The 121,896-nt window shown below is 36.3% G+C and overlaps 3 protein-coding genes across 7 annotated transcripts; all 3 read left to right on the top strand.

The window, feature by feature from the left end:
- The first annotated feature begins 264 nt into the window (after positions 1-264).
- LOC306859743 (cap-specific mRNA (nucleoside-2'-O-)-methyltransferase 1) lies at positions 265-16,892 on the top strand. Of its 3 annotated transcripts, XM_079400972.1 has the most exons (25): positions 265-287; positions 404-490; positions 1,880-2,012; positions 2,118-2,269; positions 2,368-2,526; positions 2,614-2,706; positions 3,823-3,894; positions 4,006-4,100; positions 4,178-4,250; positions 4,324-4,522; positions 5,725-5,843; positions 5,932-6,028; positions 6,935-7,067; positions 9,215-9,394; positions 9,509-9,565; positions 9,689-9,746; positions 9,918-9,986; positions 10,820-10,951; positions 11,076-11,201; positions 11,282-11,373; positions 13,204-13,272; positions 13,499-13,546; positions 13,629-13,741; positions 13,832-13,940; positions 15,172-16,892. In XM_079400972.1, the coding sequence occupies exons 3-25, from the start codon at positions 1,904-1,906 to the stop codon at positions 15,305-15,307; spliced, it is 2,490 nt and encodes an 829-aa protein (XP_079257098.1). In that variant the 5' UTR covers positions 265-287; positions 404-490; positions 1,880-1,903; the 3' UTR covers positions 15,308-16,892. The 3 variants fall into 3 exon arrangements, with proteins under 3 accessions (XP_079257098.1, XP_079257097.1, XP_079257096.1); XM_079400971.1 differs by lacking the exon at positions 404-490 and having other exon boundaries at positions 271-287; XM_079400970.1 differs by lacking the exon at positions 404-490 and having other exon boundaries at positions 279-403.
- Positions 16,893-19,679: 2,787 nt separating this feature from the next.
- Positions 19,680-66,865, top strand: LOC306859741 (copine-9-like; the record flags this gene model as incomplete). Of its 2 annotated transcripts, none has more annotated exons than XM_079400968.1 (20): positions 19,680-19,756; positions 24,838-24,878; positions 27,382-27,428; positions 38,537-38,640; positions 38,749-38,788; positions 39,349-39,425; positions 50,939-51,002; positions 53,422-53,525; positions 54,873-54,977; positions 58,003-58,044; positions 58,238-58,313; positions 58,883-58,936; positions 59,037-59,098; positions 60,840-60,886; positions 61,038-61,219; positions 62,549-62,676; positions 64,772-64,874; positions 64,976-65,033; positions 65,118-65,191; positions 66,165-66,865. In XM_079400968.1, 20 exons carry the CDS (start codon positions 19,680-19,682, stop codon positions 66,345-66,347), a joined length of 1,668 nt encoding a protein of 555 aa, XP_079257094.1. In that variant the 3' UTR covers positions 66,348-66,865. The 2 variants fall into 2 exon arrangements, with proteins under 2 accessions (XP_079257094.1, XP_079257093.1); XM_079400967.1 differs by having other exon boundaries at positions 58,003-58,077.
- A 19,656-nt stretch (positions 66,866-86,521) lies between these two features.
- LOC306859695 (Krueppel-like factor 15) lies at positions 86,522-108,394 on the top strand. Of its 2 annotated transcripts, XM_079400878.1 has the most exons (4): positions 86,524-86,697; positions 88,841-90,092; positions 101,948-102,075; positions 108,362-108,394. In XM_079400878.1, exons 2-3 carry the CDS (start codon positions 88,915-88,917, stop codon positions 102,072-102,074), a joined length of 1,305 nt encoding a protein of 434 aa, XP_079257004.1. In that variant the 5' UTR covers positions 86,524-86,697; positions 88,841-88,914; the 3' UTR covers position 102,075; positions 108,362-108,394. The 2 variants fall into 2 exon arrangements, with proteins under 2 accessions (XP_079257003.1, XP_079257004.1); XM_079400877.1 differs by lacking the exons at positions 101,948-102,075; positions 108,362-108,394 and adding an exon at positions 95,829-98,127 and having other exon boundaries at positions 86,522-86,697.
- Positions 108,395-121,896: the final 13,502 nt, after the last annotated feature.

Genomic DNA, 121,896 nt, shown 5'->3' with positions numbered 1-121,896 from the left:
AATTTTGTTGGTCAATCTATATATATATATATATATATATATATGCTAATTTAGATAAAATACACATATTCTGAAATATATAAAAATAACATAAAGAAAATAGATCTTTCGCGGTAATAACCCAAGCCTTTACTACGTTATTAGAAGTTTACCAAGCGACGATTGAACTAAACTTTCGCCATAAGGACGTTTTTGTTGGCACGAACTAATTAATATTGATCATTTAGCTCTCAGGCATTTGTGGTCCAACCCCATTGGTGACGTAATTATCATGCGCCAGAAATACGGTAAGACCCACTGAAAGTGGAACGCGGGCCAGATTTGACATTTGAAGTAGAACCTAAAGCAGAATTTGTTTAGAAATTGTACAGATTGGATACAAATATGAGTTTACATTTTGCAGGTGACTCAGGATTGTAGCTGTGTTTTTCCTTTTGGGCATGTTTACGAGTGTCGCAGCATCATTTCTTGTGAAATCGAAACCTAAAAAGCTGAGTGTTTTTTTCGATGTGTGTTTATGTGTCCATTAACTTTGTTAAATCCCCAGTAAATTTGAACATTTATAGAAATTCGATAGCAAGAACGATAAACTTATTCATTTTCATTATGGCACATTTGGAACCGAAATGGTCAGTGTAGTTCAGGGCTGTCCAAACTCGGTCCTGGAGGGCCGGTGTCCTGCAGAGTTTAGCTCCAACCCCAATTAAACACACCTGAAGCAGCTAATCAAGCTCTCACTAGACACACTAGAAGCTTCCGTGCAGGTGTGTTGAGGCAAGATGGAGCTAAACTCTGCAGGACACCGGCCCTCCAGGACCGAGTTTGGACAGCCCTGGTGTAGTCATATTGCCAGAGCAGCTGAATAAAGCTAAATAATTAATTTTAGCTGAATTTTTATACAATGGAATAAATAAAGAATACATGTCCTGCTTGGCGGCTGTTCGGTGTTTCATTACTATTAATTCTACTTATAGTTTTGTCCTGAATATTAAAATCGAAATGTGAATCTTGGGAATTAAATGTATACATTATAATAAAGATTGCAACAGTATTATTTTATTAACATCACATTTAGCAGTTTTTAAATCTGTTTTTATACTGTTTTGAAAGTTTTAAAAGTAAAGAATAAATTGATGAAAATAATAAAAATTTAATATTTAATTTTGTTTTCATATGTTTTCTTCCAGACTAGTGGATCGAAAATATGCCACATTTGTTTTATTAGAGTTTATCTGGTACTGCTAATTATAATACATTTTTAGTTATAAATAAATAGTTTTATTCTGATGCACGATGTCTGAAATCTCTACTTCAGTTGCACTTACACCATACTTTCTATTTTATCTCTATTCTAAAGGTTTGTTCATTGAACATTTCTGCCTGATGGAGTGACGTATAGAGATATCCAAAACCCTCTCTGTTAAAACCTTTTATATGTAATATGTCAACAAAATGAAACAAGAATATTGAACATGGCTTTTATCCAATGTTTAGGTTTCAGTTCTGGAAATACATAATTTAATCTGATAATGTCTCTTTTTCATATTTGGATAAAACATTTCAGAAACAAGTAATACTTAATGATCTGTAATTAATCAACTGAGAAAGTATGATGATATATATATATATATATATATATATATATTAAATTTTTACTGTACCCAATTCACCTCTGCTGTCTTGTTTTAAAAAAACAAAACGACTAGAAAATGGAAATTTTGAAATAAATATAAAAGACTTTTAGCACCCAAAATATACACTCTTTTATATGTTAATAGAAATGACAATCTTGATGATTGTTGAATTTAAGAAAAGTTCATGATATGCATCTTTGTTTTGGGTTTTAATCCAGTGATTTCGTGTTTTTGAATGAATGCAGGCTCTTGGACCTTTTGAATTTAAGATGAAGAGAGGGGCACCAGCATCGGACGAGCCTCTGAAGAAGAGGAAGGTTCTCCGTGAGGACTCCTCTGATGAAGATGAGGAGTCTTCTCAAAGAACCACCAGTCAGGGTTAGAGAAGAGTTTCCTTATGATACTTTACACTGTTCACATGGCCTTATTCTTTTGGTGGTATAAGTTTTTGTAAGCGTGTTTATTTATTTTTTTGTCCTCCAGACTCAAGTCAGAGCGAGTCTCTCAGCGATGTTGAGGATCATAAACCCAGTTTCTCCAGACCTTCTAATTCCCAGAATGCAGAGGGCAATGATGCCTCTAATGAGGCCACTGAAAAATTTTCAATATATAACACAGTCTCTCAGAAACTCATGGTAAAATAAACACCTCCTGTCATTCTTTTACTGTCTTGTCAGCCTGTTAATCATGAGTTAACGCGTATTAAAATGGTCTCCTCCTCTGTTTCCTTCAGGCCAAAATGGGTTTCAGAGAAGGCGAAGGTTTGGGAAAGTACGGTCAAGGACGGAAAGAGATCGTAGAAGCGTCCACCCAACGTGGGAGGCGAGGTTTGGGTCTGACCCTGAAGGGCTTCCAGGGTGACCTGAACATAGACTGGCAAGATGAGCCGGAGGTACGGCAACATTTCCAGAATGTTTCTTTTATATTAAAACCAAAACAGTAGTAGTCCAGGAACTTTATTTCTCATTTTTACTCTCAGCCAAGTGCTATGGAATCAGTGATGTGGTTTCCAGAAAGTTCTCCAGAGATCCCAGATGCAGATGAACTGAGGGATTGGATGACTGTGGGCCAGGTATTGCAGCACATATTACCTGATGAACTGAAATGATTAGTTTAAGATCAAAAGCTCATTCTTTTACTTACTATGGTAAAAGTTATTTTGCTCAGCAATGCGTTTTCTCGTTCACATGGGTCTGCTGTGCAAACAGTGTATTATAATTATTAGCTTTACTAATAAACCTCTGTATCTCTTAATTGGCTAATATAATAATCTCACCAACTGTAAATGTTTCACCAATTTCAAATATTGTATCATTCTTGTACAGTTATTATATGCTGGGTTTCCTTCCAAATGCTTCCAATTTTTGAAGCACATTTCCATCTTGTTTATGTGCATTTTGACTCCAGAAAATTCACCTTAGCCTAATGCATAAACACTGATTTTATGTGCGATCAAATGCATATCAAGTGCTGCCATTCATGTTTTCTCAAGTGAAAATTCTAAATTTGCATAAAAATATTTGGATTGAAACCCACTTCTTCTTGCCGCGTTAATGACCTTCCACGAATTAAGAGATTAAATGATATATTTGTACTTTTTAAAATTCACATCTCATATTGTAGTACTTTTTTACCTTTTGCAAAGTTAAAATGGCAAAAAAAGAGAGAAATGTGACAAGTTATAGGCCTAGTATGTAACACGTATACTTTCCCTTAACACACTAATATAAATTCTCTTCTACTCTGTTCAAAATTTTGGGTTTAGTACGTTTTTTAAAAATGTTTTTAAAAGTAGTCTCACCAAGGCTGCATTTAAAAATAATATTGTGAATTTATTTTTAAATGTAATTTGTTCCTGTGATGACAAAGCTAAAGACTCTAGTTTTCAATGATCCTTCGGAAATCATTTTAATATGCTGATTTGTTGCTGAAGACACATTTTTTATTATTGTTGATGCGGAAATCAATTTGTGTTGCTTATAGACGGATACATTTATCATTCCTTGATGAATAAAAAGAACAGATCTCTTTACAGTCACTTTTGATCACTTAAATGTGTCTTTGCTAAATAAAAGTATTCATTTCTTTCAGATAAAAGTATTAATTTCTTAAAAATTTAAAATATAAAAATTATTTATCAGCTTCCAATATTTATATGTATGACTGTACCTTTGCGTTATATTTTTAGAAAAAATTAAAAATTGAAGATGAAACTGAATTTTGCTCAGAGGATCTACTGCATCTCCTTCTTCGCTGCAAAGTGAGTGTTAAAACACCTCTTATGTTTCTCCTGTCTTGCATAAGACCAAACATATGGTGCTCTGTGTCTTGTCATAATGTAACATGTCTTTTTATTTGTATTTCTTTTCAGAGTGTGTTTGATGACTTGGAGGGGGAGGAGATGAGACGAGCTCGTACTCGATCAAACCCTTATGAAACAATCCGAGGGGCTTTCTTTCTCAACAGGTGGGTGGCGTCTCCACATGCATGTAATAACAGAAGCATATCTTTTCTAAATTTCTTGCTCTCTGTTTTCTCCTCAGAGCTGCTATGAAAATGGCGAACATGGATCATGTTTTTGATTATATGTTCACTAACCCAAAGGATTCTCAAGGGGTGAGACCACAGTTACACAAGCTAGAAATATGTGCTGTGATTACATTTTTGAATTGGATGTCTGTGTGTGCAGAAGCCCCAGACACGTGATAAGGATGGTGAGTTGCTGTATTTTGGAGACGTGTGCGCAGGCCCGGGAGGATTCTCAGAGTATGTGTTGTGGCGGCGGCGCTGGCATGCCAAAGGTTTTGGCATGACACTCAAAGGATCCAACGATTTCAAACTGGAAGATTTCTATGCTGCTCCCAGCGAGCTCTTTGAGGCCTACTATGGTATGAGTTTCAAGCATTTAAACATGAAAAAAACAACAATCTAACATTTACTGTATTGATTCATATTGAAATATTAACATAATACCTACACTACTGTTCAGAAGTTTGGAATAATTAAGAAAGAAGTCTCTTATGCGTAACAATGCTGCAGTTATTTAATCAAAAATACAATAAAAACTAAATGACTATTTAAGATAAGTGTTTTCTTTTTAATCTATTTTAAAATGAAATTTATTACTGTGATGTAAAACTGAACTTTCAGCATCATTACTCCAGTCTTCAGTGTCACATGATCCTTCAAATCCTTCATGATCATTCTGATATGCTGATTTATTGGTGCTTAATTATTATTGTTACTTATTGGTTATTATTAATAATAATTTTGAAAACAGTTTTTTCTGCCTGATATTTAATATCAAATTTGGAAATCATGATAGAATAGAAAAAGTCCAGCATTTATTTGAAATAAAAAAAATATCTTTTGTTGCGTAATTAATGTCATATTTTAACATTTTCAGTATTTAATACAGTATTTGCACATACTTGACCTGTACATACATAGTCGCCTATATTATATATTATATATTGTGTATTTTTTTTTTGCTGCTTTGTACATTGGTTATTGGCTATTTCCTGTTATTTTGTTTCATTATCTGTGTCCTGTCCTGTTACTGTCCTTCTGTTGCACCGTGGAGCTTCTGTCACTATAACAAATTCCTTGTATGTGTAAACATACTTGGCCAATAAAGCTCATTCTGATTCTGATTCTGATTCTAATAAAAGTAACTTTAATGGTAGGGCATCGCCGTTTAAACAACAATATTAGGCAGCACAACTGTTTTCAACATTGATAATAATAGGAAATGTTTCTTGATCATCAAATCAGCATATTAGAATGATTTCTGATGGATCATGTGAAGAACTGAAGACTGGAGTAATGATGCTGAAAATTACCAGCTTTACCATCATAGGAATAAAAATATTCAAATAGAAAGCAGTTATATTATATAGTAATAATATTTTACAGTATTTACTGTATTTTTAATCATGTAAATGCAGTCTTGGTGACTCTTTAAACAACTTTAAAATTAGTTATTATTCCAATTGCAGTTACACCGGTAGTGTAAATATTTAATCTAGTAATAGAAAAATTAATCAAATGTTCTGAATTTCTTTCGAATGTCTCATTACCGGTGTTTCAGGCGAGGGTGGGATTGATGGCGATGGTGACATCACGCGGCCAGAAAACATCACTGCGTTTCGTAACTTTGTCCTAGACAGCACTGAAGGGCGGGGCCTGCATTTCTTAATGGCAGACGGGGTAAGACATGCTCTTCTGTGATTGGTTAAAAGTGAATATTGCTGTTGTGTGATTTGTTGATGTATTCTGATGGTCTGTTGCTCGTCAGGGTTTTTCTGTGGAGGGCCAAGAGAACATTCAGGAGATCCTGAGTAAACAGCTCCTTCTATGTCAGTTCCTCACTGCTATGTCTGCCGTCAGACCAGGTATTCTGTGTGATTTTGTTTGTATGCATATAAATAAAGTGGCAATGAAGAATATACACTTTCTTAGACTTTTTTGCAGATTTGTATTGAGGTACATTTTGCAATAATTGGTACAAAGAAAATCTCAACATGTCTGGTTTTCATGGGCCTCCATTTTTTGTGTATGATTTGGCCATTTTCTTATTGAAAGATGAGTTGCCTTTCTGGTTAAATCACTCAAAATCCTTATTTTCCTCAAGGATGTTTTTCGTTTTTTTTCTTCCTCTTCGTGAGTTTTCGTTTCCTTGATGTTGAAGAAGTGTCATTAAAGCTTGATCATCCTCCGCTCTAGGGACGATCAACTTCAATAGCGTGTCTTCTATCTGTGTCATGACACACTGTATCCTCTTTTGGGTTACCATAGGTCTCATGGCTTTTCTCAGTCCCAGACATTCAGCTTTGGAGGACAGCCAGTTCTTTAACAGCGGTTCCAAATGATTTCATCTCGTTAATGATGTCTCTCTCTAGGCTTTGAAGATTATTTAATGTTTTTTCTTGCCTTGGTATCATTGTGCAGCCTTGTCTCAGATCTGTTTGTATTTTATCTCGGGATGCGCCCAGACACGAGTCTATTCATTCTGAAATCCTGTAATTAGGAAGGTAATTATGTGACTGAGAGAAGACTTGGTTACTTGAGACTGAGAGCTAATTTTAGGTGTATCAAATAAATGCTAATACTTTTTACGGTTCTAGCATTGAAGAGCCATATTTTAAAACTTCTCTAGAGGACAGTTTAATAGGCTTTTTTTTGTTACTGTGCCTTTAAGATTATGTAAATGACTTATGTTGTGATTGGTTTATTTCATTATATGATCCATTAAAATTAATTTTTGCTTCCATTTCTCAACACAAAATCTTGTTTTACAGGTGGTCATTTTGTGTGTAAGACGTTTGACCTGTTCACACCGTTCAGCGTGGGCTTGATTTATTTGCTGTACCTCTGCTTTGAGAGGGTCTCGCTCTTCAAACCCATCACCAGCCGGCCTGCCAATTCAGAGAGGTGTGTGTTCACTGTCCATGACTTACTTTGAAAGAGTGAGAGACCTTTGGGGATGTGAGAGAGCTGCTGGCAGTGGACACTGAAACTTATATAACTTTAAAACGGGTTTCACGGGATGAATTTTAAGTGTTTAGGTATTCAAATTATATACCTATATAGTAATACCTATATACTTTATATAATTTTAATTTGTATACCTTATACCAGTATATGTTTTTTCCCCCTGAATGAATATGCAGAAATTGGCCTTAACTTCAATGCTACATTATATTTATGTTTGATTTACACTGCCAGTCATAAGTTTGGAATAATTTAGATTTTGCTCTCATGCTTTATATATTAATATAGTTTAAAATGTAATTTATTCTTGTGATGTGAAGGTAGAAATCTCTGAATTAATTCCATTAATTAATCCCCCCCAAACTTTTGAATTGTACCCCCGGTTTCACAGACAAGGCTTAAGCTAGTCCCAGACTAAAATGCATGTTGGAGCTGTCTCAACTGAAAATATCTTGCTCTGACATACACTATATTGCCAAAAGTATTGGGTCACCCCCTTCTAATGAACATGTTTGACTACTTTATTAATTTCTATGAATACAAATCTTAATGTTTAAGCAAATAATGATATTCTAGGGAATTGTGTGCATCTAATTTTATAGCAGCAGTTTGGACAGGACCCTTTTCTATTCTAACATGACAGTGCCTCTGTGTATAAGGCACGGTTCAAAAAGACATGATTGATTCAGTCAGTGTGGAAGAACTTGACTGGTCTACAGAAAGCCAAGTCCTGATCCCAGCTGAACACCTCTGGTGTGACTTTAAATGCAGACCTTGAGCCAAAAACTTGTCACCAAACACCAATGACTTGTATAGACACTATAAGGACAAAAGTGTTGGGACACCCCCTTCTTTAGAGCAGAAAAAGACACCAACAAAACTGTGGCAACAAGGATGGACACTTAATTCATGTATTTCAGAATTGTATTTCCATCTCTGTTGCAACAGTTTTGGAAGAGTCTAAAATGACAGTACCCATATGTACAAGTCATTGGTGTTTGGTGATGAGTTTTTGGCTCAAGGTCTGCATTTAAAGTCACACCAGAGGTGTTCAGCTGGGATTAGGACTTGGCTTTCTGCAGACCAGTCAAGTTCTTCCACACTGACTCAATCAATCATGTCTTTTTGAACCGTGCCTTATACACAGAGGCACTGTCAGGTTAGAATAGAAAAGGGTCCTGTCCAAACTGTTGATATAAAATTAGAAGCACACAATTCCCTAGAATATTATTGTATGCTTAAACATTAAGATTTTTGTAAATTACTAAAGTAGTCAAACCTGTTCATTAGAAGGGGGTGTCCCAATAGTTTTGGCAATATAGTGTATCTTAAAATATGTCAGTGTCATTGTTCTGTGTCAAGATGCACACCTTGATGTTTTCTTCTAAGGCATTTTTGTAAAAGTTGCTTAAATATCTTAATTTAACTTAGGCCTAGTCCTGGTTTAAGATAAGCCCCGTTTGTGAAACCGGGCCTTAGTGTATCACTGTTTTCAAAAAAATATTAACTGTTTTTAACATTGGTAATAAATCAAATGTTTCTTGAGCATCAAATCAGCATATTAGAATGATTTCTGAAGGAACATGTGACACTGAAGACAGGAGCAATGATGCTGAAAATTCAGCTTTACAAGACAGGAATAAATTACATTGTAAAATATATTAGAATATATATATATATATATATATATATACATATACATATAATCAGTTATTTTAAATTGTAATATTTCACAGTGTTACTGGTTTACACTATTACTATATTTTTAATTAAATAAATGCAGCCTTAGTGAACTCTTTTTAGTGAAGTCTTTTTCCACATAAAACCCCTAATTATTAAAATAATTTGTCTAGTTGTGTATGATTATTAGTATTTTTTTTTTTATGATCAATTCTGATATTTTTTACTGGGTATTTTTGTTTGAAATAAAACGGTAAATAATAAAAAAATACCCTATTTATTAATGCACATCGCTGATTTTACTATGCATGCTTTTATTATTAATATTAGAAACCAAAAATGTCCATTAATGTCACTATTGGTTAATGAGCACGTGGTACTTATTTTTAATGTCTGTCTGCATGCAGATATGTGGTGTGCAAGAGTTTAAAGCCAGGCACTGATGCTGTCAGAGAATATATGTTCACCATCAACCTTAAACTGAATCAGTTCCGACACTCAGACAGAGACGTTACCGAAGTCGTCCCTCTGGACATCATTAAAGGAGACACTGACTTCTTCCAGTTCATGATCAACTCCAATGAAAGGTATCGTCATCGCTTTCTGACTCTCTTTTGTCTGTCTCTCTCTGGCTCTCTCGATGCATTCATTCATGCTAAGGTTTGACTTTGTTTATTGAACTCTGATCCCTTGTCTTGCAGCCATTGTGCAGTACAGATCAAGGCGCTGGGTAAGATCCACGCGTACGTCAGAGATACGTGAGTCACACATTCTTCCTCTGGTGTGTTTCAGGGCATTCATTTCAAACTCTCTTTTATTTGTTTGTGCTCACGCGTCTGAGTCTGTATGAGCTTCACTGACAAGGCTATGTGTCTTTCTAGGACACTGTTTGAGGCCAGGCAAGCAGACATCCGCAAAGAATGTCTCAAACTGTGGGGGGTGAGTCCAAAAACTATAGCCACGAGCTTCATAGTGGACTGAGGTTTAGTTTAGTGCTTTGTGGCGCTGTCTGAAAGATTTCAAAGAACATCGTTTTGCGTAGGTATCTGTAAGGACAGACTGATGCTCATTTGAATGAATGAGACCTTCAACGTCTTTATCTTTGTGCAGATTCCTGATAAAGCCAGAGTCACTCCTTCATCATCAGATCCGAAAACAAAGTTCTATGAGCTTATGAAGGTAAGAGTGTGTGTGGGCTTTGAGAAGTTAGCTGGGAATGTGGGAATGCTCCTGTGGCCGTGATGTTCTACAATAGAAGAGCCAAGTGGTGTGAATCACATGAAGCCTATAACATCAGGGTCATAATTCACCTTAAAAAAAAAAAAAAGAAATGATATTTTTGGTTGAGAGGAATTAACAAAAACATTTTCCGATGAGATTATTGATACAATATTTAAATTTTAAAGTTTAAGTTTACTCAAAAGAAAATGTACTGTACTACATTTAATTTAAATTATTTATTTTTTAACATTTTATAATTTTATTTCAAATAAATGTTTGACAAAAAATGTTGGAATCTAAAATTGCTGTAAAATCAAAATGTCTAAGTGAGTTAAGTTCCAAATTTGAAGTTGATATCACAAAAGTGAAGATTCCTGAGAGTTTTTTTGCATTTTCCTGTCACAAATTTATACTGTCACAATATTACTTCTATCACAAAATAGTCACTAAATATGGAACCTTGTTCTGTAAAGATTAGAAAAAGTTTTGGTTATAAAATAATGTAGTAAATTTTGTAATATGACACGTGACATAGCCCACTAAGGGGAGGAGCCTGGTAAATTGATTTAAGTGCCATTTCTATGGTAAAATAATGTCCAACTTTAAAATGGGTTTCACAGGATGAATTTTGAGTGTTTAGGGTTTCAAATGATATATAATTTAGGATTATTACATAAATATGTGTTAAGAAAAAAGGTTATAAAAAAGAGTGCTAAGCTGACAATTAACAATTTAAAATAGTTTATATTACATATAACTTAATTTCTCTGCTTACTGTCTTTTTATCTTAGTGCTCAGATATGGACAGTTTTAATTCCAGACCAACTGCACTAAACTCAGGAAATCTGGATAAACTACAGCACGTACTGGACTACAGGTGCATTGTGGGAGGAGGAGAACAGGTCTTTCTCCTGGGACTTGGGGTAAGGAATAAGTTCATGAATGTGATATTTATATCATTTAGCCTATATTTATGTTGTGTTGTGTTCATGTATATCCTAATATACTGCTTAAAGAGTGAAAAACCTAAACTGTGGGTGTATGCAGAGATCTCAGATCTACACGTGGGACGGCAAAGCCCCGTTACGCTGGAAGAAGCTGGAGAACTTCAAGCTGGAGCTGCCCAGAGAGACACTACTGAGCGTAGAGATCGTCCAGGAGCTGAAGGGAGAGGTGAACAGAGAGAATTAGTGTTGAGAGAGAATTGAGACTAGTGAGAACTGTGTTTTGAGTCTTTTTATCTGTGCTTGTAGGGAAAAGCCCAGAGAAGAATCAACGGTGTGCACGTTCTCGATGCTCTTGTTCTCAACGGCACTGACGTCAGAGATCAGCATTTCAACCAGAGGTCTTTTGCAAAGCCTATTCCCAAATTAAATCATTTTTATGTATATATACACTGCCCTTCAAAAGTTTGGAAACGCCCTAGAAAAGTGGGGTTTTGGACAATATTGGCATGAATCCTTTTTAATTTGTGATCATTTTGCGCTGATAAGGGACAACACAAACTACGAAAACATATTTTATTACATAAACAGTTTATACATAGAATTTATTCATTTATACATTTTCAATTCCTCAAAATAGCCACCATTAGCAGCTATTACAGCTCTGCATAATCTGGGCATCCGAGCTGTCAGTTTATTCAAACATTGACTTCATACTGTATATTACTCCAAGCCTCCTGAAGGATTGCCCAAAGATGATTCCCACTGGTTGGACACTTCTTACAGACATCACGGTCCAGTTCCTCCCATAGTAGCTCAATTGGGTTGAGGTCGGGTGATTGGGGAGGCCATTCCATCACAGACATGATGCCAGCTGACTGTTTCCTCTCCAAAAAGGATATATATATCCTCTCCAAAAAGGATATATATATCCTTATTGGAGAGGAAACAGTCAGCTGGCAAGTTTAATTCTTTAAAAACATTGCTATAATTCATTATTATTTAAAAGACTTCAAAAAGTCTTAAATTGGAGTTGAAAGTCCTAAATTCAAATTTGTTTTGTTTTCCAACACAAATATCTGAACATCTTTAAATCAACATTTACTTCAGATGCAAAGCGATAAGATATGATGCCGTGTTTTCTGAGAAAATTGAGCTTAAAACAAGAACAAATATCTGTCAATGGGGAATAGGGCTGTGCATTTAATCAAAATAGCTCCAACGATTATGAAAATACAATAATCGAGATAAACATGATTATTGCGCCCCATTCCGCCCCCTTTCTAGTGGTGTGCTTTCGCACCTCCATAAAAGCCCAATTATGTGTGCAAATCAGTAAAATCGTGTAACGTGACTTTTGCAAGATGGAACGTGCTTGATTTAAGTTGATTAGATGTTTTCATGTATTTAAAAGCACGAAAAAGAACTTGCGCTGGTCCTCGGGAGGGGGCTCCTGCTGCCGACTGTGTGCTTAATATTAATAACACAACAAAAAATCACTCACTGCTGGACTTTTTGTAGCTTTAAGAAGTAACAAATGAAGTTTAATTCTTACAGTGAAGACTATGGGGTTTATTGGAAATTATATTATTCATATACAGTGGGTACGGAAAGTATTCAGACCCCCTTAAATTTTTCACTCTTTGTTATATTGCAGCCATTTGATAAAATCATTTAAGTTCTTAGAGCTGCAAAAATGTCAACAATTCTGTGTTTCTCTGTCAATATGGGGTGCTGTGTGTACATTAATGAGGAAAAAAAAAAAGAACTTAAATGATTTTAGCAAATGGCTGCAATATAACAAAAAGTGAAAAATTGAAGGGGGTCTGAATACTTTCCGTACCCACTGTATATCAATCACTATCTTTAAATCATTAATTTAAAGTTTTGGTCATATGGCCCACTCATAATTGTGTTAAATATTCGTGATTACAATATTGACCAAAATAAACGTGATTACATTTGTCATAACATTTGTCATAATCAAGCAGCCCTAATGGGGAGTGAAAACTTGTTTTCCCTTTAAATCTATTTTTAAGTTGTCGATTGACAGATATTGTTTTTGTTTTATTCATAAACTCGCTTCATCTTGATCAGTTTTTGTTTTTTAATAGGTATGATTGATATTTTGACCTCACAAATCACCTTTAGTTGCTGTTGATTAGGGTTTATTATCATCTACATGCAAACCTGAAATGTAAAAAAAAAAAAAAATCTTGTTCTTGGTGCAGAATCCAGATGGCCGAGAAGTTTGTGAAAGCTGTGTCCAAACCCAGCAGGCCAGACATGAACCCCATCCGGTAATGTTCCTTTCTCTTTGCGGTTGTGCTAATTGCCATGTCAGTGACAGCCCTGGGGGCCAGGAAGTCCTATGAACACCGGAGGGTGCAGTATGTAAAATTAATGAAGATAATGTGTTTTACTAGAGCCTAGACAGGATCTTTCATGTTTATGATGATACTGCAAATCAGTATGCTTGCTGTTTCAGCCACATTCATTCATTCATTCATTCTCTCTGTTTATTAGAGTGAAGGAAGTCTATAGGTTAGAGGAGATGGATAAGATCTTTGTGAGGTGCGTTTAACCACAGCAGTCACATACTTGTAGATTATTTACTTTTTTTAATTAGATATTTTAATGAACTTTTTTCCCTCAGGTTGGAAATGAAGGTAACTAAGAGCTCGGGTGGGATGCCAAGACTTTCGTACACAGGCAGAGATGACCGTCACTTCCTTCCTAGCGGCCTTTATATCATCAAAACTGTCAATGGTGAGAGAGAAGGACGAAGTAACAGGATTAATGTAGTGAAGTGGCTTGTTAAAGATGAATTTGTCATTATTTTTTTTCTCTTTTTGATAGACCCATGGACCATGGCGTTCAGCAAAAGTTCTAAAAGAAAGTTTTTCTACAATAAGCAGACCAAAGAATCAACTTATGCATTGCCGCCTGGTTCCGTGGCACCTTTCCAGTAAGTATTAAAGTGCCAATATGAAGTAATCCTGCATGACTGGCACTACACTGGCAACCGGTTTTGGATTGACGTCCTGAGCAGGAAAATTGCGTTATATAGCTAGAATTTTCAAGAAGATTTTGCACAAATATTTCTTGCCTTTATGTAGCACCTGACCTTTAAAGAAACAAATTTCTCTCTCTAAACCCCCAGCATCCTTTTTAATGTCTTTCATATTGCATTTTTTCTGTGAAAGTGGCATGCTGTGGCATGCTTTCGATTACAATGGAAAATAATTTTGACACTTCCTGTTTATAGTAATGCATTATAGAGCAAGGCATTCCAAAGCATAAATACTTTTTTAAAAACATTTAAAATAATTATTCTACACAAAAATGTATTTGTGAGTTTTAAATTCATTTGCGTTGTCCTTTTAAGCAGTGGGAATTCTGGTTATGTGTAATTAATATAATAATATTTGTCGTCATATTTATCAGAGGTTGTTGAGTTAACTGATTTACATGGACATGACAGACGGTTTGAAATTGAATATAACTTATAACTAGTCCGGTTACTTAAACTTAAACATGAGACTAGTTTGATAAAAATATGTATATACATTTTTTTATCATACTACAATGCCTTTCCTCATAGGTTTCTATTGCATTTATGTGCACACAATTTTTTCTTGTCAAGACTTTTGGTATTAATCTACAGACACCACAGATGCAGTCAGGAGAGCTTAACATTCATTATTAAAATTTAAACAAGTAATGTTTAATTGAATATATACACACTATTATTCAATAATTTGAGACTGGTTAAAATTGTAATGTTTTTGAAATAGGTCTCTTAAGTCTATTATGCATTTCTTTGGTCAAAATACAGTAAAATCAGTAATATTGTGAAATATATGTTGTCATATTATAAAATGTAATTTATTCCTGTAATATCATTTTTAAGTCTTCATTGTCACATGATTCTTCAGAAACCATTCTAATCTGATTTGGCGCTCAATAAATATTTCTTATTATTAATGCTGAAAATATTTGATATGTTGTTAACCGTTAATAACATTTCATATTTTTATGTAAAACATGATTCTTTAATTAATAATGAGTTCAAAAGTATCAATTTTTACTGACCCTAAACTTGTGTGTAATGTAATGCATTCTCATTCGTAAATCACCTGTATGCTTTCTTATTTCCTAACTTTTTTTTATTGTTTCTCTGTTCTTCTTTTTCTCAGTGCATGTCATAAAGACAGGCTGTTTTGGGCTTGGGAAGAGGGTGTCCGAGTTCACGACTCCCAGACGCGGGTCAACCCTGACAAACTGTCTAAAGACGACGTGCTTTCCTTCATCCATCAGCACTGTCAACAATAAAAACACATGTACACATCACAATCATGCTGCACTATAGAACATAGCATAGACTGTACGTTCTCCTCACCACCAGGGGGCACTGTAGCTTTCACCAGAGTCTGATGAGAAACATTCAAACTCGGTTTCTTCACACTTCAAGGCTCTCTCCAAAATAGCCCCTGTGAGTTATAGGACAGGGCGTCTTGGTGCTCGGTGGTGGAGTGCGTGTGTCCATTATCTTCAGAGGAGAAAGAAACTTAGATGACATTGCTTTTCCCTTGTTTTCTCCTGCACTTCAAAACCTGCTTCCTCACATGTATTATTCCTCCACTAATCGATCAGATGTATAGCTGCAGATTCTGTTCATCAGTGCAAACCATTAGATAACCATGTAAAACAGAATGACAGTGTGCATGTGTTGCCTTGTTTTACTCATTTAGTTTTTCCAGTGTTTAAAAACATTAGATCGGGTATGACTTGCCATTTCTGGTTGTTTTGGAAAAAGGATTTCAATTTTAAACCTGTTCGTGATGTTGATTATATTAAACCACTGAGGAAGTTTATTCCTTGAGTAATTGTGGTCTTCTTCATTATTCGTCTCTATTGGGTTTAAAGTCACAATGAAATGGAAGCAGCGACAGATGTAATGACTTACTGAAAAAGAAAAAAATGAAGGGCGGTGGGACTAGGTTCTATTCAACGGTTGTTGATTGGATTTTGAGATGTGGGTGTGACATTCAAAAGCTTTTTGTTTTTTTCAACAAAAGCTGGAAGACCAAGAAGAGCATAACCCTTGATTTTATTCTCCACTGTAGGAAAAGAAAACTGACTGAAGATTTGGAGCTGGGACCTCTGCTGATAAGACACTCCATTTGTTTCTGCTTGCATTGAGAATCCACACAATCTGGATGAACAGACTGTCTGAATGAAGTGTTTGAACAATGAAAGCTTACAATTGCCAGAGGAGAACCAGATTTTGACTAGAAGTCATTTTTTTTGTAAGCACTCTTCATGTTACACATCATTTCAAATCAGCTGTTAAAGGAATAGTTCACCCAAAAATGAGAATATGGTGAAATTTAGCATTACATCACCAATTTTGCTCAGCAATGGATCGTCTGCAGTGAATGGGTGCCGTCAGAATGAGAGTCCAAACAGCTGATAAACACGTCACAATAATTAACAAGTAATCCACACAACTACAGTCCATCAATTAATGTATTGTAAAGCAAAAAACTGTGTGTTTGTAAGAAATACAGATGTGAAAAAAATCTCATTTGAATCAGGAGAGAAATATGCACAGATCAAATAGTTTACAAGCAAAAACCGTTCAAAATAAAATAAATTTCTCCAAATCTGTTCAGATGAAGAAACATCATCTACATCTTGGATGGCCTGAGGGTGAGTAAATTCTTAACACGTTTCCATTTTTGGGTGAACTGTTCCATAAATGTTTATATTATCGTAAAATTTTCATGCTTTATAGTTGCATATTTACGTTTTGTGACAAGACATGCAGTCATACATTTGAGATTTGCTATATAGTATATGTCACTTTGCGTGAGTGTCTATGTATGCGTCTCAAATTGAACGTATTTATATATCCAACTTCATATATCTGTGCAATGATTTAGTTACATTTTGTGCTTTTGCAAAAGTCATCTCAGGAATGGTGTGGCTGCATGTTTGCTAAGGTGTTCTAATGGATTTTAATGCATTGCTTTATGGTGTTTGGGTGGTTGCTTGCAGATATTCTGGTCCCTAGATGTCCCTTCTTTAATAATAAGTCCATGGGATTTTTCCGCCTGTTTTATCGGCCACCGGTCTGATTGTTTTTTTTCATGTCAAACTTTAATACTTTAAGCTTAGGAATTTCTTCACATCTGAACCCCAGGTTTTATGATTCAGGATAGCGATGCCACCTTCGCAGGAGGAGGGAAAGATGGAGCATCCTTATGGCAGGTCCAATTTATTTTGTCATGTCTGATATTCAGTACGCTTTTATATCTGTATTTTGCTTCTCTAGAACAACAATACATGAACTGTCACCATGACTGACACATCACTAATGAGCATATTGTGTATCTTGCTGTGTATTTTAATTTCTTCTCCGAAGCTGTAGGTTTCTGGCATCTCAAGGACAGCGGGACACAGGCGGTCTTTTGTGTGCAGGTGTAATGAGAGTCTCCCATACCCTGTTTCCCTATCCATCTCTTGCTTTGAGTTTGTGACTGGAAAGCTAAGCAGAGATTCACCTCAAAGGACAATTAAATTTCCCTTTAGATGGCTTCCGTTAGAGATGTTCATCTCAGGCGAGGGCTCGCTTGCTCGCTGGCTGGGTAATCAAACGAGAACGTATACAAACTCTGTCCCCCCTCTCCCCTTCTCCATTCACACACTCTCTCTTTCTTTTCTGGCCAAGGGGTTCAATGTTCCATCTCCCGAAAGCAATTGAGCAGCGCCGCAGCAATACTGCCCATCACTAGCTGGTAAGGAAAGCATCCAGAAGATATAACAGTATTCTATCTTCTTGCTGGGCACCAGAGTTTTATTAAAATTAAGGTTAAAAGTCTGGTCATTTCGAAGATGGCTGGAAACTCAAATTAAATTGACCAAAGGGGATTCAATTACAAAAAAAGGACAAAAAAATACCATGGCACTTCTAAGTTTTTTATTCGAAAGTGGCACTATGGTAATATAAGGAAAGGGAAAGGATGTGACGTGTGGTCAGGTATGGTAACCCATACTCGGAATTTGTGCTCTGCATTTATCCCATCCAAGTGTACACACAGCAGTAAGTGGTGAACAAACAAACACACACCCCGAGCAGGTGTGCTGCAGAGCCCGTGGAGCTGTTGGGGGTTCGGGGCCGTTCTCAAGGGTCTCACCTCAGTTGGGTGGAGAGAGTGCTGGACATTCATCCTTTGGGTTCTCTATCCATTAGGCCACAACTGGATATACAATATATAATTTAATATACAATATATAGATATATTTAGAGATGTTATATAATATTACCATAGAAGTTGTGACATGGTATCATAGTAATGAAATGTTTTTATGTTTTATTTTTTTGTTTATTTATTTTAATAATAATGCATAGTTCACAGTTGGTTATTTGTAACTTTACCAATTTTTTGGGTAACCTAAGTGCATTTAGACATTTGAATCAAACATTTTGAAAGTTCAAATGTCTGGTAAATTTCACTTTACAAAAAGCACTGTATCATGCTATGGTAATGATAATATTTGGTAATATGATTGATGTATAATAAATTAAGCATCTAAGATTAGACTGTATTTTTGAGCAACTTAAGCACACATTCAATCATATGATGTCCAAAATTGCTAGGCAGATCACTAGAGGTAGTTTCTGATTTATTGTCAAAACAATAAATTTATTAGAATTAAAAAATGGCCATTGCATACATGCATAAAATGGTGCTTTTAGTGAATGATTACCAATTTAGTGTAGGCTGTGGTACTTAAAATATTTATATTCCCTTTTTTACATCAGCATTTTTTTTTAGTTCAGACGTTTAAACCGAACATTTGATGGCCAAAAATGTGCTATTTATGTTGGCAACTCACTACATTTTGACAACAAAACATTCTGACATATCACCAGAACAATAGCTAATGTATTATAGAATAGTGCTTTTTTAGTGAATGATTCGTGTAAAATGACTTTAAAGAACATTTGGTGCTTTTTTTGTTAATTACACAGCATTTATGAACATCATAGATGCGCTTAGATGCTTAAATCGAACATTTGATGGCCAAAAATGCAGTTTATGCAGACAGCTCACTAGATTTTGTGAGACAGCCATAGTGCTTTCCGATTTATCAGCAGATTCAGAACTCGTGTATTGATATGTGGTACTGAGGAGTAGGCTACTTGAGTATTTTTGCTATTTATATTGCGCAACATCGAGGTTTACCACAGCTCAGGCGGATTTTAAAAGCCGTGGGCGTTTGGAAAACTGCATATTTGAAAATCGTTTCCCCACATCAATAGATTAAACGTCCCCAAAGGTTTCAGATCCATATCTGACACCACATCTCATAAATACTGGATGGCTTCTGTAATATTAAAAATTGATGTTTTCAATTTAAGTTTTCAAAGCGGAGTCGGAGTGTCCTCGCTGAGGGAGGGCGAGAGGAGGTCCAGGCAGACTCCTACCTGCTGCCGATCAAACGCGCGCTCTCTCCTCAGGTGCGCGAGGGGGTCAGACTCAGAAGGACCGGTGATGTTCGCTCTGCACAAACTGTAAGGAAAGCCACATTTCTGCGCCGGTTTGCTGGGTTATATTACACGTGTGACGCCTGAGACGAGTGAGACCCAGATTTTGGAGTCATTTGAAGACTTATCTCAAACTCCCGAGGAGCTGCAATGGCATCGATCGGGGAGTTTGATCCCTTAAACACCAGCGTACCTGCTACCAAAATAGAGATCACCGTCTCGTGCAGGTAAGAGCGAATATCGCTTATTATAATACTGCTGATGTTCATAATTCGGTACGTCTTAAAAGCGGTGTCATTTCTCTCTTGGCTTTCGCTGTGTATGTTTTTTGTTCGTTGGAAAAATATTAGTAACTATTAAAATGCATTTATTTAGAAGATGCCATTAAACCAAACGTATTAAAAAATATATACAAAGCATCGACTGAGGAGTTCAGTAAAAAAATAAAATAAATAAAAACTATTGAGTTCAGTAGACTATGCATTTGCGAGACACGTATCACTCTTGCTTGAGGGGATTTTGAGTTTCGTATAAATACCATGGTACATGAATATGGTAATCTTTCAGCACCACGGTAGGCTATATATAGTGCAGCAACTACCATACCTTTACAAAACAGTACTGTGGCAGTACTATGATACAGTCAGTGATGGTAATACCATGGTACATGTCAAAAAACGTGTCAGTACTTCTTGCTGCTTTTACATAACCAATAAAATGGACATGCCTAATATTCAGAATAGTGATTAGTCTTTTTTTCTATTTTCCAGGTCATTTACTTTGGCATTAGGTCAATCTTGAATTTGTTGTTATATATATTGACAGCATTACTGTACCATGGCATTACCACATTCTTTTTTGTAAGGGCTTTAGGTGAATCTGTTTGTCTGAGTTGTCTGTTTGCATTCATGACTTGCAGATTGTGTCTCAAAATCTAACGAGTTCCCTACGTAGACCGCGTTTTTGGGCATTGTAGGTGCGTTCGACCCCTTTCTTGGTCATACATGATTTGTGGAGTTAGATATCATAATTATGTTGATCTTTGATACTTATTTTATTTTTGTTGTCTATTTGTGCTTAACTTTCATGTTGAAAATAGCTCGTAATTGTCTTCTGCTGCACCCTGAGTCTTTGCTGCCTGAAGAAATGATTGTTTAGCTGCGTGTTTTGAGTATTTTGCATATTATGATTAGTTGCTTTTCATAAAATGTAAATTAAACAAACGCTTATATAATCCAAATCACAGTTTAATCTGTGTTTATAAAGGGTGACCTTTTTTAATGCCTGGCTGACCTCTTCCCTTGCTGTGTCCCTCTGGACAGTTCTCTCCTTGTTGGACAGACACCACTGGCAACAAACAACAGCACAGACTCTTTCCTGAATAATGAATGTGTTGACTGCTGATGCTGTCTGTGTGTTTGCGTAAAGCCTTCACTTCAGACACTGCTTGCCCGGATATCCAAGGGAGGTCTCTTTATACATGAGACACATCTGCGGCCGCCAGGCTCTGCCCGCTGAGCCTTCTGCAATAATTTGGCTGAGGTGGAAGATGGGGGCAAGAAAATAGAGCAAGTGGTACCTCATGGTACATATTTCATAGTAGCCTGCTGGGATATGAATGCAACAGATCAGGATTTATGAAAAATGAAATACAGCAACGAAATACGCTCCGCTTCTAGATGCCCAATGGGTTTCTGCTTCACTTTGAGGCGGTGTCTGGTGGCATGACATCTCAGTGGTAAAAGAAAGTGTAGCAGGACAGGGTACAAATGGTTGAGTTTGTGGACTTAATACACTACATGGCTGAAAGTATATGGACATCCTGTTCAAATTCTACTGAAGGGAATTATTATATATCACTTGCTCACCAATGGATCCTCTGCAGTAAATGGGTGCCGTTAGAATGCTGTCCAAACACCTGATAAAAACATCACAATAATCTACAAGTAATCCAACTCCAGTCCACCAATTAATGTCTTGTGAAGCAAATAAGCATTTTTTTTATTATTTTTTTAATATAAGAAACAAATTCAACAAGATGTTTTTAACTTCAAACTTGCTTCTGGTTAAACCCATCTGAATTAGAAGACAAATATGCACTGTTGACAAGCAAAAAGAGTCCAAAACAGTTCTAAACAAGTATGTTGGTGGATTTTAATGTGAGAGGATAGCAGCAGACTTTTTCACTGGAGAAAGCGTTAATATGGATTATGGACTGCAGGAAAAAAGAAAGCCATACAGGTTTGTAATTAAATGAGGGTGAGTAACTGATGACAAAATTTTCATTTTTGGGTGAATTAATTAATTTTACAACCAAGGTTAAAAACTTGACTGCCTACATTTTTGTAGAACAACAAAAATGTACCTATTTGTAATTCACTGATAGTAGCAGTAAAACACAAACAACTTTTATTTCTTGTCACACTAATTATGATTATGGGGCAGATTATCAATCAATAAAGACTTACTTTTACATGTTCTCTTACTATGTTGTTATCTATGTTATGGTGCTTGATTTGTAAACTAATACATTTTGATGTATGCATCAAATAACCATCTCTTCTGATGTAGTAAACGTGCTGGGTAGGTCACCCGGTACAGCATTGCACTTGCAATGTGGAGCGTCCCATGAAACATAGGTCACAATAAAAGAGCTCAAAGACTTTTAGAATCAAGCTAAAATGTCATGGTTGTGTTTTTACATTACACTTGCTTTTGTTATCGTTAGATTTAGTGTTGGTGGTTCATTATTTTCAAAAGCAATTAACCTTTTAACCTGGACATTTCTGAACTGCTGAAATACGTACAACAACCAATGTAATAAAATATTCCTAGATTCTTGTTTATCTATCTCGGATAAAACCATTCAGTAAGTGGTGCCACTCACGGCACATTTCACTTTTGAAATGTGCAAATAGCAGTGTAATTTAATTTTGCTAAAATGTTGCCACAAGCATGTTGTTCCAATAAGCCTGGGTTCTCTAGTGACATTCTAGAGAATTCTATGCTTCTAACTTTGTTGCAACAGTTTGTTGCCCACCAAGGTCCTCAATAGTGTAGCCTACTCATACAACCTTGGAGAGAGGCAGCCCACTCATTAAAATAATGTCCCAGACCCTGTGAATTTTAGCGTCAGCTCTTTATACTTGGTGTCCACATACTTTTGGCCATTTTAATCAGTATTTTGCATGCTATCTGTGCTTTTCTCTAGGAATTAGCGATGAAAGCAACCAGCAATTACAGTTTTGATGGCTTTGAGTAGTCACCCATATTCAAAACTCCACAGAAAACTTTAATCTATTATGAAGTTGCATACAAGCATTCAAAACTGATACCGCTTTGCAAGGCAACAAGTTAGTGAAAGAGTGTCTTTCTGTCACTGCTTTATGTCGGCAAATTGTGGAAGCTGTTCACAGGGGAAGCCAATTCATCAAGGTTGTTTGTCACTGTCAACACAGATTGCAGCAGATGCCGTTGTGCCACTCGATAAGGGAGAGTCTGGAGGGAAACCAGAACGAGAGAAATGTGTTGAAGACTCTCAGACCCGGAGATCTTAAAGGATCTGTTGCGTTTGTCAGGGAAAGCTTGTAAATTCCTATCTTCCCAATCATATTTGCGAGAAGCAAAGGAAAACATTTTCTCTGTATATTTTTTTTGAACGTATGACTGAAGCCTGGCAGCATCTGAAAGGAATATGCTGTACTGTACTGTCAGTCTGTTTTCCTTTGAGTGAAGATTTCATGGTGTCTTGTTTAAAACGAAGACGGATATGTAGGTCTACTGGGCTGTTTTTGAGTGCGTCAAAGTTTGAATTATATATCAACTGATCTTCATAACCTGATTTGGAGGTTGCTAGGCGATTTGATTACATCCAGTAATAAAATTAAAATGTTTGACTAACGTGATGAATATGCCCAACCATAACGGAGGTGAATGCATAAGTGGGAAGTTTGTGGTTTGTTATTCCGGTGATCAAGGTCATCACCTACAACCCAACGACCGAAGCCTCACGGTATGTCAAGGGATCTCCCTCAGTAAGGTGCACGTGAAAGCGCTCCCTGTTGAGATGCCAGAGCTTCAGGACCCGTTTATTCAGGTTTAAAACGTCACAGCTGGCGTCACACCAGATGTCAGGCAATACCTCCTGTTGCTCAGAGCCGCATCCTGCAGACTAGAGATGGAATCGATTCTCTGCTCAGTCGGATGGATTAATGTGCTCTCTGCTGTACTTCCCTAGCCTTTCTTCTATTCCTCTATCTATTTATTCCACAAACACAATTCTCCTGTGAGAGAATATCTATGGGTTCCTGTTACTGGCCATCCATCATGTCCATTTTAACGCAGTCTGGTCTTTAAATTTAAATGCACCGTCAGAGACCAATAACAGACTGACGGATGGAAACTCAAAAGTTAAATAGATGTTGTTGCCGTTGGAGCAGTTATGAAACATTACTTTTGATCAACAGTCTTTGTTAAAATATATTTCTTTTGACAGAGTTGAGGTCAATTTGAAATGCTGTTCACAAGCCATTTCACTTCTGGAGCGTGATGCATTTTGAATTGAAACAAGATATGGAATGAGAAAAATGTGGGATGAGACTTGATTTTATCAAGTGGGAATTGATAGGATTGTGTAAATTGGCTGTTATGTGCCAGAATGTAGTCGAGTGATTGAAAAGGAAGAATTTATCTGCATTTTGCAAAGGAAAGCAATTTTGAAGAACTCCAAAATCATTACATTTTGATAAAAGATTATAAAGATTATAATTTTTCATGTCTAATGAATCATGCATAAGAGGACCAGGATTAAAAAGTAAATAGGGTAAGCCATATGCTGACAAAACATCCCAGTAAAGTTCATTATATATGCTGATCATTATTTAAAACAAATGTATTTTTAATTTCTCATAAATTATTTTCATTCTTACTTATTATCAAAGGAAACTACTGCTTTTAAGTCAGTATACCACTAAATTTTTCACTAAAAGAACACAAGACAACTGTATTATTAATACGAATGAAAACGTAAATGAGGTCAGTTTTGATTTCATGTGTGCTTGTAATGTTCATGACCTTCATTATTGATGTTTGGCAGGAGAAAACTCAAGCCTGCTCTGACCTGAGCATCAGTGAGTCTCTTTGTTCACACAGGACAAACATAGAAGCTGCTTTTGTTTCTGTGTAACCATCTGTTCTAAGCACAATAAAACAATCTCCTCTTGCTAGGTTTTGTTGGTTTATTATTGCCAGCAGTTATTTTGTTCTGTCTGCATTGTGCTTGAGCATCTCTGTGTTTCTGTTTCTCCAGGAATTTGCTGGATGTTGATACATTTTCAAGGTCAGCGCCAGGTAAGTCCTGGTCTTAGTGATTGCTCCTTGATGTGAGGCTTGACACAAGTAGTCTGTGGATATGTTTGAATAATACATTATCATAATACTCGTACTGTTTATGCATTAGATATGCACAGTATGCATATTTTCTGTATTATGCATGGAATGCCTGGAATAACCTATTATTTTTGCCAAAACATTGATATATACAACAAAGGTGCTGTGTACTGTATCCCACAATGCAATATGCTCAACAGTGTGATGGACTGAAACTAAATAATTTATTGCTTCCTTGACCTATTATTAAATAGGAGTTTACACAAAATTGGATTCAGCATTTTAAATAATTGGTTTAATTTTTTAGTATTTGATGTAATTTTTAAAAATACCTCTTTTGCTGAGCTAAAAATGGAAAGTGATTAGGTCATATGACAACATTGTCATTGTCATGTACTATGATTTTCTTATTGTTTTATATTCTAATTAAAGAATATTAGGCAGAGCCTATTGTGTACTGCACAATATTCAGAAAACAATAAAAAAAAAACTTGTCTGGCATCTCAAACGTCTGCATGCATAAACTTTAATATAACTAGCATTTAAAATTTAGTGTTTACATATTCATTTAGAGCTTTTTGATTTTCTTGATTGACCAATGAGCATATAATTCTGACTGAGTTGTGTTTAATATTCTTAAGGGTAATAAAATGGTCGTCTTGCATGGTAATATAAACGTGGCCATATTTTGTTACTGCATTATTCAAAGTTTTTTTTTTCTCTGTCTCTCAGAGGGTCAACCACTGAGCCAGAAACACAAAGCATTTTTCCTTCCCAAATGATGTCAATAGCCATGAATGCTATTCACATTAATTATTTTGCTGTTGCCTTGAAAACAAGTGGGAAGGTTTCGGATGAGTTATTCATGGTTATTTGGTATGTGAAGCTATTGCTGAAAGTGTTGTACCCTTAGGGCATATCTTTTTTTCCTACTGCTTTTTCTAGTTATATCGAAGGGACTACTTTTTTTAGTTGAAAAAAGCTTGCTTTTTTTAAACCTGCCTTAGTCAGAGAAGCCAAAATTATAACATTTATTAATCCTTCACCCTAATGCTCACAGCAATCAAACGCTTGACTGACATCTGAGTTGCCGTAATTTGCACTGAGATTTATTCTAAATCAGTTCCTCGGTTGATCTGGCAAAAGTCATACCTGAATAGGTGTCTCTACTCTTCCTGAAATGCTTTTTGTGCTCTGATGATTGCTCTATGTAATTTATGTGAAATCGTTAAACGTTAGCCGGCTCAGTGTAGTTACTGCAGATTTTTCAAGGAGTTGAAAATAATGAATGTGGTCAGTCTCATCTTGTTCAGAGATTATGTATTCGTAATGCCCTGCTTCGAGTAACATTTGCATCTTGAAAAACAAGAAATGCTATTTTGGAGTGATTTGGTTTTGCTAGTTATGTCTAAATTCCTGGGCCATGAATTCTCAGGGGGGGAAATGAGAATTGTGCATGGAGTGTTAACTGACATAATTAAAAGGATACTTATTTGCACACAGGATACTTATTTTGATCTTATTTATAATATATGACCCAATTTACTGTCTAATGCAAACTCATAAACATCCATTTTGTTTTTATAATTAAAAGTTTAGCCAATTTACATATCCCCATTCATAACCATTACGTTTTAAGAAAGATTACATATAATACAAAAATATATCATATTTATTATTGAATTCTAATAATATATATATATATATATATATATATATATATATATATATATATATATATATATACTGTATACACACACACACACACACACACACATATATATATATACTGTATACACACACACACATATATATATATATATATATATATATATATATATTATATTCTATAATATAAATTATGTAATTAAACGATATTGAATACATAAATATTCATTCAGACACAAATAGCAGTTTTTCTAAGAAGGAATCTAATGTTACAATTTTTGTATCACAGCCTGAGACTCACAACTGATTGCTCTTTCACAGATCTTTTGGTGATAGCATGAGGTCTGTGAGCAGATTGTTGAGCAAATGTTCATGTCCAAATTCTTTATGCTCGAATTTTCATATTTTCGCCAAAAGCTTGCTGGCCGGAGACATTTCTGACATTTTCTCAAACTACCACCCATAGAGCTGCAGTCCATTTGTTGGTCAGGGCACTTCCTGTTTGGACTCCTCTTGAACGATTCAGTGCAGTAATTGATGAGTTAGATTCTCACACCTGCTGCTCCACACTTAACAGGCCTGGAGTTTGGACTAATACTCCATACTGGTCACAAGTAGGCACTTCTCCAAGCCATTTTCTAATTTAGATGGTAAGAATCTGATGAAGCTCTCAGTGAAGCACCTCCATTAGCTTTATTTAAGGAAACTCACTGTGCACATGCTGCAAGTGTTTTTATCAATTTATTGATTGTTTCTCTTTGTGTTTGACCATTATTTTTCCATTTTCTCTTCACAGTGGTTGTGTTGTATGTTCAAGGAATCGGTACTAAGGAGTGGAGAGAGGTTAGTATGCTTTATATACAGTATGAGCAGAACATATAGTGCTCAGCATGTTTGTTTTTTAGCCTTTTGAAAAACTGTATTATCAATTAATATAGTTTTGACCACAACTATAGAAGCTGCAATCAGGACACAATTTGCAGTTATATTGATGTGATCCGTTGTTGTACTTTTAGATCCACCTTGAAGTTTGTTTTCAATTCTGCTTATTATCAGATTGTAGTGTCTATCAGTCGATATTCTCCTCCATCCTCCTCCTCTATCTTCTCTTGTGTGGATGTTCTGTTTTTCTTTTTCTTTTATGATGTGTGTTCTTTTATTTTCCTTCCAGATAAATCTCATGAGACTGTTTCTTTTAGAAACAGTATCCATAAACTTGCAGAAGCTTTTAATTACAAAACATGAATAAAACATTAAATATTACTATTCTGTTATCTTCTAAGTTGGATTTTTCTACATATAGACTATAGCTTAAAACTTTGTTCAGTACATTTTTTTAAAGACGTTAATACTTTTATTCAGCAAAGGAGACAATAAATTGATCAAATGTGACAGTAAAGACATTTATAATGTTACAGAAGGTCTCTATTTCAAATAAATGCTGTTCTTTTGACTTTCTATTATTCGAAGAATCCTGAAAAAAAAACACCACAAAAATGTTATGCTGCACAACTGTTGTCAAGATTAATAATTAGAAATGTTTCTTGAGCAGAAGGATCATGTGACACTGAAGACGGGAGTGATAATGCTGAAATTTCAGCTTTGCGTCAGAGGAATAAACTACCTTTTAAAATATATTACAATAGAAAGTAGTTATTTTGAATTTTAATAATATTCCACAATATTAACTGTAACTGTTTGAACTGTTTGATCAAATAAAGACAGCCTTGGTGAGCATAAGAGACTTCTTACCAAAAACAATCTACCAATGGTAAACTAATTCTGAATAGTAGAAAATTTAGAAAACAAATTATTTAAAACATATAAGTACATAAGTCTGATTTTATGAAAAATTAATTATCATAAAAAGTATTATTTAGATGTTCCATCCATCCATCCATCTTCTTCCGCTTATCCGGGGCCGGGTCGCGGGGGCAGCAGTCTAAGCAGAGATGCCCAGACTTCCCTCTCCCTAGACACTTCCTCCAGCTCTTCCGTGGGGACACCGAGGCGTTCCCAGGCCAGCCGGGAGACATAGTCTCTCCAGCGTGTCCTAGGTCTTCCCCGGGGTCTCCTCCCAGTGGGACGCGCCTGGAACACCTTCCCAGGAAGGCGTCCAGGAGGCATCCGGAACAGATGCCCGAGCCACCTCAGCTGACCCCTCTCAATGTGAAGGAGCAGCGGCTCTACTCTGAGCTCCTCCCGAGTGACCGAGCTTCTCACCCTATCTCTAAGGGATCGCCCAGCCACCCTGCGGAGAAAGCTCATTTCAGCCGCCTGTATCCGGGATTATTTAGATGTTGTTCTACTGAAATGCTTAATTTATTAATTGAAAATTATGAATTAAAAGCAAAACAAAACCACAGGGCAAAACATGCAAACTGAAACAGATATCACACAATAAGCACAGACTAGCTCTGACACTACCAAACTGAAAACACAGGGAAAGTAAGAAATTAAACAAGGTACAGGTGAACATAATCAACCAATGAGTAATTATTACAAACTGGCAAATTAAACAGGAAACAGAATCAAAATACAGGAAGAGAAATTAACACAGAATGTGACACTCATAAAATACAGAAATGGATAAAAGCAAAGAATTTGTTTCCAGTGCTGGACTGTCCAGTTCGCTGTGCTTTTGGGTGTTTTATTGCCTCCCATTGTTTGAAAATCATCTTAAGAACCTTTTGGCAGAATTGTAAATGCAGCTACTAATTGTATCCCACCACCTTGCCAGGATTTGAGGAAGCAGCAGTCTCGGTGTCAAATTGAGTGTCGAAAAAAAAAACAGTTTTCCATTGGAAATTGGAGGAATGCAGTGAGCGCTCTGGACTTCTCTAGAGATATCTCGCTCTCCGGATGGCATCATGAAATATTCACTGTACTTTTATATAGCTGCTGTGTACCTGGACCAGTGGCTTTCTCCACATGCATATCAACACTCAAGTGCCCACTCACATTACAAGTACTTCCAAAAGCAAGCATAGCAACTGCATTATAAACAGCCAGCTCCCCTAAACAGATAACGCAGCAACCAACGGTCAAGGACCGATCGGCTCCAGGAACTTCTCCTGGAGCAGATAATGGAAAGCGTGGATACTAAGTTGATAGGTGGGATTATGTGTCTGGGGTGTTGAGAACATGATCTTGGGTCTGAATCTGAGTTAGGAATCAATAGTTCATTACTCTGTGCTGTCGGTGAGCTCCAGCAAGGACTCCTGCCCAATGGGAATTACTGTCTGATTGCTTTAGGGGGTGTGTACGTTGGCAGGAAGCTGTACGAGCTCACACTGAGCTGCTATTCCTGCCCCACATTCATGCAGAGCTCAGGCTGCTGTTGAGTCTGCCGAGAGAAGGGAAGTCTGAGGGCTGATTTTACTTCTAATCATGAAAATATGATCATAGCAACTGTTATTATGCTTTGGCACATCGGTAGTTCCTTCTGTGCAGATTTTACATGCAGCTGAGTGAATAATATTAGCTTCTTTTATGCTTCTCTGTTCTATTCATCTCAAGCTCCATGTTTCATTGGAGGGTAGTGGCATCTATTATATTTGTCTTTACTGTATACAAGTTTTGGCAAGAAAAATAGTCAAGATAATGTTTTTTAATACATTAACTATAATTACATTATAATTTTCACTCCCTCCAGGAAATAAACGACACCGTGGTTCTGGTTACTGATGGATTTATTGCTCTTGTCATCCTTCACATCACGTTCACCATCAATGAATCCACCGTCAAACTACAGTATAACAATGTAAAGATTTGTTCACATACACTATAAAGAGGTAAATACAAATACACTCGGGAAACACAAACGTAATACACATACCTCGCTGGCTGCATATAACCAAGAGGGAAATGAGTTCACTTGAAAATATCCGGTTCAAAAAACAAAAATGAAAACCATCTTTTTTACTTCTTCACTCAAACACGAGTAACTTTGTAATACACACACAGAGAATAATTTCTGACCAAATATGTGTTTTTCCTGTTGCACCTTTTTTAAAATGTCCGAGTGCAACGCAAAATGTACTTTAGTTCCTAGTTAACATCGACACTCAATATTCATGATTGAATTAAACAAATATAACAAAAACATGTTAAATAACAGAAAAATAAGTATAGCAGTTATACTCCCACCAAATGACTATTTTGTCATTTGACTTCAGAATTGAAATCCTTTCACACCTTAATTTCAACCATAAGTATGCCTTAAACCTTACAGTAACAAAATACTGTATTTATGAAATAGCAACCATAACCTTTATTCTGCTTCAAGCAGTAAAACTGTCTTTTGTACAGGCCTATCAAGGTAGACTGGCTTGGAAATGCGTTTTCCTTGGCTATCTAAGGTCGAGTCACTAATTAACAGTTTCACCTTTCGAACCATTCCATCAGTGCTTGGATATACCTCTGTTACCCTGGCCAATCTCCATTGGTTACGTGGAGAACTGTCCTCCTGCAGGATGACAATGTCGTTAACCTTCGTATTTCTCTTCTCTTTCTGCCATATTTGTCTTTGCTGAAGATTAAGGAGATATTCCTTCTTCCACCTCGACCAAAACTCGTTTGCCAAAAATTGCACTTGGCGCCATCTCTTGCGCAAGTATAGATCCTGACTCACAAACTCACCTGGAGGTGGGAATATTATGTTAGACTTCATCATAAGAATATGATTGGGCGTGAGAGGTTCGAGGCTTGTTGGGTCATTTAAATGCTCGGTTGTTAGAGGTCTACTATTTATAATAGCCATCACTTCATACAGAAAGGTTCTGAGCGAGGCACTGTCGAGTCGTTTAGCAGACTGGTCAAGGATTGCGGTTAAAACACTTCTGATCGTCCTTATCTGTCTCTCCCAGACGCCTCCCATGTGGCTTGATGATGGGAAGTTCATTATGAACTCACATCCATGTTCCTTTAACTGTTCATGATCCAAATTCTTCATTGCATTCATGAACTCTCCTCTTGCACCTACGAAGTTAGTGCCTTGATCACATCTCAACTGTCTTACATGTCCGCGTATCGCGATGAATGCACGCAATGCGTTGATAAAAGCATCTGTAGTGAGGTCATCAAGCATTTCAATATGTACGGCTCTAGAGCACATACAGGTGAAAATAAGACCATATTTCTTTAGTTCCTTCCTTACGTCCTTCACATAGAACGGTCCAAAACAATCTATGCCACAATATGTGAAAGGAGGTGTCATTTCCATTCTTTCCTCTGGCAAATCTGCCATTTTTGGATCTTGTGTGTTCCTTCTGTATTTTCTGCATGTTGTGCACTTGTAAATGTGTGAGGCAACTGCACTACTGCATCCTATAATCCATACTCCATTGGATCGTAATTCGTTGGCAGTTATTCCTCTTCCTTGATGATGCATCCTTTCATGGTAGTGCTTAATAAGCAATGATGATACATGGCTCTTATTTGGCACTATAGCAGGATACTTGACATGCGGATGAAGAACAGATCTTGTCAAACGTCCTCCAACCCTAAGCACCCCATGCTCATCTACAAACGGACTCAGTTTGTGTAGTTTGTTTACTTTGTCTTTGGGTTTTATTTCCTTGCCTTGCTTTATATCTCTGATTTCACTGCTGAATGCTTTCCTCTGAGCCAACTTGATTATAAACAGTTCTGCTTCTTTTCTTTCTTCGATACTTGTAGCTCCACTTACTTTATCTTTGATGCCCTTGATCTGCTTAGCATGGCGCTTTAGAAGAGCGATAGCCTTGACAGCTCTTTTCCAGTCAGAGAACTTTGTTAGGCGGTCTAGCAATGACCTCTCCTTCCTCACCTTGTTGTTGAGCACCAGGGCCTTTCGAAGTTCCGGATCATCATCATAGACTTCTCCCACCCTAACATCTCCTCTGGGTAGCTCTCTTTCCCATAAAAAATCTGGGCCAGTGAACCAATTTGAAGCAACAAGCTGATCTGCGGAGAGACCTCTCGACGCATAATCCGCAGGATTATCTTCAGACCTTACAAAGTGCCATTGTTCAGGATCTGTAGTGGACTTGATTCTTTGGATTCTGTTCGCTACAAACACATGAAACCGTCTGGCATCATTGTTTATATAGCCGAGGACGACCTTTGAGTCAGTCCAAAAATGTTCTTGAAGACCCTCTATTTCCAGCTCATTTCTGAGCATAACACTTGTTCTTGCTGCAACAACTGCAGCTGACAACTCAAGCCGTGGAACTGTGGTTATCTTGGTAGGAGCAACTCGTGCTTTACCCATGACTAGAGTGCAATGAACATCTCCCTTGACGTCGACTGCTCTGAGGTAAGTACATTGCCCATAACCGATGACGCTTGCATCTGAGAAGTGGTGAAGTTCGTACTGCTTGACATCCTCGAAGTTATCTGGGATATAACACCTTCTGATCCTTACATTAGATAAGTTTCGAAGATCATGTAGCCAGATTTCCCACTGTGCTCGCAGCTCTTGTGGGAGTGGTTCATCCCAAGTTACTTTGTCTCGACACAGTTGTTGTAGAATCTGCTTTCCACGGAGAATAAAAGGCGCTACAAACCCCAATGGGTCGTAGATAGAAGCTACTGTAGCAAGTACTCCTCTTCTGGTATTTGGGTGTTCCTTGACAGTCACTCTGAACTGGAAGTCATCAGAGGATACACACCATAGAACGCCAAGAGCTCTTTCCATGAGTGGCTCTCCCAAAGCCATATCCATGGCTTTGACACTTTCAGCACACTCGTCCTTCGGTATTGATTTCAATACCTCCTTGCTATTGGAGATAAATTTGTGTAGTCTCAGCTTGCCTGTGCTGCAAAGCTCTCTCGCTTCCTTAATCATTTGGATTGCTTCAGCATCAGATGTTGTGCACACGAGTCCATCATCAACATAAAAATTCCTTTGGATAAACTTAACAGTGCTTGGGTTAAATTTATCCTGACCTTGAGCGGCTAGATGCTTAAGTCCAAAATTGGCACATCCAGGTGAGGAAGCTGCCCCAAATAGGTGGACCTTCATCCGAAAAATTGAGGGTGGAGACTCTAGATCACTGTTCTCCCACCATAAGAACCTTAGGTAGTCTTGGTGCTCAGGCCTTACATGGAACTGGTGAAACATTTTTTCCACGTCACACATAATGGCAATCGGGCCTTTGCGAAACCTACAAAGAACTCCCACCAAGGTGTTTGTGAGTTCCGGACCAGTAAGAAGTTGGTCATTCAGTGACGTTTCTTGGAACCTTGCTGAGCAATCAAAAACCACTCGTATCTTCCCAGGCTTTTGGGGGTGGTATACGCCATGATGGGGAATATACCAGACTGGTTGATTGTTCAGCTCTTCTTCAGGGACCTTTTCTGCGTCGCCACGAGCAATGATGTCTTTCATAAACCCCAAGTAGTCAGTGCAGTATTGCTGGTCTCTCCTGAGCTTTCGCTTCAAGGACATTAGACGTTGAACAGCACATGATTTATTATTTGGTAGATTTGGTCTTTCTTGTTTGAAAGGTAAGGGCATTTCAAAATGACCGTCTTGCTTCTGTCTGATTCCGTCTTTCAGTTTAGCCAAGAAGCGAAGATCTTCTTGAGAAAAGGTTACCTCTTCTCCACCTCTCTCACTGAAATCAGATTCCAACATCTTAATTATGTCATCTGGAGTGACCATTTCACTGACCTGGGTATTGCAAACATAGTGGACTTCTCTTTTAAGCTTGACCATTGCATTCAATTCAGGCATGACTTGTTTTACGATAATGCGATGACTTACTCCAATTGCATCACCGTAGTGTTCACCTGGGTCACCATAACTCACTATGCTCCAACCTAAGTCTGTCTTCTGAGCAAATGGCTGGCTTTCCTCTCCACAAACGACTTCTCGTGGCATTAGAGCTTGTGGGCAATTGTATCCAATCAACAGACCAATTTCACAATCCTTTTGAGGCGCGATGTGGTCAGCAAGATGCTCCAAATGCGGCCATGCCTTTGCTGTCTCAGGAACTGGGATGTGTGTGCGATTAGCAGGGATGAAGTCACGAGTGTAAACTGTTGGCACTGTTAACCTTTTAGAGGAAAATAGGCCCCTTATTTGTAGGCTATTAAGTCTTTTACAGTGAATGATTGTCCCCTTTGATGACATCGTAGATAGTTTTAACTTCACTTGTTCAGTGTTTGTATCAAGAACATCTGCCACTTCATCAAGAATGAATGAAGAGTCACTCTGTGTATCTAACAGAGCATAGACGAGAACTTCCTTGTCTGGATCACTTTGCGTTGACACATAGACAGGTACTATTGCCGACGTCTGTGTGCTATTAGTATCTTGCACAACTCTGTTAGAGGTTGTTTCCCTTGTAACGTCTTGTGGTTGAGTTCTCTCCTTAGATTGTTCTTTCTTTAGTTCATGGTCCCCTTTTGAGCGTTCTGCGTGCAGGCATGTGGGGTGCCTCTTTGAGCATGAATCGCAGACCATCCGGTTACTGCAGCTCTTAGACTGGTGGCCAGGGCTCAAACAGCCGAAGCACAGTTTTTCACTTTGTATAAATTTTACACGGTCAGCAACTGGCTTCTCTCTTAATTTGTAACACTTGTGTAAGCTGTGTCCTGGTTTTTTACAAAACACACACGTCACCATTTTTCTTTCACTGGTGTTTGTTGTGAAGATCTTGGCACCTACAGTTTGGTTCTTAGGGATCATAATGTTCTGGCTCCTGATCCTTGCTTTATCAGACTCAATTTGTCGTAAAGCATGGAAGGATGTAATGGGGTTGCAAACGATGCTAGCCTCCATTGAAAGGAACGTCACAAAATAACTGAAGCTTGGGAACCTTCCGTGTTCAAGTAGATATTGTGTGGCTGTTCGGTTCCATCCGGAGCTTAACCAGTCAGGTAACTTGGCAGCAAGTTTTTGATTCTCAATTCCATCATTAAGAATGTGGAGACTTTCATTATTAGCCATAGCACTTTCGCAACTGCGTAAAAGGTCCACAAATTTCCTCAACTCAGCACTCTCCTTTGAAGCTATTTTTGCCCATGCATGTAGTTTGTCTCGGAAAGCCTTGGCAATTACAAAGGGTTGGCCATACCTTTCATTGAGCAGATCCCATGCTGCATTGTATGAATCTTCTGAACCAGCCAAAAAATGACCTTCTAAGGCTTCTCTAGCAGCTCCTCCGACATATTTTTGAAGGAAGAAGACTTTCTCTGGAGTTGGAATATTCTTTTTCTCTATAAGTGTCTGAAAGGACGATTTCCAATGATTAAACTTGAGTGGATCTCCACTAAAGATTGAAGGCTCTGGAATGGGTAACCTGTTTGCTGTCATAGCTTCAGCTAAGACCTTCACCAGCTCTCGCATGTCATTTTGGAGTTCACTTCTTGGAGTCACATCTCTGAGTGGTGGTGGATGCTGATCAGCAAAACTCGCTTGATTGATTATCTGCATATCAGTAGGCATCTCAGCTTTAAAGTTTTGTGGTACAAAGTCTTGGGTTGGATAGAACTCATTTGCATTGTACACTTGAAGCTTTGCTTTGGCTGCATTAAGCCTCTTCAACTCTTCCAAACGCTCAAGCTCTCTTTTCAAATTTTCAACTGACCTTTTTCTTGCAGCATTCTCTTCATGCTGACTCTTTAATAGAGCAGCCTCTTGTCTTTCTCTTTCTATCTTGCGTTCGATTTCTTCCTTTTCTCTTTGAAGACGGCGAGTTAATGCAGCTGCTTCTTGGTCTTCAGCTATCAACCTATCCTCAGCTTCAAGTCTCTGCAATTCTGCTTGGTGGCTTTCTTGTTCACCCATAATCTTCAATACAGCCTGTGTATGCGCATACTCAGCAGCAGCTTCTTGTCTTTTGGATGAGGATACAGAAGAGTGAATGGAATTAGACTTAGAATTACTGCCCTGAAATGAAACACTGGAGGTTGAAGACGCAAATACAGATGAAGCATCAGGCCAAATAATCTCCTCCTCATTTCCTTGAATTTGAGACTGTGCATTCTGTATTACAATTCTGGTGACGGATGCACATCTGTCCAACTTGCGTCTCATGTCATGAGCTGGGCTGTCAATCTTTCGGTATTCATCATACACACTGTTCAGCTCAGATTCTTCTCTTTGAATACCTTTAATGTGTTCTTGAAGGATATCACTGGGATTTTGTTTGATTACAGATTTTTTAGCCACCTTAGTCAGAACCTTCCAGCGTTCATAAATACTGTCAAAGCGAAGTAATAATCCTTTCACCTTTTCCTTCTGAAATTCCTTACCCTTTTCTGTTAATGTTCGATCTCTTTCACTTCTACGAGGCCTTACAGGCTGTACTACTTGTTGTACAACGACAGACTTCTCTGACCCTTGTTCCTTTTCACTTGTTTGTGACATCTTACATTATCTGGGAAATTGCTGTACTCACGTAACATTAGCTGTGTAATTAACAGCAGAAAAGTTTTTTTTTTTTTTTTTTACAAAACTGAAGCGAACAATCAAATTAAATTAGGTCAATGTCCTTTAGATCAACCCTTCAATTAAAGCAAAACACTGTACAGGCTTAGTCAATTACACTTGACAAGATGCTTATGGCCACATTTAAGTGAACATACTTAGAAAATAATAAAAACTTCAAAAAACTGAAAGATATTGGCCAGCTTAAAATGTGCACAAAATAATTCTCCTTCAAATTGTCACTTACTTTCTTCAATAGACAATATCAATAAATTTCCCTTATACAATTTAAAACCACAGGCATTATTAAGGTTACAAAACAGTCCTTTGTAGTGTTCAAACTTATTGTCACCTTTCAGAACACAAGCGTAAGTGTCTGACTTATGGACGTCTTAATGAAACACTGATGAGCTGCAGGTCCTTAATGTTAAACATGGGCTTATCTGTATAACGTTAGTTCCCGTCTTGCCGAGTTGTAACACAGCAGGTCCGGGCCGAGCACGAGCAGGTTCGGGAACGTTGACGCAGTCGAGTTTGACTTTCACTCCCTCCAGGAAATAAACGACACCGTGGTTCTGGTTACTGATGGATTTATTGCTCTTGTCATCCTTCACATCACGTTCACCATCAATGAATCCACCGTCAAACTACAGTATAACAATGTAAAGATTTGTTCACATACACTATAAAGAGGTAAATACAAATACACTCGGGAAACACAAACGTAATACACATACCTCGCTGGCTGCATATAACCAAGAGGGAAATGAGTTCACTTGAAAATATCCGGTTCAAAAAACAAAAATGAAAACCATCTTTTTTACTTCTTCACTCAAACACGAGTAACTTTGTAATACACACACAGAGAATAATTTCTGACCAAATATGTGTTTTTCCTGTTGCACCTTTTTTAAAATGTCCGAGTGCAACGCAAAATGTACTTTAGTTCCTAGTTAACATCGACACTCAATATTCATGATTGAATTAAACAAATATAACAAAAACATGTTAAATAACAGAAAAATAAGTATAGCAGTTATAATAATTTTGAGTGTATGAAATCAGCGGGAGCCAGATTCCACCACGGAATACAAAAATAAAAGGAAATGTAGATTTTTTTTTTTTCTCAGAATGCTGAGTTCATATCACACAATTCTGACTTTGGTTCCTGCATTTTTGAAAAAGAGAAAAACAAACAAACAATTGCAAAATCTAAACTCAGAATTCAGAATAACATTACACTGAAAAAAAAAAAATAGGTAGGCTAATTGTGCCTTTTATCGCACAATTTTGACTTCTCAGAATTGGAAGTCTATATCTCGCAATTTTGAGTTTATGTCTCAATTCTGAAAAATTTTTAAACTCTGAAAAACTATCTAATTGTGATATCTCAGAATTGCAAAGTCAGTTTATTTTTTTTATTTTTTTTAAATGTTAGCCATATTGGTGTTTTTCAGTTTTAATAAAAAATATTTTATTATCTAGCCATGAAAACATGTAATATAACGATGCATCTTTCATTCTTTTTTAGTTTGGTCGAACAGAAGTGATTGACAACACTCTCAACCCGGACTTTGTGAGGAAGTTTGTCTTGGATTACTTCTTTGAAGAAAAGCAGAACCTTCGGTTTGACGTGTAAGTGGATGACAACACTTTTCTGCCCTTAGTTTCAAGAAAAAAACCATTAGACTGATAAAATGCATTTTAGACATTCACTTTCAATGTTTTGCTTATTTGACGCAGATACAATGTGGACTCCAGAAGCTCAAACATCTCAAAGCATGTAAGTAAACTTTAATGTCCCACATGTTGTGCTAATGGATAGACAAGTCACGATGCAATGCCTGCAAGTTTTACTCTGTTGATTTAATGTCTTTTCTGCTACAATGGACATGGATGACAGAAGGTACAAGCTGTAAATGAGTGTAATTTATCCACTGCTTGTTTTCTATGTCATGCCAAAAATAGTTACAAAGAGAATGCAATTTGTTTTTTGAGTTCTCATTGTTTGGAAAAAAAAAGTGTCACGTTCAAAGCCCAGACTCTCTGCGTCCTTTAAATCTGCATGAAAGAGTCTGTCGTAGTCCTCAAAGTCTCGTCTTGTTTTTCTCTTTTTTTTTGCTTGCTTTTTTGTATGCATTTCCATGTCATTGATTCACCCCTTCCATTGCTTAGAGTTTCATCAGCCAGGCCTCACCTGTCTTTATACTCAGTGACATACAGTATCCAAGGTGAGTCCTCATACCATCTTTCTGAGATTTTCCAGACAGGACTGTCACTGCTTATTTGTGTCTGTGGAGCAGGAACCCCACAGATTTACCTTCATTGTTTTGTCTCCCACAGTCCTTCCTCGGCCAGACTTTCTGCACTCTAGGAGAGATTATTGGATCCTCTGGGTCAAGACTGGAGCGGGTGCTTTCGTAAGTCTTTGATTATTTTCCACCCTTGATACGACGTTGAAGAAGAAACAGTACCATGGAAACAGTTTTTAAAAGTTCTCCAAATCCTATGGGGTCTCTAATCAGGCCACAGATTTAACCACATGGAAGACATAAGTTCATCTGGCCCGCATGGCCCAGCTGAGCTCATTTATATAGCAAGTGCTCTCACGACGATTATTAGACAAAAGGGTTGATAAATTGGTCTTTTGTGCAGCTTGCGGTTCGAAATGCTTTTATGCTCTCCAGCTCTTTGACGACGCTTCTAAAATCAGTGCTTTTAACTGCAGTCGAGGTGCTTGTTTTGGGTTTCTCAGTATATCAGACCTTCTGTGTCCATATCAATCCAGAGCAGGTCTGTGTACGAATATATCCCAAAGCTTTGGCGAGGGGTTAAAAAGGGAAACTAATTAAGCTTCTACTCAAGTAAGGATGGCACTCTGGTGACTGGGACATTTTAACATTAAGATACAGGCTGCCACCGTCCAGCATATCTGGGTCACATCAGTGATTTATTTCTTTTATAAATAAAAAAGAAATGATTTTATCATTTATTATAAAAAAAAACAAATTTATTCTATCTTCATGTGTTCATGTCTTATCACCACTTGAATGCACATAAGTTTCATATATGATCTACACATATGATCTACATGTTCTCTGATCCTCCCATTTTTGCTGATCGTCTTGTATTCGGACCGTAACTCATTCAGGACATGCGCTAGGGCTGTCCTTACCGTAATATACCTAGAACACGGATTGCCGTAAAAACTATGTCAATGGCGGGGAAGCGTTGTCTCTGAATTGACGAGATATCTCAATGGCGGGGAATGAGATAATTACAGTTAATAGTTAACAATAGTTAACAATAAAATTACTATATATGAAGCAAAACACGATTAATGCTTATACAAGTTAAATTTTAATATATAAAAGGTTTCAAGTCACTTTGTCAGTTGTAATTTCAGTTTTTTTAACTTAATATTTATATATATATTTTTTTACTTTACTGCTTTACATCAATTAACGAAAAGATTATCAGTAGTTTTAGTTAATAACAATTCTGGATATGAAATAAAATTAAATCTGAATATATATAAAAGGTTTTAAGTCACTTTATTTTAGTTGTTATTTCCATTAAGATTTTTTTGGTTTATATTTTTCTTTATTTTATATGATAGCTTTACATCAATTACTGAAAACGATATTTAATAGTCAACAGTAACGACAATGGATGACATATAAAGCAAAAATATGCAATTAATGTGTTGAAATGTGAAATTCACATGCTTTTCCATAATGGGGCTCAGTGACCGGAATATAAGCTGTTTTAAGTCACTTTAATAAGAAAGCAAAATGAAAAACATTGAAGATATGGCTAGACAGTGTGACTAAACCCCTTAAGAACATGAAAAATAGTTTGTAAGTCCCTTCCAACAGCTGGTTTTCTTTGCCGAAGAACATGACAGGCACTGTGCACGCGCTCTGTATCGCAGCATGGTCAACGGGAGCTTTTTGCGAATGCGTCTGATGGTGACACGGCATGGGGCAAAAAACACTAAATGGACCGTCTCCTTTTGGCCTTTGTGTCACGCTTTCTGCTGTGCTGTGCAAGCGGATTAGGAAAAAGGTTGGCGGCAATAGGCATATTTTAGTAGGTCAGCCCGTCTCTCTAAAGAGCTAGTGGGCAGATACTGTAACACACTGGGGTGGAAGTGTGGAGGAAGAGGTACTACTCTATTACCTGCTGGTTTCTATGGCAACCCACCAAGACTAGTGGCTTTTCAATTACATAGCACTGCATTTGGGCAAATACATCTAATTCCCTCTGTTTTTGCAAGTCCAGGGAGTCCTAAGGACAAGAGATGCCAAGGGAGGTTCGGATATGGGGATATGGGGATTTGAGGTTCCGCGCCACATTTGGGGACCCTTCGGGCTTGATTTTTCTCCAGCCTCATTTCCACATGTGAGCGTGGTGGATTTGTGGAGAAAATATGCGTGGATAGAAGAGAGCCATATACTGTCAGGCTGAGCAAAATATTTTTAGACAACCTGGTTTCGGTCCAGGAATGTTTGAGATGAGAGAATGTAAAATGCTGTACAATAACAAGACCGGGTGTCAATATTTCAGCTCGGGGTTTTAAATTGTCAAAGAATGCAATCTATTTGCCACGTATGAGTATTGAAAATATTTAAAATAAGCTCCAAAAATACATCTCGCTACGCAGGTAGGAAGAATTACTCTATCAGAAGGTGGGTAATTTGTCATTGGTCATTGTTGAAAAACAAATTACCTAATTTTACGGCCATGTGTTTTTCTACACACTCGATCAATCTATTTCATACATAATTCGTTATTTAACTCCCTACCCCCCACCACACACACACACACACACACACACACACACAAACTGAGCTTCTAATTAGCTAAAAAGAAAGCATGACATTTTCTGTGAAAATACCTCAGTGTTGGAGACATTCATCATAGTAGCGGCGCTGTCACAGGTTTATACTGAGATGTATGAGGGTGAAGTGTGTCCAGATAAACTGCCAAGCACACTGCTGTCCGTGTACTGGTGGCTATCACACTTAGACATCACTAGCTCAAATGGATTTTCACACTCCATTGCATGGAAAACAATTACATGTTCAATACAGTACAGATGTTTCATAGATTTTTGACACATTAGACATCTGTTGTGCATTAAAAATACATTATATAAATGAACATTAAATTAAAGAAATATATAGAATTTATATATTATGAATGTATTACCTACTGTAGTCAATGACCAGTATATTGGATAGGCCAACTATTGGCTCATATTTGGCTATTTTTAGATTATCTAACATGAGTGACATTCATGTGGCTCAGTATGATAAAAGTCACTGATGTTCAGTACATACAGTAATTAGTGGTATATACTCTGAACAAACCAATAACTAAGTTGTGCTGTACTGTGTGCACCATAAATGAGATGTTAGATAGTAAAGCTTGTTGAGGAAAGGTGTGCTATTACTTGTCTAAGTGACTTATTTTTGCCTCTCGGACAAAATAGAGAAAAATCCATTAGAGTTGCATTGAAGAATGGATCTGAGCCATTTTTAGAGACCAGAATATCATAGAATCTTGCTCTTTTGATTTAGACAACATATTAAAACCGTTTAGCAAAGACCATTCAAAGCACCGTGGAGTCACTTTTACATGAAATTTTGAAAAATTATTTAAATGTAAATAATAGAAAAATTATTTATTAGCAGTTATTAGTGATATTAGTCATACTAATTATAATTTTATTTCTTTATAATGGTAATTAATGATAACTTTAATACTTTTTTTATTATATTAAATGCATTAAAATGGTTCATTACAAGTAATAGAGTTCATTAACCTATCTGTAGACTATTTACACACTGCAAAAAAGGCTTATCTTACTTAGTATTTTTGTTTTGTTGCTAGTTGAAATATGTAAAGATTCTTAAATCAAGATGCTTTTACTAGATAAGCAAAATGACAAGATATTTAGTCAGGGAAAAATTTGCTTAAAGCCAGTAAAATTATCTGTCAGTGGTGGGGTAAGCAAAATGCACTTAATTAATTTTTTTCCCCCTAGGAAACAAGACTAAATATATTGTGTCATTTTGCTTATCTAGTAAATGCATCTTGATTTTAAGAATTTTTAGATATTTTGACAAAAATAGTAAGATTAAACAGGCAAAATAAGTCATTTAGAAAAGTAGCACAACTCTCCTCAACAAGCTTCACTATCTAAGGTCTCATTTATAAAACAAACAGTACAGCACAGAACAGCATGGCTTTTAATACTTCAGGTTACTGGCTTGTTCATAGAACACATACCACTAATTATTTACTGCACATCTGTGTTTTTTATCATATCGCTGTTGTTGTTTTGTATCATGCATAACAACAACTCTCAATGGTGATAAAACCAGTTCAATGCATAGCCTCTTGGGGCTTTAATTTGTAACACGGCTCTTCAACTGGCATGTAAATGTGGCAAGATCATGCAGCCAAGCATTGTTGTTCATGTAGATAAAATGCCGTCATCAATATAATGGTGCCTCATAAAGGTGAATTACATGAATTTAAATTACTCGAGCTCCTAAAAATACAGTTCTAGAGACCAGCACGTTGTGTTGCTGAAGTACACTGCAGGTTCAGCCGTGGGAACAGACTGCAGAGAATGAGTAAGCCGGCCAATTAGGCGATGATGGTGGGGATTTTAGTGAGCATGCATTAACTGATCTCACTGTTCGGTCAGGGCAGGTTAATAGCTGTCAAAAATGCCCTGCTCTCAACAGCACTCAAAACACAGATTGTAGAGGTGCATATCAGAGCAATTAAGCAGCCGATAAATGTCTGTCAGGGAGGAAGTATTGTAGAGAAATGCAAATAACATACTGTATCTGAAGTGTCTGATCCAGATAAGGATGGTGATCATGTGACAGTTAACTCAATTATGCATAATGAATTTTAAAGGCCACACTGTGTTTACAGGTCTGCTGGCTTACGCATTCGCTGAACACACATCTGGCGCAGGAATCAGGGACTGTGCTTAAGTTCTAAGCCTGTGGTTCCCTCTTAATAAGCCAGAGACTCATCTGAAGGTCAAACTCAACAGCTGTGTCCACAGATAAAAAGATCTTGAGATACGCTTAAGATATGAGATCGCGAGAGTCCACTAAAATAGCTTCTCCAGAATACAAAGTAAACACTCAGATTTTCTCATGATTTTGGATTTTAGAAATGAAATGGGTATTTCAGCAAGAAATGCACATTTTGTCATCAATTGCTCACCCTCATGTCGTTTCAAACTTGTATGCATTTGTTTCTTCTGCTAATTTTTTTTTTTTTTTAACCACACTGACATTCATTGTATGGAAAAAACTGATTTAAAAAAAAATATATATATCTTCTACATATACATATTCAAGAGCAATATTTTTTGAGAGTGAAGACTAAGGCTTTGCCATACAGCAGCACACAATTTGCATGGACTACTCTTAAACCATCTGGCATCAAGGTTCTTCAGAATATCTAATTTCATGTTCCAGAGAATACCATAAGAGGGAATAATTGATGAATTCTCCATTTAAAGTGAACTATTTATTTAAAACAAATAGCTATTTTACATATTTACCAGAAAAAAAATTCTAACCGAAAATTGTGTGTACATTATACACAAGAATGCACTTCCAAAAAAAATGGTTAACAATAAAATTAAAGGGATAGTTCACAAAAAATGAAAATTCATTATTTACTTACCCTCAAGTTGTTCCAAACCTCTATGAGTTTCTTTCTTCTGTTGAACACAAAAGAAGATATTCTGAAGAACGTGTGTAACCACACAGTTGCTGGTAGCTATTGACTTCTATATGATTTTACCAGCATCAGTTTGGTTACCAACAAAAATCTTCTTTTGTGTTCAACAGATGAAAAATATTTGTACAGATTTAGAACAACATAAGGGTGAGTAAATGATGACAAAATTAGATTCATTTTTGCGTGAATTATACCTTTAAAGTTGCCATATTTAGAGACCAGAATATAATAGAGACTTGCTTACGGAAGCGTCAAATGCTGTTTTCATATGATGACATCAGCATTATTTTAATATTATTTATATATTATAGAATTTATTAGTATTTTGAATTAGCTTTTAGTTTTGGATTTTCAGTTTTCATTTTATTTTGTATTTTTTAAGTTTTTAATATATTTCCAAATAGCTTTAATTTATTATTTCAGGTTTTTTTTTATTTTTATTTTTAGCTTGCTTTACTAATTTTTGAACTTGCTCTTCTGTCCTAAATATTTAAACTTTATTGCAAATTTATTTTGATTACCGAAAATGGTTTTTAATAGTTTTAGTTAATAATATAATAAACATTTAATAATTCACAGTGTAATGATGATTGCCTTCCTTGCCATTATTGATAATAACGCATTTTATTCTATATACACACACACACACACACACACACACACACACACGTATACGGTTGCCAAACAATGCCACTTTGTACGTTCATGCAAAATGTGAATACTCTACTAATTTGAATAACAAATTTGTGCTGGAATGGTATTTTTGTGCTTTTGAAGGATCTCTTGGTGCATTCGTGACATACATACAGCAGCGCTGGATGTCTGTGTCCTGTAAGAGGAACTCAGCGTCTCAGTTCTTATGCCGCCCAGATTTATCCAGGCTGCCGAGGACTCTGATTGAACATGCAGGGAGGATGTTTTTGGCACCGACACAGTAAAGCGGGGGTGGGGGTGGGGGGTTTGAAGCTCTCCAATAAAATCTTGAGATGCTTTTGTTCTGTCTGTCAGATATGCTGTGTTAGAGAGGTGACAGCCCAACTGGAAAAGAGTGTATTCTTCGCCTGTGACCATGAATAGTCTCATACCACAATGTGGTTTAACTGAAAGTGAGGTATTTGAGTGCAATAACTCTTAATCCAAAGACGTATCTTCTGGAAATGTTAAATGTCATTCATTAAATGTTATTATTTTTTTCCCTTATTCATTTCCTGCCTGTCAATCAGTGATTTTTTTTTTTCTTATTATAATTTTTTTTTTTTTTTTTTAGCTCTCTTTCTTTTTCTCTCTGTAGACTGCAGTATTACTTACACTGGTGGCACTTCCTGTCCTTTTGTGTGCGGTAGCAGTGATGGAGCCCTCATTCGCAGCAAAAGTTGAGATTGAAAACCTCCTCGGCTCACCTTTATAAGTTGTTTCCATAGCAGCAGGAAAGTGAATGCCGAGAGTTAGTGACACTGACAGCTTTTTTGAGTTATACATTCGCTGGTACTGAGTAATGAGAGAGTCTACGGTTATGATGAGCCATGTGTGACCTTGAGCATGATGAGTTGATGCCTGGGGCAAGACGTGAACTCTTCAGACAAGCTGAACTCTCTCCTACTTGGTCCTTGTGTTTGTACAGCAAACAAAATCCTCTAGTGGTGTCCTTGGACTCCCAAACTCCTTAAGTAGCTTGCTTTTTAGTCCGGTATTGTTTATTCTCTACTTTAGATGCTACATTTGTGATCTTAGGTCATTCTGATTTTCCATTTTAAAAATACTTTTGAAATAATTTCTACACAGTTAGACATTTCAAAGTTTTACAGTTTCCAGTAAGTTACTGTAATTAAGATTAGTTTAAATTACTGTAATTCACAGTAGGAAACTCAGAATAATTTGATTTACAGTTGCAAACAGTACTGTTTTACAGAAAATTACTGTAATTCATCAGTATACTACCGTAATTCATTCATTTTTATATAGAATTCATTTTTATTTTTACTCTACATAGGTACTACTGGCATTCAATTAAAGACACAATAATTACAAAATATCAAATTCTTTATTTAAAACATTGCATGTGCAACACTTAAAAATACAGTCTTCCAATGCTGAAACAGTGCATCTTCACCATTTCTCCTGTCTTAGGACATTTTGCAGTGCTTTATGTTGTATCCTCTGGATTTATACTCACAAAGAATCTTTAGGCAACAGAAACATAATTTGGAAAAAAGACAAGCAGCCAAATAATACATTACCATCTGCAAAACTCAGGTGCTGCTCCAAAACGTGGCCACCACCTTTGGTCACCATCCACTTTGTTAGTGACAAATGTCTTCTCTGAAAAACAAGAAGTAGAAATGACCCACTTTTAAAAGGCAAACCTCATATAGAATACACAAACCTCTCAAAACCATAGTTGTTCTCTTACCATGAATTATCAGTCTCAGGGTGGCTGGCATGCTCATGTCTTTCTTGATGCTTCATTGCAGTTGCCTTTAAAACACAAATACAAAAAACAAATGCAGTAAATCTTAAATTCCATTAAAAACTATAAAAAACTAATTCTAAAACTAGAAAGGCAGCTAGCCATAAAACTTGTTTAACCTAGCTAACATACGATTTTATTTTCTGAATAGGCTGCTGGCCAACATTACTAACACCTGAACAACAATTTTAATTTGTTAACTTAATTCAATAAGCTGACAAAAGTCGTTTGAAACGACAGTTGATGAGTAAATATTACTAGGTTAAACTGGTGTGCAAAAATCTGACAAAATCAGACAAACGTACATATATTTTTACCTTGCTTGCTGGTCTTATTCTCTCGTAAGGTGCATCTACGCACTCCCACTCTCGTGGGTTCATCCCTGGGCAAAACCCGCGCAGCGAGGCGCGACTCAAAAAAAGACAATATAGAACCCATTATATATAACGTTATTATCTACAGTGGATGCAGACAGTAAAGTGATTCCCCAGTATATTTTATTTCTGACATACAGTAGTACTCCAAGCACTCGCACTGTTTCTGACATGAAGGACAATTGGATTACAAGCGCTGTAACACATCCAGTGTAGTCAGTCCCAAGATGTTGTGATGTTGTAGACATGGTATAGGGCAAATCATGTCAATCCAAATGTAAGAAATTAGGAAAATAAAACAACCTCAATAGAATGGCATCACAGAAAATTCCCATGAAGCAAAGGGTATTACAGTTATTTACTGTAAAGGGAATTTGCAGTATTATACTGGGTGATATACAGTAAATAACTGTAGAAATGACAGAAATGTCTAACGGTGACACTTTGTTGTAATACTGTAATACTTTTCCAAAAGTAAAATGGTTGATCGTGATCGCTCTCTCTCTCTCTCTCTCTCTCTCTCTCTCTCTCTCTCTCTGTCTCTCTCTCTCTCTAAAATCTCGTATACTTCTTACCTTTTATCACCAAGGCTGCTTTTATTTGATCAAAAATAGAGTAAAACAGAAATACTGTGAAATATTATTACTATTTAAATGAACTGTTTTCTATGTAAATACATTTTAAGATGTAATTTATTCCTGTGATGCAAAGCCAAATTTTTATCAGCTATTACTCCAGTCAGTGTCTCATGATCCTTCAGAAATCATTTTTTATTTATTTGTCTGTGTTGAAAACAGTTGTGCTGCTTAGTATTTTTGTAGAAATCACAAAATTCTTTGATGAATTAAAAAAAGACAGAATTTTTGTAACAATATAAAAGTCTTTACCTTTGATCAATTTAATGCACCCTTGCTGAGAAAAAATATATATATACCAATCTTTTGAACCATAGTGTATATAAATACAGTATATGCATGTTTAAATATATTTCTTTACATATTTGCCACAAAAGTTTGATTTATTCAATGCTACATCATTTGAAAAGGTAGTTAATTAGATGGCATGTAATATATAAGACAATATATAGTATTTATTTTTATGTAGGTATAAAAAAAGAAACAAGAAAAGCAAAAAATAAAATAGTTACTAATTTTGTTGTTTGTTAATAAAAATGTGTAATAGCACAAAATCAAAGTTGGTATTAGCTAACTCATTATATTATGAACTATCATTAACTATTATTAATAATTATTTAAGCATTAATTATGAACACAAAAGGCATCAGTTTTGTAGAGTGATTCTCCTGGAGTTTATTTATTTATTTTCTTCAGATTGCAGGGTGAAATTTGCAAGAAAGTAATATGCAGAAATGTATTTTTAAAAACTATTATGTAATTGATTACAGCTCAGCCGACTGGAGATAAGTTGATAAAACACTTCCCACTGCAAGGAGTCATTTTCAGCCTCCATGCCACCTCTAGCCTTCTCCATGGCAGATCCGCCTCACTGAATCTTACCTGCATGTCTGGATCTGACATGTATCTCAGGAGGGGGGAGATGATAAGCGTGGTGGGACGCGTGCCTGTCTTAGATGTCCTTCAGTCTAAATTCCTATTTGGCATCATTGAGCTTTAACTGGATTTCTTCCCTGCAGGTGGTCAGGTGTGCATGTCATTGCGAGTTTATGCACGTATGTGTGTGTGAATAGATGGAGGGTCAAAGGCTGTACTAAAGTATCAAGCTAACCTGCCACTCAGCTGTTGCGGTGATATTTGTTCCCATGGGAATCTGATTTTAGCCAATCAAATGCAAAGATGCCATGAGACCACTTAGAATGGGGATTAAAAATGATGAACGAAAGTCTGTGGCCATGGAGACAGATCTTTGGAGCTGGAATCAATCATCTCATTTTATAATGTTATGACAAATATACTAGACTACCCAGACACCAGTATTTATTGGATATGTTTTGTGCATAAGCCTCATGTCCACTTAGAGTCAGCATGAAATCAAAATTGACTCTATTTGCCTTCTTGATGGATGTTCCTAGTGTTATTTTGAACGATTTATCGCTGCATGTTATAAAAAAGTTTTTCCTTTCCATCTGACATCACAAAGCTTTATTTTTCACCACTTGGAATATAGATAGACAAGTCAAAAGTTTGAAATAAATAATATATATATATAATTGGTTTTTAATGCTTTTGAAAGAAGCCTCTTATGCTCACCAAGGCTATAATTATTTGATCAAAAATACAGTAAAAACAATTATACTCTAAAATATTATTACAATGTAAAATATGATTTCTATTGTAATATATATAATATATTTTTGAGATTGCAAAGCTGAATTTTCAGCATCATTACTCCAGTCCTCAGTGTCACATGATCCTTCAGAAAGCATTCTAATTTGATGATTTGCTTCTCAGTTAATATCAATTATTGGTGCTCAGTTATCAGTGATGGTTCTTATTATCTATGTTGAAAATGCTACTTATTATTTTTTTGGATGAATAGAAAGTGCAAAATAACAGCATTTATTGAAATAGAAATTATAAATGTCTTACTGTCACTTGATTAATTTAATGCATCCTTGCTGAATAAATTAAATTGTTTAAATAGTAAATATAATATAGCACATTATTAGTGTTTCTAATATATTTTAGATCAAATAAATGCAGCCTTGGTGAGCATAAGAGACTTCTTTCAAAAAAAAAAAAAAAAGCATAATTATTTTAATCATTGAATATCCTCTTTCACTCAGAAATACGTCAGTTCATGAATGCAAAATGGTTTGTGAACTTCACTTATTAACTTCCAAAATCAAACTGTGTTCAGCGTCTATCGTTGCGTTTATGTTCCATCACTTAATTTTTGCTGCTTCCTCTCTTTCACTCAGAATCTCTCTCTTTTCCCTCACACAGTCTTTCAGTCCTCAGCCTTTAATCCTTTTTCTAGCTAACCCTCATCACCTTTTCCCCCTCATTCCCTACACTTTCCCTCTTTTCAGGTGAATCATGTTCTTTTCAGAGGCTCGATGTGGGCTATTCAGCGACTGAAGTGGTCCACCATTACCGGCAGTGCAATCGAATTGTTCCGCAGAAAGCTCTTAGCAGCAAAAAGCGCTCGAGCAATGCTTTAAAAAGCACACCAAAATGGAGTCGTCTTATTTGTCCTGATTTTGAGTGGGCTCGCAGTGCGCTTAGAACTGTGCCAGTCTTCACGAGGGGTTGACTTGAACTCTTGTCTTTAAAAACGTTACCCCACATTTTATTGAAAGTTTAAAAGCATTTATCTATCTTTTCTCTAGGGGCATTCCTGGGAAGAAATGCGGGAACATTATCTTCACAGCTGAGGAACTCAGCAATTGTCGGGTCAGTACAAAATATCCTCATACACACACACTTAGTCTGACTCTACAGTCTTTCATCAAGCTGAATGCCTGAGGCATTGTATTTAAATATCAGAGGTGAAGGGTTTTTTTTGCTTTTTTTGCTAAGATTAGGCACAGAGAGACAGAAAAAGGAATGAATATCTAGATTTACCAAGTTCATCCACCATGGATCTCTCTGTAGTCGCTCAAGAGTGAACGAGTGAATCTCATGAAAACTGTCAAGCACGTGTGATATTTTATCACGGGGCAAATTTACATAGCAAAATCGGAATAAAATGTATAAAATACATTTTGCTTAAGGTAAAGGAAGCTTGTAGGACTGTTAAGAATATTTTTATGGAAATTACCATATTTCCAGCTTCAATTCACATCACATCACTCCTATGCAAAATATGAATTAAAAAAATGGTGAAAATTTATTTAAAAGCTAAAAATATTTATGGATCATTGAAGTATTTGTTGCACTTTAATTTACTCTTTAAAAAAAAAAATAAAAAAAAAAAACATTACATTTTGTTTAAAGGAAAGGAAGTTTGTAGAACCATTAAGATTTATTTTGCATTACATTATTTTTAAGATAATTAGCACTTTTCCTGCCCAATTCACATTTCTGATGCAAACAAACGAATAAATAAATGATAATATATTTTATTTGATATATAAAAATATTTATCTATTATTAAAGTATTTTTGCACATTAATTTGCTGCTTGTTGATTAAAATAAAACATTACATTTTGTTTAAAGGAAAGGAAGCTTGTAGAGCATTATTTTATGATAATTAGCACATTTTCTGCCCCAATTCATATTATTGCTAAAATAAATTAATAAACAAATAAAATAAATAAAAAATAATGATATAATAATATATATGATTTGATGTATTAAAGTATTCATACATCATGTAAGTACTAATTTTGTAGGACTTATGCTGTATGTTGGTTTAAAATAATACCGTAAAAATATTTTTTTACAAAAATGAGAATTATGTATGTACAATATACACTGTACAAATGTTTGGGATCGGTAGGACTTTTTTTAGTTTTTGAACACATTTATTCAGCAAGGATGCATTAAATTGATCAAAAGAGACAATAAAAAACATTTACTGTATAATGATACAAAAGATTTCTATTTCATATAAATGCTGTTCTTTTGAACTTTCTGTTAATTAAAGAATCCTGAATAAACCGTATTATGATTTTTCAGAAATATTAAGCAATCAGAACTGTTTTCAAATTTGATAACAGTAAGAAATGTTTCTTGAGGTGCAAATCAGCATATTAGAATGATTTCTGAAGGATCATGTGACTCTGAAGACTGAAAATTCAGCTTTGTATCACAGGAATTTATTACATTTTAAAATAAATTTAAGTACCAAACAATGAATCTAAATGGAAATAATGTTTTACAATATTACTGTATTTGTTATTGAATAAAGGCAGCCTTGCTGAAACAATTAAATTGGACTGACCTCAAACATTTGAACAGTAGTACGTCTGTATTTATGCAGGTTGGTGGGGTAAATGTGCTTAATGGTCCTGAAAATGATGCTCAAGAAAACAAATTTGGGGTGAAATGTGACCCCGGATATAATTTTGTGAGATTCCTCACACATTCAATCCTAAACCCTTGTAGACTTGGTGATGCTCACTATTTTGACCTGTCCATGTTAATAGCTGTTTTAAACCGTCCATCTCTTTTCAGTCATTCCACTCACAATTTGACTGTTTCAGTGCCATGGGCCAGTTCATAAAACCACATAAATATAATGTCAGATGACACAAATTATGTATATATATTCAATTTCGTCCCTCTGTGTCTTTGTAATAGCATGTAGCTACAGCGAGTGTTTGGCAGAAAGCCGTGACAGTTCACCTCAAATACAGCTTTAGTCTCCCCAAGAGAGATGGGCGTTTTAAAAGGCAGATGAGCTATCTGTCCAGTGTGACTTCCGGACCGTAGTTCCTCGAGTGCTCCCTAGACATTCTCTCTCTATCAAGATCCAATTAAATGAAAACTTCCCTCCTGGTCTTGAGGGTCTCCCTAGAGATCTGGTATTCTGAAGAGAACGACACCAATAAATAGCTAAACACTGGAGACCTCTGCTCAACATTAATATGTATGAACCAATTGCTGTTCTCCTCTAACACGAGTGCGTCCTCTCTGTGGAATTGATTTCTTGTCCTAGTATTTTGCCTTTGTGTTGTCCTGAACTCCTGCTCTGGAGAGATGTTAACTGAGGCCAGCGATTAAAATGCATTGTTGGATGTAATAGTGCCGGTATTGAAGACTCTGTGTTAGGGGCGCATGTGTTTTGTTGGCTTGTTTGTGCACCTTGTTTGTTTTTGGTATATTCTATTCCCATCTATCCCAAAGTAATCAAGTGTTTTATAACAGGACATTGCAACCATGCAGCTCTGTGCTAACAAGTTGGATAAGAAGGATTTCTTCGGGAAGTCTGATCCCTTCCTGGTGTTTTACCGCAGCAATGAAGACGGCACGTGAGTATGAGCGGATAAAGGAGTAAATTTACTCACCCTCAGACCATTCAAGATATAGATGAGTTTGTTTCTTCTTCAGAAAAGATTTGGAGAAATTTAGCATTACGGATTCTCTGTAGTGAATGGGTGCCGTAAGAATGAGAGTCCAAACAGCTGATAAAAAAACATTACAGTAAGTAATCTTCATGACTCCAGTCCATCAATTAAAGTATTTTGAAGTGATCCATCATTAAGGAATTTTAATTTGAAACTGTCACTTATGGACAAAATATGGGTCCATAATCCATAATAACGCTTCCTCCAGCAAAAAAGGAACATCAAAACCCACCAACATGTTTGTTTAGAACTTTTTTGGTTGTTAGAACTTGTTTTCACTTGTAAACAGTGCTTGATCTGTGCATGTTTCTCTCATAATTCATATGAAACAACTTTTTAACTTTAGAAAGCAATATTATGAATGGAGGACTCATATGTAGCTGGAAGCAATGGTTTGAAGTTAAAAACATCTTGATGGAGTTGTGTATTACAAACATGCAGTTTTTCACTTCACAGATGGACTTGAGTTGTGTGAATTACTTATGAATTGTTTTTATCACGTTTTGACTCTCATTCTGATGGCACCTATTCACTGCAGAGGATCAATTGCTGATCAAGTAATGTAGTGCTAAATTTCTCCAAATCTGTTTTGATGAAGAAACAAACGCATCTACATCTTGAAAGGCACGAGGGTGAGTACATTTTAATTTTTTTGTGAACTATTACTTTAACAACATGCCCTAACCAGGCATGATGCAACATGGGCTTTTGTCAGGTAACCTAAATTAATAAATTATTTTTTCAAGGCAAAAAATATCAGCCTAACTACTACATTAAATCACACCAACAAAGGTCATTTTAAGGGTTAGATAAGGTACAAATAGCTCCTTAAATGCATAATTCAAACAATGTGATAACTTTCTTATGCGGCTCAAAACCTAAACCGAAATCTAACAACTGAAAGAAGAAACATGGTCGAGCAAGGATTTATTGCTTTTTTTATCATTTTGTGCCTGGTTGGGACATAGTATTAGATAAATGTTTCTAGACTGAACATAAAACCCCATAAAAGTCAAAATTATTCATAAGTGTTAGCTCACTTGACTGATAACAGAGGGCTATGGTAGTGTTGTGAAACCCAAGAGGCTCTTCATGCCCACCATGAGCTGCTCTTGATGATAACCACTTTTATTGATGTTTCGTTGTATTTGGTTGGTATTCATTTTCAAACATATTCCTTCAAAGAAAACCGTACAGGTGTCATAACAAGCCTTTAAGTAAGATTTCCTTTTTGATTTGGCTCTTTTGTAGGTTCACTATCTGTCACAAAACAGAGGTGATAAAGAATACTTTGAACCCTGTGTGGCAGCCCTTCACCATCCCGGTGCGAGCTCTGTGTAACGGAGACTATGACAGGTGAGGCGCTTAAAATCCTTACGAAGAGTATAACCCTGCTGCATGGCTACTTAATGTTGACATCAAGTCATTTTTCACTATATTACCTTTCTTAATACATATTCCAGGTCTTGCTGTGAATAATTAATTGACTCATGTTTTCCAGAGAAAATACCAGTTATTAAATATTCACTTGTTTCACTTAAAATAAAATGTGTAAGGGTTAATGTTTAAAAATATTAGGGCTATCAATCAATTATATGTTTTATTGTAATAAATCTATTCCTAGTTAGTGCATTCAGTTCATCTTTCAGGAAAGAAAACAAAATAATGTTTAATTATTGTTCTCTATACTTAAATACAAGTGCATCAAAACACAGGGGAATTTAAATTCTAAAACTTTATACCTTCTCTACTTTATAGACTTAATCTTTCATAACAGATGTTTTTGCTGCTACCCTGTGCATTAGTCGTCTTGAGGTTTGATGATAATTACATTTCACCACATAAAGAATGCAAATGACTTTTGTTAAACTTCCCATCTGGGTTTGGTTTATTAACAAGTTATCCATAACAGGGTTATTTTAGTATCATTAAGATCAAATATTTTTATTAATAGTTTGAATCAGTTTAACATTTTCATTTCTATTTAAAATTTTAGTAATTGTGTTGTGTTTTTGTCATTTTTAGTAGTTTTTTTTACATACATAAATGTCTATATAGTTTATATTAAATTTTATTTATAAATTTTAGATTTAGCACATCAAGTTAAACTAAATTAAAATGAAAAATTATGCCTTGGCAACTAGCTGAAATAAATTTTAGCTGGTTAATGTTTATTTTTATTTCAAGTAATGACATAACCCTGAAAAATAAGGAATGGCTTTATTTAATAAGAAATGCAGTTTGTTGAATCACATATAATTCATATAATATTGAATAAATGCATCAACAATGTAAAACAAAAAATAACTACAATTTTTAAAAATATGTGCATAATTCTGACAGCCCTAATACAATAAATATACAGGATATACAGTCCTCTCCATACGTATTGGAACAGTCAAGACAAAATTGCTCTGTTGACTGTGGAGTCAAGACATTTACAAATATGATTAAAAGATGAATATGAGACAAAACTACAGAATGTCACGTTTTATTATTGGGTGATTCAACACATAGATGTTTTACCAGCTAAGAAGTTCAGCACTTTTAGAGTTTCTTCCCTCTATCTGATGTGAGCATAAGTATTGGAACAGTTGCCTCACAGATCTTTCTAAGTGATCAGCTGTTGCATTAATTCTTCAGATATTAAAAGCAGGGATTGTGTCGTATCAGTTATATCCATTACTTCTGTATTCTGAATCTTGCATTCGATGATGACACACACAAACCGGGATAAAGATGAGGGAGCTGACTTTGAGAGAAAAGCAAGCAATTTGGATGCTAAAAGAAAAGAGGAAGTCAATTACAGCTCTAGCAAAAACAAAGGGCATGGAGAAATCAAGAGTTTGGAAACCACCAGAGACACCAGCAACCAACAACAACCTGATCAGCTGAGAAAAAAACAGTAGTTGATGACAGACAAATCATAAAAGCTGTGAAAATGAACCCTAAAAGACTTGTCTGTAAAATCATCAACAACTTCCAGAAAGCTGGGGTGATGCTCTGACAATTTACTGTCCTCAGGAGACTTTGACACAGAATTACAGATGCTACACAGCAAGATGCAAACCTCTGACCAGCACCAAAAATAGAAAGACAAGATTAGAGTTTGCAAAAAAGCACAAAGGTGAGCCAGAAGAGTTTTGGATCTGTGTTTATGGGCCGATGAGATAAAGATGAACTAAGTGATCTAAGTGATGGAAAGCAAAAGTTTGGAGAAAAAAGGGAACTGCAATGATCCCAAGCATACAGCCTCATCTGTAAAGCATGGTGGAGGTGGTGTCATGGCATGGGCATGCATGACTGCCTCTGGAACAGGCCCTCTCAACTTTACTGATGAATTAATGTATGATGACAGTAGCAGAATGAATTCGGAAGGATACAAAACCATCTTGCCTACCAATATTCAAGAAAATGCCACCAGATTCATTGGGAAGTGCTTCATATTGCATCAGGACAATGACCCAAAACACCCTGCCAGTTCGGTCAAGGAATTTATAAGGGCAAAGAAATGGAAAGTCTTAGATTGCCCAAATCAATCTCCAGATTTAAATCTGACTGAACATGAATTTCACCAGCTGAAGAGGAAAGGCAGAAACTCCCCAAAACAAGCAACAATTGGAATTGGCTGCATTAAAGGCTGGGAAAAGTATTTCAAAGGATGAGACCAAGAGTCTGGTGATGTCTATGGGTCACAGACTCACTGCTGTGATTGTGCGCAAGGAATCTGCAACTAAATAATAGCTTTTAATCTTTTATATCTGCCTTAGGTTCAACTGTCCCAATACTTATGCTCACATCAATGAGTGGGATGAACTCTAAAAGTGTTGAAACGGCTAATAATAAAATGTGACATGCTGTAGTTTTGTCTCATATTCATCTTTTAATAATATTTGCAAATGTCTTGACTCCACAGCCAACAGAGCAATTTCGTCTTTACTGTTCCAATACTTATGGAGGGCACTGTATTTATACATAATATATGATATGCTTTAGATTCTTGGGTGCATTCTGAGAGCCAGTACATTTGTATTTATGTCCGTAACATGTCAATAATCTTTTTGATAGGAGTCTATGCTTTTTGAGAGTTGCACCTTTAAAGCATCTCTCAGACTTGTTTCTGGAGCTCTGAGGTGTTTAAACGAGACACCACTGGTGCCGTGAGCTGTGGAAACGGGCAGCTGTGTCACTGTGGCAATGGGAATAATCCCAGCAGTCAGCTGGAGTGAGGCAGCGGCCGGTGCTGGTGTTATTTTGGATTGGCTCTGTGGACTCACCAGGCTGCTGTCATACTCTGACCTTTTGAGAAAATTCAGGCTGTCTGCACCTCATTTTAGATATTGACTTGTTGTGCGGTTTGATTTGTTTGTGATCTCTCCAGAACAGTGAAGGTTGATGTTTATGACTGGGACAGAGATGGAAGGTACGCTGTTCTTCATGGCTTGTGTTCCCCCTCGTGGGTAGTAAATATTGTGTTTATGAATACATAAATTATCCTGCGTAACAAGAATAACTCAAGTCAAATTTTCATTAGCCAAAATCATTTCTTCTCAGCATGCTCGTGCAATGTTCATTAAATATTCCTCGCTCAAGTAAACGCTTTCATTTTTCTTCAGTCATGACTTCATCGGAGAGTTTACGACCAGCTATAGAGAGCTGTCTCGCGGACAGAGCCAATTCAATGTTTATGAGGTAAAAAAAAACATTGTTTTGTACAAATAAATTTTGATTCTGAGTTCTGGCAAAATATAATTTTTCAGCAAATCTTAAAAAGTGAAAAAGGATTTAAAAAAAATGTTTGCATGTTGTTTGTATGTGTATAAATTGTACAAAAATGTGGGATCCAGCTAAATATTGTGTTTTAGAACATAAAATAGTTTTTTACGACAGTGATTTGAATATAAATTATTCATTGCTGTTTGATTTTAATTTTCTTACAACAGATACAGTGAAGACAGACCAAAGGAGGTTGAATGTGTTGAAAACTAGTTACTTTTCATGCAATGATAGTTTATGTTAGATAACTGTTTATCTAACATATCTAATTTGGCTAAATAAATAAATATATATATATAAAAACAAACATGTGCTTCTGATGCCTCCAAAAAAGTAAAGGGACAACATCGTGGGCTGTATTCGTGAAGTGCCAAAAATATTTCATGAATCATAAGAGAGAAAAAAAAAAAACATATGAGGACACTTCAGTAAAATGTCATATTTCTTTCAGCCATGCTTGATGGGTGTCTTTTGGTTTCTTTCAGGTTCTGAATCCTAAGAAGAAAGGGAGGAAAAAGAAATACGTCAACTCTGGCACGGTACGTGTGAATGGATTACCTGTCAAGCGCTCTCCTCTTCTGATTTATTTTCATAATGACTTCCATTATCTCTCCTCTCTCTCTCTTTCACTCTCTCTAGGTAACACTTTTGTCCTTCAAAGTGGAATCGGAGTACACATTTGTGGACTTCATTCGAGGCGGGTGAGTGCCCCTTAAAAGTCCCTGGATAAATTAGGCTGGAGAAAGATGCAGATTTACTGGTTTGAGAGCAGCTGGAATAGGCGTGCGTGTAAACCTTTTGTGGAATTATGATTAGTCGATCTGAATAACTTGCGTTCTAGACAATACCAATAAACCAGAGTGGATCTTAATGTCATTGAGCCTTTAGGGTGGTTCACTTGCCATTTAGTTTTGTCAGGCATTGCTAGCATGTGTGTTGAATACTGACACATAGAATAGAATAAAAATGGAATATAGGAAATGTTTTTGCATTACAACCTAGTCCTGGATATGTGCTTCAAGGTTAACCCAGTAAAGGGTCAAATAGTTCCATGGATCATATAAAAATTGGGCCGTCAATACGATGTATTAATTTAATGTGATGGTTTAAAAAAATGCAAAAATTGTCACTTACATAAATTCCATAACTGGAGCCATGCAAGCATTCAAGCCTTCATGTTTTTGCAAGAAATCTGGTTCCCCAAGCCATGGTTACTGAGAGCAGGCAGTAAAGAATGAGTAAGAAGCACATATTTAATCAAATGACAGCCTAATAAAAATGTAAAAAAAAAAGAATCTAAAGCAAACAAGGCAGTGATTCAGTGTATCGTACCATATGCTTGCCTTTTAATTGCAGCTGAACCTTTAATTATGCATTGACTTGATAAAAACATGTTTGTTTATTTTAAACAAAAACAAGAATATTTATTTCGTTCTTTATTTATTGATTGATTTAACATGTTTAGGTTAGAAGCATTTTGATAATTTGCTCAGATGTTTAAATTCAAGTTTCAGCATAATTTACTAGTATTGCTATAAATATGCATTTATAGTTTTTTGACTATTGAACATTTGCATACACAGTGGCATCCAAAAACACTGTTGAAAATCAATTAAATTTAAACCTTGAAATAAACAAAGTATTAGTATTTTGAACATTTAACAAAGAATTTTTGATGCAAATGAATTCAAATGAATAGGAGATATTTGGACTCTGGACTATTTCTAGGTTACTAATCAAATGTGTGACATTGAGTATGCAAACTCCTTTGTACTAAAGGTCAGGTGTCTTGCTACCTTTGAAGTATGAGTAATATGAATTAGGTTTTGTCATTGTCAGCTTGAGTGCTGCTGTCATTAAAACAAAAGGGAGACCGAATGAATACTAAGATCTTCTGAAGTTTTTCAATTCAGTTTTTGCAATAAATAAACAAATAATTGTGCAATAAATAAGCAATTTAACTAGTAGCCTTTGTGTACACTACCTTCTGATAGGGAGTCTGTAATATTTTTTAAAATGTTTTTTTTTTTTTTAAATTTGATACATTTTAATATTTTCTATGTTAATATATTTTAACATGTAATTTACTGGCAAAGCTGAATTTACAGCAGCCATTACGTCTTCAGTTTTCACTATCACATGATCCCTTTATGATCTTTTTTTTTTTTTCCAAAATTCTTTGATGAATAAAATATTCAAAAGAACTGAATTTTTTAAAATAGAATTTTTTTTATTACATAAATGTCTTTACATTCACTTTTGATCAATTTAAAGCAGCCTTGGTGAATACAAATCTTAATAAAAAAAAAAAAAAATGTAACCGTAGTATATATATTTACAAACCCTGCACATGTAATACAGCATGTCATATTAAATATCCATATGTGTGTACTGCATTGGTTACAAACTTTTGACTGTGATTCTTTTCAATGCTGAAAACAGAACACAGCTCAACTTCACTGTAGCCATAGACTTCACTGCCTCTAATGGTAAGACCATCCTCATTACATAAGCATTTGTGTTTGTGTGGCATGCGATTGTCTCATGTCCGTTTTAGATTTAGAGCTCGGCACTGATGTAAGTGACCACGATGTCTTTGCACTTGTGTCTAAACTTGTATTGATTGATACCTGAACTTAGGAAACCCATCTCAGCCGACATCGCTCCACTACATGAACCCGTATCAGCTGAACGCGTACGCCATGGCCCTTAAAGCCGTGGGGGAAATCGTCCAGGATTATGACAGTGACAAACTCTTCCCTGCCTACGGCTTTGGAGCTAAACTCCCTCCTGATGGCAAGATCTCTCATGCTTTTCCCCTGGTGAGTAACAGCTTGAAAAGAGCCATCATTAACCCTGTAAAGCCTGACATATCAAATCATAGTTAGAAAAATCATGTTTAAAAAAAAGGAACAGTTTTTGAACCTTTACAGTAAATATTATTATTTTTTAATAAAATAATATAACATTTAATACATCAGTCTTTTATTACTCATATACAGTAGTATGATATGGGAGAATATGGAGCTCGTACTTGAATAGGAAAGAAACACCTCAATTTTATTTAGAGTCCCAAACTGTGCAAAAATATGCAATTTGGTGCAATTGCTAATATTTATATAGCTAGAAAATACGATCAAATTCTGATAGCTTGTAATGTACATTAATGAGAGCATTATAACTTTATAACAGACTACTTACATAAAATGTGTTTATGGAAAATGCATTTTTGTCAGTTTGTATTTTCCAATAATATGTCTTAGTAAGATGATATTTAAATGCTTTGTTTTATGATCAAACACTACAGTTTTTATTGTGGAGGTGAAATAAATGCAATAATGCAATTATAACTGAAAGATGTACAAATAAACATTCCTCATAAGCCTGAATTATATTTGATGCTCACATTTCAACATAATTTTTTTCAAAAACAATTTATGTATGAATAATCAAGTGAGCCTAAGTTGCTTTAGCAAAGTAAGTGTTCATCTTGAAATATTACTGACAATATGAAAATTATTCTTACATTTACTTTATAAAAATTAGTAAAGATTTCACAGCAAAAAGACACAGCCGGTTGGGCGGTTTAAGAATTATAATAAAAGTACTTGCTAAAAATGTTTAGTAGATTGTGTACAACAGGTTTTAGTGAAGTTTTGATCATGTTGATAATTAAAAAAGTGTATCAAATATGATACAGTAGGCTTTAAAGGGTTAAAAACACACATACAATAACACAACAGTAATGTTGGATGCTTAAAAGAAGTCTGTTATCATTTACTCACTCTGTTATTCCTAACCTGTATGACTTTTTCTTTCCTCCTAAATTTGAAAAAATCTTTTTGCTAAAATAGACAACATTGTTAAAATATCTTATGGTGAATTAAGTAATTTTTGGAAAAACAAATAGTCACAGCATTTTCATTTTTGAGTGAACTATCCTTTTAAAACACAAACCACACAGACATGACGTTCATTATTAAAGCTAAACTATGCTGTCATGAACTTGTAGCTTTGGACATAGTCATACTGGACTGAGGCATATTTTATATTGTTATATGCTAAGTCAGAAACGACTGGTGTTATTCCTCATGTGTTATATATGAACTTGTGGAGATCTTCTCGAACGTGTGTGTATTCTGACCTCGTAGAACTCGGACTGTGAGAATGCAAACTGCGTCGGCATCGAAGGCGTGCTGGAGGCGTACTATGACTGTCTCCGGAAAGTGCAGCTCTACGGCCCCACCAACTTTGCCCCTGTCATCAACCAGGTGGCACAGTAAGCTAAACAGTTCTTCTGCAATTGACACCATGTTGAGCTCTCTTTCTGTCTCTCTGCCCTGCTCTTTTTTCTGTCTCCCCTGCGAGCTGAACTCCTTCCTGTCACTATCCACTTGTTATTCACTCTAAAGCCTGTCCTCTCTCCACACAAATGCACTTTCACGCACACGCGCTCCAAAGACTCCTCCAGAATCCTGTGCTTGACTAACACTTCACTCAGTGTACCTGCTGCTCAGATGCAGTCGAGGTCTGATGGTTTACCACGCAGGAAAAAATAACTTCTTTTAAAGGGAAGTATCATGGAAAACATTTTCTTGTTTGTTTGAAACACAAGATTGTGATGTGATACTATTGTAGGCAGCACTTGCAACACATCCCTCTCGCTCAGTGACTTTTTACTGAAGCTGAGCTGCAAAAATGGGTCATTTAGAAATTAGGATGTTGTGATGTGAAGCCACAAGCACATTAACATTTGAAATTCAAATATCACGGCATGAATGAGAGTTTGAACTATTTGAAATATGAAGAGGTTAGCCAGTCACAAGAGAGGTCATTTACATGAAGTGTCACAAGTACAGTAGCAAAAATAACCAGATTCATAGAATAGAACATTTAACAAAAATAATTCAGATTTTCGTCAGAATATTAATCTGAATTTTATTTATTTATTGAGAAATGTCGTAGTGAAATACAAAAATAATTCAGATTTTCGTCAGAATATTAATCTGAATTTTATTTATTTATTGAGAAATGTCTTAGTGAAATAGAACATTTAACAAAAATAATTTGGATTTTCATCAGAATTTTATTGATTTATTTATTTATACAAAGCTACTAAAGTTTAAAAAATTGTGTAGTTTAACTAAATGTTTTTAAAAATCTTTTTTAAAAATAATCTTTGAAACATTTTTTTTTCTCAGAAATTGTTAGTAAATGTAACATACTGAATAAATGAGAACATTTTAAGCAGATAAACCGAAATAATATTTTCTTGGAAAACATAGTCCAGTAATCTAAATTTAATTCAAATTGTTTTATTTACAATTTAGATTTTTTTTTTTACTGTATCAATTAAATATTATTATATAGAATATTGGCAGCTGATACAACTACCACTACTAATTATTGTTAATAGTAATAATAATAGTAAAAATAAATTGCATTAAAAAATTCAGAATATAATTTTTTTTATTTAAATTTGCCATTTTCCTTTATTTGTACTATTACTCTATTATTCTGTTTTTAATTTAACATAATTAATTTCAAAGTAATTATTTCTATATGAATATTTTCCACAGAAATTTGTTATATAATCAGACCCAGTATGTAAATGAATCATGATAAAATAAACCAGAAAACATGGATAGTTAGTACGCTTTAAATTTGCCACAGAAGAAGAATGTTGGGTTTGAATTTTAAAAAAAATTGATCTCTGATCTGCTTCAAATAGCACGCATATCATGAACCACTCGTCACACAACATGACAAAAGATCTAAGCCTTGTACGTACATGTGAAGAGGCTTTTAATTGCCCTTGTCAGTTTCAAGGCTTTTTTCAAATCCAGCTAAATCTCTCAATCTGAAGAAAATCAAACTCCCAGAACTGCAGAGCTGCTTTAAGAGGCAGATATCGATCGGCCACTGCTGCAGTGGTCAACTTTTCAGAGTTGGTATGAGTCTCCTCTCTCAGCTCTCTACTTATTTCGTGCCGTGACTGAGACAATATCTGGAGATGGTTATTAGGGTCGATGAACTGGATGGGAAAGACAGATTTAATAAGGAAAGTTCAGAAAAAGGCTTAGCTAAAATAATGAGGATTTTACCAGGTATTTCTAATCACATGCTATAACACAAAACCATAATCTCCAAATTATTAGCAGTGCTTGTGAAGTCATATAGTGACCAAATCCTTATTCAAGCCATTTCTTGGCATCAAAATTTTTTTTTTGACTTGGACCCGTTATAAATCACCCATAATTCCATAGTAACTGCTTTAAAATGTACTAGCTTTAGTGCAACCATACATACTGTTTCTGAGAAGCATGTTCTTGTTTTGCTTAAATATAGAGGCGTTTAACTCTGTAAATCCTCAGGTGTGCGTCAGAGGTGACAGATGGCTCTCAGTACTTTGTGCTGCTGATCATCACAGACGGTGTCATTTCCGACATGGTACAGACTAGAGAAGCCGTGGTCACCGTGAGTCATTTTTGCTTGTAGACCTTCACAATGTTCTGTACATACAATAATCTTTTTAGCAGGGCATTGATCAAATACTGCTGCCCCTTCCCTGTTTACAGGCGGCATCTCTGCCCATGTCGATCATAATTGTGGGAGTCGGCCCTGCTGAATTTGATGGTGAGATTGTGGCACTGCAAACACAGATGCTCTCAAAATAAGAATATAATATGTGATGTAACTGTTCTCGTCTTAATGTAACAGCAATGGAAGAGTTGGATGGAGATGAGGTCAGGGTGTCCTCCAGGGGACGTGTTGCTGAGAGAGACATTGTCCAGGTACATATGTGGTACTTTTGGTATTTTTTCAATTCTGAAAAAAAAAGACAAAGTACAACATTCAGGACAAGCAGTAAAACAGTAAGCAATATACCTTGGTAGAAAAAAAAAGAGAATTATTAGAATGAGAACTGAGAATAAAGTGGTGGTATGTTTACACGCTTTGGTATCATATGACTTTCTAATGTTTTAGACACAATTTTATTGTATTTTTTAAAAATGTTGATAACTATATTAGTTATGTAAATTATTGTCTCTCAAATAATTTTATTTTAGGATTTCTAAATATTTATAATTGTTAATAAAATATGAAATCATTATTTATATTATATAATTTGTATATACATTTTAATATGCTTTACCACTCACCTTACATTTTTTAAATAAAATCAAAATGTTTTTTTTTTTTAAGTTTCAGTACTGAAGAAATTCCCTTTTATGCCCAGAGTAAATTTAATATTATTTATTTATTAAAATTAGGTTTTAATTATTTTAAAATAAATAATTACAGTAAGTGGTTTTGATATATTATGTCAGTTTTGATATTATTTTTTATTATATTATATAAAATCTTATATTATTTTTTACCACTTACTTTACATTTTTAGTGAAATTAAAAAGCCTTTTTAAGTTTGAATACTGAAATAATAATAATAATACAATTTTTATACCCTGAATAAATTTAACACAATCAATTTAGCTCTTTTGATTTTAAATAGTTTCTATTATGTTAAACTAAGTAATTACAGTAAGTGTTTTTTTAAAAAGTTAAAAACTTATCCCATGACTTTTTAAAACTTTACAGGCACAAATGTATTTTTTTATGTGAATGCTATTGGTCATTTTACATGACTATTTTCCCACATATTTTTTATTATATTATATTATAATATTCTTTTTTATCACTTACCTTAAATTGTTTAGTGCAATTAGAAAGCTATTTTTAATAAGATTCATCTTTGTATTTCTCAAGTTTGTGCCGTTCCGGGACTACATTGACCGATCCGGGAACCAGGTGCTCAGCATGGCCCGTTTGGCCAAAGATGTACTGGCCGAGATACCCGACCAGCTGCTGTCATTCATGAAGAGCAGAGGCATTGAACCCAGACCAGCCCTGTCCTCTTCTCCCACACCACAGATAAACGTCCACTTCTGATCCTAGAGCAGTGTTTTATCCACCGCTAAATGTTCACGTCTGAAACCCCCGAGTCCATCACTGGGGATGCACACTTTTACTTTCCACATCGGTTAGCAGTAGCACATAATGTAGTTACAATAATAATCAACTGAAATCAGGAATATGTTAATGTAAGTGTGTGGTGTAATACTTTATAATCAACCAGCGATCAATCAAAAATGGAATGGAAGATGTGGAAGTAAAATAGGGTGAAATTACTGAAAAGAAATGTCTGGGTCATATTTTCTAAAAAAATTCTAAAAACAAGGAAAAACAATAAAATTTTACATGAAATGCAATACATAAATAACATAAAATAAATGAATCCCATATACAGTAAATAGAAATGTATTGCTTTAAGACATTCTCATTCTCAAATTTCTAAAATCTCTCATTACCCTAAAAAAATACTTGTTTAGTTAAACGGTATAGTACATTTATAAATGCAATTGTAAGTAGACTAGGAGAAATGTACTAAATTGTCAGAAAATAATGTCAAAATTAACAAAAAATGAATTATTCTTAAAACAGACCTCCCAAAATATGGGACACTTTGGTATTTGATAATTATTAAACACGTCACAAAACTATTGTCTCACATAGAATTATTGAATTTTATATTTATTGAATATTAATATTATATTAAATAATTATTCATATTACGTAATTTTTATATACTCCAAAAGCCTTTTAAGTTTAAATGCTGAAAAAAAAATCCCTTTTATGCCCTGATTAAATTTAATAATAATTTTTTATTATGTTATAATTGTATATAACATATGATTGTAATATGGTTTAATAACAGTTTAGTCCTGTGACTTTTTAAAGCTTTAGAGACACTTTAGACTGCCTTTATTATATCATATTTTGTTTTTTCTCCTATATTTTGTGTTGAAATATCATCTGGACATTTCTTATACTGAAATTTCCGCAGGAACATGAGACTGTGTTCTCACACCCGGCAGAGACAGACGGAGTGTGTGCTTGCACAGGCTGTGCTGTATGCTGTAATACCCAACCACGCATGCACAGGTCACCTTTAACATCATCAACTCTATATATTACACACAGTTTCTTAGGCCAAGATATTTTTTTCATTTTCTCACTGGCTGAATTAGTTGCGCCGGCACACTCTTGAGTGTGTAAATATTTTCTAATTTGTGCCCGGTTTTGAAAGAAGCTAATAAGTAGCTGCGTGTGGCAGAAAAACAGATGCCTGTGCGGGAACACCGACGCACCCGGAGTCTTCCGCACACCTCGAGTGGATACAGCTAATTACCTGCAGAAACAGAGGTGCCAATCAGTGCAATTCAACCAGAGAGAAGAAGATTGAGGGAAGAAATATCCAGAGTATAATCAGCAGAGGTTAATGGGCACAGGAAGTCGGCAGATGTATGGTGTGACATAGATAAATCAGGTGATCAGAGGGGGATTTTACAGGTGAATCTCATGGAGAAACGACTGGGTCATATTTTACCCCCAAAATAAAAAAAGGACCATTATGATGCATGCATCGTGCATTAGATGCAAATGTCATGCATTGTGACATTTTTATAACAAAAATTCTCCCTTCCACATTCTCATAACTGTAAACTCTCAATACTGTAAAATGTCCAGACCCAATTATATATTTTAAAAAGCATACATTTATTGCATTGAATGCAACCATTATATACACAAACAATTGCACTTTAAAAATATACTTTACAGTTTAAATTAGGTATGCACTATACTGTAAATTGGTACCTTATTGGTTATAGGTTAATGTTGGATATTTAATTGTATATCCTGTTTTTGATTATCTTTGGTTTTGATAGTACTCATCTAAAGTTTATATTTTAAAACACTAATTTAAACACTATTTAATTGGTCTGTTAAATGTCTTCAGCAAATATCAAAATAAATATCTATTTTTCATACTGTACATTATAGTAGTTTACAATGTTGTGATGCCTAAATTCACTTGTAGCATTTAAAATACTTTATTTTTATTAAGTGCTTTATTTTTAATGTATTTAGACAAAGTGTTATAGAATTTTAGTATCAGTATCGGTTTGATTTATCGGTTATTGACCATATCAAGAAAATTATGACATTTTAATAATAAAAATAATAGTCAACATTGGTGCATAGCTAATTTAAATAATTAGTATTTTTTGCAGTATTGATATTGAAATTAAAAAGCTCTTAACTGCCATGAAAATAAATAATGTTGCAATGCAACAACAACAAAACCCCCCTCAAATGTCTAACCCTAAATATAGCATTTGTCCCCCCCTTTTGAATTCAGGATGACACATGACCTGGACATTTCTTGACATTTTTCCATGGGGTTCACCCTTGCGTACACTGCCATGCTGCAAATTTAATTCCAGAAATGATTGTAGACTCATTGAATGTTTGCCGAGATTGGAACATTCGTTAATTTTTCCATTCTTTCATTCTGCTGTACATAATGAATAGTGCAATAACATTTGACATGCATTATTGCATCTCACCACAATTTATGGCTGTATTTCCATCACAACCCTTGTTCCTGTGATCAAATATTTCTCAGATACTTTCACGTTGAATACCGTTTTCTCCATATTTATATATACAGTAATCTATCGGAAATGTTCTAACTGTTGCTGAACTGTAGATTTAAATGATATTTGTTTCATAGTAAAGACAGCTATAGTAAACAGCTGCTTGTGCCAAAGTGCTACAATGTAAAACATTCCTGCCAAGGTTGTGTATTGATATGTGAGGCAAAGATGTACCTTTTATATCTCCTTGTCGTGTTTTTAATAAAGCATGAACGTCTTGTGCTGACTTCTGAAGAGTTTGCCATGCTTATTCACAGGATGGATGTGAGGTGTGCGTTTGTGAATCTTGTCAATCGCCGTTGATTGTAATTGCATGGAAAAGCGGAACAAGGACATTCTTCAGAATTTCTCCTTGTGTTTTTCCCCCAAGAAATAACACCATGCAGATTTGGAACGACATGAGGGTGAGTAAATCGTGAGAAATTTATTTTATTTCTTTTAGTGATCCAATACATGAACATGTTTCTGAACCACATATTTTTTTATGGGCTGATTGTTTAGTTGAATAGACACCTACCATAATTACCAAACCTGATGACAACTATTCGAGAAGAGCAACTGAATAGATATTTGAGTCTATATGTTAGATTCTATTTACCATGCAGTCATGTTTTGGAATTCTAATGTAGGCTCTTGACTGGCATCTGGTGGTGAATATATAACTGTTTATTCCCTCCAGTTACATGTGTGTAGGAAGGGATGGATGTGTCACAGTTTGCAGAGGTAAAAGGTGCGAAGATGTTGTACAAGTTGTACTCTTAGAATATGACAAAGCAGTTGAACAAAAGCATAACAAACACCACATTATGTGATAGTTTACATTTATTCAAATAGCATTGCACTGCATTCTCAAACTTCATTATATGGTAGTTTGAGAGTGAATTGTATTGCAAACCATGTTCCAAGACTGCATTAATCAGCTCATCTTGCTATAGAGACGAATCTCCAGTGGTGATCAGTGTGAAGTGTTGATTGTGTGTGACACTCAAGGGTCTCTTGACATCCATTGGAGAGCTCTCTAGAACTTACCGTCTGTCCTCAATGTTGGCTTGTGGTAATGCACATTTCATTCTACTGCCTGTGAGAGGAGGAAACTTTGGTCATAATTTACTCACCTTCATGTGGCTACAAACCCATGGAACACAGAAGGGGATGTTTAGAAGGATCTCAAAAATGCCCAAAATGCTCCAAAACAGATCATATGACTAGAATGCTGTATTTCAAGTCATATGATAGTTATGTGTAAGGAACAGATAAAAAAAAATCTATATTTTTTTATTCCATAGAACTATTAGTGTTCTTCAAAGAAACCTTCAGTGAACAGATCTTAATGATATTTTCTTAGTGTGAAGAACATCTTTATAATCTAAAGAACCTTTAGATTAGCTATCTTTTGTGCAATGGATAGTTTCTTTGTGGAACCATAATACCAATAAAGGTTTCAAATAGAAAACTGTTTATAATATAAAAACTATTTTTGGTTCTTCAATGATCTAATCAGTGAAGTTCTTAAAAGAACCTCTTTTCTAAGAGTGAAGAACATTTTAATAATCTAATAAACCTGTTTCCACTATAAAGAACCTTTTGTGAGATGGAAAGATTCCATGGATGTTGAAGGTTCTTCATGAAACCATCGATGCCAATAAAGAACCTTTATTTTCAAGAGTGTTGGTTTCTTCACTCTTAAAAATAAAATTTCCTAGAGTGTTTTTTGCAGTGAAAAAAACAACAAAAAAAAAAACATTTAAGATTATCAAAAGAAACAGTGAACACATATTTAAATGATTTTTTCTTAGTGTGAAGAATCCAAAGAAGAATCCATTTTCACTATAAAGAACCTTTACTGCAATGAAAAAAGTTCTTCATAGAACTACTGATTCCAATAAAGAACCTTTATTTTTAAAAGTTCACTTCATTGATGCTTTGATGAAGAACCTGTAACATCCATGGAATCTTTCCATTTCACAAAAGGTTGTTTATAGTGGAAAATGTTTGTTGGATTATTAAAATGTTCACTGAACAGGTCTTAAGAGTAACCAAAAATGGTTCTTCTATGGCATCACTGTGAAACCCCCCATTTAAAACCTTTCTTGGTATTATGGTTCCATGAAGAAACTTTCCATTGCACAAAAGATTCTTAATAGTGGAAAAATATTCTTTAGATTATTGAAATGTTCTTCACACTATAAGAAAGAACTATTTACTGAAAAGTTCTTTGAGGAACCCTAAATGGTTCTTCTGCAAAAACTCCTTTTTGGAACCTTTATTTTAAGAGTCTGTCTTATGATTCTTACCTGTTTTAAAACCACAACTATCAAACTTTTGTTTTCAACATCTCGGGAACGATCTACCTGGCAACACGTTGGCCGTTCTCAGTTCATTTCATCAAACATTTCCCCTGCAGACAGATACCGCGTGTGTGTTCTATGTAGGTACTATTCTGGCTCTCCTCTCTTTCCCATGGGTCTTCTCAGAGGATTCAAGTCCTCCAGCACTTCTCCCACATGGATCTCAATGAGTAAACATCTCCGGAAGGCTAAGCTTACCCTCACACCTCTCCACACACGCTTCTCCAGCACCTGTATAATATTCTCACCAGTCCTCCTCAGAGAGACAGAGGTGGGTATATGCAGTACTGTAAGGGAACATTTTGTTCGATCACTGTCCTCTAGTGGTAACCGAAAACATCTTCAAAGTGCAAGTTCTTATTAGCAGTGCATGCTAAGGCATGTTTGTTTTTTTGGAATATGCTTAGGTTTAGTTTGTGGTAACTATGATTAAATAAGGATTTAGTTCAAGTTTAGCTCACTTTCTCTTTCTCAATGGAGAGAAGGCAAAAGAAAAACGCATTCAAAGAGGCCGCTGTATCTTTACAACTGACTGTAACATTATTTCAACGCTCTTACTTCCATTTCTTTTTGATTAGATAATCTTCGGTCTAAATGGAGCTGTTATGTAATGATCATAACTGAAAAACTCACAGTGGATTGATCGACCACAGCAGAGGACGTTTGGGAGAGCGTGAAGAGGCAGATCCACAGCGATGAACGTGTTTACAGGGAAAGACTCTTTACTGCTTCTCATTAGAGCTGAGATCTTTGTGGTGCTGTCGAGGAACATCTTGCGCAACCCAGCTCAAAACCACAAAAAAGAAAAATCTGCAGGGGTCTGGATCAGCATCCAATGCTACAATAAAAAGGCAATTAAAATCCATGTGTTAGGAGAGTTTAGTCTGCAAATCAATTACACTGAATAACTCAATCTGGATCTTTCTGTTGTTTTCTTCTGAGGCGCAGTAAAAGTTTTCCAGTTGTAATTAAAACCATCTACATTTTTTTCATTATTTGTCACAGATTTTTGCAAGAGGGATTCTCCACCCAAACATGTAAATTCTGTCACCATTTACTCACCCTCATGTGTTTCCAAACCTGTTTGCATTTTTTTCTTCTGCAGAACACAAAAGAAGATATTTTGAAGAACATTGACAGATGGACAAAAGTCATATCCTCTGTTATGTTTCACAGAAAAAGTCATAAGTCATACAGTTTTGGATTGACACGAGGGTAATAAGTGATGACAGATTTTTCAATTTTTCAAACCTTATGTCAGCAACAGGCAGAGAGTCTTAGAATCTGTCAGGCAATTATTTATTTATTAAATAATTAAATAATATTTAATTTAAAAATACTTATATTTAGTATTGTAAAGATGTTAAAAAGACATCTAGGCTATACATTTAAAATATGCATTCTTAAATGTAAATGTTAAAGCCAACAATCATTTTTTTTTATGAATTCACAAATCTGAATTGTGAAAATCTTAAATTTTTATTTATTTTTATTATTATTGTTTTAATTTTCATAGTAAATTTGTTTATATATTATATGAACACGTATTAGGCAGGGTTATTTTAGTATCATTGAGATACTATTATAGTTATTCATATTTTGAATTAGTTATAATATTTAATTTTAATTAAAATCGTAGTCATTTTTAGTACATCAAGATAAACTAAAATGAGAAATTTTGCCTTGGCAGCTAGCTGAAATAAAGTACTTTTTAAAAATGTTTTATTTTATTATTTTATTTAAAGTAACAAAAATTGTTTTAGGATTTTAGTTAACTATAGAAAAGTAAATAAAGTAAGGTCACATTTGATTTCATACAAGTCTAAATGTTAAATATAAATCTAGATGCGCAATTAACTGTATGTGATAATTTACCAAACTATGTAAAATAACTTTTTTTTTTTTTTTTTTCAACTACATTTTCATATTGCCTAAAGTGGTGCATTACAGTGTTAATCTATAAAAAGTCCATTATATCCTTTACTTTTAAATCGAAAAGCTTTCCATCTGGTTTTGCATATCGTTATGTGCCTAAAATGTAAATTGGCAGTCAGATCTCATTTCACTGGATGACACCTCTCAGGTACGTCACATCTACCATTTGGATTTACATTTTAAGGTTTATATTTACAAAGTGGCATGTAAAAACTCAAGGATTTCTAACATTTTACTGTTGTTGTTGTTGTGTTTTCTTTTCTCCTGATTTGTAGCTTTTGGCTTTTTGAGCTTCAGAACCTCCTTCAAAACTTTCTTTTTCCTTCCTGCTCAAAGATGAGGATGGATGATGGTTGGAAAAATCAATGAAAGCACAACATTATAGAGGTCTCGCTGGGAAAGCAGCACGTGAGCGCAACAGAAGTGACGTCCCAGGACGTGAGGGTACCAGAGTTTGCTCATAAATACAAATTCTTGTTAAACGACTTCTCGTTACACAGAAGGCGCCTGTGCTTCTGAGAAATATTGTCTCCTGGGCCTGAAGGAGGTGGTGGGGTGGCTGTAGAAGAAATACGGTGTCGTTTACCAATCCTGATCACACTAGTTGTTTTCCATCTTAACCTGTTTCCCATTACCAGCAACAACTGGCTGGCTTTGCGAAAAACATCATCTTAAAGGGTGTAGAGAATGTAAGCAGTGAAGAACAGGGATATTCATAACATTTGCAGTGAGCTCACACTAAACACAAACAGCTTGTCATGTGTCTTGTGCATTCATGGAAAATAAGCAGTTTGTGGATTTTAGGTTTCATTAGCATACGTAACATCTCCAGTTAGATTGATTACGTACGCCGCTAAGTTGCCTGTGGACTGGTGGCTTTCAGGTGTTTATATATTCTTCACATTATTTATTTGTGCTGGAAAAGTAACAGCGGGACAGCATCATTCAGGTCCGTGACGCTTCGCCTGCTTTAACGAGGGAGCGGAAAGAAAAAAGGCAAACATGTGTTGAAAATGGAACGGTTTAAAGAGGCTCAAACAAAAACTGTTTTGTCAGAATGTGGTAGTAGGTCAGACGTGAGCTTAGCTCAGGGAAACTGGGCAAATATCAACAGCGGCTCTGAGGGAGACGGACGTGTGTACTTAGTTTCTGGTGAAGTGCGCTCTCTGTTAGTGGAAAACAATGATAGATTTGGCTGCATGTTTCCACTTACCTCATCTCCACTGGTTTTATGTAACAATGCTTTTGAAGTCATTTTTTAATGACGCAGCCAAAGAAGCCTCAGAATTATCTGCAACATTAGTAGTTTTAGTGTCGCTGCTATAAATTGCTTATGTTTTCTGGAACAGTGGTATCAGTCCTCTCTTTGTCTCTCACAACAAACTCTTTTCATCTTATTGCCACCTTTAAATTCAAAGGGTTTGTGATATGTGAATTACTGCATTGGTTTGGAGCTGTTATCAAAGGGATAGTCAGCTTAAAAAGAATTATTTGGTAATATATACTCACCAGTTATTTGCTGATATATATTGTCATTATATATTGTTATTACTTGACTTGCATTCAAAGTACCTTATTAAATAAGACTGCAACGAGTATATGTAGTATTTACATTTTTACATGTAAAATGTCATTTTAAAGGCTACTATATAGAATTTAAAAGTAATTTTTGGCCATTTGTTTGTTTGTTTATTCGTCTGTCTGTCTGTCTATCTATATTTGCCATTCAAAAGCTTGGGTAAGTCAGTAAGGTTTTTTTTTAATCCAAAACAAAACGACAAACAAACAAAAACTAAAAAACAAAACAAAATAAAACATGATAACATTTTATTTTGATTTTCCACTTTAGACATTCTACTAACAGTATGTAACTTTGCAGCTAGAGTAAATGTCAACTAGTCATTAGAATATTAGTAGACTGTCTGCTTAATATCTTAACACTTTATTTTGATGGGTCCAATATGTTCAAAATACTATGACAAACTTTGCAAGTATATGTCAACTTATTCTACTAACCCTAAACCTAACCTAACAGTGTACTCTGAGAGTTAGTAGACATGTAGTTGCAAAGTTACTTATAAAAAACAAACAAAAAAGTTGATCAGCTTCAGCAGATTTTTGAGTTTTCTCAACTTTTTGTTGTATGAACTTAAAACAAGAAGTTGAGAATACTCAAAATTCTGCTGAAGCTGGTTGCCTTAATCTTTTAAGTTTGCCCAACTTTTTAATTTCTTAAATTTTTTACAGTGTAGTTAGTAGAATGTCTAAAGTAGACTATCAAAATAAAGTGTAACACAAAACATTTATTCAGCAAGAATACATGGAAGTAATCAAAAGTGGCAGTACAAATATTTATAGACCGGAAGTAGGAATACTGGAGTAATTACTGCTGAAAATTCAGATTTGCCATTACAGAAACAAATTACATTTTAAAATATATCACAATAGCAAACAGTTATGTTTATTTGTAATAATACTGTATTTCACAATATTACTGTTTTTACTGTATTTCTGTAGCATATGAAACAGTAAAAATCTTACAGACTCCTATAATTTTGGACTGTATTTATTTATATATTTATTTGTTTAACAATTTAGTTACCTTGTTTTCATAAAGCAGAAGTTTCTTGAAATATCTCAATGCTAACGCTGTCTGATGTTATGACTGATAAATTTGAAATACTTATACTATTTCAATTCCTTAACATTAATGCAACATCTAACATGATTAACATTAACATTAAAGGGGACCTATTATGCAAAAATCACTTTTATAAGGTGTTTGAACACAGTTGTGTGGCCGCAGTGTGTGAAAACAACCAGCCTATAATGGTAAAAGTCCACCAACTCATTTTATCATAATCTAAAAAAATTATAAACAGTCTCTCAGAATGAGCTTTTTCAGATTCTCCCTCTGTTCACGTCACCGAGGGGAAAAAGTCCCGCTCATTACAGCTCTGAGTGAGAAGCTGCGGTCCGCCTCCACCAGTACTTATTACTTGCTGTAGCTGCTGGAGATATACAATGTCAGCGCCAAAGAGGCTTTTCAAGTGTTGTGTTTTGGGATGCACTAACGAACATAGGACTCCTCCATCTGAGCCGCTGAGGAAGCTGTGGTTAAGTTTCATTGTTTAAGGAAATGTCCCGGAAAAAAATCGTTAAAGTCTCAATACCATAAAGGGATCATACCAACGCTTCGTGTGCGAACGTCAGCTCAAGACAAAGTAAGTGTCACGCGTTTGTTTTCCAAATTGCCCTTCTAAAAGAGCTTCTTGGCACTCTGTAGGCTAATGATTTCAAAGCTACCATTGTCTCTGTCTGTTTTCACTGGTGCTGTCTTCATGAATGATCGTGAATAGGAATGTGGTAGTTAAAAGTTGCGTATGAAAGCAATGTGAGTCGATCGCTTCAGTTCTCAGATCTCATAATCATGAGTATAAAAAGTTTGTATATAAAGTTTGTGATAGCATGCCATGCACCAGCTATGTTGTTATTTTTATCCTGCGCTCCCGTCTGTGTGTCGCGGTCCTACTTGCCCCGCTCCGAGCGGGATTCGAACCGCAGTCTCTGGCGTGGGAGGTGGGCGCTCTAATAAGGAGACTTGTGCTAGGGTAAGTGCTGTGAGGTTTAACCGCTGGCCTCTGCTACACTCACCCCCCTAAACCTCACTCCCATCCGGGTCACGGCACCAATGTCGCGGTCCTACTCGCCCCACACCGAGATTCGAACCGCGGTCTCCAGCGTGGGAGGCAGGCGCTCTAACAAGGAGGCTAAAGGCCACAGCCTCTAGCGTCAATCGCTAGAGCGCCACTTGAGGTCGGGGAGTGAGGTTTAACCTGCACAGCACTTACCCGCTGGCCTACATGTCTAATTCATAAACGCAAATTTATTATGCACAGTACAATCAGATGACTGACTTTGAAACAGAGTATGTTTTCTGTAAAGGTATCCGGCTTGTGCTAATCGTGGAATGTTTATTTGCAAAGGCTAGCACTGTTAATGCGGGAGCTGGAGCTCTTGAAGCTCCGCCCTCTTCTCCGGGAGCACTAGCTAATTTGCATTAAAGCAACATACTCAATATCAGAGTGTTTGGGCTCATACCCTAAACGTGGCAATTTTAACAAGCTATAAAAATGATCTGTTGGGTATTTTGAGCTAAAACTTCTCATACACACACTGGGGATATCAGAGATTTATTTTACATCTTGTAAAAAGGAGCATAATAGGTCCCCTTTAACCTTGATTAATACATTTTGTACAAATTGTTGTTCATTGTTAGTTCATGATACCTAATGCATTAACTAATATGAGTGAACTGGCAATTATTTAAAAGTGCTACTAAAAATGTATCCATTTATGTATTTATTTAGAGATATTTTTGCTAGAGCACCTAGCACCAAGATCATATTTTTGTCAAATGCTCTCAGATGCTTTTACTTGAAGCAATTCTAAACTACACTCTCATTATTAGGCAGCACATGTACTGATATTTGATTGAGTCAACAATGTTTGAGTCAACAAATATACAAACTCAAAGGTGGACAAACATGAATAGATATATTGTAAGTGCAGTTTACAAGGGGGAAAAAGGCAATTTAGCGCTACAGTGAGTAATAAGTGTACAGCCTACAGCCCAGGAGAATTGCACTGAAATTGAGAGTTGCACTAGTTACATATAATTTACATAATTGCACTTGATGTGCTTTGTAAGTGTTCAGCCGAGGCTGCTGAGGAGGCAGATGGCCGCTTTCTTTTCTGCTCTCTCAGCCTTCTGACACTGTGCTTTTAAATGCATCTGAGTGAATATACATTGATCGGCTGGTGCATACAGTCCCGGAATTATATCTAATATAATGTTTACTATAATATAACAAAATCGTCTTTTTTTTAATCAGAATTCACAGCTATGTTTGCATGCAGAAACATGCTTTTTGTCCAGCAGCTTGGGTGAACTGGTAAAGCCTTGCTATCTCTGCTGAAAATTGAAAAGGTATTTTAACATCGAAAAAATGACCCCCATCACCTTTAATCAGCTTCATAGGGTTTTAGCTTTGCACCCAGCATGAGCAACAACAAGGTGATATTATTAAGAGTGGAACAACAGGATGTCTGGAAATGAATATTAAAACAATTTGAGCTCCCCTCATGACATTAGCACGCTGCTTTAACAGCAGGTCGTTTCACTGGTTCAACCTCGCTGTGTGCGAGCGGCTTGAGGCCTTGGCTTTCACGGAGGGTGTTCCCATCAGACCTCTGTCTTCTCAAGCCCTGCTGAAGTTCAGCGTCTTACAGGCCCTTATGTAAAAAATGTTTGTGTTTGCAGACTTGAAAGTGAGCTACATTGAAAAGTTGCACTTTTTTGACCTTGAATTAATTTTAGTTAGTTCAGAAGACCTGGAGAAGAATTCTTTAATACTATTATAGCATGTTTTTGTGTGCTTTGGAATTCGACGATTTGTCACCTTATATATTTTTTGTTTTCTGTAAAAAAGCAGCCTGGACAATCTGCAAAATTTCTCATCAGAAAAATCAGACCATGCTTGAGCGACATGAGAAGGGTCTTAAAATGCTTTATTAAAAATCTGAAATCTAAGCCGAAAGTTTAAAATTCATAAAATGATGGCAATAAATGTTACATGAACTACAAATGTTTTTATTTTCCAGCTGTCCAAATCTAAACATCCTTAAATGAATATAGGCCTACATTTACTTTAGATGGAAAATAAAGAAATTCTTGATTTTTGGAGAAACTGAACAAAAGTTCTAGTATCTGTCAGTGAGTTATTACTTTCTATAAACTTGTTTTTTTTTCAGATCATATTGTTCTTGTTTTAATCATAAACTCCATTTGATACATTTGTCAGAAAACAAGACTTATTATCATTTAAATGTATCTTGATATAAGATATTTTTGACATTTGCCCTTGGGAAAGAATCAAACAATGATAGCAAAAATAATTACCAAAAATGTAATAAAGATATGTTGGAAATTGTATTTTCAAGTGTTGCTGATACACCTTAATTTGTGCTTCCTGGACATTTAGAGAGCATATTGACCAATTGTGTTCCTTCAATTTATTCCTTACATATTCTTTACTTGGTCTTTAAAAAATCTTAAGTTTACCATCATAAAACCTGAAGAAACCCTGATGAGTGTGACTAAAAGATGACCAAATTATGATAAATAACTATTGTTTTAATAGGATCAGATGCATTCTGTGAACTTTTTAGATTGTTAATTTAGGTCTGTCGGCTGGTTTTAGAGGGGTTTTGGACACTTTTTAGCCAGTCAGACTGGGATAGTAGCAGGTAAACTGCTGGCTAGGAGACCATATGAAACCAGTTAAGACCAGCAAACCAACCAGCTTAGTCAGTTTTTTTTTTTTTTTTTTGGCAGAGCTATACTGCTTTTATCTTTCACTTTTCACAGTTTTCAGATTTTCACAGTTTAATATTTCATTACAATGGATAATTGTTTCTTCTTGTCTTTTGAATTCTTGAGTCTTTTATGTGTTTTCTCATTCAGTATTCTGACCTGGTTTTGTCCGGTTTTCCTCTGGTGGTGTGACCTGCATAAAGTTCAGCAAGAGTTTAGTGTCTCGAGACGCAAGGCCTCCCGTCCCACCTGTCACTGGGGGAGGACATTAACATGTCCAGGTTGCTGGTATTTATAGGTATGTGAAAGACTTAAATACTTTATTTTGACCCAGAATTCTACCACACAAAAGTTTTCTCCTTTCTTAATGATACCCTGCTAGAGACATTTACATAATAAGTACCTTTTGGACTCAAATTGTGCTTCCACCCAGCAAATTGTGCCTTTTTTTAATTACACTCTATTATTTGTACAGTGATAAAAATATGAACAATTTGATAAAATTAGAGATGTGTTTGTCAGTTGATAATGGTTGAGTTGCTGACTTGTTTTTGTTGCCGATATGGCTCTGACGTAAAAGAGCTTTAACAGATGACAGGTGTTTGACAGTTCAAGGGTCACTATGGGTTGACTGACAGAAGGATTCAGTGGTTCGTCATGTTATTGTAACCATTACAAAGAACAATAATGATTTGTTGACAGTGTTTCTGAACAAATAGTTCAACTATATCCTTTTTTTCTCATACATATTAATAATAATAATGTTTTCTGGTATTAACACCAACAAGAATACATCTCATATTGTTGTTATTATTATTATTGTTGTTGTTGTTTATCATAATTAACTATAACAACAACAAAAATAATATAATAAAACAATTATTATTATTATTACTATTACTACTTATCTAAAATTGTAATAATCATGATGATAATCTTAATAATAACAATGTAATAATAATAGTAATAATTTATCAAATAAAAAATAATAATAGTTACTATTAATAATAATAATAATAATTACTTTAAAACTATTATTATTGTTATCGTTGTATCTAAATGTTTATCATAATAACAGCAATAATAACATATTTTTAACAACTGTAGTAGTAGTAGTAGAGGTAGTGATTATAATAATAATAATTATTATTATTATTCAATCTTATTTACTATGTATATAGTCATTGTTATGTGTTTTGGGACAAAAACAGCACTGGCCCCCTGTGAATGTGTTCTTTGGACCTTGGCCGCTGAAGGAAAACAGCAATTTTCATTCTGTGTAAGTTTACTTGTTGACCACACTGTGGCTAAAAACGACCTTGAGGACAATCCGAGTGCAAGTGCCCCTTGAACTCTGGGTGTGTTGTTTTTCTGGTATAAACAAACTAAGAAAAGTAAGGGACAAAGATTTATGCATCCTGGGGGATAGTGGTGTGTCCTGCAGTGAACTGTGGTGAAAGCTCTTGCCTCTGTCCCCCTTTAGTGTTATGATACAAACACACATTCATCAACACTTGTCACAACAGTGTTCATTTCTCCCTGTTTTCCTTATTTGAAAATCTGATTTTATAGACACTTTTTCAATTTTATAGATGTCCTACAGTCACTTATAGAAATAAATTGAGTGATCTTGACTTCAAAACTATAACTCCTTTTTATTTTTTGTATTTCTGTTGTTTAAAGTGCTTGTTTTCATAGGAAAAATGACAAACGATAGTATATTTGTTTAATCTCATATCACCTGGACACATACAGTCTGGCCTGCTATCATAGGAAGTGGGTGAAAGGCTGTACAGTAATCCTCTAAAGCAGATACAGAAACACTCTTAGCTGCTTAACACATGTAGTAAACGAGAGGAAGTTCAGCAGGGGGCGAGCCATGTGGTGATTTCAGACAGCATTAGTGCTCAGAAAACATCTTATGTAACATGTTGGTCTCGTCTTGTTTGGCGACTGGCTTTTCTCCAGTCCCAGTCTCTGTAAATGTTCTACAATGGTTCTTTGCAGCACCTTAGAACCCTTTTTCGCTGTATATATAGTGTTTTTAGTTGATTATACTTGTTCTTCTTGTTATGTTATAGGCTTCTTATAGGGGGAAGTCGTGGCCTAATGGTTAGAGAGTCGGACTCGTAATCCAAAGGTTGCGGGTTCGAGTTTCCAGCCGGCAGGAATTGTAGGTGGGGGGAGTGAATGTCCAGCGCTCTCTCCACCCTCAATACTACGACTGAGGTGCCCTTGAGCAAGGTACCGAACCCCCAACTGCTCCCTGGGCGCCGCAGCATAAACGGCTGCCCACTGCTCCGGGTGTGTGTTCACGGTGTGTGTGTGTTCACTGCTGTGTGTGTGCACGTTGGATGGGTTAAATGCAGAGCACGAATTCAGAGTATGGGTCACTATACTTGGCAGTATGTCACTTCACAAATCTTCACAATTCTTCAGGTCATTGTATTGGTTCCAGGTATCAAGTGCTACCAGAAGAAGCCCATCTGGGTTTCTTCTCCATCTGTTTTGTCACCACTGAACTTCTTAAGGTTCTCCTACAGCATCTGATGAATAAAAAAAAAAATTAGGAATATGTTAGTGTACAGTATGTCCAATATGATGAGTTTCACTGACAGATTTTACTTTGAGTGGTTGCTTCGAAATTAAGTTAATAATAAATTAATCAGCTAATCCAATGACATTTTTGATGTTTGTTGCATGTTCTCTCCTTTTTTTGCCAGGAATTGTAACAGTCTGTTATCATACTCCGACTAAGAGTTACTGGGACTCATGACTCAAGACTTTCATGTCTTTCTTGATGACAGCTGTGTCCTGATGTCTCTTCAGCTGATAGATTCAGTCTCCTTTGTCCTCCTTGGTTTTTCAAGCTGTCGGTGCAGGTATTGTGGTGTATTCAGCTATATAGAGAAGGTTGAGGAAAAGATCTGGGCACCATGGATTTTCAGGTTTCTTGTTTAAAGGCTCTCTAAAACTGGGGTTTTCAAACCCAAACCCCCCAAATGTAGAGAGAACGATAAAGCAGCTATGTATTTTCAGAATTATTTATATTGAATGAGAAAATAGTAAGTGATATTACAAAAGAAACTAACTACCTAACTAAATAAATACTAAACTAAATGAATAATTGATTGGCATTTGATATTATTTTACTAAAATAAAATGTTAATTAAAATATTATCTGGAAAATATTACAAATGCAAAATAATTATATAATTTTATTGCACCTTCATAAATATCGGTCCAAAGCTATTAGCAGTTAATTTAAAGGTGAAATTAGAGTTCATCTGTGCAGAAGTGTTTTAAGTCAGTGCAATGACTATCAAATGTCAGTACATGACCTGTTTTATATAGGGATCTATCAAAGTCTGATCATGTTTGTGGAAGTGAATCATGTCACGAACAAAGGAGATTAATGAAGACCTGGGAAAAAGAGTTGATGTTGCTCATCAGGCTAGAAAAGGTTACAAAACCATCTCTAAAGAGTTTGGACTCCACAAATCCACAGTCAGACAGATTGTGTAAAAATGGAGGAAATTCAAGACCACTGTTACCTTCCCAAGAAGTGGTCGACCAACAAAGATCACTCCAAAGTAGAACATGTAATAGTCTGCGAGGTTGCAAATGTTCCCAGGCTAACGTCTAAGCAACTAAAGGCCTTTCTCACGTTGGCTAATGTTAATGTTCATGAGTCCACCATCAGGAGAACACTGAGCAACCATGATGTGCATAGCAGAGTTACAAGAAGAAAGCCACTGTTCTCCAAAAAGAAAATTGCTTGCTAAAGATCATGTGGACAAGCCTGAGGACTATTGGAGAAAGGTTTTATGGATGGATGATAGCAAAATAGAACTTATTGGTTTAAATGAGAAGCTATTATGTTCGGAGAAAAGAATAGCGCATCCTTGTGTTGCGGCTGACCCTTTAAGAATCTTATCCCATCTGTGAATCATGGTGGTGGTAGTATCATGGCTTGGGCCTGTTTTGCTGCATCTTGGCCAGGACAGCCATTATTGACGTAACAATGAATTCTGAATTATACCAGCAAATTCTAAAGGAAAACATCTGGACATCTGTTTAAAAACAGAATCTCAAGAGAACCTGGGTCATGCAGCAAGACAACAACCTCAAGCACACAAGTCATTCTATCAAAGAATGGTTAAAGAAGAACAAAGTTAATGTTTTGGAATGGCTGAGTCAAAGTCCAGACCTTAATCCATAAATTTATATGAAAATCTGATGATGTTTTGGGTCATATTTTTTCAGAAATATAGAAAATTCTAAAGGGTTCACAAACTTTCAAGCAGCACTGTATGTATACACTGTATACAAATTCACATATTGTTTTTTTATTATTATTTTTCCTTTGAAATCTAAAAAAACAATATGTGAATTTGCTTATATTTTAAAAAATGATTTATGTTGATCCGTAATTATTACACATTACGGGAGTCTCGTGTTCAAATCCCAGCTCGAGGACCTTTAACAATCCTGCGCCCTTCTCTTTTCTCCCACTTTACTTCAAAAAATTATTATTTTTAAATAATTTTTTTTTTTTTTTTAAATTTAAGCAAATTCACATATTGTTTTTTTCACATATTGGAAAAAAATGCTAAATGTAAATTAGAAATGAAGAGAGTCATAGAGTCAGTCATGCACACACAGGTTAACTCTTTTCATCTGACAGGTCCATGTTTGCCGTGTCATTACTTAATCACCCACTGGCACCGTAACAGTGCCTTCTTCACCACAGTAGAAGTATGAAACCGCTCCCTGTAGAGCTTTGAGACCTTTGGGTCTTGCTTGGGTTCTAGCAAACCATATATAAAAACAAAACACATTTTTTGTCGGTAAGCAGTGAAGAGGTGAGTGAGCAGAGACTGGTTTGATCCCCCTACTAAAAATACACTGCATGACTTCATACAGCCACAGGTGGAAAACAACACCTCGTGTGTAAGCTGCTTCCAAGATGATCCTCAACACAAGTATCCGTCTATATATCCGTTACTATAATGTGGTTGTTTGTTTCTTCATCAGAACACATTTGTAGAAATTTAGCATTACTTCACTTGCTCACCAATGAATCCTCTGCATGAAAATGGAAATGAATATATACATTTAATGAGAAGCACCTTATATTTTGTAAAGTCCCTAGTAGCCTTTTGCACAAATTACATCAGTATAGAAATTAATCAAGACCAAACCGTCAAGAATTATATTTGATTACTGTCAGCATGATTATCCATTTATACCACATCAAGTTTTATTTCACGAAGCGAGTGTTCACATACATATTTTCAATATAGCGTTCATGCATTAGGACAACAATCACTTCATTTATGAATTCACTTGATATTGCACACTTTAACAGTACATATTCATGGCACAAAAATAAATTATAATAAACAAATTGCTTACACAAACAGAAAATTACACATTTTTATACAAAATGTAAAATAACTAACAGTACATGACAAAAGATAAATCTATTCCTCTGTGCTTGGTTTTCATCCTTTGATTTGATTGTGCCACTATGCTTTTCCATTCTTTTGTAGTTCATTCTATGAACGTGGCTTCTTTTTCACACTTTATGATAAATATACTTTTATGTATAGTGTATTTATTATAACAATGAAAAATCCATATAATACATTAAGCCATTATACATTCAACTTGGAACTTCTGAAATACAGAAACGGACTGTTTTGTGATGCATACTAATAGATTTGTGATTTGTTCTATAAATTTGCCAGTAAAGAGAAAATCTGGCCTTTTCCACATTGTGTATACTACTTGTTCAGAAAAGAGTTTGACACACTGAGCTACACACACACACACACACACCGCAGAGGAAGCATTATTGTGGATTATAGACGTGTGTATTTTGGCCAGAAGTGATGATGTAAACTTAAAACATCTTAATGATAGATTTGTTTCATACAAACAGGCAGTTTTTCTCTTCTCCAGATCTTAACTGATGGACTGGAGTAGTGTGGATTAGCTATTGTGTATTTTATCAGCTGTTTGGACTCTCATTCTGATGGCACCCATTCACTGCAGAGGCTACATTGCTGAGCAAGTGATGTAATGCTAAATTTCCCAAAATCTGTTCTGATGAAGAAATTCTTTAGTTCATTTTTGGGTGAACTATTCCTTTAATGGCCCAATGAAAGTACCTTGTATTCTCAAGCAGATCGAAATTCTTATCTAGAAATATTGTTTTGACCTATTTGAGCGCCTTGTTTGACTTAAATATGAAAGCATTGTTTTGTCCTGTCATGATCTTTGGGCACACCCAGGCTGCAAAAAAAAAAAAAAAAGAAGAAAAGAAAGAAAAACAAAGGCTGGTTCAAAGTCTTACTTCCCTCCCATACCTCTAAATTCGACTTGTTAAAGTTAAGCCAAGGCACAGAAATATTTTTGGAAACTCATAGTCTATTTATCAATGAAAAAGCATGAATAGAGCAGTCATTAACATGTTATCACATTCAAATGTTTGGTATGCAATTTGTCTCAGTACTTTAATCCCATATTAAATTGCCAGCAGTAATCTTTTCATTTTAATCTCACGACACCATTTGAGAAGTTTATTGTATTATAGTGCTGTTATTAAAATGTGAAATGAAATACCCACTTCATTAATGATCTTCCCGTTAATGACAGCTTTTGCACTTTGAGCTCATTTTCTGTAGTTGATCAACTTTCTTTTGCCAGATGCGCTGCTATTACAGCACCGCTGCAAGAGTTAAAGTTCCCTCGGTTGACAGAAGCAACCGTGTCCTTCAGTAAAAGCTGTTCATTGACGACAAAAGGCAAGAGTCCTGCCTCCATCGACGGCTCCACCAATCCCAGCGTGTGGAGCAGACGAGCCTTCAGCAGCCTTCCCCAAATCTACTCTTAAAGCCCACAAGACAAGATCGTGTGACAGCAGCGTAATACTACAGAGACGAGAGCATGATCTGCCATGAGACGCTTCATGTCTCAAGGGCACATTTAACGGCTAATGAAGCATTCATCAGTAAAGAGAAACGGATCGTACTAGAACTTTAAACACCAAGGATTAATGCGCGTGATTTAGAAAGGTAAGTTTGCTTGTTTTTATGTTTTCATTTGCGCGTCGAGTAGTCGCGTGGCATGCGCAAAAACTGCGTGCAACTCTGTGCTGCGTCGAAACGTGAGGCTGTAATGCAGAATAATAATAATACTAAAATACCTGGATTAACTGTGCACTTATACAGTTTAACTATACACCAAAACGGGCAGATAAACAAGTTTAGTGGGTAAACAGGGGCTGGGTAATCTAAATATATTAAAGCTTTATGCAATAATAGTTTACTGCATAAAGCATGCACATCCATTTTTGTCATAGTTTAGTTTTGCATATTTTTTAAAACTTTATTTTAATTAAAAAAGTTAAAATTTATTACAATAATGATGATAGAACAAATTTTCAGTTATGCAATCTTACTTTTGTAACAATCTACACTTGAAAAAAATTAAAACTTAAATTTTTAAGTAAAATAAAAATTTCGACCACTTTTAAAAACTGATGAAGAAAATGTATTTTATTTTGAAAACTTTATTTCAAATGGCAGAACGTGATTAGGACAAGTTAGATGGGACCACAGGGTTGAAGTGTAATGTTAAGTAATTTAAGGGAGATTTAAAGTGATTTTAAGGTTTCTAAGGGTATTTGGAAAAAAACAATGTCTCCTGAGTTTGCAGTGAACACATGTGGGTGTTGACACTGCCTATAGATGTCAGGGTTATTCTCGGTCATTCTGCAACAGACAGGGGGCGCTAGAATCACCGCCGCGAATAAACACCAATCAAAGTTTCTATACACTTAGAACTATCTAAATTAGTGTAGGTTTTAAGGTTGTTTTAGGCTTTTATTTTTTTGCTAAGAGAAATATTGGGTCTAGTTGTCAATCAATAATAATGATTTCATATTTTTGTACACTACCATTTACATTTACATTTGTCTACTCCATATAGTGTGTGTGCTGTATTTTTTATTTATTTGTAACCAATACTAAGGTTCGTGTCTGTACAAAAGTTTTCACTGGAGTCAAAAATGTGACAACTAACTCCCAGTCCCCCTATATATTTATTCTACTTCTTATATGACAATATGTGAAGTCTCTGTTGGAGTGGTTATTACATTGCTGTAGCTGCAGATTCTTTTTTTCTTTTTTTTTTCTTTTCAGTGCATGAGCCAAGGAATGCTATAATGAAATTACTAGCTGCAGTATTGAAGTTAGGCTTTGGTGGTCAAATTCCCAGAAATGAACAATGTTGCCTTCTTGAATGTCTTACAGTTGATATGCAGATAGCAGCAGCACTACAGTAAGTCTTTCATGCTAACAAGAAAAAACACCTCAGAGAGAAAACCAAACATATTTATGTATCAAGTACAACACATACCAAAAAGGAGAAACCGCTAAGTTACTGAACATAATTTATTGATTAAATGATGAGTTGTCTCACACATAACAATGTCATTTTATGTGCTCCTTTGGCAAGAGTCTTGGTTTCCAATTATCATCTGTTTCCAATCGAACACAATAATCTGAGGCACGTTGTGTGCAGACAATGCTCTTGTCTAAACGGTTTAGCTTATAGCAAGACTTGTAGTGAGGGAGTAACATGTTCACATCCTTATTTTAGAGTTGACATATACAGCTATTACAGTAAATTGTTTCCAGTGTCTCACACATCCACAAGGCAGGAGTTGATGATAGCTTAGCCTTTTGCTGCTTCTTGGGTTTTGAATGTTCTTGTGGAGTGGAAAACAGTCACTGAATCATAATTCAGCCTAGCATCAAGTTTGTTTACATGCATAGTAATACTCTGACTACAGCTGGTTTTTGCAACGTCATTGAATATATAAAGGATTAAATGCACATTGCACATCACCTCTGTCTTTTGATGTGTGTGTGTGTGTAAACTGCCAAGGCTTGTATTGAATAGTCTGAAGTCTGATTACAGGACATGTATACAGGACATGCTGAATGGTCTGTTAGTCCCTTTGCAAAAGCTGGACTGCTATGAATTCAGTAGGACCAAAACCTTTTACAAATTATTGTACTGACTGAGATCTTCATCAAAAGTCTGTTCTCAAGATTGCTTCAATTGGACAGTACTGTAAATTACTTTTAATATTATGCATCTATGAAATGTCACAGTTTTGCTAATCTTGAATATGTCTTTTGTTTTTTATAGGCTGAAAACCTGAATCATTCATAGCAGGGAACTGTACAAGTGGTTGCCGCACTTTGGACAGGCAGTAGCCAGGAATGGTGGATCACTTGTTGCTTGATGAAGAGACTTTCTTTCCTTACACTTATTTGCTGCCAGCCCACAACCCATCGGATATGGTGACAGACGAGGGGGTGTACCATATGCTTCCATCACCATTCTCAGAGGATAACCTGAGTGACTCATCAAGCCCACGTTCCTGTTCCAGCCCTGAGTCTCAGGTTTTGGGCTCTAGTTGTGGGAGTAACTCTAGTGGAGAAAGTCAAGATGGCCTCCTTGACTTCCTTCACTCTCAGTCTCTAACTGTGAGCCAAAACTTGCCATCCTCCAACACCATGTCTCCCATGGTCCCTCCAGTTCTTCCCATGGGTCTGGCTTGGGAGTCACGACGGGACCGCACCACCAAAGAGGAGTGCTTTGAGTTCCCTGTTTTCCCTGGAGATTTGGAAGACCATGCAGGGCTACTGTTTCAGCCCACTCTGGAGGAGATCGAAGAGTTCCTGGAGGAGAATATGGAAGTGGTAGCCTTGAAACAGGAAGCTGGAGAGGGTCTAGTGACCTGTGAGAGCATCCAAGGACCTGCATCAGAACCTTGGGCTCAAAGCTTAGATCAAACAGTGCCTATCTCAAGTGACATAGATGACGCCAACTCTAATCCCAGAAGTGTACAGTCCACAGGAGGGGCCTCCAAAAATCCTCAGAACATGTTGAAAAAAGAGGACTCATCTGGGAAGGTAGTGATGGTGGAGAGTCCTAGCATGCCCGTGATCTTACAGCTCCAGCCCATTCAAGTGAAACAGGAATTGAGCCCTAAAACTGCCCCCTCGACACCAACACCACAACCTGCCTCAGACATCAAAATAACCCAGCTCCTCGTCAACATCCAGGGTCAAACCTTTGCGCTGGTTCCTCAAGTGATCCCACCGGCAAGCCTTAACAGCTCTTCCTCCAAGTTTGTCCGTATTGCCCCAGTTCCCATTGCCGCTAAGCCCTTAGGTATAGGGGAGAACGGAACAGTTGATGGCCAGGGAACAGGGCTTGTAGTTGGGGGTCACAAATTCCAGAAGAGCTCGGTAGCTGATCTTATTAAAATGCACAAGTGTACTTTCCCTGGCTGTGCCAAGATGTACACCAAGAGCAGCCACCTAAAGGCGCACCTGAGGAGACACACAGGCGAGAAACCATTTGCCTGCACTTGGCCTGGCTGTGGCTGGAGGTGAGTGTTTTTGTTCTCTACAGTTGTGGTTTTTTTCCACTTAAGCAGAGGTTAGATGTCAAGGTCTGCATATGTACGAAGGGCTTTCACTCCAGTAAGTTGTAGTTATTGCGAAAGAAGTGTGGTACATCATTATCTTTGTTGACCATCCATGAATGGACTTCAAACAGAAACTAGGTAGAGCTCTAGTATGTGGACTATCCAAATCTAAAGATCTGTTAGCTTGTCACTAATTTTCCTTGTATTTGAGGCATTTTGTAAGTTGCCAAGAACCAATTACCTTAAGGGTTTCTAAGCCTTTTCCTAGATGGCCAGTGCCCTGCAGAATTTAGTTCAGAAGTTTTTAGTAATTCTGAAGGCCTTAATTAGCTGGTTCAGGTGTGTTTAATTAGGATTTGATGTACACTCTGCATGATAGTGGCCCTCCAGGAGCAGGATTGGACACCTCTGAATTACATGAACCAATTCAGAAGAAATAATCAGACTTTCCAATGTTACAAAAAAAAGATATCTAACATTTTAGTAGAGAAGTTAAGTAGAACACGTTTGATTATTACCTTAACTCGCTTATGCTGTAAGGTTGCAAAAGGCAAAATACAATGCAATCTAGCATGCAAGTGGTCATTCTGTACCACTACTATTTTGAAAAGCTGGTCACATTATTGATAAATATAGTCTAGTTAGTAGTCTTGCTACTTTTAGATAGTTACTCCCCATTCCCCAACACGTTATAATGACTTTGTATTGCAGCTGTAAAATTTCATTCACAATTTGTCCTTAGATTTTGAGTCTTGTTTTGTGTTATCTCTGCTGTTTGGAGATTAGATAAAGTCTTTGAAGTGGCAGACTTTGCCCTATTCACATTTGTTTACTCTTAGTCTATGTCCAGCTTCAATCTCTCTGAACAAGGCCTGGATACTGTTTAAAGTGCACCAGCAGTTGTAGCGAGGTCAAGTTTGACAGTATAGATAAAGCTTCAAGTGAAGAGTTTGGTTCTTGTATTTTTGCATGCTTGGGGGTGTTTACACTTAAAGTGCAATCTTGAATTCATTGCATGAGTTACCAAGTTTGAGTAAAAATATTCTTCAAGCACTTGGTCACAGTAGTATCCCTGATTCCCAGGTTCATCTCTCAGACCCTCTCTCTTTTCTGTCAATGATCCACTTGTCTAGTTTCATGTATGACCCTCCAAGATTGCCTCATTATTGTAAAAAAAATTAAAAATTGGATTGGCAAGTTAGAGCCGTCAAGAGAGAGCTTCTAGTCAAGTATGATCAGACTTACTGTTTCGAGAGGTCTGTTGTTATCAGTGACCTTGGTTAGCCTTGCTTCTGGATAGCAGTTGGCAGTGACTGGACTTCAGCAGTCTGTGAGTCTGACTGAGGTCTCCAGGACACTGTCAGGAAATGGATGTAGGGATGAAAGCAACAGAAGTATGCCCCATTGGCTGCCTCAAGCCTGGCTGCGGCAATGCTTTGCCAGCATTTTTAGCATTCCTATGGTACTCCGCAAATAAAATTGTCCTAGTGACACAAACACACAAAACCATACTCACACTTAGACTGAAACTTTCTTAGAGCTAAAAGCACACACAATAGCTTTAAACATGCTACTTGACTGGAAAACACACCAGTTGGCTTGGTGGCTAGATGATAACGTCTTTGCGCACACGTCCTGTGCTTTGCTATTTCCCCATGTAGGTGGAAACAAACCAGGAAGTACATGCTTTGTTTTATACAGTGTGCACACAAAGGTTAATAGAGGACAAAACCTGCATGAAAACCTTTATTTGAACTTATACAGTTTGCAGTATCAACATGTGAGTGTTCTAGAGCGAACCAAATTGCTTTAGCGTAACTCTTTTTGTTTTGAAATGGAAAATACAGATTTGCAAGGTGGAATCAAGTTGAGAGCGTACATATAGTTGGTTGCAAAGGAATAGCTCTGCGACCACAATGCAAAAATGTGGGCATTTGAATAGAACTTAATAGCATGTGCAGTAGAGCGTGCTGGAACAGCTCTGTTTGTGAGCTCTGACGTCAAACAAGGAGGGGCACCCCGTCCCATCCCATCCCACAGGGCAACAATTAGTCCACCACCACCCCATCCCAACATATTTCAAAGACTTGCTTGCATACTGTACTTGTGGTATTTCAGAATGTGAGATACTTTGTCAGTCAAAAAAACATGATGGTTTAATATGAGGCGCCACGTAGGATTTAAATCAAACTTCGTTTATCAATACATACATAAAACATGTGCATATACACCTATAAATTACTCACATATACATGTATACTATTGGATGTTCAAAATATATATATGAAATACACGTGCACACTAATATGAAATCCATACCAATACATATTATGGTAGTAATGAATGCATACTTGTGAATAACTTGCGTATATATATATATATATATATATATATATATATATATATATATAACTTGATCCATGCATATACACCTATAAATGATGTATTTTTAATTAAAATTACTTTTAAAATAACATATTGTCATACTGTAAAGCTTGTATTACATGTATATAGTGATTTACAGTGAGTTTTTTTGCGAATACATCCGTTGTACACAATTTTTTTTGCGAATACATCCCTTGTACACAATTTAATAAGTCCAATTTTTCATGCAAAAAAAATCATGTGTACTGTACGTACAGTAAGGGAAATATTAGAAGTATTGTCTAAGGCGAGATATTGGCAAAATGTATTCCAATATATTCAGTCAGTGTGCCTACTAGGCAAATCTCCAGATGCCGGGACATTTTAAAACGCTGTGACTTAATGCATTAAAACACCAAATGCAATAAACACGTTATTAATAAATGCTATACTGTACATAGTTTGATTTTATTAATAACGTGTATATGGGCGTCTGAACCATTGTATGTGGGTGGGACAGGACCCCCATCCACTTTTACCGTCTCTAATTCAGCGAATATGTCTGAGCACTTTTCAGAGCGCCGTCAGTCAAATCCATTCCACATGACATGAAGAATGCCCTAATAAATTAAACTTCATTTAGCTACAGCCTTGAATTCCACACTGCAGCTTCCTCAACTCTATTGCACTTGGCTCATTCAGAGTCCATATAAATGAAACCCCATTCTGTGTTTTCACTAGTTACTCGCTCCTGCTGCACTCCCACGACACAGCAAAGTAAAGCATCTGAGCTCAGATACACCTAATCCTACCCGATACTTTATTTAAACTTTTAAATTATTTCCTTAATTTTTATTTTTATTGAAAACAAATGCCTTTCCGATGTAATAAGAGATGTGAAAAGGGAAAAGAACGATTTCAGCCAAAGGCGGACGCGAATTCGGGTCTCTCGCGTCAAAAACACTGTGGTACACGCTTTACCCCCTTACGCCACTGAAAATGCATAGATATAGCCGTCTTTTGTAATGTTGTGACGTTAGTGGGCAGAAGTAAATAACCCATGCTAACAAGGTGGCCTATTTGCACTTTGTGTAAATATACTGCTTTAATTAAAAGGCACCAGACTACAGAAAATATACTCCAGTAATTTTTTTTTTTTCTGGGGGAGGACCCACCCACATTTATTTTGCTTCCGACGTCCCCTAAAATTATGCATTAAGCCAGGTTAAGCGTATTCCTTATGGTATTATTACCTTATTGGAAGTATTACCTTCTTATTCTGGACTCATCTGCTTGTCTATACATCGTATGCTTTATCAATAATGTGTTTATTGAGTTTGGTCTGTTAAAAACACAGTTTTAATGCATTAAGCATTTTCAAATGTCCCGCCGGAAGTGCCGCTGCTTCCTTTTACACTGAAATGCCTTCCGTTTACACTGAAAAGTTCACGCACATCCACATATGAAATCACTTGCATATACATATATACACGTGTATGCGCGCATCGAGTTTATATGTATGTGCGAGTGTTTATAGGTGTATATGCATGGATCAAGTTTATATGTATATGCGAGTTTGTATAGGTGTATGTATGCGTCAAGTTTATATGTATAGGCATGGATTTCATATTAGTGTGCACGTGTATTTCATATATATATATTGAACATCCAATAGTATACATGTATATGTGAGTAATTTATAGGTGTATATGTGAGTAATTTATAGGTGTATATGCACGTGTTTTATGTATGTATTGATAAGCGAAGTTAAATTTAAATCCTACGTGGCGCCTCATAGTTTAATTAGCATTACAGTTAACATATGCTACGTGACTTAAGATTCTGATGTGTTCTCTTTTGATAATGAAATGAGAATCTTCTTGTTAGTTTTGTTAGTCAGGCTGACTGCAGGGGGTTTATTTTTGGATTCAGCTCAAAGTTTGCGCATTACTGTTAGCATAGCTACAACTATACCATTCCTGTCTAAGCTTGATGTAAAAGTGGAAGAAAAGCCAAGCAGGAGAGAGAGACTGGTTTTTATAGCCTTGCAAATACTCTACACATGTTGCCGGGACATTAGAAACAGATACTACCTCGCCTATGGCTTCAAATGAAACCGTGGCATGGGGTTGAGCAAGAGTTTGTTCTCCTGGTTTTCTCATTTCAAACAGAAGTGAACACTATCTTCAGGTGCTTATTACTGAGTAAGATGTCTATTGGTAGTATAAAGGTGTAAAGTTGACAGTTATTTGTACACCAGAGATGTAATACAACTGATTTCCCAGGAGTCTCTATTACTTTTTGTGCAGGGTGTATGGCATAGCTTGAGTAAGAGAGAACTGCAAATTGAGTTAAGGAAAATGCTTCCATATTTTCTAAAAAGAAGCTGTGAGTTTTCCCTCTTCTGGGTCTTGCTTTCAGAAAACATTAACAGTCATGAATGTGGTGCAAATCTTCTTTTGGAACCTGAGCACTTGGTTAAGCGCTTGGGTTAAGTATAGTTGCTCATTAGATCTGCTCCAAGCTCAAATCAGTTGCTGCTCAGTAGTGAAGACACTGAGCAATTGTTTGACAGTTTTATTTGACATCACATGTGCTGTGTGTCAGAGTAAATAGATTTCACTGTCTCTGATTCAGTGCTTTTCATTATGTTACTCAGTAACTCCAGCACTGTTTTCACCTTTTGTCTGATTTCACTGTGACGGTTGCTCTTACTAAATCACAAATATAAGGGATCAAAAAGACGTGCAGTATGGTTTATTAATGTGAGTAATGAGCTGTCTTATCCAGATAGGCTTTGATTTATGATCTGTTTTGCTGACTATTATATATCTCTATTATCTTTATCCAGTGATTGACTAATTTAGGCACTGCGTGTATTGTTTAAGTCAATGATAAATGTTGTTTTTGGCCTTTTTCTTTTATAATCTGATGCATTTCTTCATGAAATAAGATATTCGACTAGAGAAAGCGTGAAGCGATATTCGTAGGATCAAGAAACGCTGGGCTAAGATAGCAGAGCAGTGTTGAAAAGTAAAGGATAGTTGTTTCAAAGGTGGCTCAAGTTGGTATACTTAGATGAATGATTACAAAGAGCAACACAAGGAACGTACAGAGTAAATAAGGACCATGTTGATTTCAAAACAACTTGAAACTGAAGCATTAAGGCCCTCTGCCTTTTTTAGACATGGTAATAAAACAAAATATCAACAAAAGCCAAGTAGTGCATTTTCTACAATGCGTATTGTTCCAAAGCAGCTTTACAGTAAAAAAATTAACTGGATCAGTGCACAACCATTGATATTTGGCTTTATCTCTGGATTCTTCTTGCAGATTCTCCCGGTCGGACGAGCTGTCACGTCATCGTCGTTCTCACTCTGGAGTTAAGCCCTACCAGTGCCCCGTCTGTGAGAAGAAATTTGCCCGCAGCGATCACCTGTCCAAACACATCAAAGTCCATCGCTTTCCACGAAGCAGCAGGACAGCGCGCACTGCACACTGACCCCACACAACCCCCACGCCATGGAGAGAGAGAGAGATAGAAAGAAAGAGAGAGAGAAAGACAGATTCATTTGTGGTACTGTGTTAATTTATTACGTGAGGCTCGGATGAACTGAAGAAGAGTTTGTTCTGAAACTGTTACTTGACTCGTCGGCCTCATGGATGTCGTAAGCTTTGTAGATTGTATTTTTGTAGCGTTCATGATTGTTTTCTATGTTTCGAGAACAAATTTGTTTGCAACATGTAACGTTCAAAGCATTTTTGTTGTACTTTGAGGTATGAATTGTTGATGTATCTGCCAGTCATCAACATTCCTTGTTTAAAATCACGATAAAGTCACTTCTTTTTGCCAACGTGTAACGTGTTTAGCTCCTCTAAACCAAAAAAAAAACAACTCGGGTTCATTTGAACTACTGATCATTGGTAGGACTGTGCCATTATAAGCTATTGGCAAACACAGAGGCTTTTCCTCTTGACTTTCAGTTGTATGCTAGCAAACTGTGAAACGCCTCCGGACAGACCTTAGAGCGAATTGACGGAAGTCAAAACGCACATTTGACGTATGTGAATGGGCCTTCTGATCAGTATTGAATTTTTTCCTGATGTTTTAGTTGATGATACAAAACTTTTTCATTTTATTCTTCGTTTTTGTCATTGGTTGCTTTCATCTGAAAAAATGAAAACAAGATACCTTCTGGGCCTTTCTCTAATCTAAATGATTGCAGCTGGGGCCAAGGCATTCGTGGTTAAGTGTTTGCGGTTAGAAGTTATTTTCGACAGCAATGCAACACATTTCATATCTGAGAAATCTGATGATCCGAGTCAGTAAGTTGATAGCTAAGCTAGGTCAATACAGACGATCAAACCTTTCTAACCTGCCTCAAACAGTTCTTTTGACCTGGGACTATCTGCCAAAATGTCTCTGCGAGACGAGCTTGAATGACAGAAACTGGAATTGCAAGGTGCTAACCGGTTGTAACCACGAGTTCCCGCACAGGGGACGCTTGCAGGTCAAATCCTCCTGCTTGGAAATGTATTCTGGGACGCATCTGGAGTTCAAAGAGGACATTCTTTATGGGAACTGTAGTCATGGACACAGCTTGACTACTGATAGGCCACGCTGACCATGTGTTCGGTAAAGAATGCATGTAATATCCAGTGGGGTGCTGATAGTTAACACTAATATTTAACAAAATTATACAATTGGATTGGATTTTGATGAGAGCTTTGTAACAACCTTGACAATGCAATCTCTTCTATGCAGTCTGTTTTTGCCAAAACAATAGCCCAAATGGAAACAACTACAAAGTTACCCAGAGTGCCTCAGGTGATCATGAATCAACTCATTGCTCTTTGTACTGCGCCAACAGGCACCTATAGATGCGCCCACATGTATACACACGTATAGTGTGATGACAGGAACTTATCTCTTCTGGTTCTCTTACTTGCTCTACGAGTTGACATGTGCTTCAGAGGAATGCATAAAAATGATTATGCTATCGTTTTGCTGCTCTGCTTATAATATTTAGCAACTGTTGTGGTCAGGAAATCCGATCTCAGATCAGATATTGTAGAGCGGGAAGAAACCAGAACCAATCAGACCTCTCGCAGACCAGAAGAGTCCTGTAGGAATGAAGGAAAAACGTTTGTCTGCATATAGTATAGGGATGTTTTGCTGATGTTTGTGCCTGTTTAACATACAAACCAGTGCCATGGAGGATCAATATAACTCCAATTACATTACTGTTGCTCTCTGAAAGAGGTAACCATGCACAATTGGTTGTTTTAAAGCCCCACTCATCTAAAACTTAGTCAAAGTACGTCACGAGTAACACAGACACCCAGGCGGAGGTTGCGTACAGTTAGCGTTGCATTCCTTGCCGTCTATACATGAAATTTTTGGTGAAATTGGTGCTTATGGCCAACATTGAATGTATGTATACTGTATGTACAGACTTTGTACAAAATGTTGTTGGATCAGAGAGTACCGGATATTCTTCTACTGACGTATCTCACGTCTTTGATTGTATAAATGTCCCCTGTAAAATGTAAACCAATGTACATAATAACAATTCAATATATAAATATACATATATATATATAAATATTATATATTTTTCTTGATATACATCAGATGCATTTACAAATAAATTGAAAATAAGAACTTTTTTGTTTTTGTGTTGTTTTGTTTGTATTCATGTTTATGCAAGAGTAGGATGTGAATGCAGATGCTTCTAGCTACATTGATTTCATGTGAATGCAAAAACGTAGTTATGCACTGCATTAGTGCAGTTTTTATTTCTAGTATGAACCACACAAGTGTGTCTTTGTAGAATAATTAAATTCAATAGTTGTGCTTACAATGCGTCGGTTTATACACCGTCGCCTTGGAATGATTGATGGCCTCATACCAGTGATGTCTAATTACACTTGTACCAATTTAAAACACTATGCAAGGGGTCGAGAGAGAAATTGTGCCTTATAATTCCAAATCCTACATTAAAACCACTCACTTCCTAAAGAAAGAATGCAATAAAGCACACATGCCTCTCTTTAACAGAGTATAAGTGAGCCCAACAGTGAAGGTTAAGATGTCATAAAAGAGCTTTAGTATATATTTTAAATATTTTAAAGATAAACCTTGCATATAGTGATACTGATAAAAGAACCTTGTTTAATTCATTATTTAAAAACAGCAGCATTTTAAAGTATTATATTTAGTATAATTTCTATAACACACACACATACAGTGCATATTATACTATCCAGATTACAATAAATAAAAGTTAAAATGTACTCTCGTCCTAATTTTTCTTTTATATATATATATATGCGTGTTTAGAAACCTTACATTTATTGAAAATAATTTGGTATCTATATTACATATTTTGGATGTAAATATTATTAGTAGCGTTAGGGTTAGACATTATAGCATATATATAATTTTGGATATGTTATAGTACATAATAGTGTTCATTGACTTGATGTAAATAATCAGATCAGTACATGTGCTAACATCTAAACAGCAGGAACAACAACCAATAGTACAGGAGTCCAGCTCAAAACAATTAGTGCATGTTGTTTATGCTGAGTCACCCTGGATAAGGACATAATGAGCATGATACTTCTGAAGGGTCCTGATGTTTATGGCTGACAACTCCAATTTATGTTGCTCCCTTCACAAGCCCCCGAGCACATGTGGCACTCCTAAAGATGAGAGGAGGGAGTCAGGAAGAGAAGAATGCAGTGAAGTGATGTTCTTTTTATGGCCATCTGTTAGACAGGCTCACTGATGTGAAGGAGATCCTCAGTCTACTGCCAAGTTCTCCAGACGTTAGCTAACATGATCTTGGACCTGCTTGACCATAAACGGCAGTCCTGTCTGGACGATTCCAGATTTGCTTCTTGGAAACTCAACATTTTATCTTTGTTCCCTCCTCGCTGCATATCATACAGCTCAGATGGGCTATGAGGAAACATTTGGGGTCTTTGAGGAGGGTCGGTTGTTTACTTCCATATTCAGAGTCATAGTAAGGGATTGACTTTCAGAGTATCATTTGTGGTAATGAATAACGCAGTTCTGTTTCATTTATGTAAGCTTATTCTATTTTTAATGTCAGGGGGTTCTTTAGGCAGCTTGATTTATTGTACTATCTTGGCAACTTATTAAATGAACGTGTTTTATGATTTAATTTCAGTTTAAAGCTATCAATCAGTCTTCCCGTGTGGTTTCGACACTTGCTGTTGTTTAGGGAACTATATTTCCTCGGCTCTCCGGCTCTTGCTGTGCTCGGGGAAAAGCAATGATCTTCCAGCCATTTGACAGATTTATTTTTGGAGCATTTGTCGTTGTTGGAAAGAGTAGATCCATCTGTCATGACACCAAGGTAACTTTAGGTCAAGTGAATGATGTGGTGACTTATTCTATTAACGATTAAATGCAGCTGTTTACAAATGAGGCATTCAGTTGCAGTTTCCATTTGGTCAATTTCTGTAAGAATTTAAATGTTCTATTGAACAGTAAATGTCTTTTAAGTGTTATTGCATTATGTTGGGACAAGGTGGAGCATGTCAAATCAAATTGCCTATAGTTATGGTTATGGCATCCAGTCACTGTCATTAGATGAATACAAAAAGCTAACAAATGTTTATTTATTAAAAAATGACTCCATCACACTAATATTATAAATACTATTTTTGAATTTTTTTAATATATCATATATTAAATATTATTATATCTAAAATATATACAAATCTGTAATATAATATTTCTATAATATAATATTCAGCAACAACATTTAACTGACTGGCTGTACATGTAAAAATGTTTTTAAATAAATTATTTATCAATATTAACTTTTTTTTTTTTTTAAATGAAGTTTCTGATCATTTGTAAATTAGTATATCAAATAGTAATATTTATATAATACAAATAATAATAATACATTTCTATAATATGAAAAAATTCTATAATATATTTCTATGAGTGTCTATAAACACCCTTTTAAATATTTAAGTACTCCATCACAGTAATATTATAAGTAATATTTTTAAATATAGGTTTATAATAACATTTTCAATAATAAATAAAATATGACTATTTCTATGATATATAAAAATCTGTAATATAATATTTCTATAACAATTTATATAATATAATTTCATCAGCAACATTTGACTGGCTGTACATGTATAAATATTTTAAAATATTTTATTATTTATTAATTAACAGTATTCACATAGTTTTTAAAACAGAGGTTTATAGTAATGTTTAAATTAGAATATCAAATAGTAATATTTATATAATAATAATAATATTCTATAATATAAGCAAATCTGTAATTACATTTCTAAAATAGATTTCTGTGTAAACACTCTTTGAAATATTTATTACAAAGTACTCCATCGTATGAACTTGTTTCTAAATAGAAGTTGTAAATTATTAGACCTAATTAATTAATTATTTAAATTAATATTTTGTTAAACTTTAATATTTTTACCATTCTCTTTGAAAGGAATGGCTCCACTGACAATGAGAAAGCAGTGCATGTTTTATTCTCATTAGAAGCTGACAGCTTTAGTTTGAAAAACAACCTACTGGCGTACATGTGTGCGATGATTTATGAATATTCCTGCACATATTGCCTTGCTTTTGTTCCCTCTGCACAGGATTTCATTATAGCTCACAGCTTTGCGGTGAACATTTGTAGGATTCTCAATCGAACCTCTGACCGCAGCATTACCATCGGATTCATCTCAGATAATAAAACCCAGATTTTAACATTGTTGCTGTGGTCAGTTTTCTGAAGGCTGTCAGTTATTCCGCTTTCATGCTGTCATATCCAAGCTTCATGCGAGCGGGATTCATTTAGTCTTGCAGGAGGACTCGTGATTTTAGATACTAGTCCAAATGATATAAATGTGTTCAAACTTGATCTCTTCATCAAGGTTTCAGTCTAGAAACATCTTGAAGGAATGGAGGAGATATTGGCAGCTCATCGCACCTCTATTTCCAACCCGAGACACATTCTTTTCTACCGGAAATAAAAATGTCCATGCCTCTAATTTACTGTTAAAGCCTGGTTTGGTGGTTGCACTCATATTTTCTTGTCTTTTGTGTGTTCACATACCATACAGGCCTGATTTTGCAGAAGTGAACTTGAATACATTGGTGCACATAAAACAAAACATTAAAAACAACCAAAACTTGGGACGTTTCCCACAAATTTTTCCAGCCATAAAGTATAACATAATCAGAAACACACACACTGGCAGTTTAACACCTGCAGATTTCTTACACAGAATAAAACCCACTAAGTTTAAGGAACAAATCCGTTGAGCTTCAAAAATTTAGTCAGGCCTCAATCCTTGGCAGCCATTCCTTTCCCTGGCGAGTACAAGTCTGATAACAAAAGTGCATTTGTTAACTCGCAAGCCTTTTTTCTTCACAGTTCAAAGGAAAGGCAATTGATTGCTGAAGGGAAAGGACAGCAACACAATAGAAGATGTCAGACAGCATGGGAAACCCTGTCTAATGTCTTACATCAGTGCTATATACACTACTCTTCAGAAGCCTGAGGTCAGTATGATTTTTTTAGTCAATAATGGTGCATTAAATGTATCAAAAGTGACTGTAGGTGTAAAGACCTTTACATGCAAAAGATTTCTAATTTAAGTAAACACTGTTCTCTTGAACTGTCTATTTATCGAAATATCCTGAAAAAAGCATCACGTTTTGCCAGAAAAATATTAAGCAGCACAACTGTTTTTAACATTGATAATAATAAGAAATGTTTGTTAAGCAGCGAAATAGCACATTTGAATGATTTCTGAAGGATCATGTGACACTAAAGAGTAATAATGCTGAAAATTCCCCTTTGCCATCACAGAAATAATTTATATAAATAAATAAATATATTATAATAGAAAGTAAATGCAAAATAAAGAGACTTCTTTAAAAAAAGAATCTGACCGAAAACTTAGTATTTGGACAAACAGCATATAATGCTGTGACATATTTACTGCACAGAATAAATACATATTTTTCACACTGAGAATGAATAACTAACTCATAAACCCCAGGGCACCTCTGTTCCACTCCGATACAGATTGAGAAATATATTACCAGCTGACTGAGGCTGGCATGGACAGGGGTTATCATTAGACAATATGGTGTTTCAAGAACAGAGAGAAGTGGCACACACACACATTTCACTCTGCTGAAGGTTATTGGCTCACAGTCCCAGTGTGTGTGTGTGTGTGTGTGTGTGTGTGTGAGAGAAAGAAATTGGAGGGATTTTGAAGATTGTTTAATATTGCAGAACGTGATGGCCTTATTTCACACAGCTGTGCAACTTTTGCATCGCTGAGACATGCACTTTAGTCTGTCTCGGCTGATCCATGGATGTATGTTGTGTTTCGAATGTGTTTTTTTATTTATACAGACGGGTGATATTTAAACGCAAAATACATAAATGAGCCAAACACAAACAGAACTGTAAGAGTAACGACTGGCTTTCAATACATAGCGATATCTTTTGTGTTTCACAGAAGAAAGCTAGTCATACAGGCTTGGAATAATATGAGAGTGAGTAAACGATGACAGAATTTTCATTTTTGGGTGAACTATCCCTTTAAGATTTTTCATCTCAGAAAGCCATTTTCCATGTGTCACCAGAACAGAAGATTTTCAAACCCGCTGACCTCTTCTGGAACTTCAGAAATATTCTGATTTAAAATGTTTGCTCATCACATGCATACGAGATTGTTGCGTGTATGAAACAGTGCGGTTTCAACACTTGAACTGAGTATTCAATATCAAATAAAGCAATAACTCCAGATGCTCCATTTGACCACAGTTTGTCTTCAAGTATTCATATCTGGATGTCTGGAAACAGATGCGATTTGTCTTTTATTATATTCTCAGCACTCTGATGCATGCCAAGTATCCTCCCAATATGTGGAAGAAATGCAAATGAATCTCATCACAGAATGTTCTCCTGAACTTTTATGGACCTGCTCAATGAAACTCTGAAATTGTGGCTGTTATCTTTCTTATATATTAAAACGCTGTTTTATTTATTTATTTCAGACAGATGAGTCACGTGAGCATTTCCCTATATAGAGCTCAAGCAATTTACAACAACTTACATGGTGGCCATAATTTGATGGTTGTGGAATCATAGTCTATACTAGTATAACAAACCCACAGCGCTAGAAAACACTATTATCTGTGGTTCGGTTTACACACAGGAGACCTAAATAACAGATTTAGTCAGCTAGAGTTTGGCGTTTTTCAATTTTTTGAGGGCAATTTTATTTGGAATATTTTCTTGCATAAAAGAAAGTTAATGCACAGTGCACAGTTTTGTTTAGTAACCTATTTGAATAAAATAGATGAAAAAGTCAGGTAACCTAAAATTATTATTATTATTATTTTAAAGAAAATGAATCAGCTATGATTAATATATTCAGATATAAAGCGTAAACCTACTTTTTTCCCTGAAAGTACAGTAATATTCATTTATTTATGAGTAAAACTTTTTTAATAGGGAAACACATGTATATGCACTCAATGTATGCATTGAGACTGGTTGGTAAGGCATATCAGTTATGATAATAAATAAATGTGTTCAAATATTTAGTTTAAACAAACAGCAACCTCTGACGCTTTCTGACACAGCTTTGTTCGGCTTGACCAGACACAACTTTCTCTCAGTTCTCTGCGTTATCGATCATGTGTTTACAGTGACGGTAAGAGCTCAAATTCAATCAATATTTGTCTCCGTGAACCTTTGGTGTTCAGGTAGTGGTGACGTAAATGATTTCCAAACAGTCTGCTCTCTGGCAGATAAATGGTTCATAGGGACGTTTCACCTCGCTGGATGCTGATGACACAATTCAGTTTGATAAAGATTTTTGTCACAAAGAGCTACATGAGGACAAGTCCTGTATGGTGTGTTATTTGCTCTTTGATTACAAGCTGCTGATTTTTTCAAATTTATTGTTTGAAAAATTGCTAAAGCTGAACAATGACTGTTTTCAAGCAGGTTTCCTAAACACTAAACCTCCTGGCCAAACAAAAACAACCCCCCCCCCCCCCCCCCCCCCATAAACGATATTTGAAATATTTTATAAATATGATATATTTTGTTTTATAATAAACAATATTTTACAATATTTAAAGAAAATATTGAATTAAATTATTAGGGATAAAACAAGTTGACGGTAACCATTGACATCCATACTATATTCTTCCATATTATGGAAGTCAATGGCTACCATCAACTGTTTGGTTACCAACATTCTTCAAAATATCATCTTTTGTGCTTCAAACAGAAATCATACATGTTTGGAACAAGTGGAGGGTGAGCAAACAATGCCAGAATTTTCATTTTTGGGTGAACTATTCAGGAAAAAATGCAAACTGGTATTATTTTTCTCTTCCGCAACCGTTTTTTGTTTTTGTCTCAATAAAATGTATTGTGTTCCATGAACATGTCTATGTTTCTTGACCCCACTTCACTGCTGCTGTTATTTATGACGTCAGTATTTTTGGGTCATTAAATGCATCTCTAACTGATGTAAGGTGACCGTGGCCTGTCGAGAAAAGCCATGTGGATTGCATTGAGGTGGAGCCATCTCAGCTCCGAAATGGACTGAGAACTTGAAGGCTAAATAGGACACTGCCTTTAGAAAGTTTATCTGTTTCTATTGAAGATTTTAAAACTCTGTAATTATCAGCGTGGATACAATACTATACCCCGAGACTTCAAAAACACATAAAAAAAACCAAAAGCATTTTAGTGCTAAGGCAAGGTAAAGATGAAGGTATTAAACTTCAGTGAGTAACACATCCAAGACTGCTTGCGCTATACCTCCTAAAAATAAAGGTTCTTTAATTGGCATCGATGGTTCCACCAACAACCTTTAAGAAAGAAAAAGGCTCTTCAGGTTATTAAATTGTTCTTCACACTAAGAAAAAAAGGCTCTTGTAAAAACTGAAATGCTCTTCGAGGAATACAAAATGTGTCTTTATGAAATTGCTTTTTGAAATTGCCTTTGTTTTTTTAAGAGAGAGAAAGACCTAAATGATACATCAAACTGCACACTTATGAAGAAAATTCATGGAACTTTTTTCTTGACACATTTTAGTTGGAAGTTTATGTAACATTTTGTATGTTCCCACAATGTTTGCAAAATGATAAAATGGAACATTCACATAACATTTGCATAAAAAAAGAGAAAAATTTTTTTAAAACATAAAAAACTGGACATTTTAAATGCTTCAGAAAACATCCAGAAATGATGTTTTATAACTTAATAGGAATGTTAGCAAAATAGATTTTTGATAGCTGGGAAAACAGATCTACTACATCTTAACACATTTCTGTAATGTTTTCTTACTAAAATCTAGATCTAAACTAGATTAAAAAATCGCTATGTGCACATGTACCTCAAACACTACGGTAATGAAAAGTTATGTTCACCCAGTTTATGATCTGCCAACACTCACTTGGCGAAAAAACAAAAAAAGCATAAATCTATCTCATTAATCTTCACTTAAAGATGGAACACTCTAATCTAAGCATGTATACAATAGCTCTGCTTGCCCATGGGTAGAAACAAGCCAAAATCAACACAGCACTTAGTAGTAAAGCGCATTCCCTTAAGACAAACTACTGATCGTATAATCGGGTCTTGAACCACCAACACAGAGACACAATTTAGAAAGAAATGGAGCAATTGTGCCAACGAGCCTGTGGAGAATTACTCAGTGTTGTGTAACATTATACAATGGGCTCTCTTCAACTGTACAAACTTTAAATAAAGCTCTTTCTAAGTGCAGTGGAACAACACTCTTACGTCCAATAAGAGCTTTTCTCGTTTGCTTCACTTCAGAGTTTGTGGTTGCCAATTTGTTTTTGCTGATCTCATAAAAGCCACAGCTGTATGTCACCATCATGGATCTCTCTGCTGAAGCCGCGTGTGACGCATTCATACTAGCAGTGGTGGAGAGAGTACTGAAAATTTGTACTTAATTACAAGTACTGTTACATTGCTGAAATAATACTCAATTACAAGTAAAAGTACTGGTGTCAAAACAATACTTAAGTAAAAGTACAAAGTACTCCTCTCAAAAGCTACTCAGAGTACTAGTTACTTTTTAGCCGGCGTTATGTAATGAGGGGAAGTCGTGGCCTAATGGTTAGAGAGTCGGACTCGTAATCCAAAGGTTGCGGGTTCGAGTCTCGGGCTGGCAGGGATTGTAGGTGGGGGGAGTGAATGTCCAGCGCTCTCTCCACCCTCAATACCACGACTGAGGTGCCCTTGAGCAAGGCACCTAACCCCCAACTGCTCCCCGGGCGCTGCAGCATAAATGGCTGCCCACTGCTCCGGGTTTGTGTTCACGGTGTGTGTGTGTGTTCACTGCTGTGTGTGTGTAGCACCCTCACCGCCTGGTGAGGGAAAATATTACAATTAATAAAGACACAGGGCACGGAGCTGCTGCTTCATCTTCTGAGTCTGTATTGTTTTTTTTTCATTAATGCAATTAGTTCTGCATATTCATGTATCAATGAACATAAAACACAGGAACATCGCCTTAGCAGAAGTCACAATCTACAGAACAATCTGAAATTACTCAAATACATATTCTCATCAGGTTATGTTTTACACCAATTAAACATATAATTGTAGTAAACACTTGGAATGCAAATGTACATTATGAATACTAATGCATTTATGGCATACAATACCCATATATGAACTCTGTTTAACATTTTAATGTATGTACCATGTTCCATGTCTTCAACTACTACTTGTATGAGCTCTGGAATTGTAGCACAGGTTAGCAAAAATTAATTATATCTTTTTACATACTATTTGCACAAACACATTCAGTACATTTTCTCAAGAAGCAACTGATTTCTATTTTTAACACATTCACTTGAAACTTATAACTCTTATATTTTATATTAACTGTCAAAACACATTATATATCCGTAAATTCACTCCATTTTCACATTTCTGTAATCACGTAATCCGCCATTAGCACATGGAGCGCGTGGTACTCATGTGGTTGACCCGAACTTTTTAAACATCTATTTACGGACTATTTACACTCTTTAGTGTATGACATTTGCCATCTTCACAGCACTGGCATACATAAAACGAATTTCAACGACAGTTTATACACTTCATACCTGGTGAGGGAAAATATTACAATTAATAAAGACACAGGGCACGGAGCTGCTGCTTCATCTTCTGAGTCTGTATTGTTTGAGCAGCGCGCCCCCTCCCCCAGCAGGTGAACGAGTCCCAAAGACAGAAGTAATCGATCGTCCATACCAATCTTGGCAGGAAATATTAATCGTTATCCACAAAGATCAGACTTAGTTAATACACAACATAGGTCACACATTAATGACATTTAATTTCTTTTTTTTCTAATTTGTAACCACTACACTCTCCCCGTCAAAATAAATGTCGTCCCGACATTACTCTTTAATTTTTTTTCTTACTTGTTCAAGTTGAAGCTGTGTAATATGTAACTTCTAATTTATGTATACCCTGTATGTTAGCTGTATTTACAGCCCTTCACTAAAGGAGCATACTGGATATTGCATAGCCTTTTGTCTTCTTACAACTGTGACCCCCTTTTTCCCTGTCTCAAGAATCTTTTCAGTATGCACTTAAATATACTGGCTGATACCGTGGCACTGGGTAAGTCCATGGTGTGAGGTTCTGCATTTCATATGGTGTGGGGTGAAATGATATTGTGTTTGGATGCACTACACTATAGCATGCTGGAGTACCTAAGTAGTCATATGTAAATGTTTTTGGTGGTCTCCTTTCTCTTCTAGGCCATCGGTACCCCTGTTCTCCTTCACTGTTCCTTTCGTTTGGAGCTGTATGAGCATCTGTTGCATCATCAGGTCCTACTTCAGGTTGTTGTGCATTCATCGCATCTACTTCCTGTCGAGTTAAGTCTTCATTTTCGATTTGTACTGTTGTTTCATATTCAGTTGTCTTCTCTTGATCAACTCCTCTTCTTTCCTTTTTAGGTTCACTGGACTGGACATCAGGTAAGTATGAGTTATCTAACTCGTTGTTTTCTTCCACAGGTTGCTGATGCTGAACCGTAGGTATGTAGTAGTAATCATCCTCTTCATCTTCTGGGTTAGATTCATCTTGGTCTTCTAGCCTTGGTTTGTTCACCGTTTTCTTTGATTTTGACTCCTTCCTGAGTTCAACCTCCAATGGTAGGTAATCACAAGGCAATAAGAGATTACGGTGAAGAACGCGGGATCTTCCCTTTCCTTGTTCCGGTTTCACTTCGTAAATCGGACCTTCTTTTCCCACTTGACGCACTACTGTGTGTACAACATCCTCCCAGTGGTTGCGAAGTTTCCCAGTCCCACCTCTTGGTGTCAAATTTCGCACTAGGACACGATCTCCAGGACACAATATGGAACTCCTCACCTTCCCATCATAATTCTTCTTATTCCTTTCTGCTGACTTTTTCGCTGTCTGTCTGGTAATTTCAAAGGCTTCTTGCATTTCTTGTCTCCATCTCTTTACGTACTCCTTGTAGTCCACAGTTTCTGTCTCTGAGGTCAAGCCAAACAGCAGATCCACAGGTAACCTTGGGGACCTTCCAAACAGCAAGTAAAATGGTGAAAATCCAGTTACTTCACACCGTGTGCTGTTGTACGCAAAGATAAGTTTGCTTAGTGACTCTTTCCAGTTGGTTTTCTGCTTTTCGGTCAAGGTCTTCAACATCTGGAGTAACGTTCGGTTGAAACGTTCAACCTGACCGTTTCCTTGGGGGTGATACGGGGTGGTCCTCGATCCCACAACACCACAGCTCTTCTTCAACTGAGCAACCAGTTGGTTTTCAAACTCTGCTCCCTGATCATGATGGATTCTTTGAGGAAACCCAAATTTGAGAGCATAGTCATTAAATAACCGATCAACAACTGTTTTGGCAGATTTAGAAGTGGTGGCATATGCTTGCGAGAATCTTGTGAAGTGATCAACTATGATCAATATATATTCATACCCCCCATTACATTTGTCCAAATGTAAGAAATCAATGGAAACCAGTTCGAATGGGTGAGTAGTGACAATATTTTGAAGTGGTGCTCTGGTCTCTTTACATGGTTTCTTTTGTTTCAGGCAAGTACAACATTTGGTCACATACTGATCAACATCATGGTGCATTTTTGGCCAATAGAACCTTTCTCTGATCAAAGACATTGTCCGATCTATGCCTTGGTGTCCCATGTTGTCATGTAATTCTTTTAACACTTGTTGCTTGTACTTCGCAGGTAATACCAGCTGTGTCTGGGTGTTCGTCTTTCTACGGAGGATATCATCATTTCCCAGGATAAGTTTGTCCCAACTGCGCAGTAAGCATTTACTTTGTTCACACAAGGTCTTAAGCAGATGTCCCGTTGGCTTGTTGTTGGACAATTTAAACTGTAAAACGGGTCCAATGTGGTCATCATTGCGCTGTGCTTGTCTGATCTCATCCACAGGCATTGGCTCACATACATGCTCGGATGTCAAAGTGTCATCAAGAGAAATCATTGCAATCCAGGAGAGGTTGGCATGTGGTGCTTCTACCGATTGGATGGCTGCCTCGACACAATCAGATGGTAATTCTTCTGTGCATTCTTTCATTATTGTCTCAATATCCAGGGGCATTCTAGATAGGCTGTCTGCATCCACATTTTCTTTGCCTGGCCTGTATTTGATGTTAAAATGGAAATCCGCAAGTTCTGCCACCCATCTATATCCCGTTGCGTTTAGCTTTGCACTAGTCAAGATGTAGGTGAGCGGATTATTATCACTATACACAGTAAATGTGGGTGCATAATACAAATAATCCTTGAACTTTTCAGTGACAGCCCACTTTAGGGCCAGGAACTCCAGCTTGCCTGAGTGGAGGTGGTACTTCTTTTCTGCAGCTGTCAAAGTTCGGGACCCATAAGCGATGACTCTAAGCTTTCCGTCTTGTTTTTGATACAAAACAGCTCCAAGTCCCTGATTGGATGCATCAGTATGAAGTACGAATGGCTGTAAGAAATCGGGAAATGCGAGAACAGGAGGCTCAACCAGACAGTCGATCAGACCCTCCAGTATCTCTTGGTGCTTGTCTGTCCACACAATTGGCGTTTGAGAGGGCAATCCCCTGTTTTTTCCCTTCCACTTTTGATTCCTTGTCTCTTTGCACTCCTCTTTGTTAGTCTCAGTTTGTTTCAGCAGGTTGTACAAAGGTCCTGCGATTTTTGAGAAATCTTTTATATACTGTCGATAGTAGCTCAGCAGGCCCATGACTGATCTCAGTTGCCCGACTGTACTAGGTCTTTTCTCTTTCAGGTCTCTCACAGCAGCGGTGTCGGCTGGATCCATCTTACTTCCTTCCTCAGACACAATCCTTCCAAGGTACCGCACTTCACACTTAAACATCTCACATTTACTAGGCTTCAACTTTATCCCATACTGCCTTAATCTTTGCAAAACTTTTCTCACATCCTCTACATGACTTTCAAAGGTTTTGCTGAAAACTAATGTGTCATCTAGATAGGGAACGCAGATAGTATCCCTTAGCTCACCCAGGCATTCTTCCATGCAGCGCTGAAAAGCTGAAGGAGCATTCATCAGGCCAAAAGGTACCCGGATCCACTCGTACAAACCCCATGGTGTTACAAAGGCTGTTAATGGTCTACTTTCCTTGGTCATGAAGCCCTGATGATACGCTTTTCCTTGGTCAAGAAGTGAAAACCAGGAGTTCCCTCCCAGACTGTCCATTATGTCTTGTACACGGGGGATGGGTTGTCTGTCAGGATGTGTTTTCCGGTTCAATTCTCTGTAATCAATACACAGGCGTAAGGTGCCATCCTTCTTCCTGACACATACTACAGGTGAGGCGTATGGTGAGTTTGATTTTTGTATCCATCCTTGTGCAATGAGATCATGCAAATAATCTTTCATTTCTTGGTAGAGGGGTTTAGGTACTGACTGGTAAGTGCGTGCAACAGGAGTAGTGTCTTTCAGTGAGATAGCTAGTTGCAGCCTTTCAATGCAACCGATGTCAGTCTCAGATTTGGAAAATGAAGCTGCTTCCTCTTTTAACATTTGTTGAACAATTTGTCTCTCAGGCTCACTGAGATGGCTCAAGTTGACTGGCGGAACCCATGTAGTATCAGAGGTATGGTTGGCTTCAGCTTTTATTTGACTGATCCTCAGAGAAGGTAAGCCATGATTCTCAAAAGCAGCTGTTGGATACACAGACTGTACTGGTTGTACTGTCCCTATGACCGTCTTGCCCACTAACATTAGGTCATGATCTGTGGGGTTTTGTACACTGACAATTATGTGTGGAGAAGTATGCTTCTGCAGGGTCACTATTGTCTCACAAAACTCCAACCCCTCTGTCCATTGTGGGTTAACATCAGGCTCAAAGATAAGCAATATATCTTCCTTTGGTCGGCGAGACTGCACTCTGCATTCAATTTGTACCGATGTGTGTTTCGGCACTTGGACATTTTCCTTTGTCGTTTTGACCAGATATTCACATGGGGTTTCTGCATGAATTCGATCAATAAAAGCATGCACCTTCTCTCGTTCCTCACTAGGGAGAACTGTTCTCAGAAATTCACTGGTGACTGGCCGAGATGATTCATTGTCATTTAGCATTCGCTCAATCACATTGTATCCGATAATAGGATGACAAAGCTGCCTGCCCTTCATCACCAACACAGGTATGACAAGTTCTTTCATTTCCTTTTCTTCTAATGCCAAACCGAAACTCACTTCCATCCACCCCGTATAAGGTATATCCTGTCCATTTGCCGCCACTAAACGGAGTCCTTCAGGCGCATCAATTACATCAGCCACATTTCTCAGTCTGATATTCGGTAAGTGCTCCTTCTTCCACATTTCATCCACTATACAAACCTGAGATCCTGTATCCCATAATGCATGGACTAGGAGCCCATGGATGTAACACGGCACTAGACATTGTTTTCCTACAAAGGCAGCGCGTGCAGAATTATCTGATTCCCATTTCTCTCTGTGTCTTGCTGTCTGGTTACATTGTTTCTTATGGACTGTCCAGTGATTAGCTTGACATGCTTTCGAACAATAGAGTTTTTGTTTACAGGCGGCACATTGTCGTAGTCTACGGCCGGAACCTGTGATACCACACTGTGCGCAGCTGGGTGGGGACATCATGGCATAACTGGTCACTCCTCGTCCCGCAGTCGTGACCCTGTCTCGTTTAACGACTGCTCCCTGTACATAGCTGGACCCCGTGCTCTACAGCCAGCCAGAAAATGGTCGCTACTGCCACACTTATAACAGTGAGTACAGTACACATCCAACCCACTTTGCTGACATGCCAAACATTTCCTCACACGCGTTGATTGTGGGTGGTAGCGCTGCGCCGGAAACCATTGTTGCCGCTGGAATGCTTCCCCTCTTCTGCCATACGGCTGCACATAACTTTGAGGTGAGCATGCAGGTTGGGGTGGTGACATGACGGTCTGATCTCTCACATGAGTAGAGCACTGTGTAGGCAGGATCTGTGGTTGTCTAATGGACTCCTTAATTTGAGAAACCTCTACACTAAGATCCTTCAGTAAGGCCATTTCTGTTCGCATTTCCTTTAACTCACTCAAAATGTCAGGCTCACGTTTCTGTGTGCTTTTATGGCAAGACATCTTTTCCTTCTTTTCAACAGCGACTTCACTGACCTGTACTGAATGCAGCTTGGGATGTTGCTGTTGAGCCTGGAGCTTCTTCTTGCTTTGCCGCTCTGTTTCATTGGCACAAGCAATATTAAATTTATCAAAGAGAAGTTCATCACTCACATCGATTTTAGTCAAGTACGGTTGCAGATCACTTCTGATATTGTCATTTTGTAGGCCAGTGAGGACAGTGTGAAGAAACATGCTCTGGACTAAAACTGGGTCGTACTTCAAGTTGGATTCCACCTCCTGGGATGCAAACAGGATCTTTTGCCGCAAGTCAAGACACCGAACAAGGAAACTTTGTGGGGTCTCTTTACTACTTTGAGCCTCAGAGGTAAGCTGTTTGTACAATTCAGTTGCACCTCTTTCTTGGTAATGCGCTCTCAATATTCGTCTCAGCACAGGCAGGGTCAGATTTGGTTTCCCCTCCAAGTAACTACGCAGTTGCATGCCAGGTGCGATTGCCCTTATCACTGCGTCCACTATTTCAAGCTCTGAAACTCCCCTACTCAATCCATGTTCGATCTGATGCGCCAAACTTGAGAAGGTGAGCTTATCTCTTTGTCCAGGTTCACCTATCTGTCCTGATATCTTGAATTCTCTGTTCCAGGGGGGCATGACTGGTCTGTGTGTCACTAACTGCAACTGGGAACTTGTATCTGGCAGTACATTTAGACTTTGCAAAGGGGAAGGACTGTGTATAGTGCTTAGGTTCTGTTGTGTACCTACGTGTGATGGTGTGTGGTTAACTGCTCTCTGTTTTTGCTCTATTAACTTCTGCAAAGTTAACTGTAAAGCATCAATTTCTTCTTGTAGTTTATCCTGTTCTGTAGTTTCTAGTACTGGATTTACATTCACTCTCTTAGTGGTCTGTGTTATGTGTTGTTCTGAATCACTGTTTTCATTAACCTCCTGCATTTCACAGATTTTGCCTTTTAGACACAAGAGCTCAGACATACCCGCATCTTCCAATTCCCCCAATGCCTCTCGTTCTATATATCTAACGATTACAGAAACAAGAAATGACCGGCTTTTGCTACTGGCATGTTCACACTCGATCCCTAGGAATGTACAAAGTTCAGTCAATTTTTCTTGTGAGAGAGCATATACTGCTCCAATCACCTCAAGCTTTAAATCCTCAATGTGATCCATGAATTACTCAGTCTCTCGATGTGTGCAAAGTGATAGAGGAAATGTCCTTAGCTGGCTGGAAACCTGCAGCACTCCTGGTATTGAAGATCAACCTCAGATTGCTTGCACTTTCTTTCCCGGCTCGACACGGACACAGAACGTCTTCACTCCACTGGTCACCTGGGCTGAGTAGTAGGCTGAATGGCACTGGAAGCGGGCTGTCGTCACTTGAAGCCAACTCGCACTGCATTCATCCTCGCTGGGGCCTCCAAAATGTAGCACCCTCACCGCCTGGTGAGGGAAAATATTACAATTAATAAAGACACAGGGCACGGAGCTGCTGCTTCATCTTCTGAGTCTGTATTGTTTTTTTTTCATTAATGCAATTAGTTCTGCATATTCATGTATCAATGAACATAAAACACAGGAACATCGCCTTAGCAGAAGTCACAATCTACAGAACAATCTGAAATTACTCAAATACATATTCTCATCAGGTTATGTTTTACACCAATTAAACATATAATTGTAGTAAACACTTGGAATGCAAATGTACATTATGAATACTAATGCATTTATGGCATACAATACCCATATATGAACTCTGTTTAACATTTTAATGTATGTACCATGTTCCATGTCTTCAACTACTACTTGTATGAGCTCTGGAATTGTAGCACAGGTTAGCAAAAATTAATTATATCTTTTTACATACTATTTGCACAAACACATTCAGTACATTTTCTCAAGAAGCAACTGATTTCTATTTTTAACACATTCACTTGAAACTTATAACTCTTATATTTTATATTAACTGTCAAAACACATTATATATCCGTAAATTCACTCCATTTTCACATTTCTGTAATCACGTAATCCGCCATTAGCACATGGAGCGCGTGGTACTCATGTGGTTGACCCGAACTTTTTAAACATCTATTTACGGACTATTTACACTCTTTAGTGTATGACATTTGCCATCTTCACAGCACTGGCATACATAAAACGAATTTCAACGACAGTTTATACACTTCATACCTGGTGAGGGAAAATATTACAATTAATAAAGACACAGGGCACGGAGCTGCTGCTTCATCTTCTGAGTCTGTATTGTTTGAGCAGCGCGCCCCCTCCCCCAGCAGGTGAACGAGTCCCAAAGACAGAAGTAATCGATCGTCCATACCAATCTTGGCAGGAAATATTAATCGTTATCCACAAAGATCAGACTTAGTTAATACACAACATAGGTCACACATTAATGACATTTAATTTCTTTTTTTTCTAATTTGTAACCACTACATGTGTGCACGTTGGATGGGTTAAATGCAGAGCACGAATTCCGAATATGGGTCACCATACTTGGAAGTATGTATGTATGTCACTTCACTAATGATTTACCAAACAATATTCATTCATATCAAAGTTCTATGTGGATAATAGCTACTTTGAACAAAACCCACTTTTATCTTATTGACAAAGTACGTGAATTAGTGGTCATGATAAAGAAATTTCTAACTTCAATACCTTGAAAAAGATCAATATCAAAATACCCGTGAACCGGAGGGTTGCAACTGACTTCAGTGTTGTGATGTATTTCCAAGTGAAATGGAATATTGTTGGAAATGGTTTTATTGTGGTGCACCTCCACTCCACCTCTTGCTCATTGCAGATTCATGGTTAAGTGGTTAAGAATATCTGCTTGTTACGTCTGACATCACGCTTCACCGCTTCTGGATCCTAACGCTCTGCCAGACGCCCCAAGAAAATACCAAACTGTGCTAATATACACCCACAATGTCATGTAATACTGAAAAATTATAACCCTAACCTTTATCTCCATACTGAAATCCCAGATGGCCAGACAGTGTTTCAGCTTAAATAAGTGTCTGAGACGGAGACTGTAGTGTGCACAGCAAATTTTTAAATGCTTGGCTTAAATATGAGACATTAATTAAACAGTGCTCATAAAAGGCTATGAGATAGGATTCTCAAGTGAAATGAGTAGAGACATGGACCCAGAAACAGCAGTCCTTACGTCATGACTGAACTAGAGGATTCTCCCCAAGCCGTCAAACTGACGACTTCAATCATTTTCAATACCATTGGCAAAACTATCACATACTGTATACTGCCATATAGATATTTTAATATTTCAATTTTTTTGTGCATCCCCTTTTTAAGGCAATCATTATTTCAAGCTTATTAGTTTGAGCTTTGAAATTGGTTTAATCCAAGTCTACTAAAATGACACATTCACTTTATATGATGAACAGATTTTAATATAGGCTTTAATTTATATACATATAAATACTGATCAATTACCATTACAAAAATCTTGTGTGTATTTGTGTTTTTAATAATAGGGTAACTTTGTTGCAAACGCTTACAAGGATGCACAAGGAAGCTTAATTTCAAACTGAATTGAATTGACAAAAAAGACAAGTACACAGTCAGTAATAAACCTCAATTCAGTTGAGGTATTCGAAATATGACAACACTGAATTTTTATAAGCAGTGATTTAAGAGCCGTATGTTAGGCCTATTTATTTAGATAGATGGAACATCAGATGGCTTTGACCTGTAATGTCTGTACAATGTAGTGATGCAGTTAGGCAGACTGTATATTTATATGTACAAGACAAATCAGACAAATATCCCATTCCAAAACATTTCTAACATAAACTTACATTGTAAAGAAATTAAAATGCATTTTTGATTGTGGAAAGACTTTCTGGTGCATTTTGCTTACTTACAGCCAATAAAATTTCCAGTAGGATTTTCATCAGTTAGGCGTGGAACTATTCTTTTGACAAAGTTTAATCCAGGAGCAAAGAAAAATAATTTCTACTTTAAAAGCACGGTGAGATCGCGATTGCACACAGTCTGCACACTTATTATTGGAATGAGAAGACAGGCAGTTCATTTGTATAAGTTAGGCCTATTTGAGAGCTCGCATCCAGTTTTCTGCGATTACATGACCGTGTTCTCATGTCACAATAAAGCGCTCGCCACATTTGTGCAGGAATCATGTGTTTGAATATCAATTCAAATTGTGGGCGTACTCAGTAACTAACTATGATTTAAAAGTAACAAAGTAGATTATTTTGCTTAAAAGTACAGCTTTAAAAATATACTCAAAAAAGTACAAGTACCCGAAAAACTACTTATTTACAGTAACGTGAGTAGTTGTAATTCGTTACCTCCACCACTGTTGAATAGCATGAATGCTGAGTCATATCTGCAGGTCTAATCGAGGCGATTGCTTAATTTATTCCATGCTGTGAGCTAGTGATCTGTGTGATCAATGGTCCAAAGAACAGATGGGCAACATCTTGAACAGTTTTACAGGCCCACTGAACAGAGCACAGACGGCTCCAGGGTCAGTGGATATTCGGAGTTTAGCCAGACCTCTGTGGATGCACATGGGCCCATCTCTTGATTAAATATTGCAATATGATGTTATGAACTTTGTTGAAAATAAAAATCGGTACAAACTCATTTTTGAATAATAAAAAGTACCTACTAAATGTGTTACAACCTCTTGCATTTTCAAAGATCAGAAGTCTCGTGTTTGTATTCTTGTATGTTTTTTAAAACACTTTTTAACCTTATTTTAAATTCCACTTATTTACCTATGACGGTTTAATGAATTGAAAGTCATGCACGTTCACAGAAATTCCATGTTGCAAAATAAGGTTGATACTGATGCTGGCTTCATTCCAGTGAGTTTTATTTAGAGGTTAGCAGGCTTTTAATGAGAGCTTTCAAGGAAAATATATTTGCTGGATTCAATTTGCAAAGTTCATGCCATCAGTTCTTTATAAATGGATTTTGCAAAAAAATGCAAATATCTTGGCTCGTGCTTTCAAGTTTATTGAACACCACTGTATATCTGCTTTATTTTCAGAGTTGAGTCTGTGGAAACTTGGTGCTTATTGGATGAGGATGGAGGGAAGCTTTAGCTGCAAAGTCAGTTCCAACAGGAGTTCATTGTTGTCTGAAGCAGCATTAGCCTCTCTGCTGCCCCCACCAGGTCTGGAGAATCCACACATTTATGTGATTTTACTGCAGTCTTTGACTTGTGCACCACTGGACAGGTTCACAGTCTCTGGAATATACTGGAGTTTAAAGTAAGTTGGCTTGAAATTTATGTTTGGTAAGACAAGGCTGGCTATTTTACTGCAAAGTGTCTACACAGTGTTTGTTTACATTTTCTTGGTTATTTTTTTTTTTTTTTGAATGTGCCAGTTGTTTTAAACTTTATATTGATGCATGTCAGCGCGGATGCATGACATGTATTTACTAACTGCTACCAGTTCAGACTGAAGCTGTAGGTCAATATATTTTGATTTGTTGTTGTCTCATATACACACATTAATGAAAGTGACATTTTTTGGATTCAACCCAACAATTTTCATGTTTTTGCTTTGTAGTGTAGCTTGTTCATTGGCTGCACGTCCTATATTGAAGAAATCATATTGTTGCTCTTTATAGTTTTTACTGGGTCATCTGCATAACCTGGCAGGTTAAAATGTGACCTCAATGTAGCATTGTCTGTTAAAAGGCCATCTGCTGTGTTTACAATAAAAAAGTTATTTCTAGGCCACTAATAGGACTAATTCTTCACCTTAAGTGAAATAATTCCAATCATATTTCTCAGAAGTACAGTTAAATTCTTTGCTTTTTTTTTTTTGTTTTTTTTTTTGAATTAAGCATTTCTTTAAGCATTTCACATTTCTCCTTTATTTTTATGATTTCTTTATAATAACTTCTCATGTTGTGTTATATTACATTTTCATTGTGCAATTTGCAAAGAAGATTAGACTCCTGGTACACTTTTTATCTGGGGGCACACTTCATATCACTTATACAATTTAGTAAATTACTATTTTATGCTTGTTACTGCATTTTGTTAATGAGTCCCTGTTTGAACTATATCTCTCTTATCCTGAAGTATTGCCGACATAACATGCTTTTGTGCTGCTTCAAAAGGAATGAATTCCGGATATCAGTCTTTGTGCCCAAAATAGAATATGAGCCAGAGAAAACACTGAATAGATAATGGTAGACTTTGATTGCATCCTGTTTAATTCACTCTGTCAGAACTCATCAGAAATAGACGACCTCATCAGCTCTTAACAAGCTGATTTCAAAGAATGAAGAAGTAGGCCACAGGCTTCTGTTTGTGTGTGTGTTTGTGTCTTGCTGGCACACTGGGTCAGAACTGGAACAATGAGTGTTTTTCTCTTGTTAGGGGCATCTGGGGTCCATTAGTCTAATATGTTATCATATGATAAATATTTAATAAAAAATAAAAAAAGTAGTGTCTGCTATTGGCTACATTACTGGTCAATTTTTATTTTTATGAAAAAGTCACTTATCCTCACCAAGTCTGCATTTATTTAATCAAAAATCAATTAAAAACAGTAACATTGCAAAATTGAGCAAATAAACACGTTTCTTTGGAAACTATTATTCATCAAAGAATCCTGAAAAAAGTATCACAGTTTGCACAAAATATTAAGAAAATGATCAGAAACACTGATAATAATAAAAACCAATATTAATAATTGAGAACCAATAATAATTGATAATAAATGCGCATCAAATGCATTAGAATGATATGATAAGGATGTGACACTGAAAATGGAGTACTGACTGCTGAAAATTCAGTTTTACATCACAGGAATAAATTTAATTTTAAAATATATTAAAATAGAAAACAGATATTTTAGACTCTAATAATATTTCCTACTAAATCCAGCCTTGTTGAGGTTTATTATAAGATAACAAATAATAAAGTATTCCAAAATTTTAAACAGATATAATTGCATATATATATATATATATATATATATATATATATATATATATATATATATATATATATATATATATATATATATTGATCTTAAACAGTGCACATATGGCTCATAACACTTGTGTTTTTGTGCACAGTTTTGCTAATGATCATAATCTTTATAATCATACTTGTGGAGTTTGATTGGTGTTGATGTGAATGCAGTCCTAAAAATATTTCTTGGGCAAGTTAATGATTAAAATTGCAGTATACGTATGTGTGTCTGTCCTCATGTGTTTTTGAGAGTGAGAGAGAACACTGGTACATTTTGTGCCCTCCACAGCCCCGTCACTGCCAAACACATCAAATTAGATCGGTGTTGTTGTGTCTTTGGCTACAAACGGGCACCAGAAGGCCCTTTGTGGTTCCTTCCTACTCCCGTTTTTCGCATTTGTCTGCTCCACTGCTTTTAAAAATAAAACAAGTAATTTTACAGATCAAATATAGGAATTAGTGGCCTTTGAGATGTATCTAAATTTTCCGTTTTGAATGTGGCACAGTATCCACATAGTACATACAAAGTGTAAGCTGTATGGGACATTTTGTGCACTTCTTGGGGACAGAAAGGTACAAAGCAAGGCTGTTTCTGTCTCTTCTCAATATATTTTAGCCCCCTTTAACATGCTGTTATGAACGTGATGTCATCGCACCGGACCAATCGAGAGCCAAGGAGCAGTCTCTCGTGATCAAATTATATTATTCTTATCACAGAGGGGGTCGTAGAGAGAGCACAAACACGGGGGGTTAGTCACATTTCCTTAGCACAATACAGCACGGCTCACATCGAAATATCGTCTCTCCTCAGGAATGGGAGGGCGGGGGGGGGGGTTGTTGCTGGGGCCCTTCATCGCTTGGAGGGGTGCTGTGGGGCCCCTGTATTCCCATGCCCAAACACGCTCCACAAGTCTTTCACTCCGCACATTTCAAAACAAGCACGTTCTGGCTCAGTTAGGGACCGTGCAAAAGCTCGCTCTCAGAGACAGGACTGGCAAAGCACGCTCTGAAAAACTGTGCCTTGAAAACTACCCTGAGCCTCAGTCTGGCCCCAGTGAGATGAATGCAATGAAAGGAAGACGATTATAGCCTTTTTTCTTTCAAATTGCTATGCAGAAAAAAAACAGCAAATGGAGTCTTGCATGAAAGGATGAGAACAAGTCTTAATATCAAATGCATTTGTGCTTCTCAAGTACATTTCTCGTGTTAGAAAGAAAGAAAGAAAGAAAGACTTATATTTGTCATGTTTTCCATTTAAAAAAATCTCTAAAATTTCCCTTTCTTTCTTTCTTTCTTTCTTTCTTTCTTTCTTTCTTTCTTTCTTTCTTTCCTTCCTTCCTTCCTTCCTTGCTGTTTGGTCTTTGAAACAATGAATGCCATGTCTAAATGCCAACTTTTCTCCTTTTTGATATTTTACATTTTTTTAATAAAATGTAAAATATAAGATATTTACAATTTAATAAAATTTTATCATCTTTAGAGTGATTTGAACTGTTTGTACATTTATACAGTCAAATTTGGTAACATGTTTTGTGTCAGCTTTAAGGCTTACAAAAAATCTGCTAAAATTTACCTTCAACAGATATACACATTTAAAATGTTGTCTTTTGTAAAATCATCCTGCACTACAAAGGGTTTTGTCCAATATTTGTTT

Source organism: Barbus barbus (genome assembly GCF_936440315.1).
Source record: "Barbus barbus genome assembly, chromosome: 40".
NCBI classification, from domain to species: Eukaryota; Metazoa; Chordata; class Actinopteri; order Cypriniformes; family Cyprinidae; genus Barbus; species Barbus barbus.
This window is presented reverse-complemented; position numbering and strand designations above follow the sequence as displayed.

Excerpts from the sequence above, each read along its gene's own strand:
- LOC306859743 (XM_079400972.1), top strand. The coding sequence starts at position 1,904 with ATGAAGAGAGGGGCACCAGCATCGGACGAGCCTCTGAAGAAGAGGAAG. Across the intron at positions 2,270-2,367 it reads CAGTCTCTCAGAAACTCATG|GCCAAAATGGGTTTCAGAGA; the intron begins GTAAAATAAACA and ends TGTTTCCTTCAG. Across the intron at positions 3,895-4,005 it reads ATCTCCTTCTTCGCTGCAAA|AGTGTGTTTGATGACTTGGA; the intron begins GTGAGTGTTAAA and ends ATTTCTTTTCAG.
- LOC306859695 (XM_079400877.1), top strand. The coding sequence starts at position 88,915 with ATGGTGGATCACTTGTTGCTTGATGAAGAGACTTTCTTTCCTTACACT. Across the intron at positions 90,093-95,828 it reads TGGCCTGGCTGTGGCTGGAG|ATTCTCCCGGTCGGACGAGC; the intron begins GTGAGTGTTTTT and ends TTCTTCTTGCAG.